The sequence below is a fragment of the Equus przewalskii genome, chromosome X (genome assembly GCF_037783145.1).
Source record: "Equus przewalskii isolate Varuska chromosome X, EquPr2, whole genome shotgun sequence".
Lineage (NCBI taxonomy): Eukaryota > Metazoa > Chordata > Mammalia > Perissodactyla > Equidae > Equus > Equus przewalskii.
Genome location: NC_091863.1, coordinates 71,339,645 through 71,483,823, shown reverse-complemented (window position 1 = coordinate 71,483,823; position 144,179 = coordinate 71,339,645).

Here is a 144,179-nt window from a genome sequence, read left to right as displayed (position 1 = left end):
TATCATTCCATCTCAGCTTGAAAAAACTTTTCAACATTTCTTCTAAGGCAGATATAGCGGGGATGAAATCCTTCATCTATAGTTTAGGAAAGTCTTTATCTCTACTTCATTTCTGAAAGAAAACTTTGCCGGATGAAGTATTCTTGGCTGGCAACATTTTTCTTTCATTATTTTAATCATATTATCCCACTTTTACCTGGACTACAAGATTTCTGCTAAGAAATTTGCAGATAGCTTATGGGGATTCCTTTGTATGTAAGGAATATTTTTTTTCTCTTACTGCTTTTAAAATTACCTTTTCACCTTTGTGTTTAGGTAGTTTTATTATAATATTCTTGGAGAAGATTGTTTTCAGTCAAAATTTTCAAAAGGCCTATGAGCTTCATGAACTTGGATATCCACGTCTCTCCCCATATTTGAGAAATTCTCAGCCATTATTTCTTCAAATAAGCTTTCTACCTTTTTCTCTTTCTCTTCTCCTTATGGAACTCCAATAAGATATAGATGCTTTCTCTTAATTGTTTCCCTTTGTCCACATGTACTTTCTTCACTCTTTTTTATTCCTTTTTCTTCATTTTCTTCTCAGTGGATAATTTCAAATGATCTGTTTTCAAAGTCACATATTCTTTCTTCTGCTTTAACCAGTTTGCTGTTGATATTTTAAATTTAATTTTTCATTGCATTTGTTGTATTCTTCAGCCTCAGAATTTCTGTTTGGTTCTTTTTTATGATTTCTACCTTTCTGTTCAACTTATCATTTTGTTTGTATACTGTTTTCTTGATTTCATTAAATTGTCTTTCTGTGTTTTCTTGTAGCTCACTGAGCTGCCTTAAAACAGCTATTTTGAATTCTTTAATAGGCATATAACAGCTTTCCACTTCTTTGGGCTCTGCTGCTGGAAAAGTACTGTGTCCTTTTTGTGGTGTCAAATTTCTTTGATTTTTTCATGTTCTTTGAAGACTTTCATTGCTGTCTTCACATTTAAGAAGCAGTAATCTCTGCCAATCTTTAGTTACTGGCTTTGGGAGAGACATACCTTTCATCAGTCCTGTTAGTGATTCTGAAGCTTTCTCAGATCTTTTCAATGGATATACTTTTTCCACACTTCTTGTTATCTTTTATGGAGGAGTTCTCAAAATTGTGTGTATTCTCTCATTCCTGAAAAGCCAGGCCAAATTTCATCAGCCTCCTGTTTATTTGCTTTTCCTAGAGTGGTGCTGAATGCTCAAGTTTTTGTGGTTTCTCTAATCCTGTAGTCAGACTGACTTTCTATACATGCTCATTAGCTGTCTGCTCACTCTCTTTGCCTTCAGGATGTCTGTACAGGGAGCCAAACACAAGGTCTGGTTGGGTGTGGGTGAGGCATCTAGAGGATTAGGGTGCCTGTGAGTCAGGTAGTGAAATATGCAGGTGAAGGATCCCCAGTGGCTCATGAGCTGGCTTCCCAATGGAACACCCAAAGTAAGTAGTAGGGTCCACATCTTTTTGCTATGTTTCCTTTCAATTCTTGACTCCTGTTTTCCCAGCCACTCACCACTCCTTGTTGTATAATTTATGTCTCAGTATTCTGGATGGGACCAGAATAAAATGAGCCCCTTTGGCAGAACTCTGCACAACCGGGGAAGTTGGGTCCTCAATCACACTGTAATTTTCCTATTTGGGAGAAATCAGAAGCCAAGAATATCTTTCTTGGCACTGAATTGTGCAGTATTTGGGGATGTGTGTAAAGCGAAATTGTTTCTCTTATGCTCTTCAGTGTGTCCAATCTTGCAGGGAATTTTTTGCTCCAGCAGTATGCTTAAATTTCTCCACTGGACTCTTGGACTTCCCCAAGGCACTCTAGTCTATGAGTGATTGTCAAAATTGGTGTTATTTAGTGGGGGAAGATGGTAGAAAACTCTTATTCTGCCATGATGATGACCTTCATTGACATTTCTCATAACTCATAATGCCACTCACCAAGAACTACTTCCAGGAGGCTGGCATATAAAAGTAAATTACACAATAACGTTATTAGTCTTTTAAGACTAAAATTATCTGTCTTGGTTGTGATGTAATGCAGTGAACATTGAAGAGAAACCACATCACTGTTTTTTATAGGAAAGTAGAGGGTCAACAATAATCTATAAAAGTTCATAAGTAATGGTAAGGGCAGAAACATTATGACTTGAAGATTAGTTATTCCAAAGAAAGTCTCAGTTTAATCCCCTTTGGGTACATATAACTTCAACATTTACATATAAAAACATTAATGAGAGACTTCTGGTCCCTCCTAGAAAGAGTGGCCCCATTCCTCCATGTCCCACCTCATAACTAAAAACCACTAGACATAAATGCAACAAATAAGCATAGAAAGGCTCTCAAAGTTGCAAAGAAGAACGCAGTCTGCCTATGGATCTCTGGATGGAGCGATGATATGTGGTGAGTCCCCTGGGTTTCCTTATCGAAATATGTATATCAAAGACAAAATGCGCAGAACCACCAACAGACACAGACATAAAAAACGCTTCAAGGAAATCTTGTTCCCCGAGCCAAAGAACCAGAAAAATAGTGGGCCAACAACAGAACACCTTTTTGGCAATATTCATTCTACACCAGCGTAACACCAGTGGAAAAACCTCAACTCCACCTTCACTCCACAGTTTCAATGTGGCCAAGTGGAGAAGTGATCTTCTAACCACCTCAAACCTCAACCCCTCAGAAACAGGCTGTACATTCTATTTTCTGGGTGTCACATCAACACATTAGATGAGGAAACTAATTTTCCATCCCTCTCGGTGCAGATCCACATTGGTTTTCCTATTCCACTGCCTCATGGTATCAGCTGGGCTGAACATAAAGCTAATCTTCCACTCTTGACTGGCAGAAACACAGTACTTCATTCCCCTTACCCAGAGGTCTTAACGGGGCAACCAGGGAGCTGATATTCCATTCTATGCCAAGCTGAAGCAGGCAGTAGCAATTTGATTGCCCTGCTGGAGTACTGTTGGTGGGACAGAGGAAAAGAGAAGCGGCTGATCTTTGATCACCACCCTCCTCAGAAGCAAGTAATGTTCAGAACCCCCAACAGGATAATGTCAATAGGATCCAGAGTTCAGCTGAGGCTCCATCCTTACTTAACATCAATAAAACAATAAGTCTGTGAGAGAATAGGCTAGTCACCACTAGGCTTCACTGCTACCATGGCAGTGAGGTCCGGTTTGGAGCTGCGCCTCCACACCAAACAAGTATAAATGAGATGGAACAAGGTAGTACAAGTAGGGACCTGGAGAATACACCGCTTTTCCCCTGATGCTGAGTTAAATAGCACCTAGTGGGGAACTAAACTTTCAAACATATACACCTGGCAGCAATGAGACTGATCAAGACAGGAAAAAGCAAGGCCAATCACCATTATTTTTCGTATCCCATGCACCTACCCTTGTGTCAGCAGAATCCAATGTAGAGCACAGCCTCAACTCCTACCATGCATGGATAGGCTAGAATGTGGTAGTAAGAGGTGGGGCTACTTGTTACTCTACTTTCCAGGCTCCATTCCCCCAGTGTCACCAAGGCCCAATAGGAAGCCCCTGACCCACTGCAACAAAGCTATGTGACTCAGCCTCTGCTTTCCTCTTACATGGTGACAATGTGGTCCAACTGGAACTGATACTACACCTCCATGCAAAGACAACGTGGTGGTATGAGTTTGTGCCCAACATTCGTAGAGAAGGTATAAGCAGAGATGAAGATGGAGCTAAGCAACTACCCCACTGGTCTGTAATGAGTCAGTTCCCCACTTTTGCCTTTGCTAGGGTGGTATCTAGAGTGCCTAGCAATAGCTCAAACATACACACTGCTCTCCTGCTAGACCTCAACAGAAGTAATTCTAGCTAAAACAAAAGAAAATTAAACAATACCCAGAGTCTCCTCACATAAATAGCTAAATGTCCAAGCTGCAATTGAAAATTAGCCATCATATCAAAAATCAGGAAAACAAAATCTTGAATAAAGAAAGACGATCGAATGATCCCCACACTGACATAAATTACATGTTTGAATTTTCTGATAAAATTTTGAAAGTAGGGGCGGGCTCCGTGACTGAGTGGTGAAGTTCGCACACTCCGCTGCGGCTGCCGAGGGTTCGGATCCTGGGCGCAGACATGGCACTGCTTGTCAGGCCACATTGAGGCGGCATCCCACATCCCACATCCCACAACTAGAAGGACCTGCAACTAAGATATACAACTACATAAAGGGGGGTTTGGGGGCATAAAGCAGGAAAAAAAAAGAAGATTGGCAACAGTTGTTAGCTCAGGTGCCAATCTTTAACAACAACAAAAAAAAAACTTTGAAAGTAGCCATCATAAAAATGCTTCAACAAAAAATTCAAACTTTCTTGAAACAAGTAAAAAAAATCTCAGCAAAGAACTAAAAGTTATAAAAAAGAACCAAATGGAAAGTACAACTGAAAAGTAGACTAACTTAAATTAAAAATTCACTAGATGGGTTCAACAGTACAGTGGAAATGATAGAGACAGAATCAATCAACTTAAGGACAGAGCAATAGAATTTACACAATCTGGACAACAAAGAGTAAACACACTGAAAAAGACTGAGTCTTAGGGACAAATGAAACAATAACAACAGAAAAAAACCCACTAAAATTTGTATCATTGTTGTTCCAGAAGAAGGTAAGAGAGAACAGTGGGACTGAAAAAAGTATTCAACGATATAATGAATGAAAGCTTTCAAAATCTAGCAAATTAAATCAATCTATTGGTTCAAGAAATCTAGTGAACCTCAAGTAAAATAAACCCAAAGGAATCTGAACAAAAATAAATCATAATTAAACTTCTGAAATCTAAAAACAAAGAAAAAAATCTTAAAACCAGCCAGAGAGAAATGTGGCATAACTTATAGGGGAAGACCAATCTGAATTAAAGTTGATTTCTCATCTGAAACCAGGGAAGCTAGAAAAGAGCGATATGACATTTTTTCAGCTGCATAAAGAAGAGAACTGTCAAGTCTGAATTTAGTATCCAGCAAAAATATCCTTCAAAATAATGGAGATTTAATGATATTATTAGAGAAAGGAAACTGTTCTTGGTAGCAAAGCATATATTCTAGAGTTGAAGAATTAAGCTGTCACATATCAATAGTTACTTTAAATGTAAATTCTCTAAATATGCCAATTACAAGACAGAGAATGATAGACTGGAAAAAATAACATTCTGCAAAATATGAGTCTACAAGAAACTCATGTCAAATACAATGACATATTTAGTTTTAAAGTAAAATGATGGCAAAAACATATACCATAGAAATATTTGTTTAAAAAAAACGTACAGGAATGGTTATGTTAATATCAAATAAAGTAGATTTCAGATCAAAGACAATTACCTGAGACAAAAGAAGATATTACATAATGATAAAATTTTCAATCAAATGAGAATATATATCAATTCTAAATGTGTTTGTACCAAACAATAGAGCTTCAAAATACACGAGAACAGACTGATAAAGCTGAAAAGAGAAATGGACAACTGCACAACTTACTTGGGGACTTCAATACACAATCTCAGCAACTGGTAGAATTATTATAATATCAGTAAGGATATAAACAAACTGAACAACCAAAATAACCAATACAGTCTAACTGACATATCTAGGACACTAGATCAAAGAATATCAGAAGACGTTTTTATGAAGCACCCATGGAGCATATCCTGGGCTATAAAACAAAGCTAGAAAAACTTAAAATATTGGAAATCACACAGACTATGTTCACTGATCACTACGGAACAAACTAAGAAATCAACAAAGACAAGAGGAAAGATCTCCAAAACACTTGGAAATTTTAAAACATACTTCTAAGTAATCCATGAACCAGAGAAAAATACTCAAAGAAAATGAAAAATGCATATAACTAAATGAAAATACAAAATGTCAAAAAACTTGGGATGCAATTAATAGTGTTGAGAGAGAAATCAATATCATTTAGTGCTTACATTAGAAAAGAGGAAATATCTTGAATCAATAATCTAACTTTCTACCTAAAGAAACTAGATAAAGAAGATCAAAATGTACCCAAAGGAAGAAAATAATACACATAAGAAATCAATGAAATAAAATAAGAAAAGCAGTAGAGAAAATCAATGAAACAAAAAATCTGGTTCTTTGAAATACAATAAATTTATAAACTTCAAGAAAGACTGACAAAGATGAAAAGAAGGGAGACATGGATCATCAATATCATGAATGAAGCAGGGGATATCACTTCAGACTATACAGTTATTAAAAGTATAATAAGGGAAAATATTATGAAAAACTTTCTGCTCATTAATTTGACAACTTAGAAGAAGTGGATCAATTTCTCTAACTAGAAACACCTACAACTCACAATATGACATAAACAATTTCAATAGCCCTCTATTAAGGAAACTCAGCTCATAGTTACAAAGTTCCAGAAAAAGAAATCTCAAGGCCCAAATGGCTTCACTGGAAAATTCTTCCAAATGTTTAAGGAAGAATTAGCACCAATTCTACTTAATGTCTTTTGGGAAATAGAAAAGAAGAGAGCACTTCCCAAATCAGTCTGAGAAGCCAGTATACTGATACCAAAACCAAAAAAATGCACCTCAGAAAAACAAAACTACAGACCAATATCTCTCATATACTTAGATGCAAAACTCTCAAGAAAATATTAGCAAATCCAATTGAACAGCGCCCAAAATAATTATGTTCAATGACCAAGTGGGATTTATTTCAGATATGCAATAGTCAAATATCGACGTTGAAAGATAAATCAATGTAATCCACTGTATCAACAAGCTAATGAAGAAAAATCTTATAATTGTATCAATTGAAGCAGAAAAAATCATTTGACAAAATCAAATACTATTCATGCTAAAAAAATCTCACCATATTATAAGTAGGGTGGATTTTTCTCAGTTTGATAAATAGCATCTACAAAAAAGAATCCTATGGCTAACATGATACTTAGTGACAAAAGACAGAATGCTTTACCACTATGATTGGGAATAAGACGAAGATGTCCACTCTCATTATTGTTGTTCAACATAATACTGGAAATTCTAGACACTGCAATAAGACAAGAAAAAGAAATTAAAAACATATGTGTTGCAAAGCAGACTTTTATTTCTTCCTTTTCAATATGTATGGTTTTTATTTCTTTTTCCCAAAGACCTAAACAAATGGAAAGACATATGTGTATGTGGTTTGGAAGACTCAATATTGTAAGGATTGATCTATAGTGTTTATGTAAATCGTATCAAAATCCCAGCAAGTTTTTTTTAAACATAGATAAGATTATTCTAAAATATATATGGAAAAATATAGGCTTTAAAATAGCTAAAACAATCTTGACAAAGAAGAATAACATGAGAGGAATCACTCTACTTAAGTAGTAAGGCCTAATGGTATAACTATGGTAGTAAAAAGAGGATGGTATTGACAGTGGAATAGACACATTAACAGAATGCAGGACCAATTATTGACCCAATACAAATATGGCTACCTGATTTTTTACAAAGGTGGAAAAGGAATTCAATAGAGAAAAGATGATTTGTCCACAAATTTTGCTGGGAAATTTGGATATGCTAGGTATAAACAAAACAAAAGCAAAAGCCATAAACTTCAACCTATATGTCATACCTTATACTAAAATTAACTTAAAATACATCAAAGGTTTATATATAAAATGTAAAACTATAAAACACAGGAAAAATCTTAAAAGAAAATCTTTATAATCTATGTCTAAGCAAATACTTCTTAGACATGGCACCAAAGCATGATCCACATAAAGAAAAGTTGATAAACTGGAACTTAACAAAATTGAAAACTTTTTATCTGAAAAAAAAAACCTCTTAAGAAGGTAAAAAGACAAATTAAAAGAAGAGACTGAGAGAAAATATTTGTAAATCACACATCCAAAAAAGAAATTGTACTTAGAATATATAAAAAGCTCTCAAAATTTAATATTAAAAAAATCGACTTATAATAATGGGCAAAAGAACTGACATTTGACCAGAGATATGCATATGACAAATAAGCACACAAAATACCTACACAACTGTGCTCTGGCAAAGGTTGAAAAAGCATTTTTTTTATGCTGCTTGAAACACTGAAGAAATAAGAGAAGGATATTTGTTATATTTAAGGACACAAAATGGTGCAAAATAAAGTACATACATGCAATACCAAGGAATTCTGACTTCCAAGATTATGAATGTTAAATCACGTCTTTCTAATTATATACTAATTTATATTTATATTTGAAATTTTAGAGTAAAGAAAAAGTGCAGCAAGAAAAAAGGAGTAACTTATGTTTGTATTCTCCAAAAGAATCACAATAACCTCTTAAAGCAATTCTGGTGAATTCCTTTCAATACTTGTATGTAGGGGTGTGTGTGTATATGACTTCTTATAGTGGTCATAGTGTACTTATTGTGTGTTGCCTCTTTATTTAACCATGTAAGATGAGCAACTTTCATGTCTATAAATACACCTGTAATATGTAATTTTCAACAAATGGACAATTTCCTTCCTTGTGTCATAACTTATTCAATAATTTATGTATTCGTGGACATTTGTGAATGCTTGATAGTGTTGAAATTACATATAGTGTTGCAATATGCATTCCAGTATATAAATATTTTGCATATGTCTGATTATTTTCTTAGAATATATTACTAGAATGTAGCAGATATTTCAAATAGATATTTCAAAATACACATTTTTCAGACTTTAATATTCCTTTCCTGATTGACCCTCAGAAAAAAATAACTCTGATATATAATCTCACCAGCCAGATATGAGATTGCCCATTTTCCCACCCTCTTCTCAATATTGGATATTTACAAAATTTACAAAATAATAATAATAATGATGATGATATCACTATTTTACCTACATGAAATTTCCAATATTTGGCTGTTTTTTAACTAAAAAAGCTGATTTCATAAGAATAAATCTACTATGTCACAGTTTTATAAATGAAAAACATTGTTATTATTGTTTTATCTTTATTACATTGACTCATAATGAAGTTGAACATTGTTTACGTGTTCATCTGGCTAGTTTTTAAGTTTTTATTAACCTTTACTTATACATATTTTTTTATTTGATTCTATTTTTTTTACAAAAATATTCCTAGAAAATTATTTTGCTTATAATTTTATTTAGTTTCTGGTAAATAATTTTAACTATGTAATACTATTTTTAAAATCATTTTATTTAGAAGGTATATATCATATCATCTCCATCTTGATAGCTAACAAACATAATTTCTCCTATTGTTTTATGGTATCACACGTTGCTTGAAACTCACATCTTATTTGGAGTTATGATAAGGAATAGGGAATTAACCTCCACAATTGAAAAATATATTAATATCCTTCAGTTTTCATTTTGAGAGATTCATTCTTTACTAAATTTTGAGAAAATGTTCATTTATTTTGTTGTTAGAATATTTTTGCTGTTGTTTCAATGAATATACAACTTAATATCACTATGGATTAAAAGATTTAATGCCAAGTTGGCAGCACATCTCTTATTTTCCTTTGTGTTCTCAGTCTAAATTGTCTCTATTTTAGGGAGCTGTAAGATGGGAGGTTAGAAAATATTACGTGAGCATATGAGCCTTTAATTTAATTAAAACTCAACTCTTGAAATCATCACTTGACTTTGACATTTTTAACCAAATTCATCTGGAAATTTCTTACGGCTTATATTTAAATTATGTTTTAAGCGAGATTACCTGTGTATTTAAAATCCCATGGATAGAGGTAACCGGTAAATTAACTTCTGCCAGTCCACAATTTCACATCATGCCTATTTCAGCCTTGGTAAACTGAAATCTAACTTTCCAAATAACAAACTAGCCAATTAATACTAATGATAAAATGTTTCTGCTCTTCAAACATGTGAAAGAACTAGAAAAGACGAATTCTCATTCAAGAAATAAGACTACTTAAACTCAATTATTAACTAGATACAAGTTTTGGTTTTTTTTTTAAAGATTGGCACCTGGGCTAACAACTGTTGCCAATCTTTTTTTTTTCTCTGCTTTATCTCCTCAGACCCCCCCTGTACACAGTTGTATATCTTAGTTGCAGGTCCTTCTAGTTGTGGGATGCCGCCTCAACGTGGCCTGACGAGCGGTGCCATGTCCGAACCCAGGATCTGAACCCTGGGCCGCCACAGTGGAGCGCGGGAACCTAACCACTCGGCCACAGAGCCAGCCCCTAGATACAAGTTTTATTTGACATCTCTAAGCCCTCATTATACTTTGCCAATCACCTAGTGCCCAGTACATCCATACTAGCAACTTAGGCTAGCTCTTTCCCTTCCTGATCCTAAGGCATCAGCCCTTTGCATTTTCTTTTCTCTCCCCCATCATCATACTACTTAATTCTATTTCCCATTACCTGAGCATCATTCCTGCTTATTAAGGTATACTTATATATTGATTCTAAATAAAACATTCTAAGTAAAATAAACTATAAATGTAATAATGGTATCATATAATAACCTTCACAGATGCCATAGATAGAAGTCCACAGTGTCTTAAGTCAAAGGAATGAATTAACTAGGACCATACAGAAGGTAATTGAGCCATATTCTGGCCCAAGTGTATCTTAATATCCCTAACAATGCATTGAACAGAAAACTGGCTTTTCTATGGATTTGAAAGATAGCAATTAATCTATATTTTAAATATCCTTAGAAAAATAGGAAAACACACTTTATAAAATTTATAATTAGATAAATGTATCAATCATAACAAACTTGGGGAGTATTTATTCCCGTTGGGTTACCTTGTTTCAATAGACAATTTTTATGAGCCTATCAAATAATTATCTGGGGCTCCTAGTTTCCAAAGAAATTGGTAAGTCACTATTTGCTATAAGATATTAAAATTTTAATTTTTAGTAACTCAAAAATAAGCAGTCTTGCCATATTTAAAATGCATTACAAGTGTATATACTTTCTTTAGTGAAACTCTGCAGAGAAGACAAAACTGCAGGAAATTAGCGAAATGCAGTTTGATTGAATGTTCAGCTAATACCCTTTTCTCCATGCTAACTAACTTATTTACATAAGAAAACTAATAGCACCAGTCTTGCATGGTTCTGAGTCATAACCATCTATACCAACAACCCTGTTGCAGGTTATCACTCATTACATTCAAGTGAGTATAGTAAGTTTTTCACAGTGCTAACTGTCTTCTATAAAGTTGTCACAAAAGATTCTATGGGGATGTATTAAAATTGTCTTATAACTAAAGTTTGTTCGCACGTCTTGGCTAATGGGAAAAAAAAAGAGACTGGCAGAATGAATTCTGTCTTCTTCATTGTAACAGAGGAAGTGAAATCTACTTTACCATAAACCTACCCAATTTCAGTGATGAATTTATGCAATATACGCATTTATGTTTTGAAAGCCTACGGAGGATGTTACCACATTCCTTTCCAAATCTTCAAATTTTGGCCAAGCAAGTCATGCAATCAGAATTCAGTTTCGGGAGCGCAGAGGGACTTGGCCAGAAATATACCTGAGCTGATATCAATGAAATTATTGTGTACATTGATTACACATCCTGAAAAATACATTACCTCCAATTTCCTTTAGATTTTGGTTTGCATTATAAAACTGAGTCTTCTGAGTGTTCCTTTCCTTTGGAATCTAATTCTTAGCTATTAGGCTCACACTCTGTTTTCAGTGATTCTCCTCATCTCTCTATTCAAATAGATTTCTTCACAAAAATGCCATCTCAATTTCCTCAGAATGGATGGTAAAGTCACGGAGCGCATCCTAGGAATGAATTTCATGACTCTGCTATGAAAAACTAAATACTTTCATCTGAAGTCACTCACTAAGCTCCAAGCACTGATTTAATCAACTTCTTGGTAAAATAGGTTACATTTACTTTAACAATATTCTCTACTCATTTTTAAAGAAACATTATCCAAGATGTTCTGAAATAGTTTTGTCTATGAGAAGGGTGTTGCTGTCCCCATATATTTTATCAAGACCTAAAACATATTTTGCTGTTTTAAGTGAAGAGAGAATGTATTGATCACTTTTATGTGATTTGTTCTAAATAGTTTGATCATTTATAATACAATTTCCAGGCTCTGTCTATATGGAACAAGTGATTTCAAGGATAATATTTCTGAATACTATCTATTCTGAAATTGAAGCCCCTGTTTAAATGACTCATAAAAAGAATGGCAGGTAATCTTAGCAATGATATATCTCTGTTTCAAATTTAGTAAATTAAACCATGACCTATAAAACTTTGGCTAATATCTCATAGATATAGGTATTTTTATTGACAAATTGGATTCTTTATTACCAAAATAGTTTCAAGGTTCTTTCCATAACCTTGTGGAGAAATAATATTTTCAGGTATTTTAATCACAAGACTTTAAGAAAGAGAAACAAAACTTCAAAAAGGGAAGGATAAGTAGCATAGATAGAGAAGATTAAAGTAATCAGATGATAATTGTGGTTTAATTCGAAGATTATACTAAAAAAATGCTATAAACCATGACAAGTTTTGGTCCATGTTGTTTCCTTAGAATCCTGTCTTGAAATAAAAGAGTATTAATAATGACAAAATATAATATTTATTAATGATTTTGCATTATCTTTAAAATAAAAAAATAAAATATTGAACAAAAGGAATTACTTAACCAAAAATTCTGCAAATTAATGTCTTATTTTTCTCCAAAATATATTGTTTATCTATAAATATCCTGTTTTGCTCAAATCATTGCTAGATTATTTGCTCTATTTCATGTGGGAAAAATACTTTTTTTCTAAATTGAGGATAATTGAGGTTTAGCTTTCAAATTTTAATGGACATATTTACTTTCATGAACATACAATCTGCTAAGCACTAGAGAAGCAGCTTTGATTCATGTTCTAGAAATTTCTGTAATGTTAGTGAGCCCAAGCTCTGAAAATTGTTATTTATAAAACAATGTAACTTCAGATCTAGAAATATTTTAAAGCTGCAGTAATGTAGGTCCCTTTTGCTGTTGACTATCAACAATAAATACCAAGATTTTCTATGTAAAGATGTCATAAGAGCAAATTAAAATGCAAGCGTTCTTTTAGGATCTGTCACACCCTAAAAAGAGGTTGAATTATTTTTGTAAATTTTTCATGACTTTGAGTTCTATGGTTTTGAAAATAACAGAAGGAAGGACCCCAGGAGATTAAAGAAGTAGATGGAGTTTTAGCACCAGCAAATCTGTCAATCAACAGGCAGAGGAAGATGCAATTTCCACCAAGAGCCTCAAAGGGTATAGAGTTACAAATTTTGTGAAGTGGGATTACCCTGAGCAGTGGTAGGTCAGGTTTATAAATGTGAAGCAAGTTTGGTTAAATATGTCCTTGTTGCTTGAATTTGTCTGATGATTCTTCTGCATGGACAGAGCTATTTAGCTGGAATTATTTCATGGTTATTGATTATTTATGTAAAACAAACCATTTTCAGCATTTCTGCCTTTGATTCCGGGTATCATTTTATTAGTTATGTTGGTTATATTTTTATCTACAGTCACATGCCACATGACAATGGAGATACGTTCTGAGAAATGCATCCTTAGGCAATTTTGTCATTATGCAAACATCATAGAGTGCACTTACACAAACCTAGATTGTATAGCCTACCACACTTAAGCTACATGGTACTAATCTTACTGGATCGCGATCGTATGCGAGGTCCATTTTTGACCAAAATCTTATTATGCAGTACATGACTGTATATAATATTCACCATCGTGAGCATGACATTCAATTAAATGTGAGAAAGTTCTGAGGTAGCCTTTACTTAATTCAGCTCTTTAGAGGTTGCATTTGTTCTGACGTTCAACCATTCAACTCTGAGAGCTCGCAACCCTGCACTTCTGAAGCTAGTCTTAATACTGTATTCTATTTAGTTTGCTCTTAGGGCAAGGCAAGAAGGATAACACACTTGGTAATTGCTACGTGATGAGTGAGAAGGTATATTTCCTAACTTTTAACATGAAGCTTCTTTTCACTCTTATGGATTTTTTCCCCTGTTAGTTTATCAAGTTGTTTTTTTCTTTTTTTTTAATTTTGATTTGAGAAGCAAAGCTTTCCTTATTCTGGCTTTATTTTTTCTCCCTCTACATTTTATATTTCCCCAACTTTTGACAAGTCTGTGAACATATTTAACATTTAAAAGATGCTTTCACATGCCAAGATGCCATGAAACCCTATTTTTATTTAAACCTGCATTAAATTAACTCCAGTCTCACATTTCACAAAGAATGTGCATCATAGCAAAAGACCATTGACTACATTATATTAATGGGGCCACAGTCACACAATAAAGTTGACACTGGCTTATGGAGCATACATAAAAGGAATTATTTGTGACTGGATATGGACTTTACTATATGATGGGCTAAAACTGAACCATTCAAAGTCATTTTTTGTGTTATGTGTCCTTAGGAGACAATTGTAGAATTATGCACTATTCTTACCACATGGACTCTGCAACAATAAATGTGCCACTTAATCTAATCAAGGTAAACATCTGCAATCAGTTGGTAGCATTCTGATAATGAACTAACAATGATAAGATGAATTAATTTTTGTTAGTCCTTCTGAGTTGATTTCCAATTCTCAGAAAAGACATACAGTCAAGCTTTAGAGGGTAGCCTATCCTCTAAACATTTGAAAGCATTAGCCACTGCTATATTTTAGAGTATTTCCCAACTACACGATTTTCAAATTCTTAGAAGTGCAAAAACATACTGTTTAGATTGTTTCTGTCTCCTTATACTTTGTGGTTTACTAAAAAGTGCAAAGAAGTAATTGTAGCAATCACAATGGTGCCCTGTTGGCCTCTCTAGGGTGACCGATTGGCAGATAGTTATGAGTGACCCTCCACTCTCAACACTCACATACACACCAACACACACTGTAGGAAAAAAGAAAAAAAATTGCTGATGGAAACAGCAGCTCAAAAAGCCAATATTTGAATTGACTCCTTACTCCCATCCTAAACAGTCCTCCATCATTCTCTATTGTCCTGTGTTGCCAGCTCAGGGATCAGCAATCCTAGAATCTTAAGGGAAGCATGATGGTTGTGATATTTAAACTTGGGTTAAAAACATGCAAATAAATTCACAATTTTTTGTTTACTTATTATTATATGTTCGTTGAAATATTTTTCTAGTACTTGTGCAAAAAACATGATATGAAATACAGTAGATATATTACTAAAGAGTAACATGCTTTTTACTCTGCTTTTTCTTTGTACCCATCATATATACGACTAACATATTCATATCACCCTCAGTCTTCTGCTGTTTGGCAAGTAATATGAAATATCATATTCACCACCGATAACACTTTAATCTATTTACAATAAGCTATGATTTTAATGAGCTACTATCTCTAATTCTGAAATAGCTAAATTAGAACAGATAAAACAATAATACTGATATATTAAGTTGTTTAAATTGTATGCATTTTTTTAAGGCCCTGTATAGTATAAGCTGTTGTAAATTAGCGCCAGTAATCATAAATGAGCAAATGTTTAAACATAGTCAGTTATTTCTGAGTTATTTAACAGTGAAAGTATTATTATATATTTTATTTTTATATACAATTGAGAGAAGTAAAATGAATACATTTTTTATTTCAATATGTGAAGTTAGCCTGTGAAAATACCCTGGAATCTTTTTGTTAATGTTTTAGAATAGGATAAAATTCTGTGATAATTTGCTTACAAATTTTAGTAAGGACTTTTAAATTGTACAATGTAGATAAGAATCATGTACTAAACACAATAACAACAGAAATCAGTACAAAGTTAGAGAGTTGTATAAAGAATTATACCACCAGTGTCCTCAAATCAAAGTAAACAAAGACAGAAATGCAATGTGTGGAAGGAAGACACCAAGAAAATCATGGGTTTATGATATAGGTGAAAATGCCACTTGTGCTGAGTTCATGTTCTCAATTGTAGTGCACATTTGTTGTTTTTGTTGCCTGTCATCCATTAACTTTTCTCTGTAACAAGATCTCAGATTAGCTTTGGGGGAAATCACTTCTCTCTCATACTTTTTCAATGTGTGATTTGTGCTATTCATTATTACATCTTTTGCCCCAAGTTTTGGCATATGTCTGAGGCATGGCCAATGACCCCATAATATCCAAGTTAGCAAGGAAATGTTCATGCATCCCAATCATAATAAAAGGATATACTTTGGGGGGTTTAGTGCATACTCTTGTAAGGAAAACAATATCTATTTTGTTTAACTTGATCTATAGTGATATAATCCTGATGCTGCTGGTAGCCATTTTTAAGTGTAAGAGAAGAGGTTAAGAGTGAAAGTAACATAGAGAAAAGAAAAACCTAGACTTGGCAATAGATCGGGTCCTGTAAACACCATTTGAGTCTCTGAAACTTGCCCAAGCCCCTGACTTTTCTATGATATTCAAAAACTTCTTCACTTGTATTTAGGGCAATAAATTGAACTTTCTTACACTTGCCTCTAAAATAGTATAAACTGACATAGAATGTACCAGTAAGAAGTATTTTTGTTTGTTTCTTGGCTAGTTTGTTTTCACTTTTATTTTATTCTGTTTTGCTTTCCTGGATATCTAGAAAGGTTCAATCCCACTTTCCAGTGTCTACACTATTGGCATTTTGAAACATTCTGGGACCTGAGATTTTCTAGGGACTCTAACATTATCTTTACTGATAATGGCTATGATATAAAAATAATGGTAAAAAATAATAAAAGCTAAAATTCACTTTTGAGAGAATATTCCAAATGTGTAATGACCCTTATCATCAACATATTACAAAAATCAGGGGGCTTCATGTTTTAACTCCCATATGAAAAGAGCTTGTAAGTTGTCACTGCGGTCCTTTCAACAAGAAAATAAGCCATAAAAACTGAAATCAATATCTATTTTTGGACCCATCAGAGAACTGAGGTTACAGGCAAACCACCAATCCAAAATATGGAGAGCTAGAAGCTTCCAGAGTAACACAACAACTAATATCTTTTTATCTAGAGCAGAAGCCACTGAAGTCATAAATTGGTAGGAACTCTCAAATGATAATTTTGATGGATTGCTAGAGGCTGAGTGTGCACTAGCATGAGAGTGAGAAACTCCTGAGGCCCTCTGTCTTAGAGGGGCTCTCACTCTTTCCCTCCAGTTAACCCAACAGCTTTCTAAATATGAGGATACAAGAAAGATCCCCTTGTGGCTCTAGCATGGAGATAGGACAAGTAGCTGTTGTGAAAAATGCCAAGAAACATAACAAAGGCTTACTCTCCAAGGGAAAGGACTTCTCTAAATGGTGGTACTGAAACTTCATCGTATATGGGGGAAGGGAATTCCTTCCCATTATACACTTTTTTTTTTTTTGAGATTTTAATTTTCCCTTTTTTTCCCCCAAAGCCCCCCGGTACATAGTTGTGCATTTTCAGTTGTGGGTCCTTCCAGTTGTGGCATGTGGGACGCCACTTCAGCATGGCCAGACAAGTGGTGCTATGTCAGCTCCCAGGATTTGAACTGGTGAAACCCTGGGCTGCCAAAGCAGAGCACAAGAACCTAATCGCTTGGCCATGGGGCTGGCCCCCTATTATACACCTTTAACCCTTCCAGTCTTAACTAAGGAGGAAAATGTTTTTCAAAAGGACAGGACTTCAAGTAAATACATTGTGAACACTGCATTCAGTGAAGGGCGTAGGATTCAGGGGGAAAATAGCTAAACCACTGGAAGATGGACAGAAACACTTGGAGAGGTCACAGCCCCAAGAGTCACACATGGTAATGGAGATTTAATTAGAAGATTATACAACATTCCTCTATGCCACACTATGGTGCTACAATAGCAGGGTATTATAATAGTGAATTATAGATAACAGTGCTATAAGACATAGTTTCTCCCTGAGTAGTAGCAAATAGGGAGGCCATAAAGCCAAGAAAGGAGACCACATAAAGGACATTACATAAATTTGAAGCCTCTCGAAACTATAGCTATAACAAACATTAAATACAGAGCTACTCCTGGCCAGATTATCATAAATCTTCACAATAAAGACCTGTTTACCTTAATTCCTGTTACCAAACACCACATGTCCAATTTTCAAGAAAAAATTTACCAAAAATATAAAAATGAAAGATAAAACTAAATGCAATTATCAGCAGAATATTCAGATATGATACAGAGGTTGTAATTATATAATAGAAAATTTAAAGTAACTAGTATTAATATGTTAAGAGCTCTAGTGGAAAAACTAGACATCATGCAAGAAAAGATGTGTAAGGTAAGAAGAAATAAGAAAATTTTAAGAAAGAATTTAAATAAGTGAAAAAATAAAAAATACAATAAGAATAATTAAGAATATCTCTAATGGGCTTATCAGTAGACTCAACATAGCTGAGGAAGAATCAATGAAATTAAAGGTAGATCAATAGAAACTTCTCAAATGGAAGCCCATACAGAAAGGAAAAGAAGAAAATATTCAAGAATTTTGGGTGCAATATCAAAAAATGTAACATATGCCGACTCAGAATACCACAAGAAGAAAGAGAACCAAGCAAAAGAAATATTGGACGTTGTAATGACTGAAAATTTTCCAAAATTAACTACAGAAGCCAAATTACAAATGCAAGAATTTCAGAGAACACCAAGGAGGATAAATATCAAAAAAACTTACATCTAATCCTATCATATTCAAAGTTCAGGAAGCCAAAGACAAAGATAATATCTTGAACAAAACCAGAGGCAGAGAGGAAAAATATCTTAGCTATATATGAACAAGAAAGAGTTACAGTGGGCTTGTAATCAGAAGCCATAAAAGCAAGAAGAGACTGAAGAAAAATTTAGTGTTGAGAGCAAACACATCAGCAACTTAGACTTCTATATCCTGGGAAATTATCCTTCAAAAGTGAAGAAAAAATAAGACTATTTTACAAAGAACAACAGAATTTATCATAGGTAGACCTACTCTACAAGAAATGTTGATATAAGTGTTTTTCAGGGAAAAGAAAAATGATACAGGCCATTAATTAGGTATACATAAAAAAAGGAGGAGCATTAGAGAAGGCATAAATGAAGATAAAATAAAATCTTTTCTTATTATTTAATTGGCCTATAAGATAACTGTTTTAGTAAGCAATAATTATAGCAATATGTTGTGTTAATGTCATGTATGGATATGAATGGGGAAATTGTGCAAGAGGAATTGTGAGTACACTGTGTAAGTTACCTATGCTATATGTAGACAGGTATAGAGATACATGAAGTATACTATCATTAGTTAAAAATGTATATTGGAAACTCTTGGAAATTATTTATTTAAAAAAGTATGAATGATACATTAAGAGAAGACATAAAATGGAGCAGTATAAAATTCTCAATGATAACCAAAGAAGTCAGAAAAAAAATGAGAAAAAAATGAAACAAACAGCAAATGCAATCAGTAGAAAATAGTTTCTAAGATGCTATATATATATTTTTTTTAAAGATTTTATTTTGTCCTTTTTCTCCCCAAAGCCCCCTGGTACATAGTTGTGTATTCTTCGTTGTGGGTCCTTCTAGTCATGGCATGTGCGACGCCACCTCAGCGTGGTCTGATGAGCAGTGCCATGTCTGCGCCCAGGATTCGAACTAACGAAACACTGGGCCGCCTGCAGCGGAGCGCGCGAACTTAACCACTCGGCCACGGGGCCAGCCCCTAAGATGCTATATATTAATCCGACTATATCTATAAGCATTTAAATATGAATGGTCTAAATCCTCCAAGAAAAAAATACATAATATCAGAGTGGATAAAAAAAAGAATCGACTAAATGTTATCTAAAAGAAATACTATAAGTACAAAGAGTGAAAAATTAGAAGTAAAGGGATTGAGAAAAATAAGCCATGCTAAGAAAAATCAAAGAAATATGAAGTGCCTATATTTATTTCAGATAAAGTAGACTTCAGAAAAGTGAAGATTATCAAAGATAAGGAGACCATTACAAAGTTATAAATGGGTAAATTCTCCACAAAGATATAACAATATTAAACATGTATGGAGCAAACAACAGTGAATCAAAAGGCATGAAGAAAAAACGATGGAACTGCAAAGAAAAATAAGTAAATTTGTTATTATAGTTGGAGACTGAAACACTCCTTTATGAGTAATTGATAGACCCAGGAGGCAGAAATTCAGTAAAGATAAAAATGACATTAAGAGCATTGACCATCAACATGATCTCATTGATATTTCTAAAATCTTCCATTCAGCAACAACAAAATACGTATCCTTCTCAAGCTCAAATGCAGTGTTCACCAAGATAGATCACAATTCGGGCCATAAAATGCACCTTACTGAGTTTAGAAATATAGAAATCATAAAAAGCATATTCTGAGACCCAAAAAAAGTAATTATATGTCAATAACAGAAAGACAGCTGTAAAATCCCAAAATATTTGAAGATTAAACACATACTCCTAAATAACGGGTGGGTTAAATATGTCTCAAGAGAAATGAAAACGTATTTCAATCTAAATGAAAACGAAAATCAGCTTGTCAAAATTTATGGGAGGATTCTCACTTCCAACATGGCAACATAAGAAGCTCCACAGACTGCTCTCCAGCAAAACTAGAGAAAATTATTTTTAAAAAAAACAAATATTTAATCTTTGGAAATGGAATTCAGGGCACAGTTGAAATGGAGAAATATTTTTTCAGGAAAATCCACTCAATTTCAATAAGAACATTGAGAGTCTGTGGCATTTTGACCACCAAAGCTTCCAGCCTCCCTCACACCCAGTGAGTGCAGACAAGTTTTTGAGTGGACATATTTTTTCATCTTCAAGAGTAAACACGTAGGAGCGGAATTGCTTGGTCAAATAGTAATTCTATATTTAACCTTTTGAGGAGCTACGAGACTGTTTTTTGAAGTAGTAATGCCTTTATATTTGCACCACTAGTGTTTGAGAATTCCAATTTCTCTACACCTTCTTGAACACTTATTATTTTCTCAATTTTAGTCATCTTAGTGGATGTGAAGTAATATCTCATTGTGATTTTGATTTTCATTTCCCTGATAACTAATGATGTTGAGTATCTTTTCATGTGTTTATTAGCCATTTGAATATCTTCCTTAGAGAAATATTTATTCATATCCTTATTCCAACTTTGAATTGGGTTGTTTATCATTTTATTACTGATTTGTAAGAGTACTTTATATAATCCAGATACAAGTCCTTTATCAATGTATGATATGCAAAATTGTCTCTGATTCTGTGAATTTTTCTCACTCTTTTTTTTTTGAGAAGATTAGCCCTGAGCTGACATCTGCTGCCAATCCTCCTCTTTTTGCTGAGGAAGACTGGCCCTGAACTAATAACATCTGTGCCCATCTTCCTCCACTTTATACGTGGGACACGTACCACAGCATGGCTTGACAAGTGGTGCCATGTCCACACCCGGGATCCAAACCGGCAAACCCTGGGCCACCGAAGCAGAACGTGCACACTTAACCACTGCACCAGTGGGCTGGCCCCTCACTTTTTTGATAGTGTCAGGTGAAGGACAAATGTTTCTAGTTTTAATGAGGTTGAATTTATCTATTTTTTCTTTTGCTGCTTGTTCTTTTGGTGTAATATGTCAGAATCCATTGGAAAATCCACAACCAAGAAGACTGACCCCTATGTTTCTCCTAACAAATTTTTACACGTGCTCACTGTTTTGTGTTGGTCCCCGCCTATTTAGAGTGATGCTAAGCTAGGAATGCCTGAGGCACTCATCTGGGCCCATACTTCTTGTGGTAATCTCACCCAGTCCTTTCCCTGACCAGAACCAATGTTGTGGCTGGACTGGCCCTTGTGGTTCTTATTATGATTGCAAGACACACTTCAGTAACAACCATTGGAGAACTTCGAAAAAACAAAATTCATTACTCAGAGGTTCTGGAGGGTTCATGGCACACCTAGGGCCACACAGCAAGGTTGCAGGGATAGAGAAAGGGAGAGAGAGAGTGGACCTTTATTGGAATTGAGGGTGGAGTGCCTAGGGTTTCTCAGGTTCACTCTTTATTGATGAATTTAAAAGGTAAGAGCAGATATTAAAGTGTGGGAAGGAAAAATCAGAGTCACTCAAGCAGTCAGTTACCTAGGTTACCCAGGGCTTTCTAATAAGGGGACTTCATGAGTGGGGTGACCTGGCTCTTTATCTAGTTGTGTAGCTGGGAATATGTTTATTTGCGATGGGTGTTTTTGAAATGGATGTCATAGAAACCAAAAGCTTAATGTCAGGCACTTACATTAAAATCAAAAAAGCTTATTGTCAGGCACCTACATTACACACACACATTTTTTTTTTGAGGAAGATTAGCCCTGAGCTAACATCTGCCACCAATCTTTCTCTCTCTCTTTTTTTTTGTTTTGCTGAGGAAGACTGGCCCTGAGCTAACATCCGTGCCCATCTTCTTCTACTTTATATATGGGTCGCCTGCCACAACATGGCTTGATAAGTGGTGCGTAGGCCCATACCCAGGATACGAACCGGTAAACCATGGGCCACCAAAGCGGAAGGTGGAAACTTAACTGCTGCACCACCAGGCTGGCCCCTACACACACACACTTTTTAAGAGCAATTTTATGTTCACAGAAAAATTCAGCAGAAAGTACAGACTTCCATACACCACCACTCCCGCTACATGATTTTCCCTATTAAATCTTGCCTTAGTGTGGCATATTTGTAACAATTGATAAACCAATATTGATACATTATTATTAACTGATATCCATAGTTTAAATTATGATTCACTCTTTGTGTTGTATATTTCTATGGGTTATGACAAGTACATAATGTCTTGTTTTCACCATTAGAATATCACGCAGAATAGTTTCACTGCACTAAACACCTATGCTCTGCTTATTCAGCACTCTGCTCTCCCTCTGAACACATGAGCCCACTAATCTTTTCACTGTTTCCATAGTTTTGTATTTTCCAGAATATTATATAGTTGGAATCATACACTATGAATTCTTGGCAGACTGAATTCTTTCAATTAGGAATATGAATCTAGGATTCTTGCATGTCCTTCCATAGCTTGATAATTCAATTATTTTTATTGCTGAATAATATTCCATTGTATGGATGAACCATAGTTTCCTTGTCCTTTTACCTATTACCATAAATTTTGGATGGTTCTAGTTTTGGATAATTATCAAAAATATTCTGTGAATATTTGTGTACAGCTTTTTGCGTGAATGTAAGTTTTCAACTTCTTTGAGTCAATACGAAGCAACACAATTGCTGGATCACATGGTAAAATTATGTTTGTTTTTGTGAAAAACTTCCAAACCATCTTCCGAAGTTGTTGAACTATTTTGTGTTGCCAACAGCAAAGAACAAGAGTTTCTGTTTTTCCCCATCCTCACCAGCATGTGGCATTGTCAGTATCTTCTATTTTAGCCATTTTAATAGGTGTGTAGTCGTATCAATTGTTATTTTAATTTGAATTTTTCTAATGAGATATGACGTTGAATGACATTTTTTCTTTGAATATCTTTTATTATGATTGATTTTCAGAATATGGCAATTGCTGTATATTTTCTATGAATTAGTATTTACGTCCTTTACCCATTTTTCTTATGGTTTGTTCGACTTTTGTTCCAATTGTTATTCATTGTTTTAATAGGCTTTATTTTTTCAGACAAGTTTTAGGTTCACAGAAAATTGAGTGGAAAGTTGTCCCCACTCATACATAGCTTCTTCCATTATTAACATCTCCCACCTGAGTGGTACACTTGTTACAAATGATGATCCTACCTTAACACATCATTATCACCCAAAGTCCATAGTTTACATTAGGATTCACTCTTGGCATTATACATTCTGTGGGATGGCACAAATTTATAATGGCATGTATCTATCATTATAGTATCATACAGAGCAGCTTCATCGCCCTAAAAATTCTCTGTGCTCTTCCTATTTAGGTCTCCCCTACCCTTTAACCCCTGGCAATCCCTGATCTTTTTACTGTCTCCATAGTTTTGCCTTCTCTAGAATGTCATAAAGTTGGAACCATACAGTAGGTAACCTTTTCAGATTGACTTCTTTTATTTAGTAATATGCATTTAAGATTACTCCCTGTCTTTTTCATGGCTTGATAGCTCATTTCTTTTTAATGCTTAATAATATTGCATTGTTTACATGTATCAGTTTATTTATCCATACATCTAATGAAAAACATCTTGGCTTCTTCCAAGCTTTGGCAATTATGAATAAAACTGCTGTAAACATCCATGTGTAAGTTTTTCTGTGGACATAAGTTTTCAACTCACTCGGGTAAATATCAGGGAGGGTAATTGCTAGATCATATAGTAAGAGAATGTTTGGTTTTGTAAGAAACTGCTTAACTTTCTTTCAAAGTGGCTGTACCATTTTGCATTCCCATCAGCAATGAGTGAGAATTCCTGTTATTCCACATCCTCATCAGCACTTGATGTTGTGAGTTGTCTTATTTCATTCAGGCTGCTGTAACAAAATACCAGAGACTAGGTAGCTTAAAACAATAGAAAAATATTTCTTACAGTTCCAAAGGCTGGAACGTCCAAGATCAAGATGCCAGTATGTTCGGGTGAGGGCTTGCTTCCTGCTTCATAGTCAGTGCTTTGTTGCTGTTTCTTCACGTGGTGGAAGGGTTAGGGAGCTCTGTGAGATCTCTTTTATAAGAATACTGATCCTGTTACCACCCACCAACATAGGTTCCTTACCAGCCACACAAGAGGGGCCAAATAAAAACTGGAATGCCAGGCTTATGGCAAGGAAAGTCTTCTTATTTTGGGTGATGTCAGCTGAGAGATGAGAGTGAGCCCTCAAATTTGCCTATTTTATCTCATCTCCCTGAAAGATGGGAGGCCAGGGGTTTGAAAGCTTTGGTTTTAACCACACATATGCGGGGTTTAATGTAGGGAAACTGATATCAGGGCCGGCATCAATGCCATTCATGACGGTACCACCCTCAGGACCTATTCACCTCCAAAAAGACCCCACCTACTAATACCTATGGGATATATATATATATATATATATATATATATATATATGGTTGAGATTTTGACATACAAATTTTGAGAGGATACAAACATTCAGATTATTAGCATTGGTATTCTGGATTTCAGCCATTCTAACAGGAGTGTTGTGGCATCTCCTTTTTTAATTTGCATTTTCCTAGTGACATATGATTTAGAATGTTATTTCATATGCTTATTTGCCATCTGTATATCTTCATTGTTGAGATGTCTATTAAGCTCTTCTGCCCATTTTTTAATGAGCTTGTTCATGTTCTTATTGGTGAGTTTTAAGAATTTTTTTGTGTATTTTAGATAACAGTCTTTTATCAGGTGTCTTTTGCAAATATTTTCTCCCAGTCTGTGGCTTTTCTTTTCATTCTCTCAAAAGTTTCTTTCATTGAGCAAAACTTTTTAATTTTAATAAAATCCAGCTTATCAATTTTTCCTTTCATAGATCATGCCTTTGGTGTTATGTAAAAGTTATCATCCAACAAACCCAAGGTCATTTAGATTTTGTCTTGTTATTTCCTAGGAGCTTTATAGTTTTAAATTTCACATTTGGGTCTGTGATCCATTTTAACTCAATTTTTGTGATGGGTGTAATGTCTGTATCTAGATTCACTTTTTTTTTTAATAGACATCCAATTGTTCAAGCACCATTTGTCAAAAAGAATCTCTTATCTCTATGTTATCATCTTTGTTCCTTTGTCATAGACCAGTTGACTCTATTTATGTGGCTAATTTCTAGGCTTTCTCTTCTGTTCCATTGATGTATTAGTCTGTTGCTTCACCAATATCACAGTCTTAATTATTGTAGCTTTATAGTAAGTCTGGAAGTTGAGTAGTGTCAGTCCTCCAACTTTCTTCTTCAATATTTTGTTGACTATTCTTGGTCATTTGTTTTGGCATAGAAACTTTATGATCAGTTGGTCAATATCCACAAAATAACTATCTATGCATTTGTTTGGAATTGTGTTAAATTTATTGATCTAGTTGAGAAGAATTGACAACTTCATAATATTGAGTCTTCTTATCCATGTACATAGCCAGCCCTGCTGGTCTAGTGGTTAAGATTTGGCATTCTCACCTCCATGGCCTGGGTTTACTTCCTAGCCAGAGAACCACGCTACCTGTCTATTGGTTGTCATACTGTGGTGGGTGCATGTTGCTGTGATGCTGAAAGCTATGCCATCAGTATTTTAAATACCATCAAGGTCACTGATGGTGGACAGGTTTCAGCAGAGCTTCCAGACTAAAACAGCCTAGGAAGAAGAACCTGGTCACCCACTTCCAAAAGAATTGGCTATGAAAGTTCTATGAATAGCAGTGGAGCATTGTCTGATACAGCATTGGAAGGTAAGAGGATGGCGTAAAAAGACCCGGCAGGATTCCCTTCTACTGTGCACAGGGTTGCTAGGTGTCAGAATTGACTCAACTGGCACTAACAACAACAAATCCATGTACATAGAATATCTCTCCATTTACTTAGATTTTCTTTGTTACCTTTCATCAGAGTTTTCTAGTTTTCTTCATATGTATCTTGGACATATTTTGTTACATTTATACCAAAGCATTTAATTTTCCTAGTACTAATGTAAAGAATATGTTTTTGATTTCAAATTCTAATTGTTTACTGCTGTTCTATAAGAAAAAAATTGACTGTTGTATACTAACCTTCTATTCTGAAATCTTGCTGTAGTAATTTATTAATTCCAAGCAGTTTTTTTTATTGATTCCTCGGGAATTTCTGCATAGATGGTCATGTCATCTGTGAACAAAGACAATTTTATTTCTTTCTTCTTAATCTGTATAACTTTCTTTCCTTTTCTTGTTTTGAATAGCTGTGGTGCGAGCAGACATCCTTGAGCCTTGTTCATGATCTTGGCTGGAAAACATCTGGCTTTTCACGATTTAGTGTGATGTTAACTGTAGATCTTTTTGTAGATGTTCTTTATCAGATTGAAGAAGTTCTCCTTTATTCCAAGTTTGCTAAGAGATTTTATCATGAAATCATGTTGGATTTTTTCAAATTCTATTTCTGCTTCTATCGGTATTATCATATATTTTTTCTTCTTTAGGTTGTTGATGTGATTGATAACATTAACTGATTTTCAAATGCTGAAACAGCCTTGTTTACCTGGAATGAACCTTACTTGATCCTGGTATATAATTATTTTTATACACTATTGTATTTGATTTACTAATATTTTGTTGAGGATTTTTACATCTATGTTCATGAGAGATATTCTATGTTCATCTATGTTCATGAGACATATTGGTTAGATTACATCAAGTGCACAGAAGACATGGCCAAAGATCAACCACATATTTTATATATGGAAAAAGACTAAGCTTGAGAAAATGCATGTCATTTGGGAATGAGTAAATTGAAAACCAAATAACACAGTAAAGGCAACATTTTTCTGGGGGATTTTTTTTGAATATATGAAAATTAAATGAAACTGACATCATTAATGACATAAGAAACCAGTATAATGTACTGAACATAAGAAATAAGAGACAAAATGCAAATACAGAATAAGCTAAGGTGAAATAAATCACATGAGACGTAAACAAAGACTTATGGAAAAAGAGAGAAGTAAAAGGAAGGTAAAAACTAAATATCAGGAGACTTTACAAAACATGTGCCAGTCTTATATGAAGAAGACTACAAAATTGTTAAGAAGTATAAAAGAAAATTTGACCAAATGCAAACTTCCTGCTGTGCATCCTCAACAAGCATTGTTAAATAATACCCATTAATATATAGTTGACAAAGGACCTCAAATTAGAATTAGTTTTATACATCTGAATTTTGTGTCCTCTATGGTGTAAGCTTTTATCTCATTATGTTTATATCATCAGAAAAATTCAAATCAATAATAGAGTCAAACTTGAGAAACCAAAAGAAAACAACTGTGTTAATTTAGCTGTTTAGTTATTTCAATGCAAATTATATTTTATGATCCTTGAACTGTTTCATTATTTTATTCAAGCCACTCTGATATGCAGCTCTACCTTCATCACACCTGTTCTCACATTACGTTTTGCATGTCCTTCAACAGGTGAGTGAATAATAAGTTGTTGCATATCCATATCATGGAGTACTATTCAGAAATAAAAGAAAGTGAACTACTAACACAAACAATTAATTGCAATAATCTCAAAGGCACTATGATGATTGAAAGAAACCAGACTCAAAAGGTTACATACTGTATTATTCTTTTTATATAATATATGCAAAAATGTATAACCATAGTGATAGAAAACAAGACAATGGTTATCAGAGTTTGGAGTTGGGAGAAAAGAGTGACTATGAAGGGATAATATAAGAGGTTTTTGAGAAGTGATGGAACTGTTTTGTATGCTTATTTTGGTAGTGGTTAAACACATCTATAAAACTTAAATAAATTTATTGTGTGATAATTTAAAATGTAAATTTAAAAAATCATAGACATGCACACAAAAATAAAGATAAATAAAACCAGAGCAATCAATGCTAAATGGGAAAATATTATAAAGAACAATTAAATTTCTTTCATCAGTCCATCTAGTCCTATATAACTAGTTCTTGTTCTGCTAGATACAGTGTCACATTTCTAAGTTCATGAAGTATATCTTCTCAACTGGAGCTATTTCTAGGAATTCTAGTTTTGTTCACTGGAATACTGTGAAGATGGTGTAAGTAATGTCATCTCAGGGGCCTGTACTCAAGAATCTGTTATTTCTAGGGTCAATAGTTCAGTGCATTTGTTACAGTTATTTCTGTGAAGCTCTGAGGCTATCCTTTCTCAAAGACAGAAATTCTAATTTGTATAAACAACAGAGTCTGTAGGCATTTCTAAGAAGGAAGCAAATGTTACCTGATAATGAGCCTGAATAACTGTAATTAATTCATTATAGTGATCAGCAATATCAGACTGGAGAAGAGTAAAACTCCTTATTTGGTACTGTACATAAATATTTTATAAGAGTTTTATCAATGTTTTTCTGAGGTTAAGGACATACGGGCAATGAGGCCATTGATCAATCTGCAAGGACTTCCAATAAGTTATACAATATCTGAAATGTTTATATTAATAGCATTTAACTATATAAACTTCTTCAAATTGTTGCATTTTTCCCATGTAGTTCTTACAACAGTGTTCAGCTCATTAAGAAATAGGAACAAACCAAACATTTCTCATTATTTGTATTTCTTATTTTTTATATTTCTTATTATTTCTTATTATTTATAGTGTCTCGTTTTTATAAGGTGAAATAATAAATCTTTGTGATTTTCTAGGAGCCCTATGAGAAATCTCAAAATAATTTTAGTTACAAAATATATTCTATAAAATTTGTTTTATTTTCTCTGAATTTAGTATAAAATCTTGGAATAGCAAAACTGAAAGAATTATCAAAAAAACAATTATGCGATAAAAATAAGATAATAGATGACTGATATGCAGTACTTAGTAATTTAATCAAAGTGACAATAAAGTATTTCAAAATATGCGTGAATGAAGGCAAAAGAATTGTAAGTAAAAGTGAGCTCTTTCCAAGTACGAATAATTTGTTCTCTCTCTCTCTCTTTCTCTGGATTATCTGGTATCTGAACAAATAAAAAAGAATAATATTTTACTATTGCTTGTTTACTCCCTCTTGTCAAGAAAGCAGAGACAAATTCATTATTTTCACATATAGGAAGCCAAATTCTAGTTTTGCATTATGTAATATGTGGCAGTAAAAATTTCATTAACGCATTGAAAAATAAATTATTTTTTAATGTCCATCAAAATTCAATGGATTTGATCAAATTTTAACACATTTAGTAATTTCTTTTCAGACTCAGGCATTATAGGCTGAGACAAATTAAATTCACCTCCCTCAAACATTCTTATAATTTTCTGTACTCTTTCCCCATGTTCTTTCATACTTTAGGCCCAAACTGTTCTCTTTTCAGTTGAAAATGAAAGCAAAAACACAGTTGTATTTCTCTATCAATTAATCCTGATATTATATTGAACAACCATGTTTATTACAACATTTATCCAAATAAATAACTTATATTTCACAGATAAAAGTGAGAAGTAAATAATTAAGGACCATATGCCACATACCAGCATTTGAGCAGATAAGCAAGACTCACAAATAAACATAACTCAATTATTTACAGCCACTGATATCCTTTTAACACCTTAAAAAATAAAGCTCATTAAAATGAATCAAAGATATAAGCTACCTTATAACATTTAGAAATAAGAAGTAAAATATACAAACTTAATACTATGCTTAGTAATCAATATTTTGTTATTTATTCTTACTGAGCAATTATGAAAGTATCCAATGGCCATTCATTAATTAGCCAATTTAATATTGCCACACACCATGCAACATTATTGTTGATTTAAAAAGTTGGTCAGAATAATTACCTGACTTAATGAAGCAATAATTTATATTTTTCTTAATCTTAAAAACCATGTAGGAGGGGGCCAGCCTGGTAGCATAGTGGTTAAGTTTGCATGCTGTGCTTCAGCAGCGCGGGGTTTGCAGGTTCAAATCCCAGGCAAGGACCTAGCACCACTCATCAAGCCATGTTATGTCAGCCTCCCACATAAAATAGAGTAAGATTTGCACAGATGTTAGCTCAGCAACAACCTTCCTCAAGCTAAAAAAGAGGAAAAGTGGCAACAGATGTTAGCCCAGGGCCAAAATTCTTCACAGAACAAAAGAAAACAAACAAACCAACCAAACATATAGGAGTAATACTATCCTATTGACGACTAAAACAGTAGTAAAAAGATAGTAAGCTCAGACTATATAGTCTTTTCATGGAAAAAAATCAACTTTTATAAAATTTAAAACACATGCTTATATTATACTCCACATTGATACTCTAAGAAAAGACATATAGCTGTTATTCATAACTCATAATAATTTTGACTCAAAATTATTTAACTAATCTAATTTGTCCAAAGATTGATTTTAATTATGTGAACTTGGAAACTTATATTAAGATGCCTCTGAGCTAGCAATTTCTGTATGAAGGATTGTTTTTATAGCCTCACTTTTAAAACCACAAATTTATTTTCCTTATTATCTGGGAATTTTGGAAATATTACATTTATATAAGTACTTGTGTTTATTATTATCCACCAATTAGACTTGAGCTTTAACTTCAAAAATGTACTGATCTAATTTATAAATACCCCTTGAAAATAGGAAAATACTTAAAACTCATGCAATAAAAAGTAATAGCTTTTCTGGATTACATATACATCAATATACAGATCTTATAGCTACAGTTCTACAATGTCAGGCTAACAATCAAAAGTAAAGAATGAAAGTAGACCACTATCTTACACAATACACAAAAATTAACTCAAAATGGATTAAAGACTTGAATGAATGTGAGACCTGAAACCATAAAACTCCTAGAAGAAAACATAGGCAGCATGCCCTTAGCAGTATCTTTTTGGTCTTAGCAGTATCTTTTTGGATACAATGTCTCCCCAGACAAGGGAAACAAAAGAAAAAATAAACAAACGAGATTAAATCAAACTGAAAAATTGTGCACAGCAAAGGAAACCATCAACAAAATGAAAAGACAACCTAACAATTGGGAGAAGATATTTACAAATCATATGTCTGATAAGGGGTTCATAGCCAAAATACATAAAGAACCCATACAACTCAATAACAAACAAAACCAAACAACCCAATTAAAAAATAGGTAAAGGATCTCAACAGACGTTTTCCCAAAGATCTATGATGGCCAAGAGGCACATGAAAAGATCTTCAACATCGCTAATTATTAGGGAAATGCAAATCAAAACTGCAATGAGATATCACATCATACCTGTCAGAATGGCTATGATTAACAAGACAAGAAATAACAAGTGTTGGAGAGGATGTGGAGAAGAGGGAACACTCATACACTGCTGGTAGGAATGTAAACTGTTGCAGACACTATGGAAAACACTATGGGGATTCCTCAAAAAATTAAGAATAGAACTAACATATGATCCAGCTGTTCCACTTCTCGGTATTTATCCAAAGGATATTGAAAAGATATTTGCACCCCTGCGTTCATCGTAGCACTATTCACAAGAGCCAAGACTGGGAAACAATCTAAGTGGCCATCGATGGATGAATGCATAAAGAAGATGTAGTGTATGTATATATATATATATATATATATATATATATATATATATATAGGAATACTACACAGCCATAAAAAAAGAGCCAAAATCTTGCCGTTTGTGACAACACAAATAGACACAAATATAATGCTAAGCAAAATAAGTCAGACAGGGAAAGCCAAATACCTTATGATTTCACTCATAAATGGAAGATAAAAATCACAACAACAACAAAGAAACACATAGATATGCTGATTAGATTGGTGGTTACCAGAGGGGAAGGCAACAAGGGAGAGCGTGAAAGGAGTAAAAGGGCACATGTACACAGTGATGGATGGTAATTAGCCTTTGGTTGGTGAACTTGATGTAGTCTACACAGAAATCAAAATATAATGTATACACCTGAAATTTATATGTTGTAAACCAATGTTATCTCAATAAAAAATAAACTTTAAATAGCCAAACAAAAGTAAACCAGAAACACAAAAACCTTGCTCAATTTATTCAATCTAACAGATAAAGAAAAAAAGACTAACAAACTGGATTCTCAGATACATCTCACCAAAAAAGAATTAATTTCCATCATTTATCCAAAAGAGATCACAAAATGGTGAAATCGTAAAACCATTTCCATTTGTTGTTGCCAACAATGAGGAAGAACATATTGGCCATGTGTAAATTAGAAACAAAACCACAAAAGCAGTAGAAATAAAAACAGCTATGTCGAAGTTCTAATGCAACTTTGGATTCGTTTCAAGAACCAAAGAAAGACATGCCTAGACTTAGGATTACTAGGTGCACATTTTCAGCCTTACAGATCAGTTGACTCTGTCAGACCCTCTGTTTGGGCATCTTAAACTCCAAAACTGTTCAAGTACAATTTTCAAAAGGTTAACCCATCTGATTTATATGCAAACATGAAGTGAGCATGTGTGGATTATTTTATTTAACTTATTAATTAATGAGAAAACAGAAGGATGTTAAAACTTCCTCAAAGTTCATTTGACAAGCTAGCTTATTTGTAAGCAACTTAATAAATTAATGTTACAATATGATTACTGAGTCAGACACAAATATGGTTGATGTCCTACAGGGCTAAAGGTTATAGCATGTGGGATACACTTTCACTAGGCAAAAGTATTTTTATCTCTAGCATACAAAAATTTATAAGTGAACATATAACCTCACTATATCTGGGATATTTGTCAACAGTAAATATTGATTAAATCTAAATATATTACCCTAGATAATCCATGGGTGGCCTTTGTTACCATCTGTTATTGAAAGTAACTGCTACCCTCTTTTGTTTTTGCCTTGTTTCCAAATATTTGATATATTTTTGTTAGAGTTAATAAAATCAAAGTTGATAAGAGATCCCTGCAAATTTCCTTGAGTTGTCTTTGTATTCTAGAGAAAGTGCGCATAAAATTTTCAAAGGGGCCGGCTCCGTGGCCGAGTGGTTAAGTTCGCGCGCTCCGCTGCGGCGGCCCAGGGTTCGGATCCTGGGTGTGGACATGGCACTGCTCGTCAGGCCACGTTGAGGTGGCGTCCCACATCCCACAACTAGAAGGACCTGCAACTAAGATACACAACTGTGTACAGGGGGGATTTGGGGAGATAAAGCAGAAAAAAAAAAAAAAAAAGATTGGCAACAGTTGTTAGCCCAGCTGCCAATCCTTAAAAAAAGGAAGATTGGCAACAGTTGTTATCCCAGGTGCCAATCTTTATAAAAAAAAAAAAAAACAGTTGAATTATATTTTATCTGGCATGTTGAATACTCCATTTCCTTCCAGGGAGCCCAAAGATTCATTTGGAGTTCAAATATATTGGAATTCAAGGTTGGCATAGCAAATCCTAAAGTCAAAGTTATTGTTACTGACCAATCAAGATCCTCAATACATGGACAAGGAGATGAGCAGAAGAGAAGTGTTAGTGGTGGGATTAGTGCCTGCTTCTTCTACATATGTTTCCATCTAGGAGCCTCACTATTCCTACTCCTAACCTGTAATGAATAGGGAAGGGGGGAGGGTATCAATTTTATTTCAAAATTTTGTCAAAGACAACTAAAGCATAATTTGATCAGTAAAATATTCTTGATTATTTTTCTTTAAAATAAAGTGAATATACAAATAATCAAACCAATCAGGGAACTTTTGAAAATAAAAAAGCATGCTGTTAGTAATTATACAAGAATAATAGCCATAAACTAGGACTTTTTTTGGCAAACCAGATTACATGCTTACCCTGATTGTAAGAAACTTTGAAGTTACTTACAAAATTCTAAAGTCTGTATACAACATTATGGTAAGCAGAACATATATTTTACTTTATTCTATCATGCTCGTATTTTATCTAAATCCTTGTAAACATTTCAGTTTGATGTAAAATATTTAATCTTATTAATTGCATTTAATTAAGACCATATAAGTGGGTTAAGATAAACTATAATAAGTAATTTTCCTTACTTTTAGAAGGAGGATATTTTAAAATAAAAACCATGTTTAGATGAGCATCTGTTGTAGAAAGAGTATCAAATTACATATTTTTTTAACAATTACTCTGGAGATGTAGTTCCTTACTTTCTTACAACATAAAATTGCATTTTCAAAAGAGAATCAAATGTTGTATCATATGAGATAACTAATAATTTGTTATTTATATCCCCAGTTGATCCCACTGGTGTTTCTGCAGGCAGACTATAGTGTACATTTTTAAGATATCAGAGGAGATAGCTACTGCTTCCATAAATTATATACTTATTCAATCAATCACTCTCTAATTAAAAATGCTTTACTCTAACAAGTCAGCTGCTGATGAGTAGACAGAAGAGCTGAAAGGGCCCAAAGATACATGTGTGTGAGCCACCAGCTCCACACTTGTGGAGTAAATAATTTTAATAATTAAAAGAAACAGATTTTCCAGGATAAAAACTTGAAATAAAACCATGAGGTAGAGAAGGATGGCACTGGAAATCCCCAATAAATTGCTGTCTTGTACTGATACGATATTTAAAACTTATCATCCAGAACATTCAGTTTAAATTTCTTGTGCAGATTAATTAGTTACTTATCAAAGTTCAGATATTACACATGGAAAGTATCCTTTGAAGAGACAGCTGAGACAAAAAAAAATGGATAATTTGTGGAAGGTCTGCGATAACCTTTGTGTACAGTGAGGTTTGTCAACCTATAAAAATCAGAAACCACGAAGAGGCAAAGCATTTTTTTGGGATCAAATAATTACAATTCAGGGAGCACAGATTCAGTTAGGAACCCAAATAATGTCCCAATTACAGGACAGTGGCTCAGGGTTATTATGGGAAAAAAGAGGAAGATGAGATAAGATGCTTTTAAAGAGTTCATTGGTGCCGAAAAGCAAAGCTACTCTTGGCTATACATGATTGGTTCTTGACTCTATCTTCAGAAATTCCACAGTCATCAGTCTTGTGATCAGGATGTCTGTTCTGCTGACTTGTAAAACAATTGCCATTTTGGCCCAGTCCAAAAGTTTGGCCCTCTCCAAGGTTCAAGGAATGAGACAAGCAAGGCACTTCCTCTGGAATGGCTGCTCTCGTTCTATTTCAAAGTGGCTCCACTTATGTCAATTTTTATCAAGCTGTAGTTGACATGGCTTTACCTCTTATACAGACTCACACCATAGCTACCAATATGACCACTACTGCCACCACAATCATTTATTCATTATCATTTCTGCCCCATCACTCTAATACAGGACCCTTACTATGCCACTATAGTGGTAGCCTTCTTTAATGAGTTGATTTGAATCCTCAAAAGTCACTTGGCAACATCCAAGCTAAGATCAGAAAGGAAGAGAAAATATCCTAGTCTCAAGCCTTAATTAAATGATATACAGTAGAAGTACATAAAAGAAATACAGGTATAAATATTTTAAACACTTGCAAAAAAAGCAATGTGTCTTCATGGTTATCTATTATCTAAATAGTTCTCTCATTTGTTAAAAATCTACCTGAGGTGTTTCTTTGGTAATAGATCACAATATTTGCATGGATTGCCAAGTTTCTTCCTATTCTACTTAAGATTCTCAAATTTTTGCCCCTGTTATCGGCATTGCTGTAATGTTAGAAAGATTAAATGTTCTTCCATACATAAGCTTAAAAAGAACAGCCCTGAAGAAAAATGGAAAATTCACGTCATGTGATTGTAGGGTTATTTCCTCTTCTATATTTAAGTTCTGTCTTCTAGATGACTGCAAGTTTGATTTGCCCTAATTCTTAAATTTAAGGGGACGTAGCATCTAATATCTTAACATCAAGGTGTTATTTATTTTCACATATACAAGTCTCTGAATAAGTTAAAGAAATCCCAAACGTAATTATTTTCAAAGAATAGAGTTTTAGGAACTGGGACACTTGAATAATAGTATATATCTTACTGTTGTAAAGCCATTCTCTGATCCATTGTTAGAAATTAAGAACGCTGTGTGTTTATGTGCTGGGAAAGCCCGCTTCTCACAAATGAGTTGGTAGCATTCAGCCAGAAAATATATAACTTGCAACATGTGAAATAGTTGTATAACCAAAAATTCAGCCACAGTGATATGTTTGTAGACAGTGGAGCAATGACTGGTTTACCAGGGAATGAGCAGGCATTGCCAATATTGTCCAATCAAATTGCCTTTAAATTATAAAAGAAACACTCAAATACTCTTAAACACACAAAAACAAAAGACTAAATTAGCCATGGTCCCTTTTTTTTAAAATAAAGTTTTTATTTTAGAACAGTTTTGGATTTACAAAAATTATGAAAATAGTAAATGTATTCCCCATATAAACCACATTAATTTTCCCCTATTATTTACATCTTATTAGTTGCTACATTTGTCATAACTAATGAACCAATATTGATACATTATTAATAAAGTTCATACTTCATTCAGGTTTTCTTACATTTTACCTGATGGCATTTTTGTGTTCCAGGATCCCATCCAGAGTGCCACAATACATTTCATCATCATGTCTCCTTAGGCACCTCTTGGTTGTGATAGGTTACCACACATTTCTTGTATTTGACGCTCTTGACAGTTTGGGGGAGTAATTGTCAGGTATTTTGTAGAGTATCCCTCAAAAGAGATTTTTCTGATATTTTTCTCATGATGTGTTTTGGATAGGAAAGATGCAGAGATAAAGTAGCATTCTCAACACATCATGTAAAAGGTACAAACTATCATTGTGACTTACCACTGTTGACATTAACCTTGATCATATGGTTGAGGTCCTGTTTACCTGGTATCTCCACGGTAAAGTTACTCTTTTCCTTTCATTTCTATGTTGCACTCCTTGTAAGGAAGTCACAACACTTAAGTGCACATATCAGGAGGGGGAGTTATGCTCCACATTCTGGAGGATGAAGTATATATATAAGTTATTTAGAATTATTCTGCATGGCAGATGTATTTATTCTTCCTCATTTATTTATTTATTTTTTAATTTTTAACTACATTTTTAAAATTTTGTAGCACAAAAGCACCATAAGTTAAAAAACATTATAATTTTTTAAAAGGTCATATATCACAAAATCAAATGGTTAATATCATATTCAAAAGACTAAAAAAGGGAAAAAAAGTGGAAACTTGGGCTATTTAAATAGGAAGTCATAGAAAATTAAATAAAAATAGCTTAAATATTTCAAAAAAGTTCAACTTTTCTCCTAGTAAAATAAATCCAAATTAAAACTATAATATGTCCCTTTTTTGCTCCAATTGAAATGATAGTATTGAAAATGTAATAACACATTAGTAACAAGGGTGTAGATCAACAAGTACTCTGTTACACTGATGTCAGGAGAATAAATTGGTATAATCTTCATAGACAGTTATTTTGCGATGACTGTCAAAATTAAAGATTCACTCTTTGCACAGTCAAGTCCACTTTTAGAAATTAATCCTATAAATACATCCATATATATGTGAAAGTATGTGTGTAAAATATATTAACTGCAACTTTATTTTTAGTAGCAAAAGATTAGAAATCACCCAAATACCCATGACTAGGGAATTGGTTTAATAAATTATGGTATATAAGAATGCTGAAAAACTAACCGATAAAAATAGTCAAATCTATAAAAACTGATAAGAAATAAACTCTAATATATATTTTTAAGTGAAAATGCAGAGTGTAGAAAAGTTTATATAGTATAATACTGTGTATGTGTTCTTAAAATATATGTGAGTACACATACACTCATGTGACTTGTGTATATCTATGATATATCTGGAAAAATATATGGAGACAGGTAATAGTGGTTACCTCTGAGAAAGGGAATTGAGTGCTGTAGAAAAAGGTGGAAAGGAGATTTGACACTGTACTTTCTTTTTACAGATGATTTAAATGATAAGGAATTCCTTTTTTTCCACCTTTATTGAGACATAATTGACATATAACATTGTGTAAATTCAAGATGCACAGTGTGATTATTTGATACAAGTATATATTGCAAAATAATTAGCATAATAAGGTTAGTTAACACATTCTTAACCTCCCATGATTACCATTTTGTTGTTGTTGTTGTTACGGTTAGAACATTTAAGATCTAATCTCTTAGAAACTTTCAAGCATACAATATGGTGTTATTAACTATAATCATCATGCTGTACATTAGATTTCCAGAGTTATTCATGGAAGTTGGTACGCTTTGACCAATATTTCCTCATTTCCCCCAAACTTCAGGCCCTGGCAGCAACCAATATTCTCTCCACTTCTATGAGTTTGGTTTTTTACAGATTCCACATATAAGTGAGATCATACAAAGTTTGTCTGTTTGACATATTTCACGCAGCATAAGTCCTTGTTTAATCAGTGATATTGTAATTGTAAGGGTTTCTTTCCTTCTTATGGCTGAATAATATTCTTTATAATATATAAATGATACTTGATTATATACTCAAAAGATTAGGTATATGTATACATACACATATATATAATCATATAATCATATTTTCTTTATTCATTCATCCATTGATGGATACTCAGGTTGTATCCAGGTCTTGCTCGCTGTAACTAATACTGCAATGAACATGGAGTGCAGATGTCTATATGAGATAGTGATTTCATTTCCTTCAGACAATACCCAGAAGTGGGATTGCTGATCAAATGGTAGCTCTAATTTTAATTTTTTGTGGAGCCCTTACACTGTTTTCCTTAGTGGCAGTATCACCAACTGTGCACAAGGATTCTCCATTCTCCACATCCTCTCCAGCATTTTTTATCTCTTGTATTGTTAATAATAGCCTTTCCAACAGGTGTGAAGTGGTATTTCAATGTGGTTTTGATTTGCATTTCCCTGATGGTTAGTGATGTCAAGCACAATTTCATCTACTTGTTGGACATTTGAACATCTCTTTGGAAAAATATCTATTCAGGTCTTATGCCCATTTTTTAAATGGGTTATTTCTATTTTTGTTTTCTTTGTATCTTGTTGGATTGTTTGTTTGCTATTTAATTTTATGACTTCCTTATATATTTTAAATATTAACCCCATATCACATATATGGTTTGCAAACATGTTCTCTTACTCTGTATGTTACTTTTTCATTTTGTTGATTGTTTCTTTTGCTGTGCAGAAACTTTTTATTTTGGTGTAGTCCTACTGGCTGATTTTTGCTGATGTGGCTTGTGCTTTTAGTGTCATATCCAAAAAATCATTGCTAAAACTGTCAAGGAAATTTTTCCAGATGTTTTCTTCTAGGAGTTTTACAGTTTTCAGGTCTTATGTTTAAGTCTTTAATCTATTTTGAGTAAATTTTTGTGAGTGGTGTAAGATAAAGTCTCAATTTTATTCTTCTCCATGTGGTTTTTCATTTGTTTCATCATTTAGTGAAGAGACAATCCTTTCCCCATTGAGTATTCTTGGCTCCTTTGATAAATATTAGTTGACTGTCTATGGGTGGGTTTATTTCTGAGATCTCAATTCTGTTCTATTGGTCTCTGTGTCTTTTATGCCAGTTCCATACGGTTTTGATTATTATGGCGTTGTAATATAACTTGAAATCAGGATGTGTGATGCCTGTAGTTTTGTTTTTCTTTTGAAAGTTTGCTTTGGCTATTCATGGTCTTTTGTGGTTTCATAAGTATCTTACGGCTTTTTTTCATTTCTGTGAAAAATACCATTGGAATTTTTGATAGAAATTGCACAGAATCTGTAGAAGGCTTTGGGTAGTATGGACATTTAAACAGTGTTAAGCCTTCCAATCTATGAACCTGGGATATCTTTCCATTTATTTGTGTTATCTTCAATTTCTTTCATAAATGTCATAGTTTTTGGTGTGTATGTCTTTCACCTCATTGGTTAAATTTATTCATAAGTATTATGCTATTTTTGAGGGTATTGTGAATGGGATTGTTTTCTTTATTTCTTTTTCAGGTATTTCTTTATCACCGTGTAGAAACACAACTGATTTTTGTGTGTTGATTTTGTATCCTGCAACTTTATTGAATTTATTTATTAGTTCTAAGAGGTTTTGATGGAAACTTTAGGATTTTCTAGGTATAAGATTATGTCACCTGCAGATAATTTTACTACTTCCTTTCTAATTAGGATGCCTTTTATTTCTGTTTCTTGCCTAATTGCTCTGGCTAGGACATCCAGTATTATGTTGTATAGGGCTGGTGATAGTGGGCACTGTTGTTCCTGATCTTAGAGGGAGAGCTTTCAAACATTCAATATTGATTATGATGTTAGCTATGGGCTTATTATATATGGTCTTTATTATGTTGAGATATATTCCTTTTATACCCATTTTACTGAAGATTTTTATCATGAAAAGATGTTGAATTTTGTCAAATGCTTTTCATGCTTCTATTAAGATGACTATATGGGGGCCAGCCCAGTGGCACAGCAGTTAAGTGTGCATGTTCCACTTCTCGGCAGCCCAGGGTTCGCTGGTTCGGATCCTAGGTATGGATATGGCACAGCTTGGCACGCCATGCTGTGGTAGGCATCCCACATATCAAGTGGAGGAAGATGGGCATGGTTATTAGCTCAGGGCCAGTCTTCCTCAGCAAAAAGAGGAGGACTGGCAGTAGTTAGCTCAGGGCTAATCTTCCTCAAAAAAAAAGATGACTATATGATTTTTATTTTTCATTTTATTAAAGTGAGATATCATATTTATTGATTTGCGCATGTCAAACCATCTTTGCATCCCAGGGATAAATCCAAATTGATCGTGGTGTATGAGTCTTTTAATGTATTCTCAAGTTCAATTTACTAGCATTTTCTTGAGAGCTTTTATATCTATACTCATTGTGGATATTGATCTGTAGTATTGTTTTCTTGTAATAATTTTATCTGGTTTTGGTATCAAGGTAATGCTGGCCTTGTAAAATAAGTTTGAGCATGTTCCGTCTTCATTTCTTTGAAAGAGTTTGAGAAGGATTGCCATTAATTCCTCTTTAAATGTTTGGTAGAATTCACCATTACTATTTTTTTGGTCCTGGGCTCTTCTTTGTTGGAAGGTTGTTGATTACTCATTCAATATCCTTCCTCATTATTGACCTGTTCGGATTTTCTATTTTTTCACAATTCAGTCTTCATAAGTTATACGTTTCTAGGAATTTATTGATTTCTTTTAGGTTATCCAATTTGTTGACATATAAATGTTCATAGTAGACTCTTACGATCCTTTGTATTTCTGTGATGTCAGTTTTAATGTCTCCTCTTTCGTTTCTGATTTTATTTATTTCAGTCCTCTCTCTTTTTTTCTTGGTAAATCTAATTAAAGCTTTGCCAATTTTATGTATTTTTTCAAAAAAATCCTTAATTTCCTTGAACTTTTCTATTGCCTTTCTATTCTATGTTTTATTTATGTGTCCTCTGTTTTTTGTTATCTCCTTCCTCTTGCAATTATGGACTTGTTTTTTTCTTTCTTTTCTAGTTCCTTAAGGTTTAAAGTTAGGCTGTTTGAGAGTTTTCTTTATTTTTAATGTTGGCATTTATTGCTGTAAACCTCTCTTTTAAAATGGCTTCTGCTAGATCTCATAAATTTTGGTATGTTTCATTTCCATTTTTGTTTATTTCAAAAATTTTTTGTTTCTTTTTGGATTTCTTGTTTGATGATTGGTTTTTCAGGTTTCTGATTTTTAATTTTTACCTATTTGTAAATTTTCCAGTTTTCCCTGTTGTCGATTTCTAGTTTCATACCACTTTTACGGGATAAGATACTTGGAATGATTTCAATCACTTTAAATTTGCTTAATCTTGTTTTGTGACTTATATGATCCATCATGGAGAATGTTTTTGTGTGCTTGAGAAAAATGGGTATTCAGCTGCTGTCAGGTGGAATGTTCTGTATATAACTGTTAGGTCTATTTGGTCTAAAATATACTTAAAATTCAGTGTTTCCTTATTGACTTTCTTCCTGAATGATCTATCTATTGTTGAAAGTGGGATACTGAAATCAGCTACTATTGTTGTGTTGTCTATTTCTCCCTCATATCTGTTAGTATTTGCTTAATACATTTAGATGCTCCAATGTAGGGTGAATATATATTTATGATTGTTATATCCTCTTGATGAATTCACCTCTTTATTGTGATAGAATGACCCTCTTTGTCTCTTGTTACAGTTTCTGGGTTAAAGTCTATTTTATGTGATATAAGTACAGCTACCTCATTGTCTTTTGGTTTCCACTTGCTTGGAATATTTTTTCCATCTCTTCACTTCGTGCTTATGTGTGTCCTTAAAGCTGAAGTGAGTCTGTTGTAGGTAGCATATAATTGGGTCTTGTTTTTTTTTTTAATCCATTCAGCTAATCTATGCTTTTTGATTGGAGAATTTAGTCTATCTACAAATAAAGTGATTAGTCAAAGGTAAGGACTTACTTATGTCATCTTATTAGTTTTTTTCTGTCTATTTGGTAATTTCCTTGCTTCTTTCTTCCTCTTCTGTCATCTTCCTTTGTGAGTGACTGATTTGCCAAAGTGATATGCTTTGATTCTGTTGCCTTTATCTTTTGCGTATCTACTATAGATCTTTGTTTGTAGTTACCTTGAGACATGCATAAAATATTTTATGGCTATAACAGTCTAAAAAACTGATTACAAGTTAACTTTTATAGCATACAAAAACTCTACCCTCTACTCCTTTTGTTCTTTTGTTGGTATCATGTTTTCCTCAATCTTCATGAATCTTGTGTCCTTGCATAAGTGCTTAAACATTGGAAGAAGCAGTCACATCTTCCAGATTTTATGGACTGACTTCATTAGTAAAAGCCCTTTACTTGCAGGACTTTACAGGCATGCTGGAGTGTACTGTGAACCAGGTCTAGTGGTATGAGGTGCCAAGTGTGGAGTCATTTGGTGGATCCAAGTGCAGTGTGGGCAGGATATTTTGTTGACTCAGGCCATTGCAGTCCACAATGTTGATGACTGAATGATTCTTTTTTTTTTTTTAAAGATTGGCACCTGAGCTAACATCTGTTGCCAATCTTCTTTTCTTTTTCCTTCTTCTTCTTCTCTCCAAAGCCCCACAGTACATAGTTGTACATTCCAGTTGTAGGTCCTTATGGTTGTGCTATATGGGACACCACCTCAGCATGGCCTAATGAGTGGTGCCATGTCTGTGCCCAGGGTCTGAATCTGCTGAAACCTTGGTCCCCAAAGTGGAGCACGCGAACTCAACCACTCGACCACGGGGCTGGCCCGTTAACTGAATGATTCTTGGTAAGAGTTGCAGGGGATTTGCAGTGGCTTCAAGGGCTGTTGTGATCTTCAGCTGCATCTTTAGATTCATCAGCTAGGGATTAGTGCGGGCAGTGGTGGTGGCTGGAACTGGTGCTGTGCACACTCTCAGCTACAAGTCGCAGCTGCTGTTACCTGCGTAGTGTCAGAGGCTAGCCTCAGACCCATGTAGGGGCAAGGGATGGGGACAACAACAGGGGCCAGGGTCAACTGCAGGTGCACTAGCAGCTTTGGGGGCCTTGGCTGTTGGTGTGCACTTGTGTGGTTTCAGGGGCTAGTGGCAGGTGAACTCATGGCAGTTGAGGCTGGTGATGGGAATCAGGCCTTTGGTGTGCAGATGCACAATGCAGGGACTAGCCACAAGTGCATGCATAGCAGTGGAGGTAAGCTGAGGGCATCTAGGCTGGAGTCTTGCATGTATGCAACTGTAGAGGCTGGTGCTGGATGCTGGTGTGAATCTTGGCCTCCAGCAGAAGGGCATGGAAGAGAATGGTGAGGACTCAAGCAGCTGGCACCTGAGACACGAAAACCTCTGAAGGAAAACCTCAACCTTAAAATCTGTAGATGGTCGGTGATGGCTGCGCTGGCCATTGGTTTCTTCAATGGTAAGAGCTGCTGAGATCTTCTGTGGAGCAGTCTGCTAGGGTTCATAATGAGGTCCTCGGTGATGAAACCTGGAAAATCTGCAGCATTTGCAAGGACTGTTAAGGTCCTCCTCTCTGAAGGCTGCTGGGGTCCCCTGCAGAGCAGGCCACTGAGAACTATGGTTGCTCCTATTTGCATGGCCGATACTGATAGCCCCTGCCCTTCTTCTTTGTTCCTAGACATTTCTGTATGTCTTAGTTTTGCTGCTCTCTGAATGGAGTGAAACCAAATTGAATCCTTTGCACAGTGCCCCAAAAGACTGGGGAAGCTGGTTGTTCACCCCTCTCTCCTTTTCCCAGCGAGGGGATCTCTTTCAGGCTGTGGTCCCTCTTGTTGCTAAGCAGTGCCAGTCTGGGGGATGGAATAATGCAGAAAAAATGAAACTTTTCTTCCTCTTCTTTTTCCTCCACTGTGTTGCTGAAGCTTAGGTAGGCTCCTGAGCTCTCTCAGAGCTACTTTTCATGGATAGTTGAAAGCTGGTGTCTCCTAATTTGCCATCTTGGTGATGTCACTCCACTCCTCATTTATTTATTTATTTAATCACCTATATAAATATGGACTCATGGATATTTATTTTGTACTGTTGGTTAAAATCTAGCACTGTATTCCAGCTTTGACCATTGAAAATTGTTTCAATTGGTTCCTGTGTCCATTTGACAGACCTTGACATTGTGGATTTATATTGTCATGTACCCACCACTGGAGTATCATAGAGAATACTTTCCCTGCCGCATAATTATGCCTATGCTTCCCCTATTCAACACTTCCTTCCTCTGTCTGAATCCCAAGCAACGACTGACTTTTATCGACACTATAGTTTTGCCTTTTCCAGAGTATCATATACTTGAAATTCTGCAGTGTGTAGAATATTCAGACTGACTTCTTTCACTTAACGATATATATTTACAGCTCATCCATGTATTTTCATGGCTTAATAGCTCTTTCTTTTTATCACTGAATAACGATCCATTGTATCACTGTATCACAGTTTATCCATTGATATATTAAAGGACATCTTGGTGGCTTCTGGTTCTGGCAATTATGTGTTCCTTATACAATTATGTATGAAGCTATTATAAACATTCGTGTTCAGTTTTTTGTATGAGCATGTTTTCAAGTCAGTTCGGTAAATATCCAGAAATGCAAGGGCTGGATCATATGGTGCATTAGTCACAGTTCTCCAGGGAAACAAAAGCAATTGGATTTCCAACTGGTCCTATTTCTCTGGGGAACCCTAACTAATATATATATATATATATATATAATATATATAAATGTGATATTTAATATATTATAATATATATTAAATATATATTTTATATAATATATAAATATAATATTTACATGTATAAATATATTTATTATAAGGAATTGGTTCATGTAATTGTATAATCCGAGAATTCTAGACCCAGGAGAGCCAATGGTGTCATTCCAGTCCTAATCCCGGGGCCTGAGAACCAGGAGAACCAATGGTGTAAGTTCCAGTGTGGGTCTGAATCCAAAGTTTAGAGAAGACTCATGTCCAGCTCGGAGACAATCAGATAGAGAGAGTGAATTGTCCCTTCCTTTGCTTTTTTGTTCCATTCAGCCTTTCAAAAAAGTGAGTGAGGCCAACCCACTCTGGGAAGGGCAGTCTGCTTTACTTAGACTACCAATTCAACTGTTAATCTTATCCAGAAACACCTTCACAGACACATCCAGAATAACGTTTAACCGAATATCTGGGCACCCCATGGCCCAGTCAAGTTGACACGTAAAATTACCATCACATATGGAAAGATGAGGTTTATTCATATAAGAAGTTGCCAAACTCTTCCAAAGTGATAGTACTATTGTGCATTCTGACCCGCAATATAAAAGTATTATTGATGCCCTGCATCCTCACCAGTAATTTGTATTTTCACATTTGTTTCAGTCATTCTAAGAAATGTGAAGTGCTATCTTGTTGTCTAAGTTTAAAATTACATTCAGAATCTTTCCTATACTTATTTTGCATATGCTTATCTTATTTGGTGAGATATCTTTTAAAATCTTTTGCCCATTTGTTTTCTTATTGTTAAGGTTGAAAAGTTCTTTGTGTATTCCGGATACAAGATCTTTTCATATACGAATTTTGCTAATATCTTCTCCCAGTATATGGCTTGTCTTTTCATTCTCTTGATATTTTTCACAGAGAAGAAGTTATTTTAATAAAGTCTAATTTATCATTATTTTCTGTCATGGATTGTGCTTTTGGTGTTTTATCTAAAAACTCATCAACAAATGCAAGGTCACATAAATTCTCCCCTTGTTGTCTTTGAGAAATTTTATAATTTTACATTTTACACTCAAATCTATTATCCATTTTTAGTTTACCTACGTAAAAGCTATAAGGCCTGTTTCTAAGTTCTTTTTTTTTCTTTTGCATGTAGTTATCAAGTTATTCCACACTATTTCTTAAAAAGACTATCCTTTCTCCATTTAATTGATTTTTCTGCTTTGACAAAGATAGCTTAACTATTGTATTAGTTTTCTGTGACTACTGTGTTAAATTACCACAAATCTGGTGGACTAAAACAACAGAAATTAATTTCCTCACAATTCTTGAGGACGGAAGTCTGAAATCAGCGTCACTGGGCTGAAAAAGTTTCAACAGGGCTCTACTACCCCTAGAGGCTCTATAGGAGAATCTGTTCCTTGCTTCTTCCAGCTTCTGATGGCTGTTGGTGTTTCAGGCACATCACTGAAATCTCTGCCTGGGTAGTCACCTTGCTTTCTCCTCTTCTGTCTGTGTGAAATTACCTTACTACAAAGCTAGATGAATTTGTATTAGAGCTCATCTAGATAATCCAGGATAATTTCTCTATCTCAAGATTCTTAGTCACATCTGCAAATTTCTTTCCTGCCAAATAAGTTATCATTCATAAGTTCCAGGGATTAGGGTGTGGGTATCTCTTAAAGAACCATTAGTCAGTCTACCAGAATCTTCCCCTGGTCCCTAAAGGTTCACGTCCATCTTTTATGCCAAATACATTCACACCATTCCAAAATCCAGAAAAGTCTTAACCCATTAAGATATGGCATCAACTCAAGTCCAAAATCTCATCTAAATATTATCAGGTCAAGTTCCAAAATCTCATCATTTAAATCAGGTATGTGTGAGACTCTGGGTATGATGAATTCTACAGGAAAATTCCTCTCCACCTCTGGACCTCTAAAACTAGAAAATAAGTTACCTGCTTCCAAAATGCAATCAGAGGACAGGCATATGATAATAGTCATAAACATTCTTCTTCCAAAAGGGAGAAAATGGAAAGAAATGAGTAATTTGTCCCAAGCGATTTTGATGTCTAGCAGACCAAATTTCATTTGGTTTCAAGGCCTGGTAATAATCCTCTGTGGTTCTAGGCTCCATTCATTGTGCCTGTAGTTCTGCCCTCTCAGTCCACAGCTCCACCCTCTGAATTATTCTTCCTTTTTCTTCCAAGGTAGCAAACTTTTGCAGTGGTTTTATCAACATGGTATCTGCCTATGTAATTTTGGAAGTCTGACAGTATCATTTGTTTCCTCCTTTCTCTGTCCTTTTCAGTCTAAGTTGACAGTATTTCTGCTGATACAGCATTATCAAAAACCTTTTGGATTTCCTTTGTACACTTCTTGTCTAATGGCATGAATTCTCATGACAGAGCCCTCCACAGATCTTTCCTGGATAATTCCAGATATAGTTCTGGCTTTTGCTGAGATATGTAGAGAATATATGAGTAGCTTATCTAATCACTTCAACACTAGCAAAAAGTTATCAAGCCACACCATTGGCTTTCGCTCCAGAGTACACTTTTCTAACAGTGATTGTCTTAACTGTAGCATCTTTTCCAATCAGGATAGGCTGAGAATTTCCCAAATTATCAACTCCCCATTCCTATTTAATTAATAGATATTCCCTGAACTTAATTTCACATTTTACTATAAGCAGCAAGAAGAAAGCAGGCCACTCCTGCAGCTCATTCTTGGAAATCTCCTCAGCTAAACATGTAAGTTCATCACCTATAAGTTCTGCTTTCCACACAGTTGAAGAACACAATTCAGACAAGCATTCTGCCACCATATAAAAAGAGCAACCTTTCCTCAAGTTTCCAAAACATATATCTACTTCTGATTCCTCACAAGTAGTGCTTTTAACATTTATATTTCTATGTGATTGTATTATGATAATATATGCATTCTCTAAGATGATACATGCTTTCTTTCATGTTCCTTATTTCCGTCTGAGACCTTATCAGCAACATCACTAATGTACAGATTTCCACCAACATTCTGTTGAAGGCAAGACAAGGTTTTTATATTATGCACCTGAAAAATGTTCCAGGCTCTAACAGTTATCTAATTCCAGAGCCACTTCCACATTTTTAGTTATTTCTTGGAACAATGCCCCAATTTCAGGTACCCATATCTGTATTATTTTTCTGTGGCTGCTTTAACAAATTACCACAAATCTGGTGACTTAAAACAGTAGGAATTAGTTCTCTCATAGTTCTGAAGACCAGAAGTCCAAAATCACTATCCCTGGACTTAACTCAAGGTGTCGTCACGGGACATTCTATCCCTTACTTCTGCCAGGCACACAATTAAGAAGTCAAAAATTTGTTTATAATCCTTATAAACTTCTGATAAAGTGAGTTTATAAGCACAGTTTATAAAACTTTGAATGCAAAGAAACTTAATGGGTGATAAGAGCTGATTACCTTATTTTTTGTGGCTAATTATATACAAGAAAAGTGTTACCATTTTATCCATTCTTAAGTGTATAGTTTAGTGGTATTGCGTACATTCACATTGTGTGCAAGCAATACCACCATCTACTTTCAGAACTTTATCTTCCCAAAATGCAACTAATCCTGTACCCATGAAACAATAAATCCCTATTCCCCCTTCTCCCAGTCCCTAGTAGCCATTGTTCTCCGTTCTATCTCTATGAATTTGACTAATCTAAGTACGTCAAATAATTGGAATCTTACAGTATTTGTCCTTTAGTGACTGGCTTATTTCACTTGATGTAATGTCTTCAAGGTTCATCCATGTTGTAGAATGTGTCAGAATTTTCTTCCTTTTTAAGGCTGAATTATATGCCACTCTGTATAGGCCACATTTTTTCCGTCCATTCATCAGTTGATGGACATTTGAGTTGTTTCCACCTTGTAGCTATTGTGAATAATGTTGCTATGAACATAAATGTACAAATATCTGTTTGCATCCTTAGTTTCAATTTTTGGGGAATATACACCCAGAAGTGAAATTGCTGGATCATATGATAAGTCTTTGTTTAATTTTTGGGAAATGATTACTTTAATAAAATTATAATACATTTGCATATTATATAACTTCAGTGAAAATATTTAGAATTTACTGAAACATGAATAGACACAAATGGAAACTTGAATTTTATTTGATAAGCAGACTTTTCAAATCAATGGGGAAAATAAAAATTAGTCAATAAGTGGTGTCAAAACATAAAATCTATTTAAAAAAACGATCCTTATTTCATCATTCACATCAAAATAAAAGCCAAATTAGGAAAATGTTGAAATGAAACATTTGATACCTTTTGATTACTTGACAAAACCCTACAGGTGAATTTCTATATAATCTTGCAGAATTTCAGGATAATCCTGGAGAAAATACGCTTTTACGAATATGAGATACATTTACCAATGTTCACTAGTATCTGATTGTAAGCTTCTGGTTCCACAGTAGGGCTTTGCTTTCCTAATATCTTGAATTCAGATGTGACCTTGAAATTTCTTTGAACTGGAAAATATGAGTGTAAACAACTATAAAGGTTCATCTGGTTTTCAGTGTATTCAGAATCAGAGAGAAGATCCTTTGTTTCCTCCATGTGCCTAGTGGTTGGATTTCCCCTTGTTACCCTTCACGCTTTACTGTGCTTCTGTGTACTTATTTGAATATTGCTGTGGCATTTATTCTTAGATATGGGTTTGGTTTGTCTAAAGAAAAGTGCATTAAAAAGTTTGAGCGAGATAGGCAAGTAACCTTCTATAAAGGCTACATCAATAAGTACAAGACAGATGAATTAAAAAGCCTATAAAAATAGGAATTTAAAACCATACTTTCAAATTACTCGATTCAAATAAACATAATAGAAACTTAAAAATACTTCAAAATAAGTGGTAATTAAAATAACACATATGAAAACTTGTGGATTGTAACCAAAAATATACCAAGGTAAAATTTATAGACTACTCTATGTATTAGCAAATAAAAAGTTAAGCATTCAACTCAAGAAGACAGAGAACAATAGCAAAACTCAAGGACAACAGAGTAAAGTATATAATAACTGTTAAGAGAACAACTAAAGAAAAATGAAATTACAATGAGATGAAAAAAGACTCAAAGCTGATGCTTTGAATCAACTTACAAAGTAGGAAATTTTTTAAAAAATCTTTTGTCAAAATATATTACGAAAAAAATTTTTTTAAGTATTAAAAATATAAGAGAAGGAAAAATTGGGTCAGATTAGATGTTTTAGAATTAGGATACTATGAACAGCCTATGTGTTGGTAAATAAAATAAATAATTTTCTCAGTAAGAATGAGAAAATAAATATTTAACCATTTAATAAATTAAATCAATAGGTCGAAATCAACCTACTCTGTGTGCCGGTCTGTCTGTAACTATCATCTATCTACCTTATCTATCTATCTCTGTATCTATCTATCATCTATCATCTACCTATCTAGATTTTTTCTACTTGTTCTCAGCAGGAAAGTTTTTTTGGAATAACAAATCCTACCTTTGTCAGAGGGGAACTCTGCTTAGTAATATTTATATATTTTTCACATGTGCCTTTAAAAAGTTTTAACAAGCATTTTGCTAATTATTTTATTCCTTGATAGTCTTTTAAAAGTTCTTTGTTTCTAACTAATTTTCCTGAAAAAACTCAGAGCTCTTATTGTATTTTTCATATTTACCTTATGTAGAATCATTTTGAGCTTTTGGGGCACAATTAATTACTCAGTAGATTCCTGTTAAAAATTAAAACGATCATATTATCTGCAAAAATAATGGCATTTTGATACTGCTTTTTGAATATTTTGACTTCTAATTTCATCTTATTGCAAATGATACACCTCGCAGAGCATACTTAAATAGTAGATATCAGAGTTGTCATTCTTGCTTTCTCCCGATGTTAGTGGGGATGTTTTCATCATGATGGTGAAGATAGATTTTTTTAAAGAAAAAATACTTTCTAGTCTCTGTTTACAAATCCTTTATTTAAATCAATACTTGGTACTGTATCAAATATCTTTTCTATAACATTAAAAATATTATATACTTTTTCTCATCTAACTTTATAAGGTCAACAAATTATATCAGTGTTGGCAATAACATTAACTCTATTTGTAATGCAGTATTAAGCTTTGATCAGATTGATTGGATAGATTAGGTTTTAAATATTATATCCAAATTTTGTAGATATTATTTAGAAATGAAATTGGTTTATTGGTTGAGTTTTGCCATTATTAAAGCTGTAGTCTTATCAATTGAATACAGAAATGTTTAGTCTTTTTCTACATTCTTTTTTCTATATTCTGGAAACAGAAAAATTGGAATGATTCGTTCTTTAAGGCTTAAATATCATTTATCCATAAAGCTATTTTGCTTTAGTGTATTTTGTCGAGCAAATATTTTTGACAGTGTGTTGTGTTCTTTTATGATTACTGGATTATTATGATTTTCTTATTGTTACTGAATTACTTGGTTTTGGTTCCAAAAGTAGCTCTCAATTACATTAATTAACTCCAGAGTTTCTGGATCATTTTGCACTCTATTTCATTAATGTCCCTTTAATATTTTTTATCCTTCTAAATCTTGGGATTACGTTTTCTTTATGAAGATGAGCAATTTCACAAACATGAAGATATTATTGACTGTCTTAAACAATTAAATTTAGCAGTTGTCATTGCCCATGTTATCCCTAAAATCTCTTACAGTGGAAAATATAATGTTGAATGGAACTCGTCAATGTTTTAGGCTCAAACAAAGGTGAAAGTCTCAAGTCTATGAAATGGCATAATTCCATGTAAGAATAAAGTCTTCTTTGGTTCTTATCAATAAATAAATAAACCTGCTAGGTAGTGTTGGAAAAAATATTCAACAAAATATAATGTAGCATTTTGCTACACAAAAATCATTTTGACTTTGTTTTATTTTAAGGAATGTATGTATTTTAAGGAAAAAAATAGAGATTTGTTAAACTATATAAATGTTAGATAATGCGTCATTTGATGACCATTTATGATAAACCTAGTTAAACCAAGCAGACCATAGAAACTTTGAAATCTGTTAGAAGATTTTGAGTCGAGATCCCTTAAAAATCTGTAAAATTAAATAAACAAGTTTTTCTAAAATTCAATATACTTGACCAAAGCAGTCTAACTTAGGAGGTTTCAAAAATAAAATACTTTCACATACAAATCATTTTAGGGAAAAATGTACCTACAGTAATAAATAAAACTACCACTTCATGAGATAACATTTTAAAGTATTTGGCTTGGCTATGATTAATTTAAGAAGAATATGTATAGGCAATTTTTTTTCCATTATACTAGCAAACATTTATTGCTATATATATATATTTTTTTAATTTTCTTTATGAAATCTACACCAGCACATTACATAAAAACATGAAAAATGCAATTAAGACTTTGGAAAGAGAATGTTCAAGAAAAGCAGCCTGAGAATCTGAATATAAATTTTAGACATTTTTATTTTGACAATCAAACGTAAATTTGCATTTATGCAGTTCAGATTTCATGCAGGTTTCTAAATATGTAGCATCCAAATGTCTCCTTTCCATTTAAAATTCTTGCAAAATACATATTCTTGAGGTTCAATTATTTTATTCACTTTTGTCTTCTGCTCTTTGATTTGGCACCATAAAAATCATGAAAATTATTTCAGCTAGAGCAACTGTCCCTCCAAATCTCAGACAAGTTGCAATTTTAGCATAACATATCACTTGAATACAGATTTAAGTAATTCCCTATTGATCATTTCTATTATAATGTCACATTTTACTTAAAGTTGCTACACAGACAATGAAACACTGTCTATGAGTAATTTGAACATTTAACTGCATTGATTCCACTTTATAGTTACCATTATTCTGAAGATAAAATGGTTTTATAAGTAAAACAAAACAAACCAGCTCAACTACTATGTATCTTTTATTTTAGTTGTAAAACTAAATCAAGTAGAAGATTATACAATTATTTTATTTAATTTTTTAAAAAATATCTACAGATACAATTTTGTATTTGGAAAGATTGAAACATATTATCATACAACTTTCTAAGTTTGATTTCTAAAAGGAACATAAAAATGTCTTTATCAATACTCTTTTGAGTATGATGTTTTGATTTCCTGTGTTTATCCATTTAGGTTTTTATTAATTCCTCACCCTAAATTATGTATCTTTTATTCTGTCTCACATCATTTTATTTGTATGCACTTGAGATTATCATGTCTTATAAATCAGAAATGAATTTATTGATTTACTTTAGTATCTGTCTTTCCAGTAGACTGCAAAATCCGTGAGATCAAGGAATATTTTAGTACAATATAATGGAAAGAGCCTGGGCTCTGGTGCCAGGCTACCTGGTTTTTATTCCTAGATATACCACTTATTATACATAGAAACTTGGAAACATTATTTAAACTCTCTGTGCCTCACTTCTTCATGCCTAAAACAAAGATATAATGCATCTTCCTCAAAGAGTTGTGAGAATTTAATGAATATATTAAATGTATAGAAAAGTGTCTGACACAATGTAAGAACTATATGTGTTAATTATTATTGCTGTTGTAGTTTCAACTCTTTTCCCGGTGCCTAGTAGAGTGTTTGACACATAGCAAGCATACAATGAACATTTGTTGAATGAATAAATGAATAAGTAAATACATAGATAAACAGGGAGCTGGCCCCATGGCCTAACAGTTAAGTTTGCACCCTCCGCTTTAGTGGCCCAGGGTTCCACAGTTGGGATCCTGGGTGTGGACATGGCACCACTTATCAAGCCATGCTGAGGCGGTGTCTCACATAGCACAACCAGAGGCACTCACAACTAGATTATACAACTATGTACTGGGTGGCTTTGGGGAGAAGAAGAGAAGAAAAAAAACAAAGAAGATTGGCAATAGATGTTAGCTCAGGTGCTAATCTTAAAATAAATAAATAAATAGACAAAGAAATTTTATTTGTTCAGGACCGATAATACTATATCAATGATGCTGGTTTATTAAAGGATTGAAGCAGGTGAAACAGACATGTAAATTGGCAGTTATGTTATAAAATTACAAGAATAACAACAAAGGCCATACGATAACACATCAAGGGAGATACTATCCTGACCTAGAAAGACAGGGATGGTCTCTGGAAAAATACAGTAGTAGTAAAGGAGATGAAGAACCAGCCTAACACTGAGAGAACCTGGTTTCTAGTAACATTTCACTACTTTCTCTTTGGAAATTTGGCAAGGCCAATACATCTACTGGGCTTTAGTTTTCTGTTTAAAAAATAGGATTCTGACTGCCCTACCTAATTGAGGGAGAAAAGATATTGAAAAAGAGGAAATTCTTGTAAAAAGTCAAGATAAACTATAAATACTATGTAAGCATAAGGTTTCTTTTTTGCTGGTATAAATATTCATATTGCAAGAAAGTGCCTCAGCTGGCTGAACACCCACTACTCTTTCCTTTCAACTTTTGTTTTAAAAGCACTTTGAGTATGGTAATAGCGAGTGTTTTATCATTTCAGTCTAGTTGGTAATTTTGTCACTCTTTACTTCATTCATTTTTTTAGCTTCTTTTGGATTTGTCTTTATTAGAACTCTAACTCATGCAAATTGCAAAAGTGATTACCCTTGTATTTCAAAGTCTAAAATAAGAAAAGAAAATACCCTTTATGTTGTACAAAGGTAGTTATAAAGCAGAATGCTTGCCAGATGTGTTAACAGTCTATAATTCTTTTATAACCACATAAAAAACACACTTAGATAATATAGAATTAGTTTATACAAATCTGTGCGGACGTTTTCTGAAGTTTTTTCTAAGCAGTAAATACTTAGTTTCAGATAAAGGTGAAGTAGAAATTAAGATAATTTCAAGGCTCCAAACTCTCAGATAAGCCAAAGCCTTCTGCTCTGTTGACCTGGTGTTTGACACTATTTACCTTTCACATGAGTAATTTTATACGGCTCTAATTAAAAATAATCCCACACTTCTCGAAACACTTTTTTTCCTGATACCAAGTATTCAGAACCACATTTAAGGTCTGTGGATGCCAACTGAGTCTAGCAGTGAGAAAAATCAGTAGATAACAATTTGCCAAAGGGCAATTTTGCTCTCTAACAGCAAGCTTGGCACTGAAGTATAATTAGCCATTTGCGTCCATTCTTGTGTGTGTCTGTTTTTCTGTTTGCTTGTCTAGATGAGTTCACATCCTTCCTATTACAAATCACTATTTATTTTTTTACTAATGCTATATTATCATTATATTATATTAGTTCATTATATTGAAATGAATTTTAACAGTTTTAGAGTACTCTCCTATGTGGCCTCATGTATTTCTAAAAACTCATTATTAATATTCTTCTACATATTAATATACTAAACTTCATAGTTTTTCTAAATCACAACTGTTTGGATAGAAAACACTTTACATTACAGAAAATAAAAGATAAAAACACGTTACCTATAGAGAAGTAAAGATAAGAATTACATCTAATTTCTCATACAACACCATGCAAAAAAGAATAGTGTCAAGTGGAATATTTAAAATATTGAGAAAAACACCTAGGATTAGTTCTAAATGCACGTTGCAAACTCTAGGGGAATCAATAAAAATAAGGTCAAAATAAAAGACATATAACTGATATGTTAGGAAATGAAATAATATGGAATCGTATAAAATGCTCAATTAAAACCATAAAAGGCATAAAAAGAGTGGAAGACAAAGATAAGGAACAAAAACAAGGGTAATGATGGCTAGCGCAGTGGCATAGTGGTTAAATTCACATGCTCTGCTTAAGTGGCCTGGGGTTTGCAAGTTCGGATCCCAGGCACAGACCTATATACCACTTATCAGGCCATGCTGTGGTAGTGTCCCATATACAAAATAGAGGAACCTCTGTGGCAGAGATGTTAGCACAAAGCCAATCTTCCTCACAAAAAAAGGATAATGACTGGAAAATAGTAAAAAATATGGTAGACGTTAATCCAGCTATATCAATAATCAATTTGCATGTAAAAGCCCTCAATATACTAATAAAAACACAAAGATTGTCACAATGGTTCATAAAACAAGACCCAACTATATCTCGTCTACAAAAACCCATTTGAAATATAAAGATATATATTAAAAGTAAGTGAATGGAGAAACATCTACTATGCTGCCACTAATCAAAGGAAAATAGAGTTGCTATATTAACTTCAGACAGTAGAATTAAGAGTAAGGAAAGTTATCTAGGATAAAAAGAGGGGCATTGCACAATGAAAGGGGTCAATTATTCATGAAGACATAATAAATTTTAATATGTATGTGCTACCAACAAAATAAATGTGTGACAAAATAAATGAGAAAAAAACTGACAGAAACATAAGGGGAAATAGATGAATCAACTATTAGAGATGGAGACTTCAATACCCCTTTAAGAAATGGACAGATACAGCAGGCAGAAAACTAAACACATGATTGATTTCAAGAGCACCATAATCCACTGGATATAATTGACATCCATCAACTACTTCATCCAACAACAGCAGAAAAGAGCTTCTTCTCATGCTCATGTGGTACATTCACCAAGATAGATCACATTCTTGGCTATAAAACACATCTTAACAAATAAAAAAATAGAAATCATACAATGGATACTCTCAGACCTCAATGGAATTAAATTAGAAATAAATATCAGAATGATAGCTTGAAATTCCTAAAATACCTAAGGATTAAACAACAGATTTCTAAATAACACACAAGTCAAAGAAGAAACCTCAAGAGAAATTTTAAAGTATTTTGAAATAATTGAAAATCAAAATACAGTTTATCAAATTTGTGGGAGGCAGAAAAAGCAGTGCTTAGAGGGAAATTTATAGCATTGATTGTATATCTTAGAAAATAAGAAATATCTAAAATTAATAATCTAATCTTCCATCTTATAAAACTAGAGAAAGATGAACAAATTAATACCAAAGTAGGAAGAAGTAAAGACATGACACAAATTAGAGAAGATATCAATAAAATTGACAATAGGAAATCAATAGAAAATGTCAACAAAACCAAATGCTGTTTATTTGAAAAGATAAAAACAAAGAATAAGCCTCTAGCTAGGCTAAGAACAAAAGGGAGAGGAGGCAAACAACTAATATCACAAATGAAAAAGGAGACATCACTAAGATCCCATAGACAGTAAAAGAATAATAAAGAAATACTGTGAACAACTCAATGCTCACAAATTTGATAACCTAGATGAAATGGATCAATCCTTAAAGGACACAATCTGCCCAAAGTCACACAAGAATAGACAATCTGAATAGGCCTACATTAATTAAAGAACTGTAATCAATATTTCATAACCTTCTGAAACAGAAGTACCAGGCTCAGATGAGTTCACTAATGTATCCTACTAAACATTTAAGTAAGGAATTGTACTAATTCTCTTCAATCTCTTCTGAAAACAGAGGGAATACTTCCTAACTCATTTTATGAGGCCAGAATTTCCTAATATCAAAAAAAGACATTACAAAAAAAGAAAACTACACATCAATATTTCTCAAGAACACAAATGCACAAATTCTCAACAAAATATTAGCAAATTGAATCCAAGATGTGTAAAAAGAGAATATTTACTATGACCAAGTGGAATTTATCCCAATTCTAATTTAACATTCAAAAATCAATGAATGTAATCCATCACATCAGCAGATTAAAAAAGAAAAGTTATGGGGCCGACCCAGTGGTGCAGCAGGTAATGTCAGACGGTCTGCTTCTCTGCGGCCCGGGGTTGGCCGGTTCGGATCCCGGATGTGGACATGGCACTGCTTGGCAAATGCCAGGCTGTGGTAGGAATCCCATGTATAAAATAGAGGAAGATGGGTATGGATGTTAGCTCAAGGCCAGTCTTCCTCAGCAAAAAGAGGAGGATTGGTGGTAGTTAGCTCAGAGCTAATCTTCCTCAAAAGAAAAAAAAAAGAAAGAAAGAAAGAAAAGCTATGTGATCATATCAATAGATGCAGAAAAGCATTTTTAAAACTCCAACACTCATTCATGATAAAAATTCTCAGCAACCTAGGAATTGTGGAGAACTTTCTTGCCTTGATAAAAAATATGTACAAAAAACGTACAAATAACATTGTACTTAATGGTGAGAAACTTGAAGCTTTCCTACTAAGATTATCAAAAAAGCAAGGATGTCCCCTCTCACCATTGTTTTTCAACATTGTACTGGAAGTCTTAGCTAATGCAATAAGACAAGAAAATAGAACACATGGATACTTATTGAAAAGGAAGAAAATAACTTTTATTTTGCAGATAATATGATTGTCTATGTTGAAAACTCAAAAGAATTGACTCAAAACTCCTGCAATTAATAAGCAATTATAATAAGGTTGCAGAATAGAATGTTAACATACAGAAGTCAATCACTTTTCTGTATGTCAGCAATTAATAAGTAGCATCTGAAATTCAAAACACATTATCACTTAAATTAGCATACGATACACATAAGTATAAAGCTAACAAACATGTATAAGATCTATATGACAAAAACTACAAAATTCTGACGAAAGAACTCAAAGACACACTAACTAAATGGAGAAATATTCCATGATCATGGATAGGAAGACTCATTATTGTCAAGATGTCAGTTATTCCTAACTTGATCTGTGGATTCAATGTGATCTCAAAGTCCCAGGAAACTTTTGTGGATAATGACAAACCCCTTCTAAAGTTTATATGGAGAGGCAAATGACCAAGAATAGCCAATACAATATTGAAGGAGAAAAATTAAGATGGAGGACTAACAATATCCAACTTCAAGACTTACTATAAAGCTACAGTAATCTTTTACATTAAAATTTTGAAAGGCAAAATAGAACAGAAGAAAGCCCAGAAATAGGTTCATATAAATATAGGCAAATGGTCTTTGACAAAGGAGCAAAGGCAATACAATGGCATAAAAATAGTCTTGTCAACAAATGATGCTGGAACGACTGGACATCCACATGGAAAAAAAATGAATCTAGACATAGACTTTGCACTCCTCACAAAAATTAACTAAAAATGGATCACAGGCCTACAGTTTAAATGCAAAATTATAAAAATCCTGAAAGATAACAGGAGAAAAATCTAGATGACCTTGGGTATGACAATGACTTTTTAGATGCAATACCAGAGTCATGGTCCATGAAAGAAAGAATTGATAAGCTGTACTTCATTAAAATTAAAAGCTTCTGCTCTGTGAAAGACATTGCCAAGAGAATGAAAAGACAAGATACTGACAGAAAATATTTGTAAAACACATAACTGATAAAGGATTTTTATCCAAAATATACAACAAACACTTTAAACTCAAGAATAAGAAAATGAACAACCCAAGTAAAAAATGGGAAAAAGATCTGAACAGACACCTCATCAAGGAAGATATACAGATGGCAAATAAGCATACAGAAAGATGCTCATTCTCATATATTATTAGGGAAAAGCCAATTGAAACAACAATTAAATATTACTAAGTACTTGCTAGAATAGACAAAATCCACAACATTGACAACACCAAATGTTAGCCAGGATGTGGAGCAAGAGGAGATTTCATTCACTGCTGTTGGGAATGCAAAATGGTACAGCCACTTTCGAGAATGGTTTGGCAGTTTTTTACAAAACTAAATATACTCTTAACATATGATCCAGCAACCCCACTTCTTGATATTTACCCAAATTATTTGAAAACCTATGCCCACACAAAAATCTGAATGTAAATGTTTATAGCACATTTATTTATAATTAGTAAAACTTTGGAGTGGCTTTGATTTCCCTCAGTAAGTGTATGGACAACAAAGCTGGAGTATATCCACACAAAGGGATATTATTAAGTACTAAACAGTGACGTATCAAGCTATGAAAATACACAGAGCAAATTTAAATATATATTACTAAGTGAAAACAAAAAAGCAATATGAAAAGGCTACATGCTATATGATTCCTATGTGACTGTGGAAAATGTGAAACTATGGAGACAGTACGTTTCAGTGGTCCAGTGGTTAAGGGAGAGAGGGGGATGAATAGGTGTAGCACAGAGGACTTTTAGAGCGATGAAACTCTTCTGCATGTTGGATATATGTCGTTATAAATTTGTCAAAACCCATGGAATATACAATACCAAGAATGAACTCTAGTCTAAATTTTGGGTGATGATGAATAATGATAACTTTGGGACTTTGGATGATAATGACGTGTCCAAGTGCATTGCTTAGTTGTAACAAATTTTCTAGTCTTGTGTAGGATGTGATAGTGAGGGAATCTGTGCATATGTTGGGGCAAGGAGTTTATGGGAAATCTCTATATCCTCCACTCCATTTTTTTGTGAACCTAAAACTACTGTAAAAAATAAAGTTTATTTTTTTTAAAAAAAATTGATTTTAGATAACATATTTCAATACAGAATCTTTGTCCAAAAAATGTTCAGCTCCTTTTAGAAGCCATGAGGTAGAAACAAACAAACAAAAAAACAAAATATTCAACTAGGGGCTAGGAGACCTGAGTCGTTAATACTATATCTGCAACTATTTAGATGTGTGATTTTGGAGACAACATTTAATCTGCTAGGACTCAGTTCTGTTTTTACCCACAAAAGTATAGCATCAGTAGGAGTTATGTAAGGTACTTTTTGACATTAAACTATGAAGTCACAATTCTGAAAAAAAAAATCTTAAATCCTAAAATGTTGCTTCTCCTATCTGATGCTTATTGTTTGTCCAAAGTGTTGCTGTCTAGGTACGTGGGTGAGGTTAAACTTAATCCTTTTACTTCAAAAAGTTTGGTAAGGGAGAAAGATGATATTCTTTGTGAATATGATATAATAAAGGATAATTTCTTAGGATATATTTAGGTTCCCCATTAGCCTGCTCTCCCTATCACCAACGGATAGTTGAAAGTTGTCTATATTATATAAAGAGACAGTAAAACAAATCATTATACAAAACCAAGCACATGATCAAACATTTCTTTGAATTTATTTTTGTAATGTTATAGTGCTCAGGCAAATGTTCACTATTTTTAAAGTGGTCATTATATCATATTGACGGTAGCAATAATCAAGATTTATGTTTAAAATATGTAGTTCTTATAAGAATTTCAAAACACTTAGAAGTTAGGTTGTTTATTATGCTTATAATTTTAATAGTCCTTTTGTTCCTGATGAGCACATAATAAGTAGACGTGAGCATTTTGGTTCATTTTAATCATTACAGTTTTGATACATAATTTTTCTTGAAAAACTTTTGTAGCAACTTGAAGCAACATTTATTAAGCTGTATTTCAATGAGGTCTTCTTGGTTCACAGCCCTTAGAAAATTGCCTATTTGTGGTTTTTAAATGTTAAGTTTACTTCACAAAGGTATCAATTTGTCATGACAACACTTTCCATTTTCTGTGTATCGAATGTGTGCTCATGAGGTAAATAATCCTCCACTTTCTCACACCAAGCAATTCAGCAAACTGACTGAATTCTAAAACGTACTGTCACTTGTCTGGAAAGGGTGGGTGTGGGAAGGGAGAAGGAACACAGCATGAATTTAATCAAAAGCTTAAGTAACCCTATTCACTTTTAGAAGGGCACTGTGAAAAACCTGCTTGCAACACTCTTTAGCTCATTTTTTTAAGTAAAGAAAAATACCACAGAAAGAATAGGAAGTCTCCAGCCAATAAAGCACAGAGCATCAGGCCATGTAGAAAGTAAACCCCAACTCCAGGGACAAACTACATAAAAGTATTTTTGAATCTGAGGCAAAATATATGCCATTCTGCAGTCTCCCAAGGCTCAGAGATAGATTGGTACATGGGTGTGCAAGCTGTATTTTTTGACTGAATTCGACTGCATTTCAGGACAAGGGGTTTTGTTTTGTTTTTAAATCTGTGGTTGTCAATTCTTCACTTAATAAGCATTCATAGTCGGTTATTTACTGTGTGAAGATTGATTCTGAAAGTCCATGCCGAAGAGCTAAACTGAAGGCAAGAAAGGTGAAGCTCAAACGCATCCCTCCTTTTATTTTAAATAAGCTTGATATACGTAGATCGGAGAGTGATGATGACCAGTGGATTTAACAATGCAGAGGTCATGAGTTTGAAAAGAGTAAATGTAGTATAGTGGTTAAGGTGAAACCATAAACGGATTGGATTTAAAATATATTTGGAAAATATGAAGTGAAGACACCAAGTATAAATGTGTTAGAGGGAGGCAAAGAAATGGGTTAATTGCTGGAGGAGGAAATGGAGTACACGTCAAAAACCGTACTTCAGCTGCACCACCTCTTCTACTTTATACTGCTTTCTGCTCTTGCAGAAATCTTCAAGAGAATATAGATAAAGGATGGCATTGACTCAGAGCTATGGAAATATGGAATTTTGCCACCTAAAAAACATGATTGAGGTTTTTTGCCTTTTTAAAGGTTTTTTATTCTAAAGTAATACGTATTATTAAAAAATAAAATGTTGCAGCTCCTTATAAAATTAACTATACATTTACTACTTGATCCAGAAATTACACTCCTTAGTATTTATCCCAGAGAAATGGAAACTTATATTCACACTTATGTTCATAGGAGCTTCATGATAGTCAAAAACTGGATGGTCCTCAATGAGTGAATGGTTAAACAAACTGTATGACAAGTAAACCAGGAAATACTACTCGGCAAGAAAAAAATGAATGATTTTAATACATACTGAACCATTGATACATGCAACAATTTGAATGAATCTTCAGGGAATTATGCTGAGTGAAAAAAAGTTAATCCCAAAATGTTACACACTGAATGGTTCCATTTATGTAATATTCTTGAAAGGCTAAGATTCTAGATTTGGAGAACAGATTAGGAATTGCCTGAGGTTAGGGATGGAGTTGGGGGAAAAAGAGATGAGAGTGGCAATGTAAGGTTAACAAGAGGGATCTTTGTGGTGACAGAACTCCTTTGTATCTGGACTATATCAATATTAATAACAACTTTACATTGTAGTTTTTTTCAAGAAGTTACCATTGGGAGGACTGGGTAAAAGCCACGCCCAACTTCTACATATTATTTCTTATGACCGCATGTGACTGTACAGTTATCTCAAAAAAAACCACTTCAAACAAACTGGTACTCTGGTTACAAAAGTCTGAGAGAGAAAGAAAGAGTGTCTCTACTTAATCACCCCCCCCATAAAAAAGCTTGCAAACTAAGAGGGAAATGCTTTTGTTCTTTAGTATTCTTATACATTGACACATATATTTTGGAATATTATATTTATATGGCTATTTCTTAATATATCTAATTTATCTTAATATATCTATTAGACATATATCTAATATGTCTTCCTTTAGTGATAGGATTATACTATTTTAAAAGGCTTACTTTTAAATGCTATTAATTATCTTTCTGCCCAAGAATAATCAATAACTCCAAAATAAGCCTTTTCAAAAATGTGATTTAATGAAAATGACCAATACCCCTGAACTTTTCTTTCTTAAGAACCTTTCTCATATCTTGTCACTGCCAAGGCAGTTCAAAGAGGAAGTAAGAATGTCTAGTGTCTTCAAAATAAACATTGCCAAACACATGAATTTTTATTCCTTAGAAAAAGATGTCAGAGAAAAAGGAGATAAACTCCTTTCTTCTTCACCATCTCTCTCTATCTTTCTCTGCTTCTCTCCCTTCTCTTGTTTTGAAATTTATACCCTCTCATTAGGCAGAAGAAGTATTTAAATAGCTTACAAGGTAAAATATAATGCACAGTAAGATAGGTGCAAACACCAAAGAAATTATATGAAACAGTGATGAGCAACTTATGGCCTGAAGACTACAGGTGGCTTAGCCACCAAATTTCAGGACTACAGAATAGAAAAGTGTGTCCAAATATCTTCTCACCTATGCCCCCACATTAATATTTTAGTGACCATGAGGCGCTGCTTACTTTCTCATTGGCATTTTTATTTCATATAGTATGCAATCTAAATTGTAAGAATATGCATTTTTACATAGAGTTCAATAAAGCTATTTTTATTTTAAGTGAAAGACTGATGAACATTTTTATATTTCTCAACTTACCCTTATGTGGAAACCATTGCTCACCGATGTGCTGTAAAGGAAGCAAATGACTAGATACTAACGCATGCTACCAGACTTCTGAGATATGTGGATGGCTTCAACTGATTAATGTATTTGGCTGCAAGGTTTTGGCAGCTGAGCCACAGAAGGGGCATATTAATTTTCATCTAGTCATTAAAACTTTAGGGAAAAACTACTACATGCAGGTATGCATGAAAGAGTTGACTTTGCATTTTCTAGCTTGCTTTCTATAACTACTTAAAAATATATTTCAACTGAATAAATGAATGCATATCAGAAAGAATGATATTCTCAACTCAAGAGATCTGAAACGAGACCTCACAGTGTTTAATTTAAAAACTATGCTATACATATTATAATGAGCCAGAAATTAACTAAACACAAAATGGGTGAGTTTTAAAGAAATACAACTAAAAGAAGAAATATTTTCTTTTTTTCTATTATGGCTTTTTTATTATGGCTAATAAAATTGTACGCATAAACAGGATAAATTTTATTTTCTGCAAATTATACATCAACAATCCTTACTTAAAATACACAATGTAAAATAAAATACTTTTAAAAACAATTTTCCAAGCAATAGATGATGTTGAGGAGGGGACAAAAGCAAGACTATTTCTTGGATGATGTTAGGTACAGATGTACCTAAGGAAAAAGCTCTCAGATTGCTTATTATGCCCAGAACAAACATTCACAGTAGCTCCTATAAATTTATTGCCCATCCATCTGTCATAGAGTAAATATTCTGGTGTTAGAAAAATGCACAGCTAAACTAAAGCATATTTTAATCATTAAAATATAAATAAATACAAACTCTTTCATAAAAAGCAACTTCAAAGTTTTAGGTAGGCCTTCCTGTACACAATAGCTGAGTTTTTAAACAGATTTTGTTAAAATCAAGCTTTGGTTAATTAAACACATATTATCATTTCTAATCTTATTTTCTAACGGCATTTGACTGGAAGTGGCTTGTAAGTCTTGAATTGCTGTGCTTTGCAGCAATTTTTTTCAGATAGTTAAGGAGCCATAAATAAACATCTTCATATGCCAGGAGACCTGAAAATTTAAAAACAGAACCTTACAATGAAGCATTTTGTAAAACGGAGGATCCCTCTGTAATGAGAATAATGATCCTTACCTGTACCCATTGTTCTGTTTGCTAACTGTAGAATCCACCTATAGGAGATTTCAAGGATGTTTTGAGCTGACACAGGGTGAGCCATAGTGTCAATTAGAATTAGTTCGCTCAGTGCACATGACAAATGACAGTATATGATATGATGAGTGTCATCTGTTATGCTCTCTCATTTAATATAACCCTGTTCAGAGCTAAAAACAAAAATCTTTGCTTAGCAAGCTGTTAAAAACTACCGTGTTTTATTTTTCAAATCCTTTTCTCTTAGATTGCTGTTTATTAGTTTAGTATTCTTACTCTTTCCAAATGATAAACCAAATTGTTATCAAAATGACTCTAGTGTTTATTTGCTATAAGAATGCAAACCCTAATAAGTTATCTCAGATCAAGATATAGGTATAAGGGCAGTATTTAATGCTAAAGCTGGATGAGAACTTTCTCATTCTGTGCAAGACTTAATATATTTACCCCTCCCATAATATACAGGTTACACGAAGTCTATGCGGAACTCATCTGCATACAGATCACATTTCCAACTACTGTTGCTCTACAGATTTCAAGTTGCAAGCATATATATTAATGAAACATATGTACTGTTAAGGTCCTAGAAAGACGTTTGTTCAACTTTAGTTGACGAATATTGCCCCTTTGGGATGATGCATCTGATCATAACTGGCACCTTGAAAATTTTTCCTTTAGTATAGATTCAAAGTGAGGATATATTTTCACTCCTCTATTTTTCATCTACTTTTTCTCTACTAATGTTACTGTGCTCAGGAATTGTCTCTTAGACAGGACCCCAACCTTAAGCTTTCCCTAGCAGTTTGCCCACCTAGCATGAAAAATGCCAGCATAATTGGAATGGACACACATCTTTCTGAATGGATAATTGAGCCTGACTAGTGTTAGTTAACATATTTCCCTCCTTCATTAACCCTCCATGAAGGTTTTTATTATCTTTGCTTTGTTATAATTTTTTTGTAAAATGGATGACGACTTTAGGGGGGCTGGCCCGGTCTCACAGTGGTTAAGTTTGCACGTTCTCCTTTGGTGACCCGGGCTTTGCCAGTTCGGATCCTGGGTGAGGACCTACGCACTGCTTGGCACGCCATGCTGTAGCAGGCATCCCACGTATAAAGTAGAGGAAAGTGGGCACGGATGTTAGCTCAGGGCCAGTCTTCCTCAGCAAAAAGAGGAGGATTGGCAGCAGATGTTAGCTCAGGGCTAATTGTCCTAAAAAAAAAAAAAATGGGTGACGATTTTAGAAAAATATATTCCAGTTTTGTTGTGTCTATTTTAATATTTGATATTAAGAATGGAATCTGTTATTACAACTCTTTTTTTAAAAAGTGATTAATCACATAACACTGACAAAGTGGTATAGGATGCCCTAAACAATATTGAAGAAATTACCCACTTTTGCCCAGTTTAACTTATGAATTCTAATAAATGCACTCAGAAAAATACTTTTACTCATAACACAGTACATTACTGCAGTCTTCTTATGCCGTATTTTCTAAACTCCTCTAAATATCTCATGGCAAAAGATAACATGAAAAAAGAGCAATAATCATTTATACTATTCTTTTGTTCTTGGGATAATGTGAATTAAAAGAAACTTTTCAGTTGCTACAAATTTATATTTTACTGAATTATATCATGTTTTTAATGTTTCTTTTGTATTGAAATATAGTTGGCATACAATATTGAGTTAGATTCAGGTGTAAAACATAGTGATTCAACATTTATATACATTATGACATGATCACCCTGATAAAACTAGTAACCATCTGTCATCATACAAATTTATTAATATATTGTGGACTGTGTCCCAATCCTGTATATTACATCCCATCACTGATTTATCTTATGACTGCAAAATTGTACCTCTTAATCCCCTTCACCTATTTCAAGCTTCCCCCAAACCCCCTCCCATCTAGCAACCACCCATTTGTTCTCTGTATCTGAGTCTGATTCTCTTCTCTTTGTTCATTTGTTTTTGTTTTGTAGGTTCCACATATGTGAAATCATGGCATTTGTCTTTCTTTGCCTGACTTATTTCACTTGGCATGATACTTTCTAGATCTATCCATGTTTTCACAAATTTCAGGATTTCATTCTTTTTATGGCTGAGTAGTATTCTATTGTTTATGTGTGTATATATATATATATATATACACACACACCATGCCTTTTTTTTTTAATCTATGAATCTGCTGATGGGCACTTAAGATTGGTTACAAAGGCTGGCTGTTGAAAGCAATGCTGCAATGAACCTAGGGCTGCATATATCTTTTCGAATTGATGACTTTGTTTTCTTTAGATAAATACCCAGAAGTGGAATTGTTGGTTCTTATAGTAGTTTTATTTTTAATTTTTTCAGGAACCTCCATACTGTTTTCCACAGTTCTTGCATCAATTTACATTCCCATCAACAGTGTAGGAGGGTTTTCTTCTTTCTACATTCTTGCCAACACTCGCTATCTGTTGTCATTTTGATAATAGGCATTATGGCAGCTGTGAGGTTATAATCTCATTGCAATTTTAATTTGCATTTCTCTCATGATTAGTGACGTTTAGCATCTTTTCATGTGTCTATTGGCCATCTGTATGTCTTCTTTGGAAAAATACCTACTCAGATACTCTGCCTACTTTTTAATTGACTTTTTTTTTAATATCAAATTGAACCGGTCCTTTATATATTTTGGATATTAACCCCGTATCAGATATGTCGTTTATAAATATATTCTCCCACTCACTAGGTTGTCTTTTCAATTTGTTGGCCATTTCCGTTGCTGTGCAAAAGCATTTTAGTTTGATGTAGTCCCATTTGTTTATTTTTACTTTTGTTGCCCTCGCCTGAGGAGACAGATCCAAAAATACATCCTTAAGATTGATGTCAAAGAGTTTACCAGTTATGCTTTCCCCGAGGAGTTTTATGGCTTCAGGTCTTACAGTTAAGCCTTTAATCCATTTTGAGTTTATTTTTTTATATAGTGTAACAGAGTGGTCCAGTTTCGTTCTTTTGCAAGTATCTGTCCAATTTTGCCAGCACCATTTATTGAAGAAACTGTCTTTTCCCCATTGAATATTCTTGCCTCCTTTGTCATAGATTAATTGACCATGTCAGTGAGGGTTTACTTCTAAGCTCTCTATTTTGTTCCATTGACCTGTGCGTCTGCTTTTCTGCCAATACTATGTTGTTTTGATTACTATAGCTTTGTACTATAACTTGCAATCAGGGAATGTGATTCCTCCAACTTTGTTCTTTTTTTTCAGGATTGCTTTGGCTATTTGGGGTCTTCTGTGCTTCCATGCAAATTTTAGGATTTTTTGTTTTATTTCTATGAAAAATATCACTGGGATTTTGACAGGGATTGTGTTGAATCTGTAGATTGCTTTAGGTAATATGGATATTTTAACAATGTTAAATCTTCCAGTCCATGAGAGTGGAATAACTTTCCCTTTCTTTGTGTCTTCTTCAATCTCATTCAAAAATGTCTTCTAGTTTTCACCCTCCTTCTTTTGGCTGCCATTTGCTTAGAGTATCATATTCCATCCCTTCACTTTGAGACCATGTTTGTCTTTAGAGCTAAGTCTCCTGGAGGCAGTGTATAGCTGGGCCTTGGTTTTTAATCCTCCCAGCCAATCTGTCTCTTTTGATTAGTGAATTGAATCCATTTACATTTAGGGTAATTACTAATATATGAAGACATTACTGCCATTTTATCTTTTGTTTTATTGTTGCTCTATATCTCTATTTTTTTCTTATTCCACGTGTTTTTTTCTGCCATTTCAGTTTGGTGGTTGTCTGTGATGTTTTTCTAAACTTCCTCTTTTGTGCGTGTGTGTCTCTACTCTGAACTTTTCTTTTGCAGTTACTATAAAGTTTGCATAAATCGCTTCATAGATAAGATAGCTCTTTTTCTGCTGATTGTATCTAATCTTCATTTGCCTTTACAGGTTCTGTCCTTTTCCTCTTTCCCTTTTATGTTTCAGTTGTCATAAATTATCCCCTTTTATGTTGTGAATCTGTCACCAAATCAATGCGGTTATTGTTATTTTTAATATTTTCTCTTTAACATTTATGTTATAATTAAATGTATAACAACCTATTCTGATGTAGAGTTGCCATTTTGTCTGTCAATTTATCACCTTGCTCAAAGTTTTGTATACCTTTGCCTTTTCCTTTCAGGTAGGAGAGCTCCTGTCATCATTTCTTGTAAGGCAGGTCTAGTGGCAACGAACTACCTTAATTTTTGTTTGCCTGGAAAAGCGTTTATTTTTCTTCATATCCAAAAGATAACTTTGCCAGGTAGACTATTTTGGCTGACAGTTTTTATCTTTCAATATTTTGAATATATCATTCCACTGTCTCCTGGTCTGTAGAGTTTCTGTTGCGATATCTACTGATAGCCTAATGGGCATTCCTTTGTCTTTTTTCCCTTGCTGCCTTTAAAATTCTTTATCATTGATTTTGGCAGTTTTACTATAATGAGTCTTGGAGAAGATTTTCTTACATTGAGATAATTGGATGTTCTATTCATTTCATATCCAGTTCCTTCCCCATGTTTGGGAAGTTCTCAGTTACTATTTCTTTAAATAAGCTCCCTGTTCCCTTGTCTTTCTGTTCTCCTTCAGGGAAACCCATTATCCTTATTTTGCCTTTTCTAGTGGAGTCATATAGTTCTGGTAGTTTTTTTCCTCTTTTTTTACTCTTAATTCTTTCTACCTGAGTCATTTCTACATTTCTATCTTTGAGCTTGCTAATTCTCTCTTTCATCTGGTCTGCTCTATTTCCAGTGCTTTTAATGCACTCTTCATCTCATTTGTTGAGTTCTTTAGCTCCAGAGTTTCTGTCTGGTGCTTTTTTGGAGTTTCAATCTCTTTGGTAAAGTATTCTTTATGTTCCTTAATTTTATTCTTTAGCTCATTGAACTGCCTTTCTGAGTTTTCTTGTAGTTCATTGAGTGTCATTATGACAGCTATTTTGAATTCTCTATCAGTTACATAAAAATTTTCTGTGAGTTTAAGTTTGCTTTCTGGAGAATTATCTCTTTTTTTGATAACACATTACTGTGTTTTTCCTGGTGCTTGCAGAGGTGTTCCTCTAACAGAACATTTGTAGTAGCAAAAACGTTTTTTGTTTAGGTAAGGCTTTGTTTACTTTTGTTCTAACAGTTCAACAGATTGGTCATTAGAAGTACATTTTGTTGTTGTTTTTCAGCAAGTGGCTCTATAACACAAGTTTTGATTTCTCTTAGCTGAGCTGCCTCTGCTTATATTTGAGAATTGGCACTTGCCTCTCTCCACTGTCTCTGCCAGAAATGTCAATGGTGCCCTTGTTTCTGCTTGCACCTCTGGAGTTGCTGGTTCTTTGCTGCTGCAGGTGTTACTGTTGTTGTTGGCATCACTGATTATGGTACCAGGATGGTGGACGTCTCTATTACATCCAGGGCCACCTGGGTCACAGGCACCAGTGTCACAGTGGGGGGAGGTAGGTGATGGTGGAGCAGGGTTATGGGTGCCTCTGCTGCATCTGGGGTTGCCGGCTTCATGGGGGCCACTGCCTCAGTGGGGATTGGAGGTCAGAGTCATGGTTTCCATGGTGGCTGGAGGGACTAGGTTCCCTGGGGCTGTGGGCTAAGCTTCCAGGGCCATGATGTTCCCATAGTTCTGCCTCCTCTGTGTGTTCCAATCCACCCACCTTCAGGTGTACAGATGTGTGGAGCTCTCTAGCATCCTGGTGTGTTGGACAGAGGAACATTTCTTGAGTTATGGATGTTTTCCTAGTTGTAGATTGAAGCGAAGAGAAAAAGTGAGTGTCTCACACTTCCATGATGCTGACACCTTAATCAAGTTTTAATATTCAAATTTTAGTTTCTTTCTACACAGCATCGTCCTTTACCACGGATTTTATTGATGGTGTTTACTATTGTAAAACTATTGTGATGAATATCCTTTACATAAATTTATTTGCATAATTCTGATTGTTTCTTTAGAAAAAAATGCTTGGATATGCAATTACTAGATCAAATTCTATGGACAATATGATTGCAGATGCATAGTTCTGAATTGCCAAAATTTTACTACCAAAATCAGTCTATGATAGTATCTCATTTCCACATCAAACATGGGAGGGTCATCAGGGTTGTGTAAAGGTAAAAAATATCGTACTGCTGTTCTGATTTACATTAATGTAATTATAAATGAGAAAATATTCATATTTCCTGAAAACTTGTCTACCTCCTTTTGTGAATGGCTTTATCCTGAATATTTTTGGGGCATTGACATTTATAGTTAAGGTATGATTCAAGGTGTTTGAAAATTAGGGCTGGCCTTAGGATTAGTGGGGTAGCATGCTACATATGTTCATTCATTTCAGAGCTTCTGGAAAATTTAACTGCCATAAAATAGATATACAATTGCTATGGTAGACATCTAAAATTCTAAGATGATCTTGCAAGATTCCCAGTCTGTGTGTACACATACCTCTGCCAGTTATTAAGTAAAACACTAATCTAGATACTACTATGAAAGGATTTACCAATGTAATTAGGTTTCCAAATCAGTTGACTTTAAGATAGGGAGATTATCCAGGTGGGCCTGATCTAATTATGTGAGCACTTTAAAAGTAGTGAGATTCCTCTGACAGGTTACAAAAGAGGAAATTAGACCTTTGAAGTATGGAAAGAATTTGATGTACCCTTGTTCACTTGAAAATGGAGGGGCCACATGGAATGGAATGTGGATGGCTTCTAAGAACTAAGAGTGGCCCCTGGCTTACAGACAGCAAGGAAACAGGAACCTCAGTCCTACAACTGCAAGGAGATAAATTCTGCTATCAAGAATGAGCTTGAAAGCATAGTTTTACTCAGAGCCTCCACATAAAAATTCAACTTGGCTGACACCTTGATGAAGAGCCTGGCTCCAGGCCGAAATCCTATGTGTGATCTTCCAGGTCTGTCCATAGACAATTAGAAAGACTTTACTGGAAGGTCTTATGGGGCAAGAGCTGCACTCCCCATCCTAGACTTGGTACATAGCCATTGCATTACTGTCTGTAGAGGAAGCTGCAGTCAATGGCTGAGGGCTCCTGGGCTGGCCATGCTCGTATACATATCTGCATTCCTAACACAGATACCTCCATTCAGAAGTCTCCTTATTGGGGGAAGCCTCAGTTGAGTACTTTTCAGGCACCTCGACCAACAATTCCTTATGAGGGAGCCTTGGCCAACCTGACTCAGTACTTTTCAACTCCTAGCCCTTACTCCTTTTATTACCCCTCATTCCCTAGGACCATAAAAATCACAGGAGCTTTTTGTTCAGGACCTTCATCAGTGAGAAAAATTTTCCCTACCTGTGTTGGATGTCTCTTGACCCTCACTCGGTGTAGTTCTACAGAGAAAAATGAAATAGGGATAGCCAATACTAGCATCCTTTTTGGCTTCTTTCTTATGCTATCACAGTAAGTGAATTAAAGCTTGATTGCTTCTTTGATTTGGTTCGTTGTCCTAACCGACCACCTCAACACTTGGCAGCTGTTGTCATTTGATTTTAGTTTTTTGATACCCTGAACGCAAAACCTATTCACATCATGTTGGACTTCTGACCCACATATATCTGTGAGACAATAAACGAGGGCTATTTTAAGCCAGGAAGTTTTTAATTTGATATAAGGCAATAGAAAACTGATACAACTGCTCTTTGAATAATAATATTTAACTTGATTGTTGTGAGATATCACATATGTAAAGCTCTTTGTATATAGAAAGTATTCAAAAACTATTAGCTCACCACTTCTTTATGTGAAAACATAGCAAACAACTGACTTTGTGGTGAAATTGAAGGCCTCCTCCAAAATATTCTGTCCTTGTATCTTCCTCATTAGTCATTCTTTCGAATATATGTACTGAAAACTTCAGGTAAAATTTTTCTTTCCTAATTTAAAAAGAGCAAATCATCATAGGTGACTTTTAGGTCCTAAATATTCTCAAGGTTGTCTCTGGTGCTAAGGGAAAATAAAGTCAGGTCAATAACATAGTTGCTGAAGGTGAGTTTGGAGAAGAAATTTATGAAGATAAGAAAAGTATGAAGAGGCACTACAAAGCTTCATCAGAGATGATGTCAATGAAAATGGTGGAGCAAAGAATTTCAAAACTCTTCCCTTCCATGAAAGTAATAAAAAATTGGCAAAAAACTCTGTCTTTGTCAATCTTTTCAGTGTCTGGAAGCTAACCAATAGCTTGAAGCAACCAAGAGAATGCTTAATCAAGAAAAGCTGGCTGAATCTCAGTAAGACAATTGCCTAACTCAGAATCTCTCAGTGATGGAGTGGCTCCCTGTGAGAGCATATCCTGAAAACTTTTACACTCAAATGTATTAGTCACTGGTACCTGGGACAATGGATAATAGTTGGGGAAAACAATAGACTAACCAAAAAACTTGGAATGAAAACTTAAAATCAGATTCTTTGGACAATAAGGGCTTTGAAAAAGCTCAGACATATTCTTAGCAATCTAGAAGGCCGCAGAGATGCCCAAAGTTGTGCTCAGGAAAGACCTGAGAAAGCCTTAAGCTCTCAACTCTGCATTACCTTCATGGTCTGTGCAAGCACTACGTCAGGGCTAAAGCAGATTTATAAACTTTCTAAGTGTTGAAGGTGTTCCCCCAAAAACACAAAGAGCCCAACTGAAAAAACAGAGATATTTTTCATTTCACATATTTAAGGACGCCTGTCTTAAATCATTAGCTGACTACTAATCTAACAGAACAAACACTTCAGTATCCACACATGACAAAGAATACAGGCATTACAAAATTAATTCAGAAAAATCGCTAAACAAACAAGTCATGTAACAGCAGCTACAACAAGCAGCATAAATCCCAAGATAGGAAGAGAATGAAATTTTCAGGGTTACCACATTACAATATACAAAATGTACAGTTTTCAGGAAAAAGTACAAGGCATTCAAAGAAAAACAGTATGGCCCATACACAGGGAAAAAAAGCATATAACAAAAACTTTCCCAAGAAAGCCTTAATATTGGACTTTCTAGACAAAGGCTTAACTATTTTAATTATGTTTAAATAGCTAAAGTAAACCATGTCTAAAGCCCTAAAATAAATCATGAGAATACTGTCTTATGAAATAGCAAATATCAATCAATAAATGGAGAATATAAAAAAATTATCAGTAGAGAAATCAATAAGTAGACATTATAAATAAATATTATGGTAGTGAAAAAGTATAATAAGTCAAATATGTTTACGGTCAGTTGATTTTCCTTAAGGGTGCCAATGCCATTCAATGGCAAAGAATAATGTTTCAATAAATGATGCTGGGGCAACTGTATATCCACATGCAAAGGAATGAGTTTGGGCCCCTATCTCAAATAATATACAAATACTAACTCAAAATAGATCAAAGACCTAAACATACTAGCTAAAACTATAAAACTCTTAGTAGAAAAACAGAGAAGTAAAACTTTGTAGCCTTGGATTAGGCAATAGTTTCTTAAAATGACAGTAAAAGTACAAGCAAGAAAAGAAAAAATAGAAAGTTAGGGTTCATCAACATTAAAAACTTTTATGCATCAAAAGACACTATCAAAAAAGTGAAAAGACTATCTACAGATTGGAAAAAGAATATTTTTAAATCATATATCTGATAAGAGTCTACCATCCAGAATTCATAAAGAATGCTCAAAACTTAGAAATAAAAAGACAAAAACAGGCATTACATAATGATGAAGGGGTCAATTCAACAAGAAGATATAATATTTGTAAATATATATGCACCCAACATAGAAGCACCTAAACATACAAAGAAAATATTAACAGACCTAAGGGAAGAAATTGACAGCAATACAATAATAGTAGTGGACTTTAATAACACACATCAATGGATAGATCATCCAGATGGAAAATCAATAAGGAAACATCAACTTAAATGACATATTTGACAAGATGGACTTAATAGATATATAGAGAACATTCCATCCTAAAACTTTAGAATATACATTCTTTTCAAATGTATATAGAACATCCTCCAGAATAGATAACATATTAGGGCACAAAACAAGTCTTAATAAATTTAAGAAGACTGAAATCCTCTCAAGCGTCTTTTCAGAAAATGGAAATCAATCACCAAAAGAAAACTGGAAAAATCACTAATATGTGGAGATTAAAGAACAAGCTACTGAACAATCAATGCGTCAACAGTGAAATCAAAGAAGAAGTCAAAAAATAACTTGAGACAAATGAAAATGGCAACACAATATACTAAAATCCATAAGATGTAGCAAAAGCAGTTATAACAGGGAAGTTCATTGCAATACAGGCCTACCTCAAGAAAAATCTCAAATAAACAATCTAACTTTACACTTAAAAGAACTAGAAAAGAAAGAGAAAATGAAGCCTAAAGTTAGCAGAAGGAAGGAAGTAAAATAAATTAATAAAGATCAGAGCAGAAACAAATGAAATAGACTTAAAAAAATAAAAAAGATAAATGAAAACAAGTGTAAGTTATCTAAAAAGCTAAACAAAATTGAAAAACTTTCAGCTAGACTCACCACAAAAAAAATGTGGGCTCAAATAATGAAATCAGAAATGTAAGAGGATAAGTTAAAACTGATACCACAGAAATACAGAAGGTCACAAGAGACTACTAGGAACAATTATACACCAACAAATTGGACAAGCTAGAAAAAATTGATAAATTTCTAGAAACATACAATCTTCCAAGACTGAATCAGGGAGAGAAAGAAAATCTGAATAGACTGATTACTAGTAAGGAGGTTGAATCATTAATAAAAAAATCTTCCCAAAAAAGTCCAGGACCAGACAGCTTCACCAGTGAATGCTATCAAACATTCAAAGAAGATTTAATAGCTGTCCTTCTCAAACCCTTCCAAAAAACTGAAGAGGAGGAAATGCTTCCAAACACATTTTATGAGGCCAGAATTACCCTGACACCGAAACCAGACAAGGATATCACAAAAAAAGAAAATTGCGTGCCAAAATCCTTGATGAGCACAGATGGAAAAATCTTCAACAGAATATTAGCAAACCAAATGCAACAGTACATTAAAAGGATCATACACCATAAAAAAGTGAGATTTATTCCAGAGATGCAAGGATGTTTCAACATCCACAAATCAGTCAATGTGATATACCATGTTAACACAGTGAAGGATAAAAATCATATGATCATCTCAATAGATGCAGAAAAAGCATTTGACAAAATTCAACAACCATTTATGATAAAATCTCTAAATAAAGTAGATAGAGAAGGAACGTACCTCAATATAATAAAGGCTATATATGACAAACCCACAGTTAACATTATCTCACTGGTGAAAAGCTGAGAGCTTTTCCTTTAAGATCAGGAGCAAGACAAGCACGCCCACTCTCACCACTTTTATTCAATATAGTATTGGAAGTCCCAGCCAGAGCAATTAGGCAAGAAAAAGAAATAAAAGGCATTCAAATCAGAAAGGAAGATGTAAAACTGTCACTATTTACAGATAACATGATGCTATACATAGAAAACTCTAAAGACTCCACTAAAAAACTTTTAGAATAAATAAATTCAGCAAAGTTGCGGGACACAAAATCAATATACAGAAATCTATGGCATTTCTATACAGTAATAACAAAGTATCAAAAGGAAAAATTAAGACTACAATCTCATTTACAATCACATCAAAAAGAATAAAATATCTAGGAATAAATTCAAGCATGGAGATAAAAGAACTGTACACTGAAAACTATAAAACACTGATGAATGCAATTGAAGAAGACACAAATAAATGGAAAGATATTCCATGTTCATGAATCAGAAGATTTAATATTGTTAAAATGTCCATACCATCCAAAGCAATCTACAGATTCAATGCAATTCCTATCAAAATTTCTATGGCGTTTTTAACAGAACTAGAACAAATAATTCTAAAATTTGTATGGAACTGCATAAGACCCTAAATAATCAAAGCAATCTGGAGGAAAAAAAGAGCAAAACTAGAGGCGTCTGCTCCCTGATTTCAAACTATGCTAAAAAGCTACAGTAAACAAATAGTATGGTATTAGCATAAAAACAGACAGACAGACCAATGGAGCATTAGAGAGGGCCCAGAAACAAATCCATACATATATATGGAAAATTAATTTATGACAAAGGAGCCAAGAATATACAACGGGGAAAAGATACCCCCTTCAACAAATGATTTTGGGAAAACTGGACAGTGACATGCAAAAGAACGAAACTAGACCACTATCTTACACCACACACTAAAATTAACTCAAAGTGGTTGAAAGACTTAAATGTAAGACCCGAGGTCATAAAACTCCTATAGGAAAACATAGGCCACAAGCTCCTTGACATTAGTCTTAGTGATGTTTTTTGGATCTGACTCCAAAGACAGGGGAAACAAAAGCAAAAATAAATACATGTGACTCCATCAAACTAAAAAGCTTCTGCACAGTGAAGGAAACTGTCAGCAAAATAAAAAGTCAACCCACTAAATGGGAGAAGATATTTGTAAATCACATGTGTGATAAAGAGTTAATATCCAAAATATATGAAGAACTTATTCAACTCAACAACAAAAAGCAAACAACCTGATTAAAAAGCAGACAGTGAATCTGAATAGATATTTTTCTAAAGAAGACATACAAATGTACATAAAATATATGCTCAACATCACTAATTATCAGAGAAATGCAAATCAAAACTAAAATGAGATATCACATCACACTTGTTAGAATGGCTATAATCAAAAAATACGAAAAATAACAAGTGTTGGATAGGACGTGGAGAAAGGGTAACCCTTGTACCCCGTTTGTAGAAATGTAAATTGGTGCAGCCACTACGAAAAACAGTATGGAGATTTGTCAAGAAATTAAAAATAGAACTACCATACCTTCCAGCTATCTCACTTTTGAGTATTTATTCAAAGAATACAGAAACACTATTTGAAAAGATATAAGCACTCGTATGTTCATTGCAGCATTATTTACAATAGCCAAGATGTGGAAATAACCTAAGAAGATGTGGTATATATATATACAATAAAATACTACACATCCATAAAAAAGAGATAAATCTTGCCATTTTTGAAGACATGGATGAACCCTCAGGATATTATGCTGGGTGAAATAAATCACACAGACCAAGACAAAAACTGCATGATTTCACTTATACATAGAATCAGAAAAACAAAATAAATGAACAAACAAAACAAAAATAAACTCAGATACTGAGAACAGATTGGTGGTTATCAGACTGGAAGGGGGTTGGGGAGTGAGTAAAATGGGTGAAGGGGGTCATTTGTATGGTGATGGGTGGTAACTAGACTTATGACGGTGATCACGGTATAATGTTGTATACCTGAAACTTACATATCATTATAGACCAATTTTGCCTCAATAAAAAAAGACAAAAAAAATTTTAAATGAGTAAAGGAATTGAATAGACATTTATCCAAGACAGATATGTAAGTGACCAAGAAGCATATGAATAGATGCTCAACATCATTAGTCATTAGGGAGATGCAAATCAAAACCACAATCAGGCACCACTTTATACTTACCAGGTTAAATATTACCAAAAAGCAGAAAATAGCAAGTGCTCATGAGGAAGTGGAGAAATTGGAACCCTCATGTATTGCTGGTGGGAATATAAAATGTTGCAGCTGATGAGGAAAGATATTTGGCTGTTCTTCAAAAAGTTAAACATAGAGGTATCATATGACTCAGCACGTCTACTCCTAGGCATATACTCAAGAGAATTATAAACATATGTTCCCATGAAACTTGTACACAAATGCTCAGAGTACCATTATTGAGAATTGCCAAAAGGTGGAAACAACCCAGATATCCATCAACTAATAAATGGTTAAACAAAATGTAGTATATTCATACAATTGAATATTATTCAGCCATAAAAGTTGGTGAAGCACTGACACTTGCTACAACATGGATGAAGCTTAAAAGATTTAGGCTAACTCATAGGTGGTAGTTAACATATAGACAAAGAGAACTGATCGGTGGTTAACAGGGAAAGGGGGGGTGGGGGGAGGGCACAAAGGGTGAAGTGGTGTACCTACAACATGACTAACAATAACGTACAACTGTAATTTCACAAGGTTGTAAGCTATCATAATTTTAATAAAAAAAAAGATTTAGGCTAAATTAAAGTAGCCAGATTAAAAAAGGCCACATATTGCTGGGTGACATTTTCCACAATAGTCAAATCTGTAGAGACAGAAAGTAGATTAGTGGTGCCCAAGGTCTGGGGTTGGTGCGAGGGCTGGGGGAAATAAGGAGTGAATGCTTAAAGTATATAGCATTTATTTTAGGAGCATTGAAAATGTTCTGGTACTAGATAGTGGTGATGATTGCACAACATCTGAAATAAATATGCTAAAAAGACACTAGATTTTATGCTTTAATATGGTTAAAATGGTGAATTTTATTTTATGTAACTTTTCATTCAATTAAAAAAACTTAATCAGAAAAGTAGGATGCAGCATGTTATTTATGCAGAAATTTATCTTCCAACCTTCCATACTGACATCAAATTATTATTAGGAGGGCTTGTAATTTCAATATAAATATAAAAATATAGGCAATGTGTATACATATATTAATTTTATTCATATGTATGTCTGAGTCTTTGAAAGAAAGCACTCCTAGCACCCTGAATAAATAATAAAAATTGTGATGCTGCTAGCATGACTTTCTAAGGAAAATTTTTATGTTTAATCACAAATCAAGCTCTTTATTTTATAAGGTAAAAAAATAAGATATCTCAGAAAATTTACAAACTGCAGGCTGTGTCCATTTATTAAATACTTCATAGATAATGAGTAAAAATGTATCATTTATGACAAATTTGCAGGTGCTCCTATGGAAATCAGTAATTTGAACAGTATTTACTTTTCAAGCTTTTTAGAAATAATTGATCAAATGTGAACTCTATAAATTCCCTTAAAATATTTATAGAGATAGAAAAATTATAAAGAGTTAACTATGTTCTTTTTTCTGAGCGCATGTGTGACGTGCATATGTTTGGAGAATTAGGGGTGTTTTATGTTTTAATATATTCACACAATTGTAATGCAGATACATAGAGATAATCTGTCTCATGTATTTTATTATATTTACATTGTTTTAAAAATATACTCTAGTTTCTAAGTTTAATTTCTTCAATCTTAATTTCCTTTTCCTAGTAAGATATACAGAACACTTTGAATTTTCTGCTTTTGTAATAATACTGTACTTAAAGTCTGATGACAGTCTCTGTCACCTCTTCGTTTAATGATTAAGTGAGATAAAAGTATAAGAATAGTTTATAAAATTTAGTACAAATTGTAGTCTTTTACTAAAAGTGGTGGAAATTCCCTGAATCATAAACTCCTAGAATGTTCGAGGTGAGAAAGTATCATAAATATCATGCAGCTATCTAAGCATTCTCATTCTATACATGAGAAAACAAGGTGTAAAGAGTCAATGTCATGTGACTTCTCAGGACTCTTTTCAGTTATACCATAGGTCTCTTTCCAAACTTTCCATAAAACAGTTTCTACGAATATTAGTTACCACAACTTGAATCTCATGACTCGTATGTTTAGTAAATTGTAAGAATTAAGGTACAGTTAAAAGAATACAGCCTCTTGATCAAGACAGACACGGGTTACATTCTTGCTTAGGCATTTCTTAGCTGTGTGTCTTTGGCCAATTTGCAGGAACTTTTAAAATTCCACTCTTCTCATTTCTAAATTGGGGGTAATAGTAATTTTTCATTTTATGGTTGTTTTGGAGATTATGGTAGATAATGTAGGCAAAGCACCTGGCACTTATCAGAGCTTCATTTAGTGGGAGCTAGCATTTCATAATTTCCCCTACTACTGATTCACTCAATAGTTTTGATCCACTGATATATAGAAGACAGTCTCAAGATTCATAGCCTAGTTCTTTGTTTAGGGTGGCATTAACCTTAGAACTTTAACATTGTACTAATGAACTCTCTTCCATGAGAAAGATCAACTATTGTTACAGTCTGGCTCCAAATTTTTGGCAGGTGTTCCTTATGTCCCCGTCATTGATTACATTGTCGTTTACCAGATATAGCCAATATATAGGCCCCTTTTATAAGAAAAAATGCTCATTCACATTCAAGTCACATCTTTAAAGTCTAGAAGTAGTCAGGCAACTTAAGGCCACCTGTAAACCTCTTCACACAACTAGCCTAACTTTTTGAATTGAAAGTTTTACCATTAAATTTAGATGCTTACTCAAAAAGAACTAAGTTAAATAGCTTATGCTATTTTGAAACAGTTTATCCATTATTTTGAATGAATTTCCTGTGTTAATTAAGTGACATCCTTTTCTCTTAGGCGATAGATGGCTACAATATTAAAGGGTTTTTGATGTAACGATCAAATCTGAGAAGAATTTAGTAAAATAAATAGTACCAAATGTAGATGTTTCGGCCAATGCTAGGGTAAATACACACAAGATGCAGCGACCAGGGGAGAGGAAATACAGATAATGAGTCAAAATAAAAGTACAAATATTTTTTACACATTTATGATCTTTGTCACCACCTCTATTCTAACTTCACCAAAATATTTTCTGGGCCCCCTGAAACACTTACTTTTAAAGAACTTCACTTTGACGGGGTTATTACAAGGACCATAAAATAAAAAGCTATTAAAATGAGAATACGTGCTTTCATAATTCCTGTCCTATGTGCTTCCACTCTTGCATTATCCCGCACAGGGTTAGTAAATATACACATATACACACACATACGTGCACACACACACACAAACTACTAATTCAAGTAGATAATCATTCTTTCCTAAAGTTAGGAGAGCCAAACTGACCAATAGTTTATGAGGCTCAGTTATGCTGAATTGGGATTCTTCAAATATTGTTTACTTCTTTTAATTATTAGTCCTTTGCATGGATTCAATTAAGATGATCAAGAAATTTGTACATTTTTGGTATAAGCACATTTGTGGTCGCGTGATCCGATGAGACCAAGGATAGTGTTGCCCATATGCATAAGAGATAATGAGGAATCTTTTCTCCGTGTTCATTTGCAAGTCTCCAAAGTAGTTTCAAAACCTATTTTTAAAATGATATCTAGCCGATGCAAATTATAAACTGACATATTGAATTTTAAACTTTTAGCAGTGACATAAAACAAAATCGTCTGAGGTATTGAGGGAGAATAAACTGATGCCTCTTCTGTGTAACGTAATCCTGATTTTATCAATATATTAGGGTCTTTGACACCAAGTTACACTATATAACAATATGTATGGTATGTATTTTTACGCCTTTTTTTGTTCTGAGCAATTTATTGATTTCATTTTTAGCTATAAATTGCATGAAGATGACAAAGACATCTCTTAAGGATGAGGTGCAAAACTTAGTAATTAAACTTTGTACAGTATATTATATAGATCATAAACACAAAAAATGAAGTTCCACCACAGCAAAATTATTTCTACCCTTTCAAAATTTGGAAGTATTTTTGTTCTAATTCTTGTCATGTAATATGTGTTTACATTAGTTGTAAAATATAGAACATGAAAATGTGAAAACAAAGATCACTTGCAATTCAATAATCCCACTAGGATGATATAACCACTGACAAGATCTCACACACACACACACATACACGCACACGCACACGCACACCTCTATTACTACAATTAAATATATACCCGTTTGAAAGTCTCTTGATACATATTGACCATATGTTCTGTAAAAGAATTGTATTTATTTGAAAACCCACAAGTAATATGTGTATCTTTCTTCACACCTTCACCTAATCTGAGTAAGTTTTTAAATGTCTACAAATTTAATAGCAAGAAAAGATATATTTTATTTTGCCTTTCTTTAATCAGCCGTACTTGAACCCACAACTGAATATTGTCGAGACTTAGTCTTCGCATCCTACATTTAATGAAGAAAACTCCATACAGTACAAAACTGCTAGGTCAGGAATAAATAGATCCAATTCATGCACTCTATCACTAATAATTAGACATTTAAGCTTTCATTTCGCTTTTCTCAACATTAACACAGGACTAATAATCTCTGTTCTTCCTATATATTGAGTTGGTTTGAGGATTAAATGAATACAAAGTGATCACTGTGAAACACCTCGGCTGTACACCCCATGAATGTTGCTATTATATCCACTCTCATCAATTCTCATTTTCCTCTTGGCATGAGAAGAGACTCAGCCATACCTCTGATGGAGGAGAAGAAGTCCTGTGTCCGAGAACCTGAAAGATGGAAAAGCTAATCAACTTTCCCCAAACCACCTACGAAGACACTGACGCAGCTGGGATGGGCATGTAATATTTTCAACTCCATTTCTTTTTCTCAGCTCAGCAGACCACTATTCACACCTGTTCCTACTCCAAAAGACAAACAATAGAAACAAGGCTAGAAGCAGGCTATAAGATACATAAACCAACTTCATAATAATTCGTATAAATTTTATCAGTTGAATAGCAATAAAAGAAGTGGTTAAAGGGGAGAAAAAAATCACATGCATGCACACACACACACAAATGAGAGCAAGCAATTTTTATGATAGTGAATGGTACAGTCATAGAAATGATATGGTTTCCCTAAAAGGTAATTATTCTTCATTGACAGTCTTTTTTTTTTTAAAGTATACTTTTTTGGTGAGGAATATTGGCCCTGAGCCAACATCTGTTGTCAATCTCCCTCCTTTTTTGTTCTCCCCAAAGCCCCAGTACATAATTGTATATGCTAGTTGCAGCTCATTCTGTTTCTTCTATGCAGGATGCTGCCATAGCATGGCTTGATGGGTGGCTTGTAGGTCTGTGCCCAGGATTCAAACTCTTGAACCCTGGGCTGCCAAAGTGGAGTGCGTGAACTTAACCACTCGGCCATGGGGCTGGCCCCCACTGACAATCTTTTACTAATGAAAGACAACAGCTAAAAATTTAAGTGAAACATCATTTTGCTTCAGAAAATAAAACTACATCTGCAGGCAAATTACAGTAAAATGTGTTGAGATCATGGATATATGTGCATCCATACCCACATGTATTTCATAGACTTAGCCATAAATCCCTAATCTGCACATTAAGATATCTGATGAATAAATTTATCAGAGGAGAATTTTTGGTAGGAAGCCCATACTCATTAGCACCTAATTAGTTCCCAATAATTATATCAATTATGAGATGACAGCCAAATCTGCTTTGTGCATTGTGAGATATTCTCATATCAACTTCCTCAGTGAGCCTTTGTGAATGAAGGTTGATACGAAATATTAGTTAAAAACACACCCAAAACAATATTACTCAGAGTAGAATGTTTTCCGCTTCATACCAGAGATTCAGCTCTCTCAGAAGTGATTTTATTGCATACTCAGTATGTACTACAAGCATGCTAGGATGTAAAATGGCCTCCATCTTACAAGATCTTTGTTTCGGTTGGTTTTTTATTTTGCATTTTCAAGAAAGTCAACACAACCAACAATAAAATAGCATCACTGCCAGTTATTAAAATCAGAGAAACATAACTCTTTTTGATGTGTTGGAACTTGAAGCAGGAGAGAATTTAGGTAGTTCCAATGCCATTGAAAAATATATCTTCCTTGGAAGGCAGTCGAGTGTATAAGAGTGTGGAGCCTGGTTATCTGCGTTTGAATTCTGATTCTGCCACCTACTGGATGTGCCTTAGTTTCCTTAGCTATAAAATGGGAATAATACTAATAGCGTATACCTCACAAGGGTACTATGAGGATTAAATCAATTAATACATTCATAGCACTTAGAATAATGCCTGAAGCGCCTTATAAATGTTTAATATTTATCATTACATGACATGTACAGAAATCTGTGGGCTAATAAGGAAAGGGAAGTCATGTCTTCTTCTTCAATGTGTACAATAGTCCTATGGCAGGCACTTTATACCTGGTAGGCACAATCTCAGTGGTAATATCCCCAAATAATTTCTTTTCCCCTTGTATAACGTTTTTTGTAGACATTTTTGTGTGCTAGAAAATGCATAAATTCTGGAATCATAATACTATTCCCACCACTTACTAACTGTATGATCTCAGGCTATGATGCTCACCTGTCAGGGTTATTTGAATATTAAATGAGCTAATGTATGTAAGAGCCCCTGATATAGACTAATTGCGATAGCAAAATTAATCCTTCTTCCTCCTCTGGTAAGAGTGACCCTTACCAGTCTAAAATAGTATCAGAATTCTTCTTGGTAGCTGAGGTTAAACTTTCCTTTGTTTTTTACACAAATGATGTGATTATACTGTCATTACTTTGCAAGAGAAACAATTAGTAGTGTGTTCATACACACATTATTTCACTCTTCATACAACAAAATGAAGTATATTTTTATTTTCCCTGTTTTATTGAGGAAAATAAATTCTATGGTAGATTTATTGAAATATTGGTCCCAGTTTCCCCCTTCACTGTATCTATGTCCCTTGCGAAGCAACGTTACAGTGACCTTTTACTCTGATTCTGGGTATTACATGTGGCATGCCGACAGGATGTTAGCTTATAAGATGTAACCAGAGATCTGAAAAAACTTGCATAATTGGGCTTACTTGCTTTTTCCCCTCCATGATTGCCATGAGAAGATGCCTGGTCTAAATTAATGGAGGAGTGGAGCCACATGGCACAAAGGTTAGTCATCATAGTCATTTCATCTGAGGCCATCCTTGATGAACCAATATCAAGCTGATGCCCAGACGCGTGAGTAATCTCAGCCAAGATCAGCAGAGCTGCAGAGATGACCTGCAGCTGACTGCAGGCCTATGCGTGAACCTGCCAATAATTAGCCAAGCTCAGCCTAGTTCACCTAAAGCCCACCAATTTATGAGCTGAATAAATGCTCATTGTCTCGTGCAATTGGGGTTTTGTGACCATTTATTATGCAACACTATTGAAGCAATGGATAACTGATATAAACTCAGAGAGATAATATCACTTGCTTAAGGACACAGATTTGGTAAGCTGAAATTTGAACCTAGGTCTCTCTGGCTCCAAATCTCATACACTGTAGCAAAAGAAACACATTCTGGTATGACTTCCAAGGACATGGCTGTTTGGAAGTACACTCACTATGGTACTCTGTCACTTTTTAGTCATAAAAATAATTGCTATTCTCCTTGTTAAAATATGTGAAGACATTATTCTCTTCTATCAATATTGAAAAATAACACAATAAATTCTTTGATGTTATAAAATAAATACCTAAGGAACCTTTTTAGGTTTTTGATCTGGAAAACTGAACTCAGCATTAAGATGCATTTAATAAAGGCCAGAAGGTATCTCCTTTCAAGTTTATCAAAGCTAGAGCAAGAATATTTTACACATATAGAAGGAATAGTCCATTGAGAATAACGCAATTTCAGCACACAGAATACATTCAAAAGGTAATCTAATGATAGCTCCATCTGACAAAAATGAGCTTCTTTTCCTTCCTAGTTAAAATATTCTGCAACTCATGAACTTGATTTTTTCAAAGGATAAGTGTTACGTGAACTGTGGAAGGAAACTAGAGCCATTTTATTCATTTCATTCAACAAATTTTTATAGAATATATACTATGTGCCAGGCATTGTACCTTGGCACCAGGTTTATTACAAACTTCTGGACAAAAGCAGCCAAGAAAAGCTGCATTTTTTGAGGTTAGTAAAGGGATTGAATGAAATTATTATAAACTTTTTTATTGCATATGTAATTTCTTTAGATTTGTGATTGACTTTTATATGCATTATCCCAATTAATCTGTACAACTATGTAGAAAAAGAATGTTGTTTCTCTTATCTTTAAAAAAAATTGTGGCTTAGAATTGCGGTGTGGTTTTCTTAAGGTCTCACAAGTAATATATATTGTAAATTGAATTTGAAACTTGTCCTTTAATTCTAGCCCCCTGGGCTTTTGACCCCAATGTATAATTCACTCCCCGAGTAGAAGTGTAAAATAGCATATAGAAAGGACAGGACTATTACCATATTTTATGGAATCTGACTGTAATGGTTTTTATGTGTCAACTTGATTGGGACAAAGGGTGCTCAGACATTGGGTCAAATATTATTCTGGGTATGTCTGTGAGGGTGTTTTTGGATGAGATTAACATTTGAATCAGTAGACCAAGTAAAGCAGATTGTCCTCCCTAATGCGACTGCTCCTCTTCCAATCAGTTCAAGGCTTAAATGAAAAAAAGGCTGACCTTCCCACAGTAAGAACTTCCTCCTCCCTGACTGCTTTGAGCTGGGACATTGGTGTTTTTCCTGCTTTGGACTCACACTGAGTCTGCTCTCACTGGGTCTCGAGCCTGCAGGCCTTGTGATTGGAACTGCACCATTGGCTCTCCTGAGTCTCCAGCTTGCTGACTACAGATCTCAGGACCAGGACCTGTTAGCCTACATAATTATGTGTGACAGTTTCTTATAGTAAATCTCTCCAACTCTCTCTCCCTCTCTCTCTGCATATATATATCTTTTATTAAATGCATTAAGATGTTATAAAATAAATACCTAAGGAGTCTTTTTAGTTTTTTGATCTGGAAAACTGAACTCACCTTTAAGATGCATTTAATACAGCCCAGAATATTTTACACATATAGAAGGAATAGTCCATTGAGAATAATGCAATTTCAGCACACAGAATATATGCAAAAGGTAATCTATATATAACTATATACATATATATATTTCCTGTTGATTCTGCTTCTTTGAAGAATGCTAATACATTGCCATTGATTTATAATGCACCTTTATTTTGGTGCCACTAAAAAAGACAAAAAAATTCCTTAATAATAGTCTTGTGCCACACATGAATTGGTCACAGCAATTCTTTAATTGCTTTGGAATTTACTGCACCTCTTCCAATGACTTGAAAATTTCTCCTGATGTAACTCATATTGCTTGGTATATGATTGGCAGTACTGCCCTTAGAACCGGGCAAGCAAGATGTGTGCCTGGGGCCCTGTGACTCTGGGGCCTTATGTTTCATAATCTTCCTCAAAACAATTTTAGGCCTCCCTGCGATAAGCTCTGCCAAAAGTGTCCTGTGGGCAGGGCACCTTGAGCTCAGACAGGGACCATTTGCTGGCACCATGGCAGTCACTTCACCTTTTCCATAAGCCTTCCACAACATGTCAGGCAGTTCTCCAAGTGAGGCTGTGCCTATCTTGTCTAAGAACTGTCAAAACATTTGCTTCCTTTTGCCAATGGGCCTTCCTCATTAATACCCTCTCTTGCCTTGATGTAGTGAGGCTGTGCTCTCCCGGATCAGTGTTAATCCACACTGGGTGAAAGACAGACATTCCTTTTATGAATGGAAATGCTCTTCTTGCTCCATCCACAGGCCTGTTACCCGTTCCCTCCCCTGGTGATGGTGTGTGGAAGACACGGATTTGATCACCATTGAAAGGACTCACATTCTCAGACTGTAGTGATTGTAGCCTTATAAGATGAAGAGAAGACATGGTTGGAAGATACAACGTTCTACAGTTTTGCTAAAAAAAATTCCAAATGGTACAACTAACTTGACTAGAAAAGGAATTATCATTTATGTTTTGTTGAACACTCTGAGGAAGACTTGCATTGGTAATTATCACCAACTTAGCACAGTAACAGCGTTCTTTTTAGAGAATCATTGGAAGCCAGTATTCATAGGCATCAAATGAATGATGCAGTGCCAAGTGTAATGATATAAAGAGTATTAAATAAATGAGATTAGGAATACTACGAACAGGAAATTGATATTGTTTCAATACAAACATGTTCTAAACCGCTGTGCTACTGTAGTAAAAGCACTGCTACTTTTTTCTCATAGTGGGAGATACAAAATTAGGCAGGAAGTGCACATTCAACAATGAAGACCATGAAGAGATGGTTCTTGGATGTGAAGAGAAAGAGATGGTTCCCGGACACTATGAAAAATCTTCATACTACACTGATTGTACAGTGAACAAAGCAAGTATTGCTTTTCTACTCATTATTCTAAATCTTCCTTAGTAAATGATGGTATCCAATGTGAGTCCATGAATTTTATAATAAATATTTAATCAAATTGATTTTATAGAAGGGGCCTCCTCCCCCTCCACAAATTATGCTCTAACTCCCACAGCCAAGGAGTGGCCCTGGCCATAAATTATCATTTTGCACATATATCAGCAATAAAACATAATACCTCCTCATATACTTGTGGTAATCTCCATATCTTGGTTGTTGCTTAGCAAACAGTTATAGAATTTCAATCAATTCACCAAATGTCTTTTTGCTTAACAATTATCAAATTTACCAATAATCTTTTCCACACCTTTTGTGTATGCAAATTTTTCTTTCAGTGCTTTATCATATTGTAATCTTTTTAAAAACTGAAAATGGAGTTAAGCTCAAAATGTGTAACACCAACAATGAACATGATTCAGTGGAATTGACAAGAGTAGGAACAGCTTTGAACAAGTTTACACATGCATAGTCATTCAAGACTGCTCTCTGAGTGACAAAAACATTACAAGATGCAGTGAATTGTAAATTGCATTCTAATTTCAAAAGACAAGAAAATATGGAGGAAAATGTTCATCTTAAATATTAAAAAAATAACGTTTCTAAAATTTTCTCTGTCAAGGGAGAATAATGAATATATATAGAATAGAACCATTCATTTAGAATTCACATAGAAGCTTTCAAAGTCTTTATTTGTCTTTAACTATTTCACAACTTCCTTTAAAAACATATAGGCAGACTTCCAGTTTCTAGCCCAATATATAAAGAGCTTGAAAGTCTTCCCTCTCATCCTGACAACAAGAAAAAAAGAGCTGAAGAAACTGAATATCAACAATTCTTCTTAGATCCATCAGAGAATAGAGGTCACTGGGCAAACCATTGACCCAAAAACTGAAGAGACATATTAATACAGATAATCAAAGCTTACAGGGAGCATAAGACACTAGTGGAGCCAGAAATTCACAGGAACACCTAAAGGATAATTGAAATTTTCTGGAGATTTAGCAAAGACTTGCTTAAGATATAAAAACTCTTGGGAGCCCAATTTTGGGAGAAGGGGTCAAATATTCAGGACTTTTACGCACAGGAGCCCCACTAGGTTCTCAAGGTGAAGGTCAGAGAAAAATCCTCTTGTGCTTCTAAACTGAGAAAGAGGAAAAGTAACCATTTTTAAATGCATAGTGTTCTGTTCTCCTTAACAAATGCTTGCCCTCAAGGGGAACTATTTTACCAGAGCCAAACCGACCTGTGGGAAGGGAAATACACAATTCTACCACCTCTAGACTTCTTGTCTCACCTAAGGTAGGAAAAAGCTGATAATAACTCATGAATGTCAAATAACGGGGTACAGGCTCACTGAAGAAGGAGACCTCTTCATAGCATTATAGAATGTTTCCCTATCATGACATAGATTAACATCACATCAGTAAGTTTGTTGTATAATAACATGAGTTAATAGCTGAAAAAGTACAAGATTCAGACTCTATTGAAGAGGCACTGTCTAGGAAAACTTAAAGATGACAGTGCAGACAAATATGAGGACATTACAGGGGCTGACACTGCTTCAGTGGCCTGGGATTTGCTGGTTTGGATCCTGGGTGCAGAGCTGGTGCCACTCATCAGGCTATGTTGTTGTGGCATCTCATGTGGAGGAGCTAGAATGACTTACAACTAGGTTATACAATCATGTACTTGGGCTTTGGGAAGAAAAAATAGAAAGATTGGCAACAGATGTTAACTCAGGGCCACTCTTCCTCACCAAAGAAAAACAAAATGAGGATACTACAGGAAATTTTAACCTCTGACATCTAGAGCTTCAGCAAAGAGTAAATATAACCTGGGTCCTAGAGAGATAAACATAAAGCTTTACACTAAAGGCTTATTTACTTCACTTCCTTTTACCCAATACTTCAGGTCTAGCTTTCAAATAAAAATTGCATCTTGCTAAAAGGAAAAAACACAGTCTGAGGAGACGAAGAAAGCATCAAAGCCAGACTCAGATATAGAAGATTTTGAAATTATCAGGAAATTTGAAGTAACTATGATAAATATGCTAAGGCTTTAATAGAAATAGTGGACAACGTATAAGAACAGATGAGTAATATAAGCAGAGAGATAGAAACTAAAAATAATCAAAAAGAAATGGCTAGAAATCAAAGTACTATAATAGAAAGGAAAGATGGTTTTTTTCTTCTTGAGGGAGATTAGTCCTGAGCTAACATTTGTGCCAGTCTTCCTCTATTTTGTATGGGGGTCACCAACGCAGCATGGCTGACAAGTGGTATAGGTCCATGCCCAGGATCCTAACCAACAAACCTGGGCTACTGAAGCAGAGTGTGCCAAACTTAACCACTATGCCATGGGGCCAACCCTGAAGGATGCTTTTGGTGAGCACATTAGTAGATGGGACACAGCCTAAGAAAGAATCAGTGAGTTTAAGGATATGTTAATAGAAATTTCCCAAACTGAAAAGCAAAGAGAAAAAAGAATGAAAAAAATGGAACAGAATATCCAAATGTGGGACAATTACAAAAGGTGAAACATATAGATAATGGGAATACTGGAAGGAGAAAAAGAGAAAAAACCAGAAAACATATTTGAAAAAATCATGGACAAGAATTTCAGAGGATTTCAGGAAGTTCAGAGAACACTAATCAGGAAAAATACCAAAATATCTACATCTAGGCATATCATATTCAAAAAGCAGAAAATCAAAACAAAAGAGAAATTCTTGAAAGAAGCCAGAGGGGGGGAAATACTTTATCCATTGAGGAACAAGAATATAAATTATATTGAACATCTCTTCACACACTACACCAGAATAGCATAGAGCTTTACAATTTCCGCTCTGCTCCTTCTGGCTCAATAGAAGGAACTTGTAATTGAATCACTTCCTGCTGACCACACCACACCACGCTGAGGAGGCAGTGGAGCAAAGTAAGTAAAAACACCACAAAATTTCCTCCCATTTGGAATATATGTCCTTCCTGATTACGTGCTTGGTTGCTATAAATCTTTGTAGATATGCTATTTTGCTGATGTCACTCCTTGCCTAATACATTTTGATATTCTGTTTTTAGGCACACACATATTATTGAGTTTATGTCTTCTTCCAAAATTGCTTATTTTATCATTATGCAATGCTCCTCTTTATCTCTAATAATTTTCCTAGCTCTGAAGTCTGAAATTATTATAACTACAGCAGTATTTTTTAAATTGGTGTTGGCATGGTATACTTTTAAAGCAATTATTGTATTTCTTTAGGCAGATCCCAAGGCTCAGGAGACCGCTAATTAGTGAAGGACTTTCATGACAATCTGCAAAGACTGAGAGGTGGTTGTTTATTCAAATGCCCTATTTCAACAACAGATAAAAAGGCATACAAAGATACAGGAATACCTGTCCCATTCAAAAGAAGAATAGAAATCACCAGAAATCATCCCTGAAGAAACACAGGTATTGGACTTACTAAACAAAGACTTTAGAACAACTGCTCTATATGTGCTCAAAGACCTAAAGGAAAATATGGACAAAGAACTGAAGAAAATCAAGAAAATGTTGTGAAAATGGCAATGTCAATCAAAACATAGAAATTATATATATATATATATATATATATACATATATATGAACAAATTCTGTAGCTGAAAAATAAAATAACTGAATTGAAAGATCTACTAGAGGGATTCAACAGCAGACTCAAACAGGCATAAGAAAGAATCAGCAAATTGAAGACAGAGCATTTGAAATTAAGAAGTCTGAGGAGCAAAAAGGAAGACACAATGAAAATAATGAACAGTCTAAGGGAACTGTGAGACAACATCAAGTGGACTAGTATGTACATTATGGGATTCCCAGAAGAAGAGAGAGAAAAGAGCTTATTTAAAGAAATAACAGCATAAAACTTCTCAAATTTAAGGAAGTACATGGATATGCAAAAATGAGAAGCTCAATGCACAGCAAGTATGATAAACTAAAGAGACGTTATAATAAAAGTGCCAAAAGCAGAAGGAAAAGATAGGCTATTGAAAGCAGTAAGAGAAAACCATATTGTTACTTCAAACAGATCCCCAATAAGGCTAAATGTGTATATCACAACAGAAACCTTACACTCTAGAAGGCAATGAAAATATTCATTTAAAGTGCTGAAGGAAAATAAAACACATTGTCAACCAAGATCTTTATTTTGGGCAAAATTTTCCTTCAAAAATGAGGGGGAAAATAAGATTTTCCCAGAAAAACAAAAGCTGAGAGAGTTTATTATCACTACACCTGCCTTACAAGAAATGCCAAAGAAAGTCCTTCAAGGTGAAATGACAGTAATAAACAGTAACTCACCAAAAGACAGGGACACCTGCAATTTACCCCATAAAGAATTGAAAATAGCTGTTTTAAGGAAACTCAATGAGCTACACAAAAACCCAGAAAGACAATTAAATGAAATGAGGAAAACAGTTTACAAGCAAAATGAGAAATTTAACAACAAGATAGAAATCACAAATAAGAACCAAACAGAAATTTTGGAGCTGACATAAACAATGAATAAAATGAAATGAAAATGCAACAGACAGCATCAGTAGCAGAATAGATCAAGCAGAAGAAAGAATCAGTGTGATAGAAGAAAAGAAATTTGCAATTATTCAGTCAGAAGAGAAGGAAGTAAAAAGAATGAAAAAGACTGAAGAAATCTTACACGGCCTATGGGATATCATTAAAAAAAAGTTTGTGAATTATTTGAGTTCCAGAAAGAGAAAGGGATAGAAAGCTTACTTAAAGAAATAATGATTTAGAACTTCCTAAATCTGGGGAGAGATTTGGATATTCAATTTCGTGAAGCCATCATCATCACCAAATAAAAACAACTTAAAAATATCCTCTCCAAGATACGTTAAAATAAAACTGTCAAATCAAAGACAAAAAAGAATCTTAAAAGCAGCAAGAGAAAAGAAGTAACAATCATAAATATAGATATAGAAAGATATCAAATAAACAAATTAACTTTAGTCCTCAAGGATCTAGAATAAGAAGAACAAACTAAGCTCAAATTTAGCAGAAGGAAGGAAATGGCAAAGATCAGAACAGAAATAAATAAAATATAGACCAAAAAACCAAAAATATAATGAACTAACTGGAATTTTGAAAAAACAAAAAATGTTGACAAAGAGCTAGACTAAGAAAAAAGTGAGGATAATCAAATAAACAAAACCAGAAACAAAACAAGGGGCATTATAACTAATACCACAGATATAAAAAAGGTTATAAGAGACTTCTACAAACAATTACACATCAGCAAATTTGAAAACCTAGAAGAAATGAAGACATTCTTGGATAATACAACCTGCCAGGACTGAACCATGAAGAAATTGAAAATCTGAACAAATCAATAATAAGAAGATTGAATCATAACCAAAAAACTTCCAACAAAGAAAAGTGAAGGATCATGTGGGTTCCCTGGTGAATTCTACCAAATATTTAAAGAATCCTTCTCAAACTTTTCCAAAAAATTGAAGAGGAGGAAAACTCACAAACTCATTTTAGGAAGCCAGCATTACCCTGATACCAAAGCTGGATAAGGATACTATAAGAAAACAAACAAACAAACAAAACTACACCAATATACCTCATGAATATAGATGCAAACATTCTCAACAAAATATTAGCAAGCTGAATTCAACAACATATTTAAAGGATTATGCACCATGGTCAAGTGGGATTTGTCCCTGGCATGCAAGAATGGTTCAATATATGCATATCAATGAATGTGAGACACCACATTAATAGAATGAAAGATAAAAATCTTATGATCATCTCAAAAAATGCAGAAAAAGCATTTGACAAAATACATCCTTTCCTGATAAAAATGCTCAACAAATTTGGTTTAAAGCAATATTCCTTAATATAATAAAGACCATATATAACAAGATTATAGCTAACTTCATACTCAATCTGAAAGACTGAAGGCTTTACATCTAAGACTAGGAACAAGATGACAGTGCTGACTTTCATCATTCTTATTAAACATAGTACTGGAAATCCTAGCCAGAGCAATCAGGCAAAGAAAAAATAAACAAATCCACATCAGAAAGAATGAAGTAAAATTGTCTTTCTTTGCAGATGATATGATCTTATACATAGAAAATTCTAAAGACTCCACTAAATGTCTTAGAACTAATAGATTCTGTAAATTTGCAGGATACAAAATCAACATACAAAATTAAGTTGCATTTCTATACACTAACAACAAACTATCTGAAAAAGAAAAAGGAAATAGTTCCATTCACAATATCATGAAAAGCAATGAAATACATATGAATAAATTTAAGGAAGTAGGTGAAATATTTATATGCTTAAAAATACAAGACTTTGATGATAGAAGTTGAAGAAGATAGACAAATGGAATGATATCCCATGTTCATTGATTCAAAAAGTTAATATTGTTGAAGCGTCTCTACTACCTGAAGCCTTGTATAGGTTCAATACAATCCTTATCAAAATTTCCATAATGTTTTTCACAGAATTAGAATAAACAATTTTAAAATTTGTATGGGATGACAAATGACTCCAAATAGCCAAAGCATTCCTAATAAACAACAACAAAGTCAGAAGCATCACACTTCCAGATTTCAAACTTTACTACCAAGCTATAGCAATCAAAACAGTATGGTAGTGACAAAAAAAATGGATATATAGACCAATGCAACAGAATCAAGAGTCCAGAAATAAATCTTTGCATATACAGTCAACTAATACTTTACAGGGGTGCCAAGATTACTAAATGGGAGAAGTATAGTATCTTCAGTATAAAACACTGGGAAAACTGACTAATAATGTGCAGAAGAATGAAAGTGAACCCCTACCTTACACTACTCACAAAAATTAAATTGAAGTGGATTAAAGTCTTAAACGTAAGATCTGAAACCATAGAACTCCCAGAGGAAAACAAATGGGAAAAATCTCTTTGATGTTGGTCTTGGCAATAATTTTTTGTATGACGCAAAAAGCACAATTACTGAAAGCAAAAATTAATACGCTTGTCTACAGCAAACTAACAAGCTTCTACATAGCCAAAGAAACAAGCAACAAATGAAAAGGCAAGCTACGCAACAGGAGTAAATATTTGCAAGTCGTATATCTGATTAGCTGTTAATATCCTAAATATATAAAGAATTCCTACAACTCAATAGCAAAAATCAAACAAGTGTGTAACATACGTACCACACTTATGCAAGATGTTAACAACAGTGAAAATTCTTGGGAGGGAGGGGAAACATATGGGAACTCTCTGCACTATCTCCTCAAGTTTTCGGTCTATGTAAAACTGCTCCCAAAATAAAGCTTGTCTATTAATATGTTTAAAGTGCATATGTGTAAATATAGTAATAATATAGAAAGGCAAATTTCTTTAAAATGGATAGTGAAACATAAAATAACTTAAGAAATAAGTAAATAAATAAATAAGCTAATTTGGATTAAAGAGAGATTAGGTTACTGGCATTGGTTTTATTATAACTGACTACATTTGACTGATTTTCTCAAGAGCGTGTTCATTGCTTTCAAGATTGTGACACAAAGCTTATATGCATAACATTATCTAGGTGATTAATTGACAACTTTAGTTCCAATACTTTACTTTACTTGCCATTTCTGAGGATATATATTGTCCAAGGAGGAGCAAAAGGGTCTTTATTCATAATTACATTTTATTGTTTTCAGAAAAATTATAAGACACACTATCTCAAACCTAGTTGCCTACCTCTTCCTTGGAAAATATGTTCCTTTTTTTCTTTAACTTTCATTTTTATTGTGAGGCTGTTTTGTTACTCTACAACATTGTTACAGATTGCTGAAAAATTTATCTAGGTAAACATCAGAGATGCCATTGTGTTGCTAAAGAATTGTGAGGTCTCAGCAATATGGTTAGACAGCTCTGCATAATCGTAACTAGAATTTGCTGTTTAATTTGTGTACTGTTATACATTCTTAGTGTATGAAACTTGAACCTGGAAGTTCTATTTCCTTTAAAAGCCATTTAAGACCATTAGTAAATTGTTCATTCAAATTCCTTTCTTAAGGGTTTCTCCTTCTTAGGCAACGTCATGCTTTAAAACAAACTGTAAATGAATTAGTGAATAGTTTACAAAATGAAAGAGAACAGTACTTATTCTGTTCTTGAAATTACCCTCTGTCCTATAAAACATTTCCATCCGTTCATCTTTTGTCTTCTACTTTGAAAGAATAGTAAAGTCTTCTTTCTGTGTTTCACTACTCAAAACATTTATTTTCTTAGGTGATTTCATCTACGATATGATGACTACTGATTATTTTTCTCTCACTTATGCCTTCTTCAACTTAATCTAATTCATATCACTGATATTTTCTTGTTGCTTAAAATTCGAATGAATGATGATACTGACCCAACATTTTCTCTGTCCTTTTGCTTCTATCTAATATAACTAACCAATAAATAAAGTAATCTTTGCCTTATGGATTAGTAAATACAAAGTCTTCTGATTGTATCTTCTGAATCTGTAGAAAGAACATTTCATTAATTACTGTGTTACTAGGATAATGTTAACTGCAAGCTGTAAAGAATGTCAACAGAATTATTTTGGTATATGTACACAAAAGTAAGATATAATGCATAATACACTTCAATGTATGACAGGATACTAAAGCAGTTTTGTAATTTAAGAAGATTTAAGAGACCAATTGTCAGAGGCAGCTATGATTGATAACATTAGACAGTATAAAGACAGAGCAGGTAAAATATTAATATGGGACTTCCATTTTCAAGCAAGTTATCCAGAATGACCATCCCTCTTAAAGGAAATAAGATGTTGAGTAAAATATGAAAAATCATCTTTAAAAAAGTATATAAAGCTTGGAAACATAAAAAGTAATTATTATGCCAAACTATCATTAAAGACAGACATCTAGAGTGGCAAATGATGAACTTAAGCTGCTTTTGCTCTACAGAGCATAGGTGAACCCAGTGAACATTAATTTTAGTTTTCACACCCAGAGTGCAAGTATGGAACACAAATCCTTGGACAATAAAAAGATTTTTCACAAAATTTAAAGGAAAGAATCTTACAAACCATATTTTCTAACACATTTCATTTAAGCAAGAAATCAATTGTAAGAAATTAACTTGTAAACCACATGTTTGGAAGACAAGAAACAAACTTCTAAATAACCATTAGGTTTAAGAATGTATCACAGTAAAATTTATACTCTATAATCATTATGAAAATGTGTATTTTATGCTGAATGATAAAACCAATCTCTACATACCAAAAATTTGTGGGATGCAGATAAAGCAGTGATCAGCAGCTAAGTTATAGTCTTAAATGTTTATATTAGAAAAGAACAAAAGACAGAACATGTAAAAGCTAAAAAATCATGTTAGAAATGTCATTTTAAAAATAAACGCAAAGAAAGTAGTAAGAAAAAAGGTAAGAGCAGAAAATAATAATATAAAATCAAATATATATCTTATAATATAATAAATGAAATCAGTTTTGTTCAGATGTAAGTTTTGTTCTTTGAAAAACTAATAAAGCCAAACCTTAGAAAAGACTTTTAAAATGTGAAAGAAAGACAAACAAAAAGAAGTCACAACAGTACCTGTCTCTGACTTTATAACAAATGGTCATTAAAGACCAATTTATTTAAAAATCACACAAAATAAAAAAGCAAATGACTAGAAATATATGAGTTATGAAAAATAAGTCAAGAATAAACAAGAAATCAGAATAATCTCTTAGTAAAGACATTTAAGCAGTAAACAAAAACATTCCCAAATGAAAAAATCTTAAAAGTCAGGTAATTTTACTTTTGAGCTCTACCCAATATTCAAGAAAGAAATAATAACAGTCTTATATCATTTCTAACTGGGAATAGAAAAAGAAGCAATACTTACCAATTCACTTTCATTTTCATGAAGTTAACACTGCTTTAATATCAAAAGCTAACAGGGGCATTAGGCAAACAGACAATCATATCTCAATCTTACTCATTAATATAGAAGCAAAATTTCTAAGCAAATTATGATAATAAAGTTTAGCAATGCATTAAAAAGCATCTACGACACCATCACCAAGTTGGGTTTATATCAAGAATGCAATACTGCCATATATTACAAAACTGTATATTACACTCATGACATTAGCGAACTTTTTCCTAATATATTTTAGTTTATTATTTGTTTATTATTTTTTGATTGAGGTCACATTGTTTTATAACATTATATAAATTTCAGTTGTACATCATTATATTTTGACTTCTGTATAGACTGAATAGTGTTCACCACCAAAAGTTTATTTACCATCTGTCACCAAACACATGTGCCCCTTTACCCCTTTTATCCTTCTCCCTTCCCTTCTGGTAACCACCAGTGTGTTCTCTGTATCTATGTGTTTATCTTCCACAGACAAATGATGAATGAAGTCATACCGTAATTGTCTTTCTGCATCGGACTTATTTCACTTAGCATAATATCCTCACATCTATCCATGTTGTTGCAAATGGCATGGTTTTGTCTTTTTTATCTGGCTTTATATATATATATATACACACAATCATTGTATTCCATTGTATACACAAACTGCATCTTCTGTATCCATTTAACCGTTGATGGGCACTTAGGTTGCTTCCAAGTCTTGGCTATTGTGAATAATGCTGCAATGAACACAGGGCTGGGCATATCTTTTCAAATTAGCGTGTTTGTCTTCTTTGGATAAATACTCAGAAGTGGAATAGCTGGATCATATTTAATATTTTTAAATTTTTGAGAAACCTCCCTACTGATTCCCATAGTGGCCCCATCAATTTACATTCCCACGAGCAGGGTATGAGGGTTTCCTTTTTTCCACATCTTCTCCAACACTGGTTATTTCTAATCTTTTTAAAAATAGCCATTCTGACAGGTGTGAGGTGATATTTCATTGTAGTTTTAATTGGCATTTCCCTAATAATTAGTGATGTTGAGGATCTTTTCATGTGCCTGTAGGCCATCTGTATATCTTTTTAGGAAAAATGTCTATTCATATCCTCTGCCCATTTTTTTATTGGGTTGTTCAGTTTTTTGTTGTTGAGTTGTATGAGATATTTGCATATTTTGGAAACTAATCCCTCAACAGATATATGATTTGCAAACATTTCCTCCCACTTGGTGGATTGTCTTTTCATTTTGTTGATGGTTTCCTTTGCCATGCAGAAGCTTTTTGGTCTGATGTAGTACTGTTTGTTTATTTTTTTGTTTTGTTTCCCTTGCCTGAATGAAGGGTACTGCTAAGACTAAAGTCAAAGAACATACTGCCTATATTTTCTTCTAGAAGTTTTATGGTTTCAGGTCTTACATTCAAGTCTAATCCATTTTGAGTTAATTTTTGTGTATGGTGTAAGATAATGGTCTATTTTTATTCTTTTGCATGTGACTGTCCAGTTTTCCCAAAACCATTTATTGAAGAGATTTTCCTTTCTCCATTGTATGTTCTTGGCTCCTTTGTTGAAGATTAGCTGTCCATAGATGTGGGGTTTTATTTCTGGGCTCTCGAATCTGTTCCATTGATCTGTGCCTGTTTTTCTAGTACCATGTTTTTTTTTTGTTTTTTTTTTTTGTTTTCTTTTAAAGATTGGCACCTGAGCTAACATCTCTTCCTGATCTTCTTCTCCTTTTTTTTTTTCTTCTTCTTTTTCTTCTCCCCAAAGTCCCCCAGCACATAGTTGCATATTCTGGTTGCAAGTTCCTCTGGTTGTGGTACATGGGATGCCACCTCAGCATGGCCTGATGAGCAGTGCCATCTCCATGCCCAGGATCTGAACTGGCAAAATCCCAGGCCACCAAAGCAGAGCATGCAAACCTAAGGACTTGGCCACGGGGCTGGCCCCATGCTGTTTTGATTGCTACAGCTTTGTAGTATATTTTGAATTCATGAAGTGTGATACTTCCAGCTTTGTTCTTTTTTCTCAGGATTGCTATGGCTATTTGGGGTCTGTTGTTGCTCCATATAAATTTTGAGAGTCTTTGTTCTGTTTCTATGAAGAGTGTCATTGGGATTCTGATTGGGATTGCATTGAATATGTAGATTTCTTTAGGTAATATGGACATTTTAACTACATTTATTCTTCCAAACCATGAGCATAGAATATCTTTCCATTTCTTTATGTCTTCTTTGATTTCTATCAATAATGTCATGTGGTTTTCACTGTATAGGTCTTTACCCTCTTTGGTTAAATTTATTTCTAGATATTTTATTCTTTTTGTTGTGTTTGTAAATGCAACTGCATTCTTGATTTCTCTTTTGAATAGTTTTTTGTATAGAGAAATTCAAATGATTTTTGCATTTTGATTTTTACCCTGCAACTTTACTGTATTCGTTAATCATTTGTAATAGTTTTTTTTGATGGATTCTTTAAGGTTTTCTATATATAGGACCATATCATCTGCAAATAGTGACAGTTTCAATTCTTCTTTTCCTATTTGGATACCTTGTATTTCTTTTTCTTGCCTAATTGCTCTGGCTAAAACTTCCAGTACTATGTTAAATAAGAGTGGTGAGAGTGGCCATCTTTGCATTGTTCCCGTCCTTAGAGGAACAGTTTTCAGGTTTTCATCATTGACCATGATATTTTCTGTGGATTTGTCATATATGGGTTTTATTATGTTGATACACTTTCCTTTTATAGTCATTTTATTCAGAGTTTTTATCATAAATGGATGCTAAATCTTTCCAAATGCTTTCTCTTCATCTATTGAGCTGATCACGTGATTTTTATTCTTCATTTTGTTAATGTGGTGTATCACATTGATAGATTTGTGAATGTTGAACCATCCCTGCGTTCCTGGAATAAATCCCACTTCATCGTGGTGTATGATCCTTTTAATGTATTGTTGTATTTTATTTGCTAATATTTTGTTGATGATTTTTGCATCTATGTTCATCAGTGATATCGGCCTGTAATTTTCCTTTTCTGTGTTATCTTGTCTGGTTTTCGTATCATGGTAATGTTGGCCTTGTAAAATGAGTTAGGAAGTGTTCCCTCCTCTTTAATTTTTTGGTAGAGTTTGAGAAAGATAAGTATTAAATCATTGAATGTTTGGTAGAATTCACCAAAGAAGCCATCTGGTCATGGATTTTTGTTTTGGGGGAGGCTTTTGATTACTGTTTCAGTCTCTTTACTTGTGATCTATTCATATTCCCTACTTATTCTTGATTCAGTTCTATTAGGTTATATGATTCTAAGAACTTATCCACTTCTAGATTATCTAATTTGTTGGTGTACAGTTTTTCATAGTATTGTTGTATAATCCTTTGTATTTCTGTGGTATCTGTTGTAATTTCTCCTCTTCCATTCTGAATTTGTTTATTTGAGGCTTCTCTCTTTTTTTCTTAGTGAGTCTGGCTTAGGGTTTGTCAATTTTATTGATGTTTCAAAGAACCAGCTCTTAGTTTCATTGATCTTCTCTATTGTCTTTTTAGTTTCTTTCATTTATTTCTGCTCTGACTTTTATTATTTCCTTCCTTGTACTGACATTGAGCTTCACTTCATTTGTTCTTCTTTTCCTAGTTCTTTTAAGTGTAGTATTAGATTGTTTATTTGAGATTTTTCTTGTCTCTTGAGGTAGGCTTGTACTACATACTTCCCTCTTAGTATCACTTTAGCTGCATCCCATAAGTTTTGGTATGTTGTGTTTTCATTTTAATTTGTCTCCAGGTATTTTTTGATTTCTACTTTGATTTCTTCATTAATCCAATAGTTGTTCAGTAGCATGTTGTTTAGTCAACACATGTTTGTGACTTTTCTTGCTTTTTTCTTGTGGTTGATTTCTAGTTTCATTCCATTGTGGTCTGTTATGATTTCAATCTTTTTAAATGTATCAAGACTTGCTTTGTTTCAAAAAAAATGACCTATCTTTAAGAGTGTTGCATGTGCACTTGATTAGAATGTGTGTGCCCGTGCTTTTGGATGGAATGTTCTACATATCTATTAAGCCTATCTGGTCTAGTGTTGTATTTAAGGCCAATGTTTCTTTGTTGACTTTCTGTCTGGATGATCTACCCGTTGATGTAAGTGGAGTGTTAAAGTCCCCTACTATTATTATGTTGCTGTCAATTTCTCCCTTTAGGTCTTTTAATAGTTGCTTTATATACTTTGGTGCTCCTATGTTAGATGCATATATATTGATAAACCTTATGTCTCCTTGGTGGAATACTCATTTTATCATTATATAATGTCCATCTTTGTTGCTTGTTATCTTTTTTGGCATGAAGTCTATTTTGTCTGAAAAATATGGCTACACCAGCTTTCTTTTGGTTGCCATTTGCTTGGAGTATTATCTTCCATTCCTTGATTCTTAGCCTATGTTTTTCTTTAAAGGTGAGATGAGTCTCCAAGAGGCAGTATATTGTTCAGTTTTGTTTTTTAATCTATCCAGCCTCTCTGTGTCTTTTGATTGAGGAATTCATTCCATTTACATTTAGAGAGATTATTGATACATGAGGGTTTAATACTGCCATTTTATCTGTTGTATTCTGATTGTTCTATATTTCCATTGATTTTTTTCATGTATTTCTGTCTGCCATTTCAGTTTGGTGGTTTTCTGTAGTGTGTTTCTCAGGTTCCTCTTTTTCTACTTTGCAGCTCTGTTCTGATTTTTTATTTTGTGGTTGCCATGAGATTTGTATAAAAGATTTCAGATATGAGATAGTCCTTTTTCTGCTGATAGCACCTTATCTCCATTAGCCTTTGCTGGTTTCTTCCTTTTCCTCTTTCCCTTCTATATTTTTGTTGTCACAAATTATCCATTATCATATTGTGAGTTTGTTTCTAAATTGAAATGGTTATAGTTATTTTTGATGCTTTCATTCCCTTTAACTTTTATGTTATAATTGTTTCCTAACCTATTCTGATGTAGAGTCGCAATTTTATGATTCTGTCTGTCTACGTATCACCCTCCTCAAAGCTTTTGTATTTCTTTGCTTTTCTCTTTTAGCTATTAGTGCTCCTTTCAACATTTCTTGTAAAGCATGTCTAGTAGTGATGAACTCCCTCAGTTTTGTTTGTTGGGTAAGCCTTTATGTCTTCTTTGTATCTGAAGTATAACTTTGCTGAATAGAGTATCTTTGGCTGATAGTTTTTAATCTTTCAATATTTTGAATATGTCATTCCACTCTCTCATAGCCTGTAGAGATTCTGCTGAGAAATCTGCTGATAGCTTAATGGCAATTCCTTTGTAAGGTATTTTCTTCTCTTTGACCACCCTTCTTTGTCATTGACTTTTGACAGTTTTAATATAATGTGCCTTGGAGAAGGTCTTTTTGGGCTTAATTAGGTGTACTGTTCTCTTCGTATACTTGTATATCCAGTTCTTTTGCAGGTTTGGTAAGTTCTCAGCTGTTATTTCTTTAAATGAGCTCTCTGCTCCTTTCTCCCTCTTTTCTCTTTGTTGGATACCCATTATCCTTATGTTGCTTTTCCTCCCTGAGTCAAATATTTTCATTTTTTAAACTTTTCGTTCTTTCTCCTCTTCCACCTGAATTGTTTCTAGATTTGTATATTCAAGCTCAGTAATTCTCTCTTCCATATGATCTGCTCTATTTCCAATGCTTTCTACTTTATTTTTTTATCTCATTAATTATGTTCTTCAGCTCCAGATTCTGTTGTTTTTTGTTTTGTGAGTTTCAATCTCTTTGGGGAAGTACTCCTTATGTTCATTAATTTTATTCTTCAGCTTATTGAACTATCTGAGTTTTCTTGTAACTTTTTGAGTTTCTTCATGACAGTTATTTGGAATTCTCTGACAGTTAGCTGATAATCTTCAGTGACTTGAAGTTTGGTTTCTGGAGCATTATCATTTTCTTTCTGTGCTACTGTGTTCCTGCAGTTCTTCATGGTACTTGATGAGTTGTTCCTCTGCTAGTGCATTTGTGGTAGCAGACACCTTTCTTATTTGGGTAAATCTTTGGTTACTTTGTGATTACTTTGACTCTGAGCTGTTTCTGTTTGTGTTTTAGAGCCTGCATTTTTCGCCCTCTGCTGATTGGCCAGAAGCATTTTCATTGCCCTCTGTGTGCTGTTTGTGCCTCTGACATTGCTAGTGTCTTGCTGCTTACAATGTCCCTGCAATCATGGATGTTGCCACTGAAGTCACCTGCCTGCAAGCACCTCTGCTGCTTTTGGGGTCACCTAGGTCTTGTGTTCCCCCATTGGCTCCCCATGGGCTCTCCATGGGCTCAGGTGCTCCTCCTATATGTACCACCTGTGCTGCTGCTCCTGGGTTATCTGGGGTGTTGGCAGTACTGCTGTCAGGAGCACAGGGTTCACAGGTGTTGCTGCTGCCAGGGTCCTGGGGTCTTGTGTGCAGTCCCTTCTCCTGTTAAGCCCAGTGTTTTGGGTTGCTGCCACTGAAATCTAGGTCATGGATGGCTCCTGAAGCCTCAGGTTGCAGGCTCCACTCACTGCTGCTGGGGGATGGAGAAGGGCTGAACCCTGAGCACCACTGCTTCTCCTGCAGGCTCTGGTCTCTGGCATGGTGCATTTTTTTAAACCTCAGGTCATGGGCACACTGCCACTGCCAGAGGTACCTGCATTTTGGATGCAGCCCTCACTGCTAGAAGGGCTGGTGTTGGGGGGCTCCACCACTTGGGGAGTGGGAGATGGTTGGGTCACAGGTATCTCACAATTCCCTGAGTCTCCAGTCACAAGCTGGCAGGGAGAGGATGAACTTTTCACAAAATCCTGTGTGGACAATCTGCTATTCCTAAGGGAGTAGCTGGGAGGATATTGGGACTCTTTCTTCTCATCATACACAAAAATTAACAGACTAGAGGCTTAAAGAGGAAAAAATAAATTACGATGCTTTTGGAGAATAATGTAGGAAAATATTTTTGTGATTTCAGAATAGGGAAATGCTTGATAAATAAGAATGCACACACACACACACACATGAACATATCCTTCCTCTTTAAAAAAAGGATAGATACATTTACATTACAATTCAGGTTTTCTCATTATCAAACATATTAAAAATACTGAAAGATCACCTACAAAAATAGGTGAAGTTGTGTGCGACACAGATAATTTAGAAGGAACTAGTTTTCATAATATATATAGAACTTTTATGACTTGAAAAGAAAAAGTAGCCCAAAAGGAAAATGTACAAAAAGCTTAAGCAGGCACTTTAAGAAGGGCAAATCAAAATAGCCAAGAACATACAGAAAGATGCACAATCATTAGTAATAAGGGTCAGGCTAAATAAAACTACGATCAGGAAACAGTACATAGTTATCATTTTGACAAAAGATAATTGGTATTACTTAATCATGGCAGGGATTTGAATAAACAGGAACTCTTACACTGCTGGTAGAAGATTAATTGGTAAAACTTAGATGGACTATAATGGCCTTAATTGGGAATATTGGTGTTGCTTATTAAATTCAAACATCTGTTTAACTTATTACCCAACAATTTCACTCCTAGATATATGAAGCATAGAAAAGTTTTGAATATATGCACAAGGAGGCTTATCCAAGGATGTTCATAGAAGCAATGATCATAATGGCAAAAACTTAAAAAGAGCCAAGCATCCATCAACAATAAAAAGTATAATTGTGTTGTAGTCAAACAATGGAATATTTCACAGTAGTAGAAAGGAACAAATGGTGCTACTACAATCTTTAACATGGTTGTGCTTTACAAACATGATTTTGAACCCAAAAAAGCAAGTCACAGAAGAATGCATATGAAATGACTAAATTTTTACAAAATTCAAAACCAAAATACCTAATGATATATTTTTCAGAGATTAATATCTAGATGGTAAAACACAAACAAAAGCATGAGAATAGTTCAGCAAAATAAAAGTTATGTCTGGGGGAAGGGATATTTTCAATGAGGGGTATGCAGGTTACTGCTGCATGAGTGTTTATTTTATGATTTTTACTAAACTATAAAAACATTATATATTGTCTTCCATAAAAATATAAGTAATGGAAACTGTACTGTAATGAGTTTGAGTATTGTACTATTTAACCATCAGTTTCATTTATTTGCAGCTGAGAGAGAGGAGTAAGATACTCTAGAAGCAAACTTGTAGGGAATCATATAGTGATGATAATGATAATGACAGATACATAGACACTAGGTAATAGATATTTAGTAAGTGCTTACTATATATAGGGCATTATAATTAAGATGTATTTTATCATTTAATCTCCAAAGAAAACTGTATGTTAGGTACTATTTTTCTCTCTATTTTAGAAATGATAAAATGCAGGGACAGAGAAGTTAATCAAATTGTCTAACGTTGCACAACTAGCTAATGCAGCCTGAATTCTAAACAAGACAGGCTCCAGAGTCTATGCTTTTAAACCACTAAGAAGATGACAGGGAATAAGAAAGACTATAGAATAGCAAAAAGACCAGTAAATTGAAAGTGGATATGAAAAAAGAAAGCAATTTCCCATCGCATTTGTAAAACAGAATAACAATTAGAGAGTTCCATCTTGAAGGAAAAAACCTATGGGGAAAAAAATCTAGCCTTTATACAGAAATGAAGAAACTATCTCACTAGGTGGGCACAAAATATTTTTTCAGATGCTCAAAAATTATGTGAGCTATTCCTTAATTTGGTTTCATGAAGTAACATACAGAGACTACCTGTACCAAAATTTTCAGGAAATTCGTGAATGTAGATTCCTGGGCCTTACCCTTAGTATTAAGTACTGAATCAGAATCCCTGGATCTGTGTCCAGAAAATCTACATTTTTAACGAATTCCACACATATTTTTTACATAGAGCCAAATAACATTGCCACTCCCTTAACCTGACGTCATGCCACAGTATTCCCAACTGAGCATCCAAAATGTGTGAGATCACTAACGAAAATACAGAAAATGTGAGGCTAATTTTCAACGCTAATGCTATTTATTGGTATATTTTGCCAAATCATGCTTCTGTTTGAAGGCACATGGGGACTTTAGGTTATCACACAGCTAAGCACTTAAACATTCTTTGCACATTGCAGAAGAAAAATGCACAAAGGTAGGTATAGTTACTGGATGATCCAGTGTCGGTGTTCCAGCCAGCGGCCAAGACAAGTGGCTATGAGTTAATATGTAGTTTTTTGAAATAAGGTCCTTACTCACTAATGTTTCCCTTAGAAGAAAGCCCTTTTTTCTTCCCTGGGACAGCAAGTTGCTATGAAGATGATGACTTTAAATCTACTTTTGTTTGCATTAATTATATCAAACTTCTGGATTTTGACAGAATAGAGAGGCTACATCAGATCCACATATCGAAAGATGATAGCCACAATTGTCTTACTGGCTCCTCTCTCTCGCCTTTAGCTTCATTGCAATATATTGGTTAATCACAATAGAACTAGATTGCCTAGGTTTGGAACTTGACTCAGCTAATTATTAACTGTGTGACTGTTAGCAAATGATTTAGCCTCCCAGAACTTCAATTTCTTCAACTCTAAATCAGGGATAATATATTTCATAAAGTTGCTCTTAGAGCCCCTGGTATATTAAGGGCTCAATAAAATAATTTCTTTCTTCTGTATATTCCAGCCATAAAGTCTTCTTCCCTTAGGCCAAGACAATAGCTCTACATCTAAGTAGAGTAGTTGAGATATGGAGGGCGTTAAAAAGACACTGCCCCCCAAATATCTTTCCCCTACCCCTGTATCACTGTGAAATTTCCACCATTTGTCACTCCTTGTTTTCAATCTGGAGAGGAGTATTAATCTGATTAAAATTCTACGTTTGCTTTTTCTGAATGGGGAACATATCAGCTAGCTAATGTGTTCATAGAACACAGAGCCCTGAGTCCATTAGACACGTGAACATGAACTTTGACTTGGAACCAAATAGACATTCAACAATATATCAGAACAAGGTAATAATGACCTCATATCTCCCCCAACACATGCACACACAATCCCTTGAAGCACATAGAAATACTGGACAAAATAAGGTCATTTAAAAAATATATAGCAGGCTTGAAAGAAGGAAAGGAGAAAGTAAGTAAAGAAGGGTTGGAGAATGGAAAGAAGGGAAGACGAATGAAAAGAGAAGAGGGAGGAAACAGAAGAAGAAAGAGAAGGGAAAGTAGAAGGGAAAAGAACGGAAGAGGGAAGAAAGAAAGGAAAAGGAAAGTAGAAAAAGAGAAAGTAATAATTCATGAGTTACAAGCTGCAACCAAAGCAGTGTTAGTCTCCTGTTTTATAAAACCTACCCAAAGACCACAGCAACAGTCAGCTAGGAGTTTTCTGCTCAGAGAGGCACATCAGTCGTGGCCTCCTGCTCATGTGAGGAAGATTGCTGCATAAAGCTGGGAGTCTCAAATTCCTGCCTCATCTATGAAGGAGCAACTAAAAAAGATCTTTTCACTGATCTGAGGAAGTCTTAAGAAAGATTGCATTATAACCAAGAATATGAGTTGGGAAATGAAAGGTTACCTATGAGAAATCAAAACCCTGGGCCCAGACCACAAGATGATTGGGTTGAAATTTGCTCTTCCCATGTGGTGTAGAGGTCCAGATCAAGAAAATATATTATTCCAGGACTGATAAAACAGCTTGGGCTCCAGAAAAACACATGCACAGGAATATTTCTACCACCTAGGATACAAGTGATACCCATAGGATAAACAAACAAACAAAAACATCACTATAAAATTCCACTGAAAATGAACTCACAAAACTGATTTGAAATGAAGAGGTAAGGAAGGATATACAAGTCTCAGTGGATTGCTCAGACGTCACTGGTAGACCTAGTAAAGACAGGAAAAACCATCCAAGGCTTCTGATGAGGAAGAGAAGTACATTGTAAACTACATAAAGGGGCAGCAAATAAGCTCAGCCTTCAGAGTCCTACTGACTGGCTTTGAAATCCTGTCCAGCCCTCTTCTCATCTGTGAAATGGAGATAAAAATAGCTTCTTCATAGATTTGTTATGAGAATTCCATATGATAGTAATATACAATTAAAAAATCCATTGAAACAGTAAATCCAAGTCACTTTTTCTTTTTTACCATACTCTCTGTCACATACCCCCACATCATCTAGCAAATTGCAAAACCCTACCTGCAACTGTCTTGTCTCTTAATATTTATTTCTTTTATACATTCTTGATCTCCTTGCCCAAGTTCAGAACAATCTTAACATCTCATCTGAATTAATGCGATGTCTTGGCCTACCTGCCTTCAATGCATCTTTTGTTTAGTATATTTCATCCACCTAACCCAGAGCCATTTTTCTAAAGCACTTTCGTCCTCAAAATTGTCAATAGAGCCCACTATAAATATAATGAAATTAGAACTCTTCAGCATAACCTTTAAGATCTTGGAAAATCTTTGCCCAAACAAACTTTGCAATCTTATTGCTTCTGCCTCCATTTCCAAATAGTCCTTATGTTCCAAATGCACCAGTTATCAAGATTCACTTTATTATCCGACAATGTATTTTCACTCAAGCTGAGAAATAGCATTTTTTTCTCAAATATGTATGACCTACCAATCTAAGCTCAGTTTAAATCGTACCTCATGTAAGGGATTTTTCCAGATTTTCTGAGTTGGAATTCTCTCTCCTTTACTCCTTGTTCACTTATAACAGTTTGTCTGTACTTCTATTATAGTTGTCAGCCCAATCTATACTTTTCAAATTACCTTATGTAGGTTTCTCATTCCTACTGGACTGTGAAAACCTTAGGTGTGGAAATATGTTGTATTTATCTTTGCATACTTGGCATTTAATATGTTGATCTACCCATAGCAGATTTTCAATAAATATACTCAATTTCCTTGTTTCATAATTTGGCCTTGGACAAGCATGATTCCCAAGAACATTTGACAGCATTCCTACATGAAAAGATTTTACCTGACACATATCTTTCTTCTCAAAGTCAACAATTAAGAATGACAAAAGGTGGTTCATATGGAAAATACAATCACTTAGCCTTTTTAGGATAGACTTTATCTTTATGCAGATTTTTTCCATTGGTTTATGAAGCACCTTGGAAATCATTTAGCTTCTCTAATAAACTACATTATAGAATCTTTGAAGTCAGAAGGTACTATGTAATCTAAGGAAAATATGGACCCTAGCCAGATGAAAAGGACAAGGACAATTTGATACAGCAAGCTCTAAATGTTGGCTATATCTGTTTCAGTTTTGCCTAAAGCTATCCCTGTTCAATATAAAAAGATGAATATTTGTTCTGGGTAAGTGTCTCTGACTTTGTAATTTCAATGTCAGCCATGCTGTGACATAATCACCTAAAAATGATAGTGCTGCCTTAGCCTGAATTGAATAAAACAGTAACATTCAATGATTTCCAACCCAAATAAAGAAGATTAACATATAAAAATCTGTGAATAATCTCTCCATACTATATGAAGATAATGGCATTGTTATTGCTTGTTTGAGTGCTTATGAAGACCAACTTTGCTATCTACATTTCCAAGTCTCAAACATCCAGAAATGATAGCTTGCAAAAGAAAATGAATTATTTTCTTCTTTTGAATATTGATATTTTTCTTAGGTGTCACAGCTGATGTCTCCATTGATCCCTCATTATTTGTTCAAATAGTTGTAATTTTTATATTTTTAGTTGGACTGGGTAGAGAAGATAGACAGGAAATAGGATACAGGGAGAGAACTTAATTTCCCCCCTATTCTTTTTTGTAGAATATAGTTAGAAAGTTCATTTGAATATATGCAGATTGGGATGATTGGAATTTGCAAAAATGTAACATATTTGTACATTCTCAACAGCAGTTGTATAAATCTTCTAGTCTTTTCTTGAAAAGTCATTGCTTTTCAGTATATTTCATTAATATATTTTAAATTACAGATTACAAAAAATTCCTCTTGGAAACATTCACTTAGAGTATGGTAGGAACTAAATGCTGAACTTATATGCAATAAAAATACATGTAACGATACTACCTATTTGCAAACATTACCTTGTGTTATTAATGCTAAGCAATGGCCTTGAAATTAATAGTGCAGCATGTGTTCATGACTTGCCCTTTGTGCTCGAAAGAAAGCTAAGGAAGCCAAGCATCCTGGGAAGCCAAATCATTAATCCATACAGATAAACATCAGGTAATTGCATTTTAAAATAAATTATATAGTTGTTAAAGTATCTGCTTTCTATTTTCTCTACATAGACAAGAGTGTGATTTAGTGCAAAGGTCACATGATGAAGACACATAAAAAATTTAACATTGTCACTTACTACCTACCTATGTGACTTTACGCGAGTCACTTTGGTTTTTTAAATCCCTGTTTTCTCTTTGATAAAGTGCAGATAATATATTCACCTGCTCATCATCACATGATTGTTGATATCAAAAGATATAATCAATAAGAATTCTTGGTGATTTTCATGTCTAAGTAGGAAGTTTCAGCTAGAAATTGTAATTACCACAACACTTCCCAACCAGATTAAAAGATTAGCTATATTATCAAGAAACTATATGCTGAGGCTGGCCCTGTGGCCTAGTGACTAAGTTTAGGGTGCTCCACTTCGGTAGCCTGGGTTTAGTTCCCAGGCATGGACCTACACCACTCATCAGTGACCATGTTGTGGTGGTGACCCACCCCACATAGACAATAGAGGAAGATTGACACAGATGTTAGTTCAGGGCGAATCTTCCTCAAGCAAAAAGAGAAAGACAAGCAACAGATTTTAGCTCTGGGTGAATCTTCTTCAGCAAATATAAAAGAAAGAAATGATATACCAAGTCCACTCGCTGAATAGGATAGCTAAAATGGCTCCCTTATATCCTCTGTGAAGACTGGAGAGGGCAAGCAGGATTAACAGCAGGTCAAGCAGAATTGAATCTTACTTCTCTTTTCTTTGCATAATTAAAATACAGTTTGGAAGCTTCAATCTTTAGATAGATCACACGACTCCTATGAAAGATTTCAAATGCAGATTTTTTTTTCATTTTGTGATTATCTTGGACATCTGCCCTGGGTTAGTTGCCACAGGCCTCACTCCCTTCTGGAGACGGCCCTACTACATGATCTGAGGAAGTGTAGAATTGTCTTGAAAAATAAATATAGGAAAAGGCAATGTTGGAACAACAAAACAATTGGATCTAAGAACTGAGAATTTTAAAATTATGAAATAAAGTCATAATCTATCAAGTACTAATAATATGCAGGAAGTTCATATTTTCCAATTTTCTCTTTATAATGTATATTACTACTATTTCTCAAAACAATACTGATGAGCTAAAATAAACTTGATAAGAATAAGGAAAGAAAAGGTTCAATACAATTTGCAAGTGTTTTAAAGATATAGAGAATACCTTAGTTTGTTTGCATGTGTGTGGTTTTTTTCAACAATCATTATTATTTCATGTTTGAAACAAATCTGAATGTCACTTCATAATCACCATAAGGCATACATAATTTGAATTCCTACTGCACTGGGGGCATTTTTGAAGATTTAACTTGACTGCCTTTGAATCCTTCATTTTCAAATGTAAAATAACTCATTCAAAAGGAAGATAGCTGAAAACATTCTTGGAGTTAAATATTACCTCATTAGTTTGAAGTTAGGTTGGGCATCTAGCATGAAATTCAAATTCACGTGGCATTCATATTCAGATGTGAACTGAATGAACTATTAAATGAAAATTGTTTAAATATGCTGAGAAGAGAATGAAGACAAAACAGAATGGCCTTAACACATGAGTAACAGTGGAAAGAAAGTTAAAATGATATTCTTTCACTTCCATACTTATGTGTGAGAATTTGTAGTTTTAAATCACTTCTGGATAACACTGACTTCCTGAGTTCTTTATTATTTTCAGTTAATGGAATCATTTGTGTGTCATTTCTGTATATGCTTTGTATGTTTTATATTCTTTCTTGCTACCTCTTACCCAAAGGCTTTACCCTTTATGCCCAAGGAAGATTGGGGAAAGAAAGGTGACATGCATTAACAGAGATGCAAAAGGCAGGGATAAGCTCTCCACACTTTGGATCTCCCATTCTCCAGTCAGTAAAGATAAAAGTTCTTGAGGGCAATAATATCTAATTCACCCACGTAACTTGTGTCACTCCTCTCCTTCCAGCATCTAGCACAAGGCTTAGCATGCACAGAATGCTCAGCAAATATTTGTCCAATTGAACCTAGAGAAGAAAATCTATTTTCTCAGTCAGAATAAAATCGTTAGCTAATATACATCTCATTTCTAAGGAATATTCAGGCTGTGTACCCTAGTGCAAGTTTAATAATTTGTTCAAAACGTTCATATTCCTGTCTTGGAGCTCAGAAGTTCCAGCTTGCTTTCATTACATAAGCATTGGCTTTGCAGTCAGAAAGACACAAAATCAAGCTCAGCTTTACCCCTCACCAGGTGTATGTACTCTGACAAGTTCATCCTCTTTGAGTATCAGCTTCATCTACAAAACAGAAATAATAATAGTACCTATCTGATAGAAACACTGGGGATTCACATGAAATAAGGTATGTAAATAGTTTGACAACATTCAGTAACAGTACTAAATAAGAAGTAGCTATTTTTATAATTATCAAAATTTTACCCAGATCATCTCATCGAAACGAACCATTACTAACATGCCAAGACCCTTTTCTTCACTATAACCAATTTCAAATAACAATTTTAAAGAAATTTGAGCAATTAAATTTTCATACAAAGAGGAAGAAGACATGCTAATAAAGTGCTAGAGAAAGAAGGTGATGTTTCATTAACTCAAAGCTTTCAGATCCAACAAATACACTCCAACAACAATTTTAAAAGATAGCAGTGCGATTATCAAGAAAGTAAAATCATCTCAACAAGTACTAATTGCTAGAGAGTGATTCCCCACTTTACCTCTTTCAAAGTTTTGCTAAGAGCGTTTATTTATTTATTTATTCACTCATTAACTCAAAATATATTTATTGAGGGCTTGCTATGTGCCCAGTACTGTTTGGGATAGGAGTACGTCAGTGTACAGAATCAAAGAAGATATCTACCCTCATGAAGTTTACATTCTGTAGTGGAGAGGCAAACAATAAGCAATAAAAAATAAGGAACACGTCAATTACATAATATGTAACATGTGGTAAATGCAAATGAAAAAAGAGAAAGAAGAACAAGAGAAAGGAGATGGAGTATCCGGACTGGGGTTGAGAGGTCAGGAGAGGCCTCGCTGAGAAGGAGACATGTGAACAAAGATTTAAAGTGAATGTAGATACCTGGGGGAAGAGTGCTCAGGGCAGAAGTGCTAATTCAAACTCCTGGGCGGAAACATTCTTCACATGTAAGAGGCAGTGCAAGCGAAGCAGAGTTTGCCAGCGAAATAGCAGGGCACAGGGGAGAAGTGGGCAAGAGAGATCGTGAATGGTCTTATAGACCTTATCCCTCTGTCAAATAGGATGACACTGCAGGATATTGTCTAAGCAGTGTGTCTAGTATGAGGCTTAAATTTTATCAAAAATATAATAAAGCTAGATTGAGTTCCAAGACAAAAATGATCAATATTTTATGTATTATTAGAATAATTAACTAATGTAATTGAGATTTCATAATCCACAAGAGTGATATGGGGGAGAAAAAATTAGGACAGGTTTACATTTGCCTGAGGGGAAGAGACAATAATGAAGTCAAGCAAAAATATTTAATTTAGATTTGATTAAATAAATCCTTTCCTAGCAGAGATAGGTATTAACATAGTTGACAAAGAAGGTTTTAACATTCCTCTCAAACATTCTTTAGAAGTAAATCAAAGTTTTTTAAAGTTTAGTTGAATGTGAAAGAGCAATGAAGATAAAGTCAAAGCCAGAATCATAACTATAGTTCTAAAGTTATCCAACAGGGGGAAGAAAATAATGATCTTTTCAAACAGAAATAACAGTAAGCTATTAATTTAGTGATAAGTACAGAGTATCAAATTCCACTGAGCTTGCTACTATCCACCTTCCTGGAAATGTAAAACAATGAAGAGGGAAAAGTTTAGGGTACTCAAGAGTTTCTGGTTTACTGGGAGCACTTAGAAATGGGCAAATCTCTTTCTGCTTTAGATCCTGAAGACCAAGGCTACGTCTCCTGACAAGGAATTTCTAATTATAAGTTGTAAACACTGGTGGTATCTTTGTCAGCCTGATACTCAGGTTATTCAGAGTTCTTTTTAAAACTTCAACAGATTTAGCCTCACTTTGAGAGGGGTCTCAGCAGTGAAGTGTTGCTTTCCACTGCTATAAGCCTTCCTAGTTCAGAGAAGGGTCACTGACTTAGTTCAATTTGCCCAGAGCTGAGGAGGCCATTTTGCACGGGGTGAGGGCAAATGAATTTGGCACAGAGAGATGGCAAAGCACCACGGGAAACACAACTGGATCATCAGAGAAACAAGTGATACCACAAGCAACTGAAATCCTGCAGAAGAATACTGTGAAACAGATTTTAATAGTCGAATATCAAATGATAGCACCTGTTCTTTCAAGGAAAGAAGGAATTTCAAGAGTGAAAGTTTCATGTTTGCACACTTGTTAAAAATTCTTGGGGGAGACTAAACCAATACTTATATACCAAACTCCACCATTGATTCTCAATCAAAATGTTGAACTTCAGGACTAATAGACACTTCTTTTCCATTAGAAAATAAATAAGTATATGGCTATAGAGATAGATAAAGGGCAATTTAAGGAATAATAGATAGTATGATAAATAAAAATAAATAGATGGGTGAGCGTTTGTGCTGTAAACCATGCTGGATTTGCATTTGACTGAGAAAAGATTTTAAATCAATTATCTTATAACCATCTGTTAGCACAGTAGATAAGTCATTTTGTTTAATTCACTGGAATGTCAACCTAAAAATGACTAATGAGTCACTCCTTTTGGACCATGTATCTCATTGTTTTGCCTCTGACAAAGGTATCAAATGGCAGTTAATTAAATCTTTAGGTCCCACCTTGGTGTCAGTCTCTGAATTAAGAAACTACGCCTAATATTTTCTTTTCAATTCACACACACACATATTTTTCTGATCACCCTTTTCATGTCTAATTCAGACTTGAGAATTATGCCTATTGATACTTTCAGCCTAAGCCTGCTAGTGCAAAGCAGGGACTTTGGTGCCAATAGCCTGGGCTCAAATGCTATTCCGTCATTTAATAACTATGTGAAATTGGGCAATTTATAAAATGTCAATGTACCTCTGATTTCCTATCAATAAAATATGTTGTTCGTGAGGCTTAAGTAATTTAATACATTATAAACACTGGGAAGAGTACCTGGAACCTTGTAAGTACTTAGTAAACTTAGTTATAATAATAATAACTATCATCATCATCATCATTGTCATCACCATTATTTGCAGTATATTAGTATCAAATAAATAGCATTAGCAAAGAAAGTTTTAAAATGTGACATTCAAATACAACAAATTTATTTATCACAATATCTTCCATGACAGGTGTCCTAGTGTGCTGGGCAGCTTTCCATCACACAATCATCCATGGACAATAGCTCTGCCTCTGCCTTCTCAGTGTTCAGATGGCACTAAGCAACACTATTCCAGGCTAAGGGCCACAGACAGGGAGGAGGAGCAGAAAAATCAGAAGTCCAGTGTAGGGCCACAAACTTCCTTTTACGCGATGGAAGAAGCTAGCGTCATTACTTTTGCTCACGTTTCATTGGCAAGGAACTAATTACTTGGCCACACCTAGGTGTAAGGGGGCCCAACAATTGCTGTTTCTAGCAGGATAAGCTATTCCAGGAAGAACTCTAATACTATGGCAAAAGCTTCTGGTATTCAGTTAACAGCTCTGTCACATGTGTCTTGTGGCAAACTCCTAAGTAACACTGATTAGGCACAAGCTCATTTACAGTGTTTACATGTAGATCTGTGTACATATATGTGTGAGTACACTCCCTCTTGACTTCCAACTGTTCAAAAGCTTTCTCAGTGACCAGGGCCTTCTTTCTGCAAACCAGAAGTGCTGGAAAATTAACATTCTCTGGGATCAGCCATCATTCAATGACTGATGAAATTGATGTATAAATAACCGAGTCATCACCCTTCCCCACACCCATGAGATAACACTGAGGTGCCTGTTGCACGTTGACATTGAATGATATGTCACTGATTACCAACAGTCATAACAGGGTTGATGCTGTGTGTTTTTCCTTCCCTATCTTACTTCTTCACTGCTTTATAGGTATTTTGGAATATCATCTCCAAAATAAACTACTTGTACTCACATCTTTGTCTAAGGATCTATTTTCGGGGAAAATCAAACTAAGAAAGGGAAGAAAGGAAGTTGCAAAATTGACTGAGGTAATAGTTACCACATATTGTATTGTCAGGAAGTTGAGAATAACTCAAAAACTGTCAAAATATTGACACTTATTAAAAATGACTGAAACAAAAAATTCTTAATGTCTGGCCTCTCTCATTGGGGGGGCTACATATTTGAAAGAAATGGGTTTACAGTTTCCCTTGTGTGATTCTAAGACTTAACAACTCTTGAAATGTATTACTCCTATGAAACTTCCTTGCCACTCTTCATTTCCCTGCTTCTGTTTACTGTAAAATCCTGTACTGTCCAATATGCTAGCCAACGAGCCATATGTGGTTTTGAGCACTTGAAATGTGGCTAGTTCTAATTGAGATGTGGTGTGAGTGTAAAATACACATTGGATTTTGAAGGCTTAATATAAGAAATGTAAAATATCTCATAAATAATTTTATACTGATTAAATGTTGAGCAAAAATAGTTTGATTATATCAGGTAAAATAAAATAGATTATTAAAATTGTCACCTATTTACTTTTACTTTCTTTAATGTGGCTATTAGAAAATTTACAATTACATGTGTGGCTCACATTATATTTGGACAGTGCTCATATATACTAATTGGGCTTTTTGAGTTTTCTTTGGAATGGACAAAGGATATATTTGTTGGATACCTTTAAAAACATGTGGCAAGCTTTCCGGAAAATAGATGATGATGGAATGAAATCCTTTAATTTTCCTTAGATGGGGATATGACTTTCAAAGGACAGAACACTAACTCTGCTCATAAAATTCCCACAGCTTTACATAGGTATGCTGTACCAGAAATACATAGGTCCATATAACTATGTATTATCAGTTATCTTTAATCCTTATAAGGTTATAATCAGAAAATGCTATTTCAGTTACCTCTTAGATCTAAGTTAGCAGCTATATCGTAAAATTATCGCTATGTAAATTTGTTGGGTGTACCCCAAAACTTTCCAATGACTTGATTTACACCAGTCATCAGTTCTTGCCAACATAAGTCAAAGCTTCAGGTGTTTAGACACAGTACCTCGAAGGAACAATAAAAAAATCTCTTAGTTATGTCAGACCTTTAAATATGTAATCATATAACAGAACAGAATAATGGGAAGATCCAGTCACTCTTTCCATTAACTTGTTATCTTATTGTGGGTTCACTTCTAAGAATAGAATTAAGAATACATATGCAAATATTTATTTACATGTACAAATTTCATGTACAAACTTTATGGCAGTAACTGCTATACTAGTGGAAATTCTAGTGATGAAGATACTGTATCAGAATAAAGGACCCCATAGTTCCTTGCCTTTTCTCCTAGAAGCATGGGAATAACAAATTCATTTAAAGCAATGTTTTCATATGCGGTATACAATGATAGCCTCCTTAAACTTAATAATATTTTTCTTAGAAAAAATAATTAAACATAACTCTCTGGCATATCAATATAGATTAATACAGAAGACCCAAGAAAAATTGAAAACAGAGCTAAATAGTTTCAGATTTAAAACTCAAACCAGGGCATTTTGGACTCAAAACTCAATGATTTTGTTTTTAAACTACAATAGCACAGTAATTCTGGTTAGGTTATTAAAGCCAGATGAGAACATAGATGTCCAAATAGTACGGGCATCAGACTAGTGGATAAGATTCACAAGGCTCAAGTAATATGGAGAATAGTATGTGCGTCTAATCCTCCCTCAAAAAGCATCTACTTGCTTATATTATCAAACTTACACCATCTTCTCTAGCTTGACCTGTGCTCATATTTAATTCTCAATTATCCAGGCAGTCTACTCTCCAGGGAGCCTTGAGTGTCAGCAATACATTTCACTCATAGATGCTACGATCTAGAAGGAAGAAGGGAAAGAAGGAGGAATGAAATGAAGGAAGGGAGTAAGAAGAAAAGAAAAATTCAGTCCTACATTATTGCTATCATAGACAATTCCACTTGGAATTCATAAATTCCAAGACTATATGAGAGTAGAAGAATGGAAATGATTTTGTCTAAAGTATTTTCTAGGGGGCTGGCCCCGTGGCCGAGTGGTTAAGTTCACGTGCTCCGCTGCAGGCGGCCCAATGTTTCATCAGTTCAAATTCTGGGCTCGGATATGGCACTGCTCATCAAACCACGCTGAGGCAGCATCCCACATGCCACAACTAGAAGGACCCACAACTAAGAATATACAACTATGTACCGGGGGGCTTTGGGGAGAAAAAGGAAAAACATAAAATCTTTAAAGTATTTTCTAAAGAGATATTGAAGTTTCCATAATTTTTCTGCAACAATAGAAGTCAGGCAACTTTCACATACAGTCAAATTTGTGGACAGATGTAAAGATAACATCTACTTTATAGTAAATAACAACGCAAAGTGTAACATGATGCTATTTAACGAGCAAATTCCAAGATAAGTACTCCTCAGAGTACCAAAAAAAAAAAAGAAAAGAAAAGAAACCTTGATCTTATTTTCTAGATATTAGAGTTAAGCAGCACAATAGAATCAGTTATTTACAACATACTTTTTAAAAGGATTTTCCAGTACATCTACTCTTAGCCATATAATACACCTGTAATTGGAGAAAAAGACTCACATTTAAAAAACATCATTATCTTGACAAATGTCTTAAATTATGTTCTCTATACTCTCTTCAGACTGTCTCTGATGCATAAGTCAATAACGCTTTCTTGTAATGAATACTTATGGCTGTTCAGCAGTCGTGATAAACATTAAAGTTTTTTCAATGGCTAAAAGAGTGCAAATATCTGCACTTTATTAGAAAGGAAAGAAAAGCCTGATATGGCACATTGTTTTCTCTTTTAGAATTATTTTATTTCACAAGAGTGAAAAATGTGATCTAGTTTAGTACACACTGACTTTATCTTTGTACTTTCTACTTTACCATTTTCTACCACATTCTACAGTACCATGTCTTTTAGCAAAAGGAAATCACAAATGCCAGGAGTTAAAAATCACACATATAAACATATATAAACTTCTACGTATACTTTTATATATTAAGAGTGGTTACATCTGAATAAAAAATTACACATGAGATTTTATTTTATGTTTTCAAAAATTTCTAGAATGAGCTCATGTTATATGAATAACAAGCAAGTTATCTTTTTCCAAATAGGCAGCCATTTATGCACCAGCATTTATTGAATAATCACCTTTCTCCAACAGCAAGTTGATTTGTCATCTAAATCATATAACAAAATTTTCAGCCAGCCCGGTGACGCAGCGGTTAAGTTCGTACGTTCCGCTTCTCAGCAGCCTGGGGTTCGCCTGTTGGGATCCTGGGTGCGGACATGGCACTGCTTGGCACACCATGCTGTGGTAGGCGTCCCACATATAAAGTAGAGGAAGATGGGCACGGATGTTAGCTCAGGGCTAGTCTTCCTCAAAAATAAATAAATAGATAAATCATATAACAAAATTTTGATGGTTAATTTTATGTGTCAACTGGAATGAACCACAGCGTGCCCAGATATTTGGTCAATCATTATTCCGGGTGTTTCTGTGAGGATACTTTTGGATGAGATTAACATTTAACTCAGTAGACTGAGAAAAGCATATTGCCCTTATTGAGTGGGCCTCATCCAACCAGATGAAAGCCTGAAGAGGACAAAGACTCTGATCCTCCCCCAAGTATGAGAGAATCCTTTCCTGTCTGACTTGGACAGGAACTACACCATTGGCTCTTCTGGTTCTCACATCTTCAGGCTCAGACTACAAATAAACTCTAGGCTTTCCTGGGTGGGTCTCCAGCTTATTGACATAGCCTACAGATCTTGAAACTTCTCAGTCTTCATAATAATGTGAACAAATTTGTAATAATAAATATCTCTCTCTCTCTAGTTTTCTGAATTGTATCTGGGGTTTCTGGAATTGACTCTCTAATCTGACTAGATTTAAAGACACTAATGACTCTGTTTTCAGTAGTAAAGAGAACACTGATAGCTTGTGGTGTGATCTAGCAACAGATATATACAAAATATCACCATTGAATACTCTGAACCAATCTTATCAAACGAAAGGTTCTAAGTGCCTGTGTATATGATATTTTTAAAAATATCTTTATAAAACTAATGAGTATGAGATGGCTGATTGCTGCTAATGTCACTAGGCAAGGTGGGAAAAGAAAAGGATGTGCTTGGGAGTTTGAATTCGCAGTTGAAGTGCTGCATAGAGGACCTGAAAGCTTCTTTGTGTGCCCTGAGGAAGACCCTTCTGTCCTGTAGCCTCAGGGCTGACATTACTGAAAATCAAACCCAAAATCTTGTCCTTTGACTGGCTGAACCTCAATGCAAGTTGAACTCCCAACTTGACAGGGTATCTACTGTTGAAGTAAGGACATTGATTAGGATGAAATCAAATCCTGAAAGTTGGAATGAGGACATGTGCGAAGATCCTAAATTCTGATAAGTCGTCTTTGCTGTGGAAGCAAACTTTGCCACGTCGAGTAGAAGCAGCCTTTTAAACTCCATCTAAGACGATTAATCCTTATTGTCTGAGAAAACTGTAATGTCCTCTGCTGAGGCAGTTGCCTTGTAAGACAATGCTAATTCTCCTCAAGACCCTCCCCAGCAACCCCTGTTTGCTTCCAAACCTATAACTAGATTCAAGTCACAGCAGGCCCCTAAAAGTGAGGTACAAAGTGTAATCCATGAGGAAGTATGCTATACTCCAAAAGAACTACATCAATTTTCTAATTTATACAGACAAAAGTCGAAGGAACATATGTGGGAATGGACATTATGTGTGAGGAATAGTGGTGGAAGGAACCTACAGTTGGATGAAGCTTAGCTTGTTCACACGAGCTTACTAAGCAAAGAGTCTTCCTTTGATGTTGCAGTCTGCAGAGTTACGGCTCTAACAATTTCTTTGGTTGATTGGCTGAAATATGGACGAAAAGGTGGCCCACAGTGAGTGAGTTAACAATGCCAGACCTGCATTAGTTTAATGTAGAGGATGAGATTCAAAAGCTTAGAGAGAGAGATTGGAATGTTAGAGTGGATAAGTCATTTACAGCCTACTCACCCACCCGGAGAGAGTCTAAAAGACACAACTTTTTCCATGACTGTTATAAATTTGTGAGGAGAACTTGAAGAGATTTAGCTCAAGATTGTATCACAGTAGGCCCCGTGGGTACTCAAACACATCCTGTGGTTATTTCTCTAGTTCCAGAACGCATAATTGGAATAGACATACTCAGCAGCTGAGAGAATCACTATGCTGGCTCCCTAACCAGTGGAGTAAGGGCTGTATGGTGGAAAGGCCAAGTAGAAGCCAGTAGAACTGCATCTACCTGAAAACATAGTAAAACAAAAGCAATACTGCATCCCTGAGGAATTGCAGAGATTAGTGCCAACACGAAGGACCTGAAAGATGTGGGGGAGGGGGGTTGATGATTCTCCCACATCACATTTGACTCACCTCGGACAGATGAATCTTCGAGAATGACAATGGATTATTGTAAGCTTAACCAGGGTGTTGACTCTAATTGTAGCTGTTGTACCAGATGTGATTTCATTGCTTGAGCAAATTAACACATCTCCTAGTACCCAGTATGCAGCTATTGATGTAAAAAATGCTTTTTTGTCCATATTTTTTAAAAAGGAACAAGACAAAGAGTTTGCTTTCAACTAGCAAGACCAGCAATACACCTTCACTGTCCTACCTCAGGATTTTATCTACCCTGCAGCCCTATATTATAATTTACCATAAAGGGATCTTGATCACCTTCCCTTTCCACAAGATATCAGTCTGGTATATTATATTGATGAGCCCATGCTGATTGAACCTGGTGAGCAAGAAGTAGCATTTAGTTGAGACTTATTTGTAAGACATTTGCATGTCAGAATCTGGGAAATAAATCTAACAAAAATTCAGATTCCTTCTACCCCAGTAAAATGTCTAGATGTCCCATCATATGAAACATGTTTAGGTATTGTTTCTAAGGTGAAGGATGAGATGTTGCATCTGGTCTATCCTACAACCAAGAAAAGGCATGATGTTCAGGAGGCCTCCTTGGGTTTTGGAGGCACATATGTTTTATTGGGGTGTGTTACTCTGGCTTATTTACTGAGTGACCCAAAAAGCTGCTAGTTTTGAGTGGGGGCCAGAAGAATAGAAGGATTTTCAACAGGTCCAGGCTGCCATACAAGCTGCTCTGCCACTTGAACCGTATGATCCAGCAGATGCCAATTGTACTTGAAGTGTCAGTGGCAGATAGGGATGCTGTATGGAGCCTTTGGCAGGTCCCTGTAGGTAAATTGCAGTGCAGGCTTTTACGATTTTGGAGCACAACCCTCATGTCCTCTGTGGATAACTCCTTTCCTTTTAAGAAACAATTCTAAGCCAGCTACTAGGCTTTACTAGAGACTGAATGCTTAACCGTGAGCCACCATTTATCATGCAACATGAGCCCTCCATCATGAAGTGAGTGTTATATGACCCATCAACCATAAAGCTGGGTGTGCACAGCAGCATTCCATTATCAAATGGAACTGATATATACATGATTGGGCCAGAGTAGTCTCTTTACTTGTGGCACAGATAAGTTATTTATAGAAGTGGCCCGAATGGCCATAGCTCCCCACTTCGGCTAAACTACATTCTTTTTTGTAGCCTGCACCAAGAGTGAACCCTAATGTAAACTATGGACTTTGGGTGATAATGATGTGTCAACACAGGTTTATCAATTGTATCAAATGTATGATTGGGGTGGGGGATGTTGATGTGTCGGGGAGGGAGTGCATGGAAAATCTCTGTACTTTCTGCTCTATTTTCTGTAAACCTAAAACTGCTAAATAATATGAAAGTGACTTTGGAACTGGATAATGGATAGCGACTTGAAGAGTTTTGTTGGTGCATGTTACAAAAAGTATACATTGCTTTGAAGAGACTGTTGGTAAGAATATGGACAATAAAGGTGATTTTGGTTTGGTCTCAGAAGGAAATGAGGAATGTGTTATTGGATATTGGAGGAAAGTTGATACTTTTTATAAAGTGGCAAAGTACTTGGCCAAATTGTATTCTAGTGTATCGTGAAAAATAGAAATTGTAAGTGGCAAACTTGGATATTTAGCTAAGGAGATTTCTAAGCAAAGATTTAAAGGCCTAGATTGCTTCCTCTTACTACTTTATAGTAAAATGCTAAAAGAGAAAGATAAATGGAGGGAATTTTTAAATAAAAAAGGAACCATAACTTAAAGATTCGGAAAATTCTATACCTAGCCGTACTGCAAAAAGCAAAAAAGCATGTTTTGGAGAGAATACTAAAGATATGGCTGGAAAATCATATGTTGAAGCGGTTACGGTGGTGATTCATGGATCTAAGCAGCCATCTCCGCAGAAGCCAGGAATAGACATGAAGTTATACCAGAAGAAACACAGTCAGCTTGGACTAAAGGGGACAGAGCCAGGACAAAATTAAAGAAGTCTGTTGGACTCTTGGGAAGCTACAGAATAAGATAATAAAACTATCCTCCTGTGAATATGTGTTATTCTTCAAAAAAATGAAAGGATGACCCCAAACCTGATTCAGAGATCAGTAGCACTACCTCTGCCCCCATGGACTAAGGGACACAGGCCCAGGTGGGGCAAGGCTGTCCCTTTCTCGATTTCAGAGGGCAAGCCCATCTCCTAATTTTTAGCAGTCCAGGCTGCTGCAGCCTGGGACCTCAGGGACAGTGGTGGCACATAGGACCATAGGAGTGGGGTTACCATCCAAGGCTGTGAGGATGGAGCTGCCCCCTATGGCTAAGGTGGCAATGCTGCCACCTAGGGCCAAAGGGGCAAAGCCACTACTTAGGGCTAAAGGGACTATGGTGCCACCTCAGTGGCCTTAGAAGTAGGACTGCTATCCTGGTAGGTCCAAAGGACAGTGGATTGAGCAAAAGATGATTGTTATTAAGACTTAAAGTTAAACATAATTTGCCCTGCTAGGTTTTAGACTTTCTTGGGATTTGTAACCCCTTTATTCTTTCCAATTCCTTCCTTTTCTTATGGGAATACCTATCTTACACCTGTCCTACCATTGTATTTTGGACAGAAACAACTTTGATGGTTTCACAGGTTCACAGCTCCAGAGGACTTGGCCTCAGGGTGAATCATACATCTAGTCTCATCGACACCTGATTTAGATAATACTTAGATGAGATTTGGGACTTAGAGTTGATGCTGGAATGGGTTAAGAATTTGGGGCTTTTGGGATGGGGCTGAATGCACTTTGCTTGTGAGAATGTTGTGAACTTTTGGGGCAGAGAATTATGGACTGAATTGTGTCTTCTCCCAAAATTCATATGCTAAAGTTCCCATCCCCAGTACCTCAGAATGTAACCATACTTGCAGATACGGCCTTTATTTAAAAAATTAAGTAATTAAGGGGCTGGCCCCATGGCTGAGTGGTTGTTGGTGCGCTCCGCTGCAGGTGGCCCAGTGTTTTGTTGGTTCGAATCCTGGGCGCGGACATGGCACTGCTCATCAAACCACGCTGAGGCAGCATCCCACATGCCATGACTAGAAGGACCCACAACGAAGAATATACAACTATGTACCTGGGGGCTTTGGGGAGAAAAAGGATAAAAATAAAATCTTAAAAAAAAACATTAAGTAATTAAGGTTAACGAGGTCATATGGGTGGGGCCAAATCGATGTGACTGTATTTGGATACAGGGCCTTCAAAGAGGTGACTAAGTTAAAATGAGGCAGATAGGATGGCATCCTAATCCAATATGACTGTTGCCCTTATAAAAAGAGAAAGAGCCCCCAGGGATATACCAAGAAAGAAAAGGCCATGTGAGGACATGGCAAGAAGGGGGCCATCCACAAGCCAACAGTAGAGGCCTCAGGAGAAACTAAACCTGCAGGCACCTTGGCTTTGATTTCTAGCCTCAAGAATGGTGAGAAAAAATTTCTGTTGTTTAAGCCACTCAGTCTGTGGTGTTTGCTATGGAAGCCCTAGGAAACCAATACAGTGGCTAAAGGCTTGACTGGCTTGACTGCTGCTTTCATTTTTGGCTTGTTGCTTGAATTGGCTACTTTGACACCTGACAACCTGGCTCTCTCCGGCTCATCAGAGCTTCTGAGATTTTCTAATAGACATTGAGGTAAATAAGCCTTTATTGAGAGCTTTTATGCTGATCTGGCTAGGAATTTAGGCTATTTTTGATGTTTTCAGTAGTTATAGACATGAGAGGCTCAATTTTCTCTAGTGTCCTTCATTTTTTCTCCCCTGTTTGCTTTGAGTTTCCCCAGAAACTCCATCTTAAATAAAGTCTATGTCTTGCAACTCTCTCAGGTATAATCTGCTATTATCATACTGGTGCCCTGTGATGTGCTGGTCAGCGATTGAGGAGGTGAAGCATTCTATAGTTTTATGATTAAATCTCATGTTTTTTAGTTGACGTCAGTTGGGCTGGCTATGTTTTTTAGAAAAAAGTTGTCTGTTTTTCTTCCCTTATCTGAGTCAGGATGTTTAGAGTGGACAGGGATTTTCTAATAGCCCTTCTCCCAGATCAGACAAGGCTTTGATAAAGTAGTTTCCCTTGGCGCAGACCTTTATTATGGAGAACATAATTATCTGAGTGTTTATAAATAGCTAATTTTCCTTTATCCCCTCCTTAAAGCATGAGAGAATTTTTCTCAGATATTCACCATCAGAAATGGGTACGGGTCCTGGTAGTAAAACTCACAAAAAAGTGTTGGAGAGGGCTTTAAGACCAGCCCCTCGGGAATTTTAAACTTGCAAACCAGTCCACGCAGTTTCCAGGAATTTGTCAATTACCATTTAAGTGGTCCTATTTGTTACTTGTTCCAGCAGCTCATGCTGCCAATAAGCTAGCATCACTATGTTTGATGGTATCTCCAGTTTTCAGAAAGGTAGCTTGCCCTGTGATATCAATTTTTTGATATATCTAACTTCATAGCTGTTGCTGAATTTTGGTTTATTCAATGTCTTTCTAGTGATAAATTTCATGCTTTTTATGTATCAGAGCAGAAACAATAATTCTCTCTTTCCTTCTTGTGTTTTTTTTTTTGATGGAGGTTAGCCCTGAGCTAACATCTGCCACCAATCCTCCTCTTTTTCCTGAGGAAGACTGGCCCTGAGCTAACATCTGTGCCCATCTTCCTCTACTTTATATGTAGGATGCCTACCACAGCATGGCTTGCCAAGTGGTACCATGTCCACACTCGGGATCTGAACCAGCGAACCCTGGGCTGCCAATGTGGAACGTGCGCACTTAACCGCTGAGACACTGGGCAGGCCCCTCCTTCTTCTTTGAAGTATAATTTTGCTCTCTATATTATTTTAAACACTTTAAATATTTCATTTCATTCTCTTCTTGCTTGTTTGGTTTTAGAAGTATAGTCCACTATAATTCTTACCCTTGTTCCTTATCGGTAAAGCATTTTTTATTCCTTGTCTTTTTTCTACTATATGTGAGTCCGTTTCTGATGCTTGCTTTGTCTCTTCATACTGTATTTATTTCTTGCCTTACAGAAAATCTTGTGCTTTTGTTGAAAACTAGGCATGTTATATTGAGTAATAGTAACTGAGTTAAATAGGCCTGTGGTGCTACAATTTATGTTACAAGGTGGGCTCTTTTAAATAGTTCTTGTAGCCACAGGTGCCAGAGGCTTCAAATTTCTCCTTTTTTGGTTTTCATCTTCCTTCCTGACTTTGTTCATCGTTAAGTACCCCTCCTCATACAAAGTGTCTTGCAATTTGTTCAGCTGTAATCCACTAGTATTAAAGTGGAGCCCTGTTGGTGTGTTGGTATGGTATTGGAGGGTGGGATTACTCTATAGTCTTTCAAATAAATATTAGTCTTTTAGTAGCCCTGTGTCACTAGCTTGTGACCCTCACAAATGTTTCTTCTTGTATAGCTCCTTCCTCCTCCTTAGGTAAGACATTGGAGCCAGAGGAAGTTGGAATGAGCATAATGACCTTTGCTATGGATCTGGGACAAGACTATGACTAAGTATTTGCTCCTGGAGGATAGTCCTGTGTTGTGGAGAAGATGCTGGGCATATATAACAAAGGATGACTCTTTCCTTCCCCCTGACAAAGCCATGAAGGGATAGTTCTCAGATCTTTATTATGAGAACCTGGTAGGATTCCTGGAGGTAAATCTCACAAAGGTATGAGGCCCTCAGGAGTTTCTAATTCTCACTCTAGTCCACACAGCCTCCATCAGTTTGTCAAAAGTACCACTAAAACGTTCCTACAATTTTGTGGCTCCTGAAGCTTCTGGTAAGAAGTTTCTGCTCCAGGTAAGAAGAACTTGTTTTTGACTCTGAATTCACCTGTTTGTCCAGATTCAGGGAAGTAGTGCACCCTGCATTCTCACTTCTCTGATGAATCCAAGAAAAGGCACTGATTTTCAGTTTTTCCAGTTTTTTTCTTATTATAAGGAGATAAGTGACTACTGCTAAACTGTTTACGTGTTGTAGCTGAAACTGGAAGTGTCACATACATTTTTGTATAATATTTTTGCTCTCTAGAGACTCCTAAGCTGACAGTTTTTTTTAATCACTCAATAATTTAAAGGTATTTTAAACTTTAAAACTGCTTTCTCAATAGCACTTTTTCTGCTGAGAAATCTACTGTCTTTAGTATCTTTATTCTTCTATATGTAACGTGTCATTTTCTCTTGCTGCTTTTAAAAAAATATTTTCTTTGTCATTGGTTTCTAGAGATTCAATTATGATGTGACTTCATGTAGGTTTCTTCGTGTCTCTGGCGCTCGTGGTTCATTGAATTTCTTCGATCTGCGGTTTTATAGCTGTCATCTAATTTGGATAGTTGTCAGCAATTACTTCCTCAAGTGTATATTCCGTCTCTCCCTCTCTGCCCACTTCAGTATTCCAACTACACACATATTTTGGGCTACTTGAAGTCGTCTCATACTTTAGTTGTGTTTTTTTCATTTGATTTTAATTAGTTTTGTTCTCTGTGTTTCATTTTGTTACTACTTCTTGAAGTCCACTAACATTCATTTCTGCAATGTCTAATATGCCATTAATCCCATCCATTTTATTTTTCATTTTAAATACTGTTTTCATCTCTAGAAATTCATCTAGAGATGAAAACTCCCTGAGTAGTAAGCTGGGGCAATTGGAAGGTTCAACTTCTTTGTTTCCTGTCTCTTTTATCATATAATGTCATATAATCATCTTGAAAACTATTATTTCACATAATTCACCTGCTTTTGTTTTTGTTTTATTTAGGATAGAGGATAGATCTTGTCCCTGTTATACAATTTGATCCAAAAGTAAAAATTTCTATTGAGTTCTTAATTTCAATTATTGTGTTTTCAGTCTTTTATTTCCCCATTTGTTTCCTTTATATAATTTCTTTCAAAATATTTATCACATTTATTTTAAAGTCTTATTTAGCTAGTTTCAAAAATGGCTCACAATGATCCTTGCTTCCTGGCATTCACACTTTCCTCTAGCCCCCTCCCACATAGAAAGGGGCTGATACTTGTAACCAATACCGTAATTTGGAAATCATGGCATTTGACTTCTAAAGCTAAGTCATAACAACTTTGCAGCTTCTGCCTTGCTCTGTCTCATATTTCTCATCTAGGGTAAATGTAGCTGCTATATTGTAAAGACACCCACACAGTCTTACGGAGAGGTTTTTATGGTGAGGAACTGAGGTCCCCTGCCAAAACCCAGCACTAACTAACAAGCATGTGAGTGAGCCACCTTAAAAAAAGATCCATAGTCCCAGTCAAATCTTAAAATGGCTGCAGCCCTGTCTGAAATCTTGACGACAGCTCATGAGAGATCTTGGGCAAGGACCTGTCAACTAACCCATTCCCAGATTTCTGTCCCACCAAAATAGTGTGAGATAATAAATATCTTTTTTTAAAATCTAGTACATTTTTTTGATAATTTGTTATGCAGAAATAGATAACGATATACTCTGATAATATCAATAGGTCAATCTCATATGGGTTTTCTTTTGTTTTTCAGTTATTTAGTTTTGTCTTCTATGAACAAATTGTAGTGATAATTTGAGAGTCTGTATGGTTTTATTTTCCTCCATGTATTGTTTACTTTTGTTTCTGGCAGATAAGCAAGGTTAAATAAATTCACTAATCTATTCAGAATTTGAAATGACTCAAAGTTGGACTTTAATCTTTTTGAGAGTTATTTTGTTTCTATTTCATGTCTATTTCCAGGATGTGGCCTGGGAAGTCTTAACTGAAAGTGCAAGGTGTTTACTAAGGCTTCTCTTATTTGGTGAACCCTGAACTCATTTTTTGTTATCCTAGCTCCATATGATATCCAGTGACTCTGGCTTTTCTGCTTCTTGCTTGTGAATCAGCATAAGCCTTGAGGGGAGAAATCAATGCTGAGTATCAGGCACTATTTTGGTCTTCCATTTACTCTGTCATCCTGTCCTGTCAATTTTTTTATGTGTTACATCTCTTCAATTCACTGAAATAGATTATTTCTTTATCATACCCATACTTTCTGGTCAGTCTCATCAGAAGGTTTGGTCTGCTACAAACTAATCTTTTGTTATGGAAATTGAAAATATCTTCATTTATTTATACTGTTTACAATATTTTGTTGTTAAAAGTTTTACTATGTAATCTATTTCCTTCGACTTTAAGTGTATAGTCTTTCAATTATTTGATAGGTTGATAGTTTTGTCTCATAATAATCTTTATGATAGAACTATTCTCTAAGTTGATTGTGGCAATAGTTACATGACTATATTTGTCAAGCTTTACATAACTGTACACCACAAAAGGTTAATTTTATTGTGTATAAATTATGAACCAATAAATCTGATTTAAAAAACATAATAATACAGCCCAACATGGACTGAAAATACGCATTGTAGTATAATATTTATAGTACAATATTTTTATTTGTAAAAATGATATATTTTTGTACTTGCATATACAGCAAATGTAAATATAAAGACTATATCAAATACACACTTTGGGCTTAAAATAGTGGTTATGAAATGTAAAAATGAGATTGGAAGGTTTTGTATATGTATGTATATTTCTGTGTTATCTGAATACTTTTTTAGCAATCATTACATTCCTTGTTTTTATAATGAGAATTGCATTACACTGATTTGACAAACATAATGTGGTCCAAATGATGTTGTGCCTGTTTTAGGCCTAAACCTTGCAGAAATCCTGGCAGCGTCAGGTCTTGCATTTTTGGATCCCAGTTACTGTGCTGTAAGAAGGTCCAGAATAAATAACTGAATGATTAGAGGCCACACGAGAGAAGCTCTATAGGTTGAGAGGCTGTCTTGGACTCTCTAGCCCAACAGAGTTCCCAGTTGAATACAGCTACTTGGACAACCCCAGCCAGTATTACGGGAACAGAGAAAACACTCAGCTGATTCTGACATCAAATTTTACTCCACAGAATTATAGGAAATAATAAATTGTTTTCACTTTAAAAAAAATATATGAATTCTTGGCACTTGCATTCTTATGGGTAAGAGAAAAATAAGAAAACTATGTAAAATATTAAAATATTCAGATAGTGTTAAGTATAAAGGGAAAAAATAAAGTGGGGCAAAGGCTAAGAAATCTGAGAGGGGCACAGTTTTAAATATTATAGAGAAAGGCTCAAAAAGAAGATGAATCAAGATCTGAAAGAAGCAAGCATATGAGTCATAGTGATCTGTAGAAGTGTATTGCTTCATATGTTATTAAAAAACTCTTTGATTTTTACTCTAATCTTGGGATCTAATAGAGAATTTTGAGCAGAGGTATGACATTATCCAGTTGAGCCAGTCAACTCTTCAGTCTTTAAGGAACTCAGTTGCCTTACAACATCTCCTTTAACATTGGCCTCATCTGCATGGCCAAAGTTGGCTAACTGCCATGGTATGATGTTATGCAGCAAGTGTTGGCCAAACTTAACTGCAAGAAGAGATGGAAAGTCATGTACCCAGCTCAGTTCTATTACTATGAAAGGAGAGAATAGATTCTGGTGGACAGCTAGCAGTCTTAACTATAGGGGCCATTAACACATACATGGCAACTTAAGGCACAATACTGTATGAGATGAAGAAGGGAGTGAGTGTGAGATATGTGAACATAATATAAATGAGATAACATCAGAAATCTTAAAAGATTCTACATCCCTGTGATCATAAAAGTGTGGTGAACCAGTGACAGATGGAATCTAAATAAGGTCTTGATAAAGAACAGATGGTATAAATGTGATGACTACTTGTCACAAATATGAGAACGTCTCCTTAGACTAATGGTGTTAGAATGAATATACTGCATACACATCAAGAATGTAATTAAGCAAGGGTAGCCTAGATTTGGACTTGTTAGTTTCACATTGGGTGGGTGATAGATGGCTAACATTTAAGTGGGCTTTGAACAGAGAACTTAGAGTAAGATAATATGAGTGTTAAATGAAAGAATTTGCATAAAACTTTGGAATTTAGGAAGCTCTTGGGAATCATATTTGTTTTGGTATGGGTATGATCACAGTCATAGAAATAAACCATGGTGTTTGTTAATCCATATTGCCTCACCTATTATTCTCCATGTTGGATGGCTCTAAGAATAGCCAAGCTCATTCCCTTGGTGGCTATAATAAAATTTAACCATCAAGTTAATTGGGCTATTTACAATTGTGAAAGCCTGCGGATTTAATTGCTCTCTACACCTTGCTGCAAACAAAAATAAACAACCCAAAGAGTGTAAGACAAAAGATGAAAGGCAGATCAACATATTTTCCTCTTAAGCAGAGCAGAACGTACCTGTTTATTTTTCCTTAGTAAATTTTGTGGAGATCTGGGATTACTTCACTCTCAAAATTGCTTCTCTTTCAGACCCCACCATTCACACTAGGATCATTTCCCAGAAGCCTCATCCAGTTTCTTTGGAGGACAGATTATGGCTGCTTACTTGGGCATGAAAGCCATGGCTTGCAGCCACACTGTAAGAGAGGAGATAAACCCAATGGGGCCAGCTGTTCTAAAAGAGTTTTTTAATTAATTATTTTGATAATTGCTCTATTTCCTACTCTCAATCTTTTGTTTGTTTAACATAAGCATGTAGCTTCTTTGGGGTTTATTTGAAAATAACCACTATTGCCTCTAATATTTTGGGTTATTTCCTCTGCACTTTTCTCAATAAATGCAGTGCCATCTCCCTTGTAACTTCTAAGAATCTCTCTATAACTTGATCTGCAGAGGACATCCTTTCTGATTCTTAGGAACTGTTATGTTTTTATTGATTGGAGGGCAGTTTTCTGCCATTAAACACTAAAGCATCACTAGATTTGAATCTTGGATCCACCACTTAATTATTTGTGATCTTGGGAAAACTATTTAACGTCTAGGTTTCTTTAGTTCTAAAAACATGATAATATTCATTATTCCAGGGCCATGCTTTTGAGGATTATGTGGGATAAGTAGCCTGATCTCTAGCATATAAGTATTCACTACATATAAATACTATCATTATTTGTATCATTGTAAGATGCATATTATAGACTATTTTTTTTAAAAAAACCTATAAACTGGCTTATTTTCTACTCTTTACATTTTTTTCAGAAAATATCCTAATGTGTTATTAGCGTGCCAATTAGGTAGTTCACTAATCAATCTACTAACATATACAGATGAATTAGAAGTATGTAGAGATGGTGTAGATTACCACTTCAGATAGGTCTGTTGTACTTGCTGTGCCATGAGAGTAGTTAAAACAAGGATGTTAAATATGAGTTACTTCTACTTGTTATGTACAACCATCAGAAGCCTAAAATCCACTCAGTAGAAACACGCACACATATTAGCACAGGTAATTGGGCAAAATTGCAGTTTGAAACCAAATGAAATTATAATTGTGCAAAAGGTCAGAAATATAAAAACTTGCACCTCTGCACCAACATATCTACTGGGCCAAAAACAAGCTGTTCGTTGAAAAATATTTTTATATTACTATTAAAACAAGAGAGATCTTATCAATGTTTTGTTGAGTTTCCTGATGTTGTGTATGGTGAAAAAACCTAAGTTTCATCATATATTTTACCTCATATTTATTATAATAAAAACACAATTTACAATAGAATACTCAATATTCTTGTCTTCATCATATGGGATTAATATAAGATAAATTTGTGTGTGGGTCTGTGTGTGTATAAAGCATTGTTCATATTTGCATCAGTTATATGTTTGAAAAGTATATATATCCGTTTGTTCTCCATAGAAAATTGGTTTATTACTTTTCATGCGTTCTGAGAACTATTGTCAGGATATTAATAAAGTTTAGACACATGACTTCTCTACACTAATTTTTTTTTAAGTTTCCGAACACTTATTCTATTAAACAGGGACTATGGAGATAAAGTGTTTTAATAAAACCAGAGCATGTTTTATCAGGGTAACTTGCTTTTTATTTTTCTTTCATTGCTTCTCTTTACACATTCTATCCTATAGAGCTTTCACTTGGGATGCTGTCTTCATTTTAATTATTTCTAAGGGAACATTTTTTATTGCAGAAAAGAATCATAAACTCAGTCAAAGATATGGTCATAAAGAAGAGTATAAATCTCAAGTCAAAGTATGTTTTACGATGTGGTAATCCTCCTTTAAGCAAATTGGCTTTCAAATTCAACTTCCTGCTAATAATTATCCACTACTAAAATTCTGCAAATTGCAGAGCAAGGTAAAGTCTTCCAGCTACAGTATGCTACGCAATGCATTCTCGTTTACTCAAACCTTAATTATCTAGATTTCTCATTCAATGGGATATAATAGTTCATAGTTTTTGGAACAAGAGGAGTCCTTCTGTGGGCTCCAAGAACACAGAGAGAGAGAAACGCCTAGGGTAGGGACTATTCTATGCCAGCAAGATAGAACATTTCCACTCCATTTACCAAGTAAATGAGCATCTTAAGCCATTTTGCTGGATTTGATGTATAAAAAGAAAGTATCTGGTTCCAATGTTTTGGTATATACAAGGTTGTGATGATTTTTATAAATGACTAAGAATGTATGTATCAGATATCTACCAGTATTTATTAGACATTAATTCTGACCTACTATAGTCACAGTTACCACTCACAAGTTTCAATTTATTCTAATAGAAGTTTCAATCATATTAAGGAATAACACAAGGCAGTTACAATTTTGTAAAATTATACAGACACATACATACACATGTGTGTGGATATAGATATAGGTATAGATATAGGTATCCTATTAAGCTTCCTAATATACCTCAGCTATTCAAGTATTTAGAATATTGTCTTGTGTAGTTGAAGTACTATTTCAACTATCCACATCTCAGCTATTTGGCAAAGCTATCTAACTGGAAAAAAATGAGAATTCAAAAGTAAGAAATAAACACAACAAAACAGAGCAACAGTGGCCAGCCCCATGGCTGAGTGGTTAAGTTCATGTGCTCCGCTTAGGCAGCCCAGAGTTTCACCTGTTCGGATCCTGGGCATGGACACAGCACCACTCATCAGGCCATGCTGAGGCGGCGTTCCATGTGCCACAACTAGAAGGACCCACAACTAAAATATACAAGCATGTACTAGGGGGATTTGGGGAGAAAAAGCATGAAAAAAAAAAGATTGGCAATAGTTGTTAGCTCAGGTGCCAATCTTTAAAAAGTAACAACAGAACAGAACAACATGAAATTCAATTTGAATAGCAAAATATTACTTTGCAATGTCCAAAACTCATGCACTTTATTTTAGAAAAAGTTTTTTTTTAAAAGCCTGTTTTTTTTTAAGGCCATTTGATAAGTTACAGATTTGTTTGAAATATGAGAAACTTACTTGGATCTTGATTAGATAAGGCAATTTGTAACAACAGAGGAAATTGAACATTGTCTAGGTCTGAGATAATGTTGAAAATTATTCTTAATGTTGTGGAGCCTGTATATGATATTTTTTAAATCTTTACTTATTAGAAATATACTGAAAGTTTGTGGTTGAAATGATATATTTTTGTGATTGCTTTGAATTTGCCTGAAAATTGTCCAGCTAGTAAAAAATAGTGGAAATGGGATAAATAGAATAAGAATAGGGAATAATAATTTGTTGAAGCTGGATGATATGTCTATGAGGTTTGATAGTACAATTTTCTCTAATTTTGTGAATATTTAAAAATTTCTATAATGAGTTAAGCAAATTTATAGATTAAAAGAAACACAAATACTCTATATAACACATTAAAATCAATAAAAACTGAGAAATAACAGACTGACATCAAAGAATAACAGAGACATTATCAAAAGGAAAGGTAAGAACTCAGAATGCCCATAAATTTGTGGGCATTTAAATTTGGGGGCATTTAATGAAACAGCAAAAATCTGACACAACAATTAATTGTTTTAAAATGTGTATTTTTTATAGGCTGCCTGGTAAAGTTGAATTTTGCATACTCTTTTTTCTTGTTTGTTTGTTAAAAGCATTTGTCATTTAAAAGTTACCAATTTCTTTAAGCTTAGAGATATAAACAGAGAGTCACATTTTGTTTTTCAGCAAAAATTCTTGGTTCTGAGTTACTTAAATTTTCAATAAGTCAGAAATGATTGCATGACCTAGGTTGTGTGTTTGTGTAGGTATGTGTTTGTATAAGAGTTTAAAAAATCCACTCTTCCTAATATACCTCTGTATGCACTCCAGAAAGAACAGAAAAACCCACAAGAAGGCCAAAAATGTTTTTCACAAATAAAACAGAAATTGATATGCTGGTTCCTTCTCTTTTAAAGACTATTTATCAAATTATTTATTGAAGATCTAATATATGCTATATGCTTCACATACATTAGTGGAAAAGCAGACAAAAATTCCTGCTCTCATGGAGATTTCATTCTAGTGAGGGGAGATATAGGGAATATAGTCAATAATATGATTGTGAGTGTGAGAAAGGGTCTTCTTTAAATGTAAATGAAAAGGCCATAACTAGAAATAAGAAAATATATAAAAGAAAAAATCTGACTGGTAAAGGCAAATATTTAGTAAAGGTAATGCATTAGCACTTAAAAAGCTAGTGTGAAGGTTAAAAGACAAAAGTAGTAAAATCAACTATAACTACAGTAAGTACTTAAGGGATACACAAAATAAAAAGATGTAAAATATAAAATCAAAACCAAAATGGAGGTGGTCTGGCCTGGTGGCACAGCAGTTAAGTTCACACGTTCCACTTTGGTGGCCTGCAGTTTGCTGGTTTGGATCCCAGGTGCAGACCTACACACTACTTATCAAGACATGCTGTGGCAGGCATCCCACAAAAAAATAGAGCAAGATGAGGCTGGCTGTTAGCCAGTCTTCCTCAGCAAAAATAGGAGGATTGGCAGCAGATGTTAGCTCAGGGACAGCCTTCCTCAAGAAAAAGTGGGGAGGGAGTAAAAATGTAGCATTTTCAGAATGCATCCAAAATTAAGCAACTATCACCTTAAAATAGACTGCTATATATATACACACATATGTATGTCAATATATATGAATCACATGCTAACCACAAACCAAAAACCTAAAATAGCAACACAAAAAGTAATGAGAAGGGAACCCAAACACAGCACTAAGAAAAATCATCAAACCACAAGGGAAGAGACCAAGAGAAGAAGAAAGGAACAGAGAAAAATTACAAAAACAACTAACAAAATGGCAATAGATACATAGCTGTCAATAATTACTTTAAATATAAATGGACTAAATGCTCCAATCAAAAGACATAGGGTGGTCGATAAATAAACAAGATCCGTCTGTATACTTACTACAAGAGACTCACTTCAGATCTAAAGATACATACAAACTGAAAGTGAAGAAATGGAAAAAAGATATTCCATGCAAAAGAAGGTGAAAAGAAAGCTGAGGTAGCAATACTTATATCAGACTAAATAGACTTTAAAACAAAGACTGTAACAAAAGACAAAGAAGGGCATTACATAATGATACAGGAGTCAATTCAAGAAGAGGATATAACGTTCATGTATATTTATGCACCCAACATAGAAGCACCTAAATATATAAAACAAATATTAACAGGCATTAAGGTAGAGATTGACAGTAATACAATAATAGTGGAGTACTTTACTACCCCGCTTACATCAATAAGGAAACATTGGCCTTAAATGACACATTAGAACAGATGGATTTAATACATATGTACAAAACATTCCATCCAATAACTGCACAGTACACATTCTTCTCAAGTGCACATGAAACATTCTCCAAGATAGATCCCATGTGAGGTCATAAAACAAGTCTCAATAAATTTAAGAAGATTGAAAACATTTCTAGCATCTTTTCTGACCATTCTGACCACAATGATATAAAAGTAGAAATCAACTACAAAAAGAAAACTGGAAAAAATACAAGCATGTGGAGATTAAAAATACGCTACTCAACAACCAGTGGGTCAATGAAGAAATCCAAGAGAAAATCAAAAAATGTTTTGAGACAAATGAAGATGGAAACAGCACTTTCCAAAATTGATGGTACAATGCAAAAGCAGTTGTAAGAAGGAAGTTCATAGCAGTACAGGCCTACCTCAAGAAACAAGAAAAAGCTTAAATAAACAATCTAACTTTACACCTAAAGAAACCAGAAAAAGAAGAATAAACAAAGCTCAAAGTTGGTAGAAGGTAGGAAATAATAAAGATCAGAGCTGAAATAAATAGAGACTAAAAAAAATACAAAAGACAAATGAAATTAAAAGCTGGAATTTTGAAAAGATAAACAAAATTGATAAACCTTTAGCTATACTCATCAAGAAAAAACAGAGAGGGCTCAAATTAAAAAAAAAAATCAGAAATTTAGAGAATTTACAACTGACACCACAGAAATACAAAGGATCATAAGAGGCTGCTACAAGCAATTATATGTCAACAGTTTGGAAAACCTAGATGAAATGGATAAATGCCTAGAAACACACACCCTTACAAGAGTGAATCATGAATATAAAATCTGAATAGACCAATTACAAGTAATAAAATTGAATTGATAATTTAAAAACTCCTAACAAACAAAAGTCCAGGACCAGATGGCATCACAGGTGAATTTTTACCAGGCATTTAAAAGATTTAATGCTTATCCTCCTCAATTTATTCCAAAAAATTGAAGAGCAAAGAACATTTCCACACTCATTTTATGAAACCAGAATTGCCCTGCTTCCAAAACCAAAGACAACACAAAAAAAGAAAATTACAGACCAATATCCCTGATGAACATAGATGCAAAAATCATCAACAAAATATTAGCAACTGTATTCAATGCTACATTAAAAGGACCAAACACTCCAAGCAAGTGGGAGTTATTCCAGGGATGCAAAGATAGCTCAACATCTGCAAATCAATCAACATGACACACCACATTAACATAATGAAGGATAAAAATCATACGATCATCTCAGTAGATGCAAGAAATATTTAACAAAATTCAACATCCACCTCTGATGAAAACTCTCAAAAAAGTGGGTATGAAAGGAATGCACCCCGATATAATAAAGGCCACATATGACAAACTCAGAGCTAACATCATAGTCAACAGTAAAAATTTGAAAGGTTTTTCTCTAAGATCAAGAATAAGATAGAGTCGCCCACTCTTGCCACTTTTATTCAACATAGTGTTGGAAGCCCTAGCCACAGCAATTAGGCAAGAAAAATAAATAAAAGACTCCTAAATTGGAAAGGAAGAAGTAAAACTCTCACTATTTGCAGATGACATGATACTATTTATTAAAAAAAACCCTGAAGAATCCACCAAAAGAACTGTTATAACTAATAAATGAATTAAGTAAAGTTGCAGGATACAAAATTAATATACAGAAATCAGTTGTGTTCCTATACACTTATAATGAATTATCAGAAAGAGAAATTAAGAAAATAATCCTATTTAAAACTGCCTCAAAAAGAATAAAATACCTAGAAATAAATTTAACCAAAATGGTGAAAGACCTATATACCAAAAATTATGACATTCGTGAAAAAAATTGAAGATGACACAAACAAATGGAAAGATATACTGTGCTCATGGATTGGAAGAATTAATATTGTTAAAATCTCCATACTACCCAAAGCAATCTACATATTCAATGCAATCCCCATCAAAATACCAATCGCATTTTCCATAGAACTGGAACAAAGATCCTAAAATTTGTGTGGAACTGCAAAAGACCCCTATAGCCAAAGTAATCTTGAGAAAGAAGAACAAAGCTGGATGCATCACACTGTCTGATTTCAAACAATACTACAAAGCTATAGTAACCAAATCAGTATGTTACTCCAGCAAGCAGACACGTAGATCAATGGAATACAATAGAGCCCAGAAATAAACCCACTCATATATGGTCAATTAATCTATGACAAAGGAGGCAAGAGCATACCATGTAGAGAAGACAGTCTCTTTAATAAATGGTGTTGGGGAAACTGGACCACTATCTTGCACTATTTGCCAAAATGAATTCAAAATGGGTTAAGGACTTGAATTTAAGACCTGAAATCATAAAACTACTAGAAGAAAACATGGACAGTCATCTTTTTGACATCAATCTTAAAATATTTTTTGGACCAGTCTCCTCGGGCAAGGGCAACAAAACCTAAAAGAAACAAATAGGACTACAGAAAACTAAAATGCTTTTGCACAGCAAAGGAAACCATCATCAAAACCAAAAAGCAACCTACTGAATGGGAGACTATATTTACGAATGATATATCTGACAAGGGGTTAATATCCAAAATACATAAAGAACCAATACAACTCAATATCAAAAAGACCAAACAATTAAAATTAGGCAGAGAATCCGAGCAGACATTTTTCCAAATAGAAATACAGATGCCCAACAGACACTTGAAAAGATGCGCGACATCACTAATCATCAGAGAAATGCAAATAAAAACTACAATGAGATATTACCTCACAGCTGTCATAATGGCTTTTATCAAAATGACAACAAATACCAAGTGTTGATGAGGATGCGGAGATAAGGAAGCCTTTGTACATTGTTGGTGGGAATGTATGTTGGTGCAGCCACTATGGAAAACAGTATGGAGATTCCTCAAAACATTAAAAATAGAACTGCAATGTGATCCAGCAATTCCGCTTCTGGATATTTATCTGAGGAAAACAAAAACATTATTTCAAAAAGATATATACAGACCTATGTTTATTGCAACATTATTTACCACAGCCAAGATATGGAAACAATATAAGTGTCCATGATGGATGAATGGATAAAGAAGATGTGGTGTGTATATATACATATATTAATTGTATGTGTGTATATATATATACACAATGTAATATTACTCAGCCATAAAAATGAATGAAATCTTGCCATTTGTGACAAGATGGATAGACCTAGAGGGCGTTACTCTAAGTGAAGTAAGTCAGTCAGAGAAAGAAAAATATCATATGATTTTACTTCTATGTGGAATCCAGAGAATAAAACATGTGAACAAGCAAAACAAAGCAGAAACAGACTCATAGACACAGAGAACAAACTGGTGCTTACCAGAGAGGGGAGGGATGGGCAACATAGGCCAAGAGGAGTAAGAGGTACAACTTTCCACTTATAAAATAAATGTCATGGGAACGTAATCTACAGCATGGAGATTATAGCCAATGGTACTGTAACAACTTTGTATGGTGACAGATGATAACAACACTTATTGTGGTGGTGATTTTGTAATGTGTACAAATAGTGAATCACTATGATGTACACCTGAAACTAAGAGCATCTTGTATTTCGATTATACTTCAA